At 32.0% G+C, this 122,699-nt stretch overlaps 12 protein-coding genes and 1 pseudogene across 14 annotated transcripts; 5 read left to right on the plus strand and 8 right to left on the minus strand.

The window, feature by feature from the left end:
* Nucleotides 1-4,640: 4,640 nt before the first annotated feature.
* On the minus strand, nucleotides 4,641-6,142 carry LOC140867830 (putative pectate lyase 2). Its single transcript, XM_073272884.1, has 4 exons — nucleotides 5,456-6,142; nucleotides 5,264-5,367; nucleotides 4,977-5,115; nucleotides 4,641-4,859 (listed from the first exon to the last, which is right to left on the minus strand). Exons 1-4 carry the CDS (start codon nucleotides 6,140-6,142, stop codon nucleotides 4,641-4,643), a joined length of 1,149 nt encoding a protein of 382 aa, XP_073128985.1.
* Nucleotides 6,143-24,234: 18,092 nt separating this feature from the next.
* Nucleotides 24,235-27,653, plus strand: LOC140864224 (uncharacterized). The gene is made up of 7 exons (XM_073268246.1): nucleotides 24,235-24,565; nucleotides 24,865-24,931; nucleotides 25,553-25,599; nucleotides 26,371-26,458; nucleotides 26,615-26,748; nucleotides 26,830-26,928; nucleotides 27,286-27,653. Exons 1-7 carry the CDS (start codon nucleotides 24,341-24,343, stop codon nucleotides 27,364-27,366), a joined length of 741 nt encoding a protein of 246 aa, XP_073124347.1. The 5' UTR covers nucleotides 24,235-24,340; the 3' UTR covers nucleotides 27,367-27,653.
* A 2,053-nt stretch (nucleotides 27,654-29,706) lies between these two features.
* LOC140894341 (protein STRUBBELIG-RECEPTOR FAMILY 8) lies at nucleotides 29,707-36,178 on the plus strand. Its single transcript, XM_073302837.1, has 16 exons — nucleotides 29,707-30,124; nucleotides 31,078-31,210; nucleotides 31,321-31,392; nucleotides 31,476-31,541; nucleotides 31,637-31,708; nucleotides 31,815-31,886; nucleotides 32,565-32,636; nucleotides 32,735-32,800; nucleotides 32,901-32,966; nucleotides 33,066-33,376; nucleotides 33,747-34,003; nucleotides 34,330-34,601; nucleotides 34,704-34,839; nucleotides 35,100-35,242; nucleotides 35,351-35,507; nucleotides 35,708-36,178. The coding sequence occupies exons 1-16, from the start codon at nucleotides 30,013-30,015 to the stop codon at nucleotides 35,855-35,857; spliced, it is 2,157 nt and encodes a 718-aa protein (XP_073158938.1). The 5' UTR covers nucleotides 29,707-30,012; the 3' UTR covers nucleotides 35,858-36,178.
* A 400-nt stretch (nucleotides 36,179-36,578) lies between these two features.
* LOC140863193 (O-fucosyltransferase 15) lies at nucleotides 36,579-40,851 on the plus strand. The gene is made up of 10 exons (XM_073266438.1): nucleotides 36,579-37,129; nucleotides 37,599-37,688; nucleotides 37,802-37,901; nucleotides 38,002-38,063; nucleotides 38,184-38,272; nucleotides 38,535-38,655; nucleotides 39,211-39,354; nucleotides 39,499-39,833; nucleotides 40,057-40,297; nucleotides 40,468-40,851. The coding sequence occupies exons 1-10, from the start codon at nucleotides 36,686-36,688 to the stop codon at nucleotides 40,774-40,776; spliced, it is 1,935 nt and encodes a 644-aa protein (XP_073122539.1). The 5' UTR covers nucleotides 36,579-36,685; the 3' UTR covers nucleotides 40,777-40,851.
* A 933-nt stretch (nucleotides 40,852-41,784) lies between these two features.
* LOC140894343 (homeobox protein knotted-1-like LET6) lies at nucleotides 41,785-45,744 on the minus strand. Of its 2 annotated transcripts, none has more exons than XM_073302839.1 (4): nucleotides 44,735-45,744; nucleotides 44,361-44,604; nucleotides 42,198-42,442; nucleotides 41,785-42,101 (listed from the first exon to the last, which is right to left on the minus strand). In XM_073302839.1, the coding sequence occupies exons 1-4, from the start codon at nucleotides 45,113-45,115 to the stop codon at nucleotides 41,907-41,909; spliced, it is 1,065 nt and encodes a 354-aa protein (XP_073158940.1). In that variant the 5' UTR covers nucleotides 45,116-45,744; the 3' UTR covers nucleotides 41,785-41,906. The 2 variants fall into 2 exon arrangements, with proteins under 2 accessions (XP_073158940.1, XP_073158939.1); XM_073302838.1 differs by having other exon boundaries at nucleotides 41,785-42,110.
* A 10,121-nt stretch (nucleotides 45,745-55,865) lies between these two features.
* LOC140866684 (uncharacterized) lies at nucleotides 55,866-56,997 on the minus strand. The gene has a single exon (XM_073271719.1). The coding sequence runs from the start codon at nucleotides 56,884-56,886 to the stop codon at nucleotides 55,915-55,917; it is 972 nt and encodes a 323-aa protein (XP_073127820.1). The 5' UTR covers nucleotides 56,887-56,997; the 3' UTR covers nucleotides 55,866-55,914.
* A 15,612-nt stretch (nucleotides 56,998-72,609) lies between these two features.
* On the minus strand, nucleotides 72,610-78,026 carry LOC140861926 (pyrophosphate--fructose 6-phosphate 1-phosphotransferase subunit beta). Of its 2 annotated transcripts, none has more exons than XM_073264927.1 (16): nucleotides 77,742-78,026; nucleotides 76,903-77,055; nucleotides 76,704-76,825; nucleotides 76,204-76,257; nucleotides 76,006-76,112; nucleotides 75,792-75,897; nucleotides 75,415-75,478; nucleotides 75,111-75,199; nucleotides 74,492-74,623; nucleotides 74,203-74,373; nucleotides 73,991-74,106; nucleotides 73,676-73,787; nucleotides 73,479-73,563; nucleotides 73,250-73,294; nucleotides 72,968-73,036; nucleotides 72,610-72,888 (listed from the first exon to the last, which is right to left on the minus strand). In XM_073264927.1, the coding sequence occupies exons 1-16, from the start codon at nucleotides 77,920-77,922 to the stop codon at nucleotides 72,812-72,814; spliced, it is 1,683 nt and encodes a 560-aa protein (XP_073121028.1). In that variant the 5' UTR covers nucleotides 77,923-78,026; the 3' UTR covers nucleotides 72,610-72,811. The 2 variants fall into 2 exon arrangements, with proteins under 2 accessions (XP_073121028.1, XP_073121029.1); XM_073264928.1 differs by having other exon boundaries at nucleotides 76,204-76,253; nucleotides 76,700-76,825.
* Nucleotides 78,027-95,345: 17,319 nt separating this feature from the next.
* On the plus strand, nucleotides 95,346-97,037 carry LOC140860232 (1-aminocyclopropane-1-carboxylate oxidase-like). The gene is made up of 4 exons (XM_073263138.1): nucleotides 95,346-95,520; nucleotides 95,652-95,878; nucleotides 95,958-96,291; nucleotides 96,479-97,037. Exons 1-4 carry the CDS (start codon nucleotides 95,416-95,418, stop codon nucleotides 96,764-96,766), a joined length of 954 nt encoding a protein of 317 aa, XP_073119239.1. The 5' UTR covers nucleotides 95,346-95,415; the 3' UTR covers nucleotides 96,767-97,037.
* A 637-nt stretch (nucleotides 97,038-97,674) lies between these two features.
* LOC140860231 (protein CLMP1-like) lies at nucleotides 97,675-100,720 on the minus strand (annotated as a pseudogene).
* Nucleotides 100,721-101,827: 1,107 nt separating this feature from the next.
* LOC140866252 (inositol diphosphatase DSP1-like) lies at nucleotides 101,828-103,799 on the minus strand. Its single transcript, XM_073271199.1, has 5 exons — nucleotides 103,543-103,799; nucleotides 103,336-103,429; nucleotides 102,524-102,581; nucleotides 102,385-102,428; nucleotides 101,828-102,296 (listed from the first exon to the last, which is right to left on the minus strand). Exons 1-5 carry the CDS (start codon nucleotides 103,743-103,745, stop codon nucleotides 102,093-102,095), a joined length of 603 nt encoding a protein of 200 aa, XP_073127300.1. The 5' UTR covers nucleotides 103,746-103,799; the 3' UTR covers nucleotides 101,828-102,092.
* Nucleotides 103,800-106,735: 2,936 nt separating this feature from the next.
* LOC140866637 (uncharacterized) lies at nucleotides 106,736-107,913 on the minus strand. Its single transcript, XM_073271665.1, has one exon. The coding sequence runs from the start codon at nucleotides 107,731-107,733 to the stop codon at nucleotides 107,074-107,076; it is 660 nt and encodes a 219-aa protein (XP_073127766.1). The 5' UTR covers nucleotides 107,734-107,913; the 3' UTR covers nucleotides 106,736-107,073.
* A 1,898-nt stretch (nucleotides 107,914-109,811) lies between these two features.
* Nucleotides 109,812-112,873, minus strand: LOC140865767 (probable carboxylesterase SOBER1-like). The gene is made up of 6 exons (XM_073270527.1): nucleotides 112,576-112,873; nucleotides 111,803-111,855; nucleotides 111,282-111,405; nucleotides 111,043-111,164; nucleotides 110,721-110,828; nucleotides 109,812-110,295 (listed from the first exon to the last, which is right to left on the minus strand). The coding sequence occupies exons 1-6, from the start codon at nucleotides 112,820-112,822 to the stop codon at nucleotides 110,206-110,208; spliced, it is 744 nt and encodes a 247-aa protein (XP_073126628.1). The 5' UTR covers nucleotides 112,823-112,873; the 3' UTR covers nucleotides 109,812-110,205.
* A 7,084-nt stretch (nucleotides 112,874-119,957) lies between these two features.
* Nucleotides 119,958-121,960, plus strand: LOC140865569 (mitochondrial pyruvate carrier 4-like). Its single transcript, XM_073270247.1, has 5 exons — nucleotides 119,958-120,157; nucleotides 120,923-121,021; nucleotides 121,163-121,215; nucleotides 121,423-121,496; nucleotides 121,596-121,960. Exons 1-5 carry the CDS (start codon nucleotides 120,103-120,105, stop codon nucleotides 121,639-121,641), a joined length of 327 nt encoding a protein of 108 aa, XP_073126348.1. The 5' UTR covers nucleotides 119,958-120,102; the 3' UTR covers nucleotides 121,642-121,960.
* The last annotated feature ends 739 nt before the right edge of the window (nucleotides 121,961-122,699 follow it).

The raw sequence follows: 122,699 nt of genomic DNA on the forward strand, positions 1-122,699 counted from the left end.
TATGTGAAAATTAGGACTAACCCAGTGTGCTGCAAAATAATAATAATAGTTATAAAATGATCCCTTATTCTATGATAATAATAATAGCAATAAAATAATAATTTATTAAAAGTCAATATATATAAGTGTGACCCAGAATTCCTATGTGGTTGCAAAGGCCGAGATACAGATGTGTGTGGGGGTGGTCTCTCTCCTTATAATCTAAATCTCATTAAAAATATTAACATTCAGCTGCGTATGCTAAATGCATTTAACTGAACAAACTGAAAGTGGACTTTGACATTTATAATATTTATTTAATTGTTCATTTAGTCTTATCTTGTGCTATATATATATATTTGTTTTATATATACTTTTTACTATAGCTTGGGTGATTAAATATATAAATAAATCAATGAGATTCAAACTCAAAATATTTTTAGCATGTTCAATATGTTCTATATGGGATCGTACATGAAGTAACACTCTTCATATATATATATTTTTAACACAATGTATTCAACTGATCATATGGTAATTTATACAAGGATAACACGACTTTTGTAACTAAACAAAATCAATATCATTTTTTGAATTAATACACGCACATATATACAATTGATGCGCTTTCAGATTTAATTTTAAACAGAGATTGATATGTTTTTGACACTCTTATTTTGACTTTCATCAATGCAGAATTCATGCATGCACCAAACTTATTTAATATTTATTAGGTTAAGACTATGATAATAATTATTGTATATTGTGCAATTACACTAGCTAGTTTAAAGATTTATTCCCATGTATATTTCGTATTGTTTAATCGAAAAGATAATTGATATTTGTATGGAATCTCAAAAGATGTTTAGTATTGTGCTCAGTGGTCAACTAACTAGCTAGTTTAATTTAGTATTACTAAATTTATATCCAACAATATATAAAATCATGTGTATAAATATTATATTTGATGAGCCCAAAAATTTTATTTATTGGTAATAATTTCCAAATTATACAACAACATTATTTCGAATTTGAACTTTATAAATAAAATGTGAAAACGCGAATGATTAACAATGTTTAAATTCATGATTAATACTTGGTGGGGTCGGTAATTATTTGTCTGGTGGAAGTTAGTTAAAGTTGACCAAACACGTGGAATACTGAAAGACATTACAAGATTTGCGGAGCCGCGCAATTTCTAAAAATAATTATTTAATTAACATTAACTGGTGACTATGAAACCTGTGGGACAAAACCACTCAACTTTACTAGCTACCATATTTCATATTTTTCCATTGTTCAAATTTTGTCATGCGTTAGAGTATCTTCTTCTTTTAATTTCCCCGTAAATGTTTAGTTATACTATGTTATAAAATCTAAAAGTAGTTGCTAAATATTTTCCATAAAATTAATTCGACTTTTAACTCCGATCGAAGATAAAAAAAAAAACACCAAAAATATCCGAAATAAACCTACTAAAAAATCAGATTCTAATTGATTGTAAAGAATTTTACAAAACAAAAAAAATCAATGTTAGTTTAAAAGTATGTTTGGATGTATAAAAAAATTAGATTTGAAATTGAAATTGGATTTGAATTTTAATTGAGTACTTATGTGATGTTAAAAACATATGTAGTTGTCACATCGACATTTTCTGAATAATGACGATTAATTTTTAGTTTTTTAGTTTAATAATATGATTTTTTATACCACTCATATAATGACTAATGTACACGTAAGATAGTTAAATATAGTAAACTATATATTCATAAAAAAGATGCTAAACTAATTCAAATGCTTCATTTGTCATTAATTAGTATATTAATTTTTCTTTGACAAGTTTAATCAGTATATATATTTTTATGAGTTTTGAACGTTACATTTTCTTTTTCGTTCTTGACTTTATTTAAATTATTATATTATAGATATTAATTGTTTAATATTACAGGTCCTCACACCCTCCAAAAGTCAAAATCCCGACTCTATTCACAAAAATATTAAATCATAATTAAAAAAAAAACGATAAATCGCAGTTGACTTCTACTTTCATAGTATATAAACTGATGATCAGTTGCTCTCCGATCCTCTACCATCATTCTTCTATATAAACAGCAACATAAAAAGAAAAGAAGCTCCAAAACATTTTTTTCGAAAAAATGATTTGCTTTTTCGCAGAATCCAATATGTGCAATTTCACGTTTATCTTATTCACTTGCATATGGATCCCAATCCTCCGCGCAACGCAGTCAGTTGTCAGACTTTTCAGCTTCGTTTTAAAAAACACGATGGAATTTTTTGTTAAATTGCTTATGTTAGTCAAAGTACTTTAACAATATTTTAATTATAATTTTAGAGCAATTAAGATAGTTCATTGTTGTGATTTAAGTTTATGTATCTGTTTATGGCAGCTTAATTTGAGTTTGACTTGTGCTGTTATATATTCAACTTCTTTCAGGCAGATATATATATAATTATAACGGCGCTTACCAAGGATCGATGCTCTTACGGCCAGCAAAAACCGAATTACAGAAGCAATCTCGATCTCTCTTTTTTATATACTTTCTTGCTTTAATCCAAATTTAATTTCTATAGAAATGTGATTCATATTATGTTCCTCGGAAATATAGAAATGATTGTGGGCTAAACACTGATTATTAGATTTAGCCTCAGTTAAATTGAGCTAAACCCATTTACGATATCCCAAGTACGTAAGCATGCAAAAGTAACGACGACTCTGAAGATATATATAAAAAAAAAAGGGTGAGCCCCACCCCCAAGAGCCCCACACAGAGCCGCCCCAAGCCCCGGCGTGAAGGGAGATAAATTAGGGTTATGCCTGGCCAGGTAAATACCCAGGGAGAGGAAGGCTCGCAAGCGCGATAAACAAGGCCAAATACACCTTTTACGAAATTCGAACACTCGTCACTTTCTTTTTCACCAAGACCTTTGTCAGTCCAACTGTGCCCCTGGGGCACTCTGAAGATATATATAGGAAATAAGGATGGTGGAGAGTACTCGTTGGAAGATGGGTGCCGTAGTTGCACTCGTCTCCCGTCTCCTTAACTTTGTCTTATTTATAATATGTTATTTTTTAAAATTTACAATAACAGTTCTTTATTTAAATAAATAATACATGCAATGCATGCATCGTCCTCTCATCCATTTTCACATGGACGGACCAAAATAGCAGACTGGCCTTGGCTTTAGCCCAGGCTAAGCCCACTTCCTTATTCGGTTATATATATAAGTTGTATATATTATATATTGCTATGAGTCATATATGAAGAAAATTTTGACTAGCCAAGAAAAATTTAATTATATATGAACTGATGGAGAATTTAGAAGAGACTAGTCTCGTGACATTAGCATAAATAATTTTTTTAAAAAAATTACACCAGATTTATGAATATATTATAAATGAGTTACTTTTTCAACTTATTTTAGAAAAATAAATAATAATACATTAATTCCACCAAACCTTTACACAAATGTTTGTTGATAAAATACAATATAATGGTATTTTCAGAGAATAAATAATCAAATTTGGTATTTTTTTTTTGTTATTAATAGTGTTAGTGGCATTCAAGAAATTAAAAAAAAAATACAAAAATTAAGAGCCTAATAATAGAATATATAGGAGAATCCTTTGATTTTTGAAAAATGTTAGATGTACACCTTATACTGTACACCTTGGTTTACACTCTTACTTAAAATTTTCCTAATTTCTCTCATTAATTGCAAAATACCCATGATAAAAAATAAATATCTAGTTGATCAAGAAAAGTTTTATAATTAATAAGGAAGGGTGTAAACCAAGGTGTACACCGGAAAAGTCTATGCCATCCCAAGGGCACTGCCCTTGGGATAGCGTGGCAGAGTATGATTGGTTAAAATCAGTGGGGCCCACGTGGGGTCCACTAATTTTAACCAATCACGGATTGTCACGCTGCATAGACTTTTCCGTTGTACACCGATGTGTACATCTAGCATTACTCTTGATTTTTTTATTAATAAACTTTTTAACATAAAACTTAGCCCATCTGGGCTCAATTTCTAGCTCTGTCCATGCATTTTCACTCCCTTTATAACTAATAGAATTTTCTGGGGCTCTTTACATATATATAAATTGAAGAAGTACTATTATATTTTATGGCATAGTATGATCACCTTTGTTTTTATTTTTGATACTTTTTTGTCACGTGATACTCGAAAATGATATGCGTCCCAAAAAAACATTGTGATCATGTACGTCCGACACATGTTAACACTCGATGAAAATAGACCAAAAATCAAAACATACAATAATTGGACCAAAACAAACCCCACATTTAAATATTTATAAGGCCAAAACATAAAGTAAACAAATACATACTTAATTCAAGTGAGAGCCCTTCATGACTGATCAAAATCCAAGTAGTCATGTATCAGACCCAAAAATCCATATATTGAAACTTGAATATTATATATATTGTGATGTTTCACTTGATTCGACGTAAAGGGAATCTCTCTCGATAATGGAAATGCCGATGAAATAAAAAAGGACATGATAATTACTTAGATAATTAACGTCTGCCTGCACCTCACACATTAATTTTCTAGAGTTATATAATATGTGGGAGCTCTGCTCAAGTAGTATTTACATTGAAAATAACGTGTGATGATCAACATGGTTTATAGGCGGTGCAGGTCAAGGGGCCTGCATCGGATGTTAGAGCCGGCGCCATGGATCCATCGGCCACTTGAAACGACTGCGCGTATGCGTAGCCTGGGGAAATGCTTCCATATCCAGATGGAACAAAGTATGCGCCATTCATGAATTTGTCCCTGGATGATCTCCATTTCCAGTTCGTCCAGCCACTCTTCACCTCTCTCTTTGTTACCTGTTTTATGAGTTAACAATTGATAATCAGAACAAAATAATTTTATGTGCTCACATATATTAACAACTTTATACGTGCATTATAATTTATATTTGTATAATGTAGCTAGTTATTTACTTGTTTCAGGGCACGGTTATTAGGCGCCATGTAGTAGTTTCCCTCACTGAAAATGGTTGGATTCGCGCTCCCGCCGATGGCATACATCTCCCATTGATCATATCTATTGTTAGCCACATGCGCGTAACCAAACCTAACCCTGCTCATTTGCATGAAAGTAATTTGTTAACAGTCATGCACACAAAAGATCATAATTTAATTTCTCAACTAACTACAAACAATACATAACTTTTTATTGATAGATAATATTATATGTATTTGCATTATAAATTAACATGCATGCGTACCTAGGCATTCTTTGAACTAAACCCGGGCCAAAATGGTTAAATGCTACTGTCACTTTTATTGCTTTGTCTTCTACGTTGTTATCGTCGTGCCCAAATAACATAACCTGCCAAGACAAATTGGTTATGAATTTAGTTGCGGCCGCTTGACATGATTTCACAACAAAATATTAGATCTTTTAATTAAATACTTACTTTGTCATGGTCAGAGAAGAAGTTGTTAGAAATGGTGATTCCAGTCGAGGCATGAATTACATCAATTAAACCATCATAACAGTGGGCAAGATAACAGTGGTCGATCCAAACATCAGATGAAGCGAATATGTCGATCCCGTCCCCGTCAGACCCACGACGATGCCCAGCATGGGTCAGGCTATCACGAACAACACCCGATTTTCCAGGTTTGCAATCATGGATACTGATCCCATGGATGATCACATGGCTAACATGCTGGATAGTGATGCATGGCCCATAAGCAATCTCCACTTTAGCCCCTCTTCCATCAATGGTCTTGTAGCTATTGATCATGAGTTCATTTTTCAGTGTAATAACCATGCTTCTACCAAAAACAATCCACAATGGTTTATCTTGGATCACACCGTATCGAAGGGTGCCCGGCTTAGGGTTTCCTGGGTCGTCTGATGGATCCGTGACGACATATATTGCACCATATTTCCCTCCAATGGCATTTTTGCCGAACCCAACTGCGCAATCAGCCAAGGCTTGACGGTTTGCGGCCCAGTTTGACTTGCGCCTCCAGCATGAGTCTATTGGATTCAAGATTTTGGGAGTGTAGTAACTAGCAGCCAGTGATGGTGATAAGTTGATGAATGCTAGAATTAGGGTGATTAGGGTTAGTGGAAGAGGAGATGGGGCAGCCATATTATTGGATTTTGCAGTTGGAGTACGTACTTTGGAGGTACGAAATGTGACAAAATGTGCTAACATATTTATATGCATGTATTTTTGTCTGAAAGGTGGCATCCACGTTGTAATAATAAATAGGACTTTTTTTCTTTAATAATTTGTCATCTTTGGTATATTTTTTAAGATGGTGTTTGGTATATTAAACGTGATGGCACGAGGGGACCGTACCGTACGCTTTTTACTTTCGATCGAGCTTGAGACTTGGTCTACTAAAATTGGAGAATATTGGAAGTATTCGACTGCATATTTTTATTATTAATTTACAATATTCTTTGGGGAAAATGTTCTTGTGTTCTTTTTATACCTCACAGCTTTAAAAAGGTTGAGTTGAGCTAAATTTCAATCATTTTGAAATGTAAGATATAATGTTTGCATGTTTGACCAGATTTTGGTAATCTATATTATATGTTTTCATGAGCCATAGTTCGATATCTTCATTTTTTTCGAACTTTATTAATTTCTCTGAATTAACGCTGAATTATTAATTTCTCTATATATCTGGATGAAAAATTTAAAAAATTGGAATATGTAAGATTAAAATTGAATTTTGACAACATATACAATACGATTTAAAATATAAATTTTTCATATAAAATTCGAATATAGTTCAATGGAAGGGGCAAACTACAAAGTCAAGCCCATTTAAGTTTCAAAATTCCCAATAATTACGGTTTATGTATTTTAAATTAAAATAGGGAAAGAATATATTGACAAAATCGTATCCAGATTAAAAAATATATATATATTTGACATTTTGAACAAGGCGGTTACAAAGGATCTGGTACAAGGGGACTTCGTGCATCGTCCTACATTGTCAACTATATTAATTACGCCTTAATTAATTTAGGGAAATTAAATATAATAAGGTCTGAAAAGCATCGATTGATCCATTCATTTTTTCAAAAAAACCAATTTTGAGGGAAGATGGAACATATGTAATCAATATTATAGCGTGTGCCATTTAATTTAACTAAAAAATTGTATGTGCGTTGCACGTAATAATAGTTTTATTTGATTGAGATCGATATTATCAAAATTTGAATGTTTAGCTTTATTAAAATCAAGTGTTATATTTTTTACGCGCATGTTCAAGCTTCAGTCGCTATGATTCAATATATAATTAGCTACTGAAGCGAGAATATTACATCTTTAACTTTATTTTTTGTGATATTTTCCGGTTTTCGTTTGACGTTTTTTTTTGTAGTGATATTATATGTTTATATACCTTGAATTTGATTTATTTTTTAGCTAACAACTTTAAAGCAATAACATATGTTATATATTTATTGAAAAACGTAAAATATAAATCTTTTACTACTAAAAGCTATAGTTGGTAGTAATTGAGCAATTTAAATCTTTTAAATTGTACAGCAGTTCAAACAAACACATGTTTTAATTGTTCAACCCAGGAGGAGGATAATTATTGCACCCAAACAATCACCTTATCAATAATTGTGCTTTCAATTAATGTGAATCAAAACCATAACATTGACTTCGATATTAATTGTATAACTGAAAACGTCTCGTTTTACCAAAATTTATATTTTATGATAACAATACGACTCAAATATTTTAAAAAATACAAAATCTCGAGCGTCATGTTTCGATTGCTCTCAGTAATTTTTTTCAGATAAATGATTTTTTTGATTCATTAACTTGTCCAAATTTAATTTTTAATACATTGAATTGTCAATTTGGTTTTGGTGCACACAACTGGCGAAACCAAATTAATTTTATCATGAAACAACAAAAAGTTGGAGCTTCACAATTAAATCTGCGGACACCACAACAAAAGCATGGCAACACATGTAGCAATACATATAAGTGGTCCGGTTCAAGTTCAGCTAGTTCACTTTGCAGAAAGGGAGGAGTGAGAAAAAAAAACAAAATTGAAAAACTTAAAATTAATTTCAATTGTATTAAATTATAATTGAAAAACATAGGGAAAAAAATTAAAACACCAAAAATAATAATAAGAAAATAAGATAAATATAAAATAAAAGAAGAATCAATATGATTGGCAATAATGACAGAAAAATACCATGATTTATACACTAACATTTCAAAATTTTCTTACGTATATTTTTTTAGTTTATTGAATAAATTTGTTTGTTTGACTTCGATGATCAAATTTAAATATACATTGAATAATAATTTAGTATAAAAAATAATCAATATCCTAACAAAAAATATAGATATAAAAAATAAATATTTTTATAATTAAAACTCTGTGTGTTATATTATTAACAAATTCATACTAAGAAGATTTAATTCAATTATACAATTAATTATTTAATTAATGACATATATACATATTTGTTTCATAAGCTCATCAAATTCTTATTTTAAAATCTAACATATTAATATGTGGTAAATATCATTTTCAAAAATCAAATTCATATAATATGCAAGAGTTAATCCAAATTTTTATTTATATTTTTATTTGTTCGAATCTTGTATATTTTGTTCAGAAAACTCTCAGAGTAATTGGTTTTGGTGGGACTGGTGACATTATTTTAAATTATCTTTTTTCTTTCTATTTGAGATTATAATTCATATAAATAATGATTTTTTTCTATTTTTATCGCTAATAACATAGTTTTTAGTCTAAATATATTATATTTATATTTCTAAAAAACATCTAATCAAGTATATGGAGAGAATAATTTTATGTCATCTAACCCCATCATCTCTGGTGTTTCAATCATTAATTTATTCGATAATGTCTTGATAAGACTCAAATATGTTTTTCTTAATTTTTTCAATAATAATTCAACCGGGTTGTTTTAAATTTGATATACATATAAAATACATATTATTTTACATGCCATAAAAAACATTTATATATGAAGTGTGATAATTTTTGCAATAAAAATTTGAGCAGACAAAAAAAGTGAAGAAATTTTATTTTTTTAAAGGATGAACAAACATATTTTAAATAAGTTAAAAACTTTTATAATAAATCATTTCAAAGATTTAAGTACTTAGATATAAGAACAATTTATCTGACATAAAAATCGATTTGAGTTTAGTGTGATTTTCTAATTTTTGGCACACAAATTTTTATGATTTCATAAGTATTATCATTAAGTGATTATATTAGTCAAGTATTATATTTTAAAACAAAAACAAAAATGAAATATAGTTATAATTGTTGTGAAAAAGTAAAAATTTACGGTAAAAAGTAAAAACTCAAAAACTCAAAATTCTACACTTTATAAAATTTTTCTCTCTTCACAATTGTGTTTTTCTACACAAATGGAGAGACCTATTTATAGATCTCAATTGGAGATTAGTCAAAAATTAATACATCATTAATTACATCATCACACACTAATTTTCAATATTTTACAACTCAATTTTCAACTTTCAACCTTCAACATTCAACAATAAATAATAATATATATTTATATATATTTTCAACACTCCCCCTTGTGATGATGATCATGATAGAATGACTATCTCCATTACGTGTTGTATACTGCCTCGTTAAAAATCTTACTAGGAAAAACCCATTGGGACAAAAACCATAGTAAGGAAAAAAGAGTGCAGCCACGTAAACTCCCCCTGATGTCAACATGAATGATTCTTCACATATTTCGTAGATTGCGCATCCCAATATTATAAATGTATTTTCTGAATATCGCCGTGGGAAGTGCCTTTGTGAAGAGATCGGATGAGTTCTCACTTGATTGAATGTAACAGATATCAATATCTTTATTCTTCTCCAGCTCTTGAGTGTATGCAAAGAATTTAGGAGGAATATGTTTAGTTCTGTCACTTTTGATGTATCCTTCTTTCATTTGGGCAATACATGCGGCATTATCTTCATACAGTGTGATTGGATTCTTGTCCACTGATAATCCGCAAGAAGTTTGGATATGCCGAGTCATTGATTTAAGCCAGACACATTCACGGCTTGCTTCATGTAGTGCAATAATCTCGGCATGATTTGATGAAGTTGTAACAAGTGTTTGTTTCTGTGATCGCCAAGAGATTGCAGTGCCTCCACGAGTAAATACATATCCGGTTTGGGAACGTGCCTTATGTGGATCAGATAAGTATCCAGCATCAGCATAACCAATTATTCTCTGATTTGTATCTTTTGGATACAAAAGTCCCAAATCCGTCGTTCCTCGTAAATAACGGAATATATGTTTAATTCCGTTCCAGTGCCTCTTCGTTGGACATGAACTGAATCTTGCCAATAAATTTACTGCAAAAGATATGTCTGGTCTAGTGCAATTTGCAAGATACATAAGGGCACCAATGGCACTTAGATATGGTACTTCAGGACCAAGAACAACTTCATCATCTTCACATGGACGAAATGGATCCTTTTCTATATTCAATGATCTGACAACCATTAGAGTACTTAAAGGATTTGATTGATCCATATTGAAACGTTTAAGGACCTTCTCTGTATAATTAGACTGGTGAACAAAAATTCCACATTCTTTTTGTTCAATTTGTAAACCAAGACAATACTTGGTTTTTCCAAGGTCTTTCATTTCAAATTCTTCCTTCAAGTATAACATCACTTCTTGAATTTCTTTATTCGTTCCAATGATGTTTAAATCATCAACATATACAGCAATAATCACGCATCCCGATGTTGTTTTCTTGATGAAAACACAAGGGCATATTGGATCATTTACATATCCCTTTTTCATCAAGTGTTCACTTAGCCGATTATACCACATTCGGCCGGATTGCTTTAACCCATACAATGATCTTTGTAATTTCACAGAATAAAATTCTCTGGGTTCTGAACTTTGTGCTTCTAGCATCTTAAATCCTTCAGGGATTTTCATGTATATATCACTATCAAGTGATCCGTATAAATAAGCTGTAACAACATCCATTAGACGCATGTCCAAGTTTTCAGACACTGCTAAACTGATCAAATACCGAAACGTAATTGCATCCATAACAGGAGAATATGTTTCTTCATAATCAATTCCAGGTCTTTGAGAAAAACCTTGTGCAACAAGTCGAGCTTTATATCTCACTATTTCATTTTTCTCATTTCTCTTTCGAATAAAAACTCATTTGTACCCAACAGGTTTAACATCTTTAGGTGTAAGGACTATAGGTCCAAAAACACTACGTTTATTTAGCGAATTTAATTCAACCTGGATGGCATATTTCCATTTTGACCAATCCTTTCGAGTTTTGCATTCACCAAAAGATTTTGGTTCATTATCTTCATTTACGATGTCACATGCCACATTGTACGAAAATATCTCATCAATATCTTGTACATTCTTTCGGTTCCATATTTTTCCAGTATTAATATAATTGATAGAGATTTCATGATTCTCGTCAGTTTGTGGTTCTGACAAAATATTTTCATCATCGTGTGTTTCTTCTGGAACACCATTTTCTATTTTCTGATCATCATTTTTCTCTATGTATTTTCTTTTCCGAGGATTTTTATCCTTTGAACCGATTGGCCTTCCACGCTTCAGGCGTTTTATGACATCATGAATGTCTTCATTTTGTTTCTTTGGAATTTCAACTCGAGCAGGGGCATTTACAGCAGGTATATATGATTTTGTTACCCCTTTTGTGTCTGCAAATGCATCTGGCATTTGATTTGCTATTCTTTGCAAATGCACAATTTGCTGTACATCTTTATCACATTGTTTAGTTCTAGGATCCAAATGTAATAATGATGGTACATACCATGTGATTTCTTTTTCGATGTGTTTCTTTTCTCCCCCTAACATTGGGAAGTTATTTTCATCAAAATGACAATCAGCAAACCGTGCTGTAAACACATCGTCTGTCTGAGCCTCAAGATATCTAATGATTGATGGACTATCATAGCCGATATAAATACCATTCTTTCTTTGAGGTCCCATTTTTGTTCTTTGAGGTGGTGCAATAGGCACATACACCATACATCCAAAAATTCTCAAATGAGAAATATCTGGTTCTTTGCCAAATACAAGCTGCAATGGGGAGTGTTTATGATATGCACTTGGCCTGATGCGAATCAATGCAGCAGCATGTAAAATTGCATGTCCCCATATAGAAATAGGGAGTTTCGTTCTCATAATCATTGGTCTAGCAATCAACTGCAGACGTTTAATCAATGATTCAGCTAATCCATTTTGTGTATGAACATGAGCTACAGGATGTTCAACAGTAATTCCCATCGACATACAATAGTCGTTAAAAGTCTGGGAAGTAAATTCTCCAGCATTATCAAGTCTTATTTTCTTGATCGTATATTCGGGAAATTGATTCCGCAATTTTATTATTTGAGCCATCAATTTTGCAAATGCCACATTCCGAGTGGACAATAAACATACATGTGACCATCTGCTAGAGGCATCGATCAATACCATAAAGTATCGAAATGGTCCACATGGTGGATGAATTGGCCCACAAATATCACCTTGAATACGTTCAAGAAATATGGGTGATTCCTTTTTGGATTTTAGCTGGTGATGGTCTTATAATAAGTTTCCCCAGAGAACATGCTTTACACTGAAACTTATTATTCTGAAAGATCTTCTGGTCTTTCAGTGGATGACCACTTGTATTTTCTATAATCCTTCGCATCATTATTGAACCAGGATGTCCCAATCGATCATGCCAATTTGTTAGTATTGAAGAATTTCCAATAACCATATTTGATTCGATTGGACTTATATGTGTATAATGCAATCCAGTAGGGAGCATTGATAATTTCTCAACTACATATTTCTTTCCTGATTTATATGTAGTAAGACACATATATTTCTCATTTCCTTCGGTTATTGTTTCCGTATCATAACCATGAGAATATATATCATTAAAACTCAACAAATTTCTTTGTGATCGTGGTGAATATAAAGCATTATTTATCAAAAATTTTGTACCATTAGGTAACAAAAATTGTGTTTTGCCACATCCTTCAATCAAGTCTACAGGACCTGATATTGTATTCACCATTGTTTTTGTTGGTTTTAATTCCAAGAAATATTTTTCATTTCTGAGGATAGTGTGCGTTGTACCACTATCTGGTATGCAAACTTCCAGTGCATTATTTCCATCTTTGATCATAGCATTTTCCATAATGATCTTCAAAAACAATATGCAATAAAATGAATTAAGAAAGATACATGCAAATTATAATATGTTACAATTTAATTGCAAAATAAAACAATACATGCAAAATATAATATGTTTTACAATATAAAAATTACATTGTTACATTCTTTTCCCACCAGTACATTTAATCAATATCTTCGAAATCATTCAAAAAGTAGGCAGCATCTAAATTCATTGAACCACTTGCATGGTCAATGTTTTCAGTAAAATTGGTCTCTTTTTCTTTCCCCTTTATTGAATCTTTATAGAGCTTACACAGATGCTCAGGGGCTCGACAAGTTCTTGACCAATGTCCTGGAGTGCCACATCTATAACAAACACTCTCAGTTCTTTTTGGATGATTTTCATTTTCACCCGTATTATCATGCTGCCTCTTTTGTGGGTGGTTCGTGACGTTCCTTTGAGATGAGTTATTGAAATAACTATCTCTTTTATTTTCAAATCCACGGCCTCGACCACGACCGCGATCATTTCTACGCCCACGTCCACGCCCACGTCCTCGTCCACGACCTCGACCAAAATCTTGTCTATATCTTTGATTTTGGTTTTCATTTTTACTTACGACATTTGCTTCAGGAAATGCCGTTGAACCAGTAGGTCTGGACTGATGATTTCTCATGAGCAATTCATTATTCTTTTCCGCCACGAGTAAACATGCGATGAGTTCTGAGTATCTTGAAAATCCACGCACTCTATATTGCTGTTGTAGAGTTATATTTGATGCGTGGAATGTGGAAAATGTCTTTTCAAGCATTTCCATCTCAGTAATATTATGCCCACAAAATTTCAGCTGTGAGACAATTCGATACATCGCAGAATTATAATCACTCACCTTTTTAAAATCTTGGAATCTTAAAGTATTCCATTCATCTCGTGCGGTCGGAAGTATAACTTCCCGTATATGCTCAAAACGTTCTTTTAACCCTTTCCACAAAATCATTGGGTCTTTTTCGGTCAAATATTCACATTTCAACCCCTCATCAAGATGTCTGCGTAAAAATATCATCGCTTTTGCTTTATCTTGTGAGGATGATATGTTATTTTCTTTGATAGTTTCGTTAAGACCCAATGACTCGAGATGCATTTCTACATCGAGGGTCCATGGCATATAATTCTTTCCGGTTATATCAAGTGCAATGAATTCGAGTTTCGCCAAGTTCGACATGGTGGTACTAGAAAATAACAATGCATTTTATTAGTTAATTTCCATAAATATGACAATACAAAATAATGGAAGAACGTAAATTACAAGTGCGTATACAAATAGAGAAAAAATATGTGTTGGAAAATCGCTGGTGAGTAAAAGACTCGTGAGCATGATGATCATAGTCGTTATGAAAAATATCCTTATAAATGTCATCATCTCCATCTTCGAAAAAACCGAGGATAAAATATTTTGAGAGAAAGAATGAATTTGGTGTGATTGAAAATGAGTTTGAGTGAACATATTTATAGGGCAAAAACTAGCCGTTTTGTTACCGTTTGTGACCGTTGGGGGTAAAGAAAAAATTGAGTATGTGTTGAATAAAAATTCGTGATAATCATGTAATGCATATAATGATAATCATAATTAAATAATTACATATTTCTAGTGGAATGTTTCGGATTTTTTTTTTTTTAGAAATCTAAGTTTCTAAATTTTTTTTGAAATTTTTTTATTAAAAAACTAGTAAAACAAATTTTTAGTTTTTTTTTTAAAAAAATCTTGAAGCGTTATCCCTAAAATTTTAATATTATATATTTATAATGGAATGTTTATTTTTTTCTTTGGATATATAAGTAATAGTATTTTTTTATAAAACAATAAAACCTAATTTTTGGGTTTTTTGAACAAAATTTTGAATATGAAAAAAAATCATCAAAATATAATTTCCCATTCGGTCCCGCCATGTTGCGTACGGATCAGAAAAACGGGTTCTTGATTTTTATCGATATGAAAATTGGACAAGAGAGTTATAAAACGAGTATTTACCCGATCCTACCCCTAATCAATCTAAAGTCTTAATTTTGTACATTTCAAAATTTGACAATTTTAGTTTTTTCATAATCGAAAATATTTTTTACAACTAAACACTCAACATCTTATTGATATCACATCAATGTGATCATGTCGGTAAAATAACTAAAAATTGTTTAAAAATAAAGATGGACTAAATTAAAACTGAAATTTTTTAAAACAACCATGCAAATTTTCAAATATTAATCCCAATCATCTAATTATTATGGACTAATTTTTTACTTTGGAAATCGGCCAACCCTATCCGAGCTTGCCACCATATATTGACTGAAATTAATTAACTTTAATGATGATCTGTCTGTATCGAGGCGTATAGTTACTTATTACCCTATTCATGTACAAGCACGTCAGTGAAGAACAAATTAAGTGCACTCATACCCGATTCATTGTAGAAAATGTGCAAAATTTACTTGGTTTACTTGATTTTGACATCAAATTAATTATTAGATTACAAATGCATGATTAAGAAGTAAGTACCTCCTCTATTTTGATTTTTAAGAATATTTTTCGCTCGTTAATTAGCATAGCTACGTGGGACGAACTTACAATGCACCATAATAAAATAAAGTTATATTATAATAAATGAAAACGCAAGTTAATTCGAAAAATCCCACAAATTCGATTTATATATAGTCGAAAGAGTAAGTGCTCTATCCACAAGCGCTCACGGATTTATATATGTTAAGTTAGATAATTAAGTTAACTCAGTCTAAGGTGAGAGTAACACTTTCGATATAATCAATTAATATTTTTCAAGGGTCAAATCGAATAACAGATCCGTGTCACAAAATTTACACGTAATATAATTAATTTTATGAGAGCATTTGTGATATCCGTGTGTATTTCGGGCAGTGAAGCATTTTAGAGGCCTAACTTAGCTTGAATTTACGTGTAAGGAACTATTAGAATTTAGAAAGGATCGAACGATCATTCACATGCAGTGGCTTCCACATTTTCAATATATTATAAATACGACACATTTCAAATAAATCTTCATATGAACCAATATCATGCTCTTAAATTCTTAGCATTATAGCATATATATATATGTATATTCATATAGTATATATGGAGTTGCCTATGCTATTTATAATAATTACCCTGGCTCTACTGTCAAAGGCAATTACCACAGCATTTTCAGCTTCGCCCCAGAAAAATAATGATAAACTACATCTTGATTCAGACTACAATAGTGTTCCCAAATACACAGATGATCAAGATGAGTTGAATGTTCTGAGAAAAACATCGAGCCAGTTTCTTGCTCGAAAACCAGCCCGTTTCACGATGACGACATGTAACGAGTATCCTAGGGTGTGTGCAACCAAAGGGAGTCGAGGCCCAGACTGCTGCAGGAAACAGTGCGTGAATGTGCTTACTAACAGGCTTAATTGCGGAATGTGTGGCAAGAGATGCAAATTCATGGAGATTTGCTGCAACGGGCTGTGCGTAAATCCATTCTTGGATGATAAAAATTGCGGCAAGTGTGGAAATAAATGTAAGGGATTAATAGGGAATATTAATAAATGTGTGTATGGCATGTGTAGCTATGCTTAATTGATTTAATTGAGGTGTTGTTAAATAATGTACGTGTAGCTTATTTTTTTTATTCGTATGGCAATAATGATAATTAGTTTGATACTTAATACTTTGATTACATCTATTGAGTGGGATTGGTTAATTTGTTTCATTATGTTTGTTATTAATTATTACAAATAAAACGTACGTATGATATATATGTGTCCGCCGCTTGTTGAACAAATTAAAAGATGCTATTTTTATTTATATTGTAATCTATTTTTATATTTCAATTACATATTTTAATAATACATGCATGTAATTACATTTCATATATATGATTTTCTTTAATTATCATTAACATATCAATATAAGTATTTTCCCTAATATTTTTATAGTACGGCATATATATGCTACTTTGTTTTATCTCCTCAATAAGCACAATATCCACTACAAAAAAAAAAAAAAAAAACGGCGTTTGACACGGTTAATATTAAACCGCGGCAAACGTTGCCACTTAAAGCCCGTGGCAAATATTAATCGAGGAAGAGTCGAATCTCCTTTTCAATTGATTTGATCATATCATATAGAGCCCCTGTCAATGATGTTCGGCTCTTCCTCGATTATGTTGACGTTGGGATCCTCGACAACAATGGCGTCAGGATCATCGTTTACCACTGCCTTCTCATTCACAACTTGGAAATTATGATAAGGTTGTTCTAATTCGAATTGGTATTCACTGTGATAATATGGGTTTGGATCCGTTACGATGACGAAGTTAGTTGGCAAATCCTCTGTGGTCGTCCGTCTACTACTTCGAGACGAAGATGGTGCATCCATATTAACTCCTGGAAATGATGGACGAATGTATTTTTTCCCATGATAAAACCAATTGTAGTAGTTAGGAACAAACTCATATCTGCACAAGTGTTTTTTCACCGTGTTTTCGTCAAATTAAGTTAGATTTTGACATTTTTTTCGGTTGCATGGACACCTTATAGTCCCGTCAGGTAAACATGTCGGATTACTCTTTGCAAAAGCAACGAGAACCTCTACACCATGAATGAATTCATCATTCAAATATCCATTAACAAATCGACGATCAATCCAACTTCTGTCGTAAGACATATTCGTTTCTACTTGCATTTGTATATATATATATATATATATATATATATATATAATTTTGTTCCCCTGCACACCAGTGTGCAGGGATTTTGAGTGCACCCTGTGATGTTCGCGTGAACATCTGAGATGTTCTCGCGAACATCTGATTTTTTTGTTAGATGTTCGCGCGAACATCCCGCGGTGCACACAAAATCCCTGCACACTGGTGTGCAGTGGATCATGACTATATATATATATATATATATATAATATATATATTTGAAAGTTGGTTACAAAACATATTCAAATCATAAATTTAAAAAATTTATTCCAGGTTATAAAATAAAATTTATTATGCAATTAAACAAAATTTTTCATAAAAAAAATTATACGACAAATTTTAAAAAAACAATTCGTATTGCAAATAACGTACCTCTTATGCTAGCTTGTAAAGTTTGAAACAACGAATAGGAGACCAACTTTTATTGTAGCGTGTTGCTATCAACAAAACAAAGAATTTCGTATAATATAGGCGTTGCAAGATTTGATTCTGGCGATGAGGCAAATTTATATAGGCCAATTTTTGCCACGGTTTTATAAGAACCGTGGAAATGTAAATAATAAATTAATGAGACGCTGAATAAACGCGTTTTTGCGTAGAATAAAATTTTCCACTGTTTTATTTCAACCGTGGAAATGTAAATTGTAGTAACCCGTAACCAAATAAGGTAATTAAGGAATTAAGCAACACTAATCAAACATTTCGAACTGATGAAGATCGGAAGCTCCGAAGGCGATCGGAAGCTCCGATGTAGGATCGGACGTTCCGATGGTATTACGTCAGGCATGACGTGTGGCAGGATCGGAAGCTCCGATCACCCCTATTCGAAGTCAACAAATGAGATTTTGACACGTGGCAGATAAGGATGTTCGAAAGCTCCGATGTCGGGATCGGAGGTTCCGATCGTTGTCTATAAATAGAAGGTCGATGCTTTACTTTTCCTTGTAAATTCCGAGTATTCCCTTCCATTCCAAGCGTATTTGAGTAGTCCTAGTCTGCCTAGGCTTGACCCGGCGGTCGGCGAGGCATTCAGAAGTCGCAGCAGAATTGTGCCCAAGTTCTGGAGGAATCGACATCAAAGGGCTAACGACAAACGAAGGTATAGCTTTTGCTTCCTAAAAATACTTAGGAGTATGCAATAGTTTAGTTAAGGCTTTTAGAGCACTTTAATGATATTAGTATCATTTGGCAGTGTAGTGCGGATTATAGGCGTACGTGGACCTAGAGCTGATAGCTTTTGCCTAGTATTTGAGGTACAAAAGTATTGTTCGAGATATCCTGACTGAGTATGCATGTATTATGTGACTGCATGATTTATATGCCATGATTTTATGCTGCATACATTTTGCATCTTGCTGTTATCTCCTTCGAGATGTCTGTTAGTAGGGTTGTACCCTATCCTGTTAGTGGATGAACTTCCATCGATTTGGGTCCGGCGTATCCACGATTATCTCGGTATGTGAGCCAGCTCCTGAAGCGACGGCACAGCGTGCTACATACCAGGGCCCGGTCTGTCTCTGTTATCTGATCCTTGACTTAGAGTCTGTTGGGAGTTCACTTTGCATGCATGTATACTCATACTCTTGTGCTGAGCATTTTATGCTCACGTCTCGTACTCTGTATTTCTGAACATCCTATTATATGGGGCAGGTTTGCGATTGGACGAGGCGGGTGGATCTAAGAGGGGCTAATCAGTGGTTGGTCAGCTGGAGCTCCGCCTAGATTTTTATTCTGTTGTTGTTGGGTTGATACAGCTGTTCGATATGGTTGTATAACATTTGGTTATTTACAGATTCCTTTCTTTGAGATTGTATAATGTTTATGGTTTTCGCAGTTTAATTCTGATTTTTGTTTAATTAAGTTAATTGCATGTCTAAGTTCTGTTTAGTAGATGATTCCGGTGAGGGTCACTACATAAATAATAAATTAATGAAACGCGGAATCAAAGGTTTTTAGACGCGAAGAATAAAATTTGCCACGGTTAATCTAAAACCGTGACAAAAGATTTGCCAAGGTTTGTATTTAACCGTGAAAAACTTGCCTACTGCCACTGTTTTAAGTTAACCATGGCAAATGGTGACGGTGTGAAAAACCACATAAAATTTCCACGGTTCGAGTAGAAACGTGGCAAAGTTTGCCACGATTAAATTAAAAACGTGGCAAATTGCCACGGTTAATTTAATCGTGACAAAAATATTGCAACGATTGTATGAACCGTGGCAAATTACCACGGTTATATATAACCGTCGATATTTGCCACGGATTTATTATAACCGTGGCAACGTTTGCCACGGTTTAATATAAACAGTGGCAAACACCGTTTTATTTTTGCAGTGAATGGTTACAGGTGGGTGTTGGTGGGCGCATTGAATACAGGACACCGGCCCGTTTGAATTTCGGCTTTCTTTCGGTTAAAAATGGAAAAAAAAATTTATTTGGTATCCCAATAGGGAGTTTGCCCCGATGCAAAATATATGCTTGAAAAATATTTCATTAATGTTAGTAATTTAATTGTATTTAGAATGGTTTTGGGTTTTTTTACATTGTAAATATTAAATAATAATGATTAATTGATTAATATCTATATCTCTATATAAAAGGCTCACTTTCATTGTAAATTTTATTTATAAAAGGCTCATTGTGAATTTACATTTTCACCTCTCTTTATTTTAATTTTCATAACTTATTTATTTGTTTTTTTAGGCTAAATCTGTAATTGTATAATTCCTCATGACTGCCATAAATAAATATTCCGACGTGTATTCCTATGTTGACCTTAATTAATTGCATTGTTGGAATTTGAATTTATTTAACCTCATTAGTATTTCATTTATAATTAATATTTTTGTCATTTTCAAGATTTTTTAATGTTTTTCACGTCATTTTATACATTAATTAATAAAAAATAATTAATCTGTGTCCATGTATTTATTTAAGGTACGTAGAGTAATTGTTAAATTTAATTTGTGTCATAAAGTACAAAAAAAAACTAATTGAAAGCTACCTTAATTTTTAGTATTTTTGTCATTTCCAAGATTTTTTAAAGGTTTTTCATGTCATTTTATAGATTAATCAAAAAATAATTAATTTGTGTCCATTTATTTATTCAAGGTAGAATAATTGTTAAATTTAATTTATGTCCTAAAGTAAAAAAAATAAATAAAGTGAAAGCTACCTTAATTTTTGGTCTATACATTTAAAAAAATTATTACTTGAATTTATTTCAACTTTATCGTTATAGTTATATTTTTAGTATACTAATTTTTTGGGAAAATTGCTTTTTTGGTCCTCTATATTTGTCACTTTGCGATTTCAGTCCTTTATATTTTCAGATTTCAGTTTTAGTCCGCTATTTTTATTTTTTTGGCAATTTTAGTCATTTTTTCGACGTGGCGCTGACGTGGCACCAATTCAGTGCTGATGTGGAGCTGACGTGTATAGTGTCACGTAAGCATTTTTTAATAAAAAAGACCAAAATTGCAAAAAATCAGAACATGCAGGACTAAAACTGAAATGTGAAAACATAGAGGACCGAAATCGCAAAGTGACAAACATACATGACTAAATTTGCAATTTTCCCCTAAATTTTTTAACGTAATATTTTGATTATTAAACTTTCAACAAAAACAAAAAATTAAATCGAACCATTAAATTTCACAGTCTGATTCAAGACAAGTGAAATAATGTCATAAATTGAGCTTTTATTTCACTTATATAGCAAATGTATTCCCGTCCTTTAATAAATCATTCATTTATTTTTTGATATATGATAATCTAGTCATACTTTTTGATGTTTCAAGTTTTCGGAAAAAATATTATAAAACTAATGGTGATGACTAATTGTGTAATATGTTTAAAAATTTTAAGGATTAAAAATGTAATCAACAACATCAATATTTTCTTTTCAAGGTAAAAATATATATTTCTTTCGTCCCACCTATTTAGGCTTTTGTGTATTTTTATATAGATATATGTTAAGAAAGTGTTTGGAAAAGTAAATTTTGTAAAAAAAATTCTCATTTTTCCTTTATTTAATGAAATTTTAATAAAATAAAATGATTATACAAATAGTTAATAATATGAATTTAATTTAATATGGATAAATTAGTAAAACAGTAAGAAATTTGATATTTAATATGAAAACTAGACTATATAATTGAGAAAGATAAAAATAAATGTGGTCTAAATAAGTGAGACATATAAAATATGATTATTGTTGAAAATATATATAAATATATATTATTATTTATTGTTGAATGTTGAAGGTTGAAAGTTGAAAATTGAGTTGTAAAATATTGAAAATTAGTGTGTGATGATGTAATTAATGATGTATTAATTTTTGACTAATCTCCAATTGAGATCTATAAATAGGTCTCTCCATTTGTGTAGAAAAACACAATTGTGAAGAGAGAAAAATTTTATAAAGTGTAGAATTTTGAGTTTTTGAGTTTTTACTTTTTACCGTAAATTTTTACTTTTTCACAACACGTTATCAGCACGATCGCTCGAAGGTTCTCTTTATTTTCCGACGCTCCAAAATACAAGAAGAAGTCAAAAATATTCAACAAGTAAGAATTTATATTTTACTGTTTATATATTTTTATTGTGTATATATTAATATATAATATCATGTTATGAAAAAAATAAGTTTTTTTCAAAACTTGTTATAAATCCTGGGAGGATGTTAAGACGACATCCCACACTCCCGGTAAGGGATACGACAAGTATAAAAGCCTCTAAGGTTTTTAAACAATAACGTGATATATATTTATTATGTATATATATTAACTATATTAATATATAATTTCATGTTATTATATAAAAGGTTGTCTATGACACTGACCTTATAATAACGTGATATGATATATATTATTGTGTATTTATATACTAACCATATTTGTATAATCTCATGTTATTATATAAAAGGCTGTCTACGACACCGATCTTATAATAATGTGATATGATATACTATACCTGACTTTATACTAACTATATTGGTATAATTTCACAACATTATATAAAAGGCTGTCTACGACACCGATCTTATAATAATGTGATATGATATACTATACCTGACTTTATACTAACTATATTGGTATAATTTCACAACATTATATAAAAGGCTGTCTACGACACTGACCCTATAATAATGTGTATAACAAGATTATGATATATATTCGTAAATTAAACTTGAGTATCATAAAACTCTAAACATTTTACACAATAAGTACTAAGATATCAGACAAATATGTCACGAAATATGTTGTTCGTGAACAACCCAATTTCAATCAAAAGTTGTGATTTACATATATGAAAGTTCTGTATTTTCACATTTTTGTCAAGAATAACATCAATTGTGAACCATATGGTTACTGACAAAATATTCGGGATACAAATTAATACAAATTGTACGAGTTAATAGATAATTTTTGTTAAATAAATGACAGAAAAATTGCATTTAATTTCTTATTCTACAAAAAAAATTAATTAAATAATTAATATTAATTTTAAATATATATTAAAAAATAAAAATATCATTTCATGATTTTAGTATTCGATCATTTCAACAATAGTTAATTATGCGAAATAAGTTTACAATCAATTTCTGCATAGACCGGAGCCCAATCACCCGAAGTCAATCGGTGTGTTAATAAAATTATTAATAAATATTTTGATAATATTATATGGATCGGCTTGAGAATCTCATCGAGAAGGTGTTTTATTACTGATCTATATCTTGATATTAATCGAGATGAACAAAATAATTGAGCTGAGATTTTTTCAGAACGAGAATGAAATGAAATTCGGGTAAATAAATTTGTTCAGCCTTAGATTTGATAAAATAAAAAAACTAAATCATAAATAAAAATATTATAGCAAAATATAATTGTTCTTTTTTTAAATACAAATTGCATCGAATATCGAAATTATATCATATTGCAACACTAAAGAGTGAAATTTGCCCGCACAACCGACGGGACTTGAGCATGGACTCGAGACGTGCTTGTCTCGAGCTAAGAAATTAGCTAAATCTACTTAAATAAATTAGAAAATCTATCCGCAATCAGCGAAAATCAAACCTGAGACCACGAGGTCTCAAGGCCTCAATCTTGACCACTAAACCAAAACCTCATAGGCAAAATATAATTGTTCTTAACTTGACATTTCACTTTTATTATGGATATTTTACCATTTTTTTTAAAAATTAGAATTTATTATTTTGAGGAAGAAAAATGCTGAAGTAAACCCAAAAAATGACTACACAAATGGAGAGGAGAGACCGCTGAGACGAGATTCACACACTACAGCGACACCGTCCGAAGGAGCATCCTCATCTCCAGGACTAGACATGGCGGCGGCTTCCCCCGCTGAATGTGCGGTTGCGACGGCGCTACGATCGGTCCTCCAGCGGGTTAACAAGGCCGCCGATCTCTCCGGCCGTGCATCCGATCGTATTCGACTTGTGGCAGTGAGCAAGACTAAACCGGCACCACTCATCCGCCAAGTGTATGACGCCGGCCACCGCCACTTTGGCGAAAATTATGTCCAAGAACTCGTAGAGAAAGCTCCTCAGGTCTAAAATTGATATCTTTTCTCAGTGGTGCAGAGCAGTAGTTCCATGTGGACTTTATTAGTTGGTTATCTACTGTCTTTTTTCCCTGTTACTGGTAGATTGTTGTTTGGGCTAAAGGTAGCATGTCTTTGCTACTTATTGATTGTTGTCTCGGCAAAAAGGTAGCATTTTTGCCATTACGAACGTCTAGCATCCGGAGTTGGATTCTAGGTTTCTTTAGTTTTATCGATTGTTTTCAGTTTAATATGTATGCTTGTTCTGAAACCGCGCGTAATCTTTAATTTCGTGTTAAATTGCAGCTTCCTGATGATATAGAGTGGCATTTCATTGGGAATTTACAGAGCAATAAAGTGAAACCTCTTCTAAGTAAGTTTGGAACCATCTACCTCTCTAGCTCCACTTATATACTCAATCATTTCACTTAAGAGCTTTGACATCCACTAATTGGTTGTTAAGAATATTTACTGACAGTTTCTAAGCTTCAACCAGCATATTACCGTGAAAAGCGAGTTTGTATGAAGTTTGTCGAGGCCATGTTGGTGAAAAAGTACAATCTTGACTGTTGATACAGTAACATGAGTGCGAATATGACATGATCGTGTGATAAAATTTCGGGCTTTGTTTAATGACAATTAGCTGCATAGAACCTTTTCTGTATGCTGTAGTCTTTTTCCATCAGAGATACTGAAATTGTTGCATGTGCTTTTGAAAGATACACGTATTTGAGTAGAAATGATGTTTTGTCTTCCTTTCAGCTCCATGAATGGACTTCTATTATTCTAAATATATGGATTAAAGGATTTGGCATAATATGAAAAGCTGAGCCAGAGAAGTGATAATCACTGATTGAACTGCAGATTACATGTAAACTTGGAAATTATTTGTGATGTTTAGTCATTGCATGTTGATCAACAATGCTTGTGTAATCTAATACATTTTCGTGAGTGGTTTTTTATTTTGATATATGTCAATGCTTCTGCTCGGCAGATGGTGTTCCAAATCTTTCCATGGTGGAAACTGTAGATGATGAGAAGGTAAACAAATATTATCTTGTGCCTTTTGTCCCGAAATGAGACCCCACCCATATAAATGGTAGTTACCATACAGTTTGAGGTAAAAAAATTTACACACAAATTCTAGAAGAAATGTCACATTTGCACCTGATGGTTTCATACATGCGCACCTTGATGGGAGTTTTATACCGGGGTGTAGTTATTCTCTAACTTCAGCTTCCTTTAGGTATTACTATGTTAAAAAGTCTTTCATCCTATGATGTTGATTGAAAGTGTCCCGATTCTTCCAGACCTAAGTTGGCTCATTTGTAAAGATCTAGAATGCAATATAATTATTTTATGATTATGGCTGTAAGGAACTCTTGAGTGTTGTACCTGAATATTAATTCAGGCAGGACTGTTACCGCAAAAAACCATCACTTAAATTTGCTGTAATGCTTAATGGTGTGAGATGAATTACCCATAAATATAAGTATAGACGTGGTGTTATCAATCTCCTTTTAACTCAATGATTAAACAACCTCTTGGTAGTCAGAACCTACTTATTGCATCGTTAAAATTTCTGACCTGAATTGTATACCAGAGTTTGAAGCATAAACCAGACTTAGCAAGAGGTATATTTGTCATCATAAATGTGAATTACTAATTATTTTAAAATCAAATGGATTCCCTGCTAATCGCTTTTAATTCTCTATATTAATTTGCTCCGTTGTTTTGTATATGAGGGCCTTACTGTTAAAATGGATATTAAATATCTTGCTTGCTGCCCAATCCTCTCCTTGCTCCATGTAGATTGCGAATCATCTTGATCGTGTGGTTGGAAACATCGGAAGAAAACCTTTGAAAGTATTGGTCCAAGTAAATACAAGCGGTGAAGAATGTGGGTAGCTTGAATTTGTCTTATTTTATGTGGTTCAGTCATCAGTGGTTCTTGTGAATTTGATTACAAAGTCACCGTCATGGAACTTGCAATAGGAATATATATGGAAAAATAAGGTGAATAAGTTCAAACCTTTTTCCCTTGTATTTTCTGCAGCTAAATCTGGGGTTGAACCTGCTAGTTGTGTGGAGCTTGCCAAACATGTTAGCTTGAACTGTCCGAACCTTGAATTTTGTGGTTTCATGACAATTGGGATGCCAGATTATACATCTACCCCAGAGAATTTTAAGGTAGGAATGTTTACGTAATACTTTTGACGTGCTGCTTAACAAGTTCAATTTGCCTAAGCTTATGGCTTCAGTTGGTTTCAGACATTAGCAAACTGCAGAAGTGAGGTTTGCAAGGCGCTTGGGATTTCAGAAGAGCAATGTGAGCTCTCGATGGGCATGTCTGGAGACTTTGAGATGGCTGTGAGTATTTCTGCTCGCTCTCATAACGGACAATATGCATGATATGTTAGCGTTTTAATGTCACCGATCAAATTTCTTTAATTCGATATGTTTCTTGATGCTAATTGCTTAAAAGAAACCATTTGCAAATATCCACAATCCAATCAATGCCTTGCATGCTTCCACTGAAATCCCCATTTCCAAATCTTGGAGAAGCCTAAAAAAATGGTTTCTCCCCCTTTTTACTTCTATCTTCTGCATAATCTTTGCACAGACTGCCAGTTTATTGTTAAGTATCCCGGATAACAATTGTTAAGCTTTGAATTCCTTCTTTGAATAACTTGTGCTGCTGATGATTTGTTACGGGCATGATTGCAGATTGAGATGGGCAGTACAAATGTTAGAGTTGGATCTACCATATTCGGAGCAAGGGAGTATCCTAAGAAACCGTCAAACTAGCTTCGACCGCTCTTTATCGAGATAAAGAGATAACCCGGCATTTAAAGTTGAAGTGCAGACATCATAACCCGGCATTTGTTGATTTCTGCTGTTTGGGGCTAAATTTTTCGACAATTATTTCGCCGAGGGCATGATTCAGTTATTTCATGATTGTTGCCTATGTTGTACTCCTTTGCAGTACTGATTGTCTTTGAGAATGTCTGCAATTACACATGTAATTATTGTTTGCATTGACTTGGAATTTTACGATCCATTTCAGTTTTATAACTATTAAACTTCGTTTATCATTTCAAGCCATGAGAAGATTTGAATAATTTAGTTCTGTTATCCTCTGGTCTACGCACACCCCAATTTTAAATAGCCACGCGGATGGTTTTTGTGGGTTACCAAGTTGTCTGGCCCAAAACGTAAATGGACTTGAAAGCGGCCCAAATATTCAGGCCTTGATGTTCTTTATTAATTTTGTATGTATTCCGGCCGGGCCATAGTATAGCCTACTTCGCTAATTCGTTTCTAAACAACTTGTGATTTCTGGGCTAGAAATATCCGGTGGCCCATTTGGACGATGTAAAAGAGTGAACTTTATATTTTCACAAACATTATATTTATATTAAATAATAAATTTCTTATTTGCCGATAGCCCTATCCAATATTTTCTTGAATGCGTGTCCACATTTGACTAAGGTTACGTAAAATCTTCTCTCATGAAAAATGTTCGAGTTGATGAATCAATTGAAGATTGTATTAAAAAAAAGATATACTAGGTAAAATCATAAGTTACATTAACAAGTATGAATTAATTTAAACCCATATCGGTTGTGGAACTGCAAAATGGAATTTAGTTGTAGACGAGAGATTTAAATTCTGTTGTAAATGTATACCGCTATTATTAATACGATGATACAATGAAGCCAGATTTATGACGAGGTAATGGCACCATCTCATCTCTCTCTCTATATATATCCAAACATTGATTATGGTTCTTACAACATAATCAATGTCGGATAAAACCAATCAAAGATTAGGTGTGCGTTATTAATAATTAATAAATTATTAATTGTACTTAAGCTTCGGATAACATCAATCAAACAATTAGGTGTGAGTTATTAATAAATTGATTGTACTTATGTGGTCCAATTCACTTACCAATCAAGAAAAAAAAAACGAAATAAACAAAATAATGGTTATATATTTTAAGACACGCTGTAAAACAAGTGAATCTGAGCTGGCATTATGTACGTACGCAGAGGAGGCGGGGTGGGAAGGAAACATGAAGACCCAAATTAATGAGAAGAGAGACTGCAAAATAGTAATAATAATAATAATAATAACAATAAATATTGGGAAATAAGCAGTGCATGTGTGGACAATGATATAACTCAACACCTGCTACCATTGGAAAACGCGTCTATATTCTCACGAGAAAATGATAAATCATAATTTTATCGTCTCGATTATAAAACTTCTAGGAAATAACACATAATTATATACGTACATGTAACATTATTCAATAATATTTTGGTGTGAGACATAAGAAGAGTGTCATCGACAAAGTAATTCTGTAATTTAGAGGCAAATGAATTGTGATTCAAGGAAGGGATGCCATTGATTCGGCGTAAAGATTTTGTGTTAAATAGTACAAAGGTTGGTAATGTATGAAGTAAAAGTGAGATTCTTTCAGAAACTTTGATTCCACACCAAATATATTATTCTCGAATGATGAATTCTCCTACAATCTCTATCTAATGCCCCATTGCATCATTTGACAAGGACAATATTTTTATGAACTCAAAATGAAATGAAATGAACAACGATGCCAACATTTGTTTATTTGACTTATCCAACTAAAAAACAAAGCCCAGAGTACAAATTACAAAACTTTTTCGATCTCCACTAACAAAAAGGCATCACAGCCACAGGAAACACATTCCAAACTTAAAAAGTTTTAATTAAAAGTGATCCCCCACATATTTCTCCATCACCAGGTAAGGACAATCTAGTCATTTCAACATTCTCACCTGCTTCCCATTACTCCCCCGCCAGTCTCAAATCTGCCCCTTTCCAAGTTCCAACCCCCACCGGGGCCCAACGTCGGCAGCCAATTGACTTCCAATATGCAATGGCACTATCGTAAATAAACCATATTCTCGATTACATTTTCGGTCATTCACTTTTTTAAGTAATGTTTATGAATAAATTCACCTCTCTAAATTGTGTATGCTTTTTCTTTTGGGAAAATCCAAATAGTGCTTCCAATTTTGACCCCAATCATTATTATTTTATTCATTAAAAATGTCTGTTATCACTAAAAAAATCATTCTTTGATTATAGATTAGGAATTTTAAAAACTATTATGTGTAAGCTTTTACTTCATTTAATTAAAATCCAGGATTTTCCAAAACTGATTTGGTTAACAAATTAATGGTTTTCCTTTTTTTGTCCCCTCTTTTGCAAAATAAGAATAATATTAATACCTTACGTTTTCTGCGTGTCTTCATGACTGGGAGCTGTGAATCTCAGATGAGCGCAGGTGCAGCTAACGATGGTGAGACCTACCACAGGTGATTGCACCTCCACCACCTCCGGTGCATTTCTGTGCTGCTCTTCCCCATTGGCTGCTTAGTGACGCACTGTACGTTCTGGTAAATGGAGAAGGCGGTGGCCAGCTCTTCTATGTTCCTCACTCGGCTTTTAGTGATTTGGGCGGTGATCTTCGGCTTTGGTGGTCCGGTTGATGCTGCTACTGATCCTAATGACGGTGAACATTTAAGATGTTTTCTGTTTCTTGCACCCAAATATTTAGCTGCTTGTAGGGCAACTTTCTTGGTACTCTTCGAGAGTTGATGTAAAATGTGAAGGAGAAATGATGGGTAACCATAGTTATTAGTTATTATCTCGTATTGTCTCTTAGAAAACTGAGGTTTTTCACTTTTTGGGGTGACGAGTTGTGCTACCAATGTGTGCGAGGGGAGAACGCTAAGGTTTTTCTGGTTGGAAGTCAAATGTCAGTGAGTCTGGGAATATGTTGATTGGATATTTATTTAAGTACCCTCATAGAATATATATGGAAAAAAAGATGTAATCTTTCGGACGTGTTTAAATGAGCTCGGAATTCCAAGAAAATTAAAGATCAAAGAATTTATTGATAAATCGGAGGTCCTAATTCTGTTGGACTTTGATGCGTGGATGAATAATCTATTGAAAGTGTGTGGCTCGGTGTCTAATTGTTCGTGTTTGTTGATTTTAATATCCAAATTGAGTTTAAATCAGCCTAAGATTGGTTGGAAGAAATCTGTATTCAATTTTACATTTTAAAATCATCAACGGTTTTTGTATTCTGTGGGCTAAAGGATTTGGACTCGGCAATGTCTATTATCTAGCAGTTTCAGGCTTTTAGCTTGGTATAGCTGGATCAGTTAGTTTCTGTGTTTTCCTGCTTACTGAGTGTTTGGAAATAACTGAATTTTATTTGTTTTCTATTTCTGTTTTGACGGTAAAAAATTGTTAAGTCACTACATGAAAGACAGAGTCTTGATTTATTCGCATCATACAAACAGGCCAGTGATGTTTTATGTATTCTCGTCATGTGTATTAACTTTGTACACAATAATGAAAGTATAATTCCAGTTATGGATTGGTGGGCCTTGATTATGTTCAACTAACTAACGTGGGTTGAATTTGTTGGACCTGCTCTGTCATGCCTCTATGCAGTACAAGGGCTTCAAGTTTTGTACACTTCATTGAATAGTCCTTCCCAGCTAACAGGATGGAAATCCAGTGGCGTTGATCCCTGTGGAGAGTTGTGGAAGGGAGTTATCTGCCTAGGTTCTTCTGTAGTGTCTTTGTGAGTTTTAATGCCCCATATTTATTTTTTCTCTAGTATAACATATCTTTTGAGACTTTAATCTACTTGAATTATATGATAGTTGACATACTTTTCTTGATTTGGAACAGGCAATTATCTGGGTTGGGACTGAGTGGAACAATGGGATACTTGCTCAACAACCTTGTGTCACTAAAGACATTGTATGAGAGATCTCTTATATTATATGAATATAGTACCGCTGATGCTCTTCGCCTCTTGTCAACCTTTCACTTTTTTGTTTCAGGGATTTGAGTGGCAACTCTATCCATGATTCTATCCCGTATCAATTACCACCAAACCTGACAAGCTTGTAATTTTGATATCTTATGTGGACTCAACGTTTTGTATTCACTAATAATTGATTTCCATCATCTAATTTCTAATGCTTGTTCTATCTTGTTGCAGAAACCTTGCAAACAACAACATAAGTGGGAATCTTCCTTATTCTCTTTCTAGTATGACCTCACTTAATTACCTGTAAGTGGCATAGGTTTTTCGACTCATATCTGACATTTCTTTTGTGTGATCGTGATCCATATGTCTCTGGATTTTTGAATGCCTAAACCTGTTAATTATGGTATAGGAATGTCAGCAGGAACATTTTGTTTCAGGGAATAGGAGATATGTTTATCAATCATTCAGCACTAGCAAGCTTGTAAGTCGGACGCTTATATCTCTGAATACAAATTCGTGAATTTTGGCCATGCTTGAATCTCCATATATTCATTTATGTTCATTTAAAATTTTGCTCGATCATTATTCAAAATATTATTGTCTTTCTCATTCATATAAATGTAAATCTTCTGTTCGTCCTTTCTCCTGTCATATACCCTTAAATCTCTTTTCATGCTTATAATTGTGGCCTTTTTCCTCAGTTAAATCTCAATTTGATGGTTTCCTACTTTACACTAAGGTAGTTTGAGAAATAGGAACCGGAAGGGACTAATTTTATGAGTTTTTAGTTAAATTGGTCGTGAGAATCCTAAGTACAGAGAGCTTTCTTAGTTTTAGTTGTTTCTGAGCTCTAAAAGTACGTGTATTATTTTTTTAACATACTTACGTTGTAAGGTTATCATCTTTGTACATATTTGATTTGCCAATTATTGCACCCATGATTGATGATGGAGTCCTCTCCTTGGGAGTACTTGTTCATTCGTTACAAACAGATGTGCTCTGTGCAGTCAATGTTAAAACAAAGATTGTAGTAATTTGCAGAATAAATACTTTCAGTATAAAAAGTATCATGTCCATCTATGTTCGTCACTGGACTATGGCTTTCTGTTTCAGAATCTGTTCATCTTATAAGTATATAATTAATACAATGCAATTTCAGGGATATTTCATTCAATAATTTTTCTGGAGATCTCCCACCTTCCTTTAGTACACTAACCAATATTTCAACTCTGTGAGTATTCCCTGTTTTCCTTTTCTCATGTCTTCTTTTGTTTTTTTTGCTCCTCTGTGTTTGTGTTGATGTTAATATCTTCATATTCACTTTCTCAGTCTAGTGCAGAACAATAAACTTACTGGATCTCTCAATGTTCTCGTCGGTTTGCCTTTAATCGATTTGTAAGCGTTGCACTCCCCATGTCAAGTATCATCTCATTTACTCAATTCAAGGAACAATAAGATGGATTTGATAAGTTGCTTGGTACATTGAAATCTACAGAAATGTTGCTAACAACAATTTTAGTGGCTGGATACCCCAGGAACTAAACTCGATCACCACTTTTGTGTGAGTATTGTAGTTATTTTAGATGTGAATTAATCAGAGAATGGAAATAATGATCTTGCTTTAGGAAAAAAATATGATCTAACAATTGTCATTTGTCAGATATGATGGAAATGTGTTTGCTAATGGTCCTGCTCCTCCTCCTCCACCATATACCCCACCTCCTCCAGGTCGATTGCCCGGGAGCAATCGCCCTCCTCAGAGTGGTCATACACCTCAATCTAATGTCCCGAATGCTCAAAATGGAAATAAGAAGAATGGGTTGACAACAGGGAGCATATTGGGGTTAGTTCTAGGATCTTTGTCTGCCGCAATTTTGTTGATTCTTGCATTAGTTTTTTGCCTTCGAAGGAGATCCAAGAAAGAAATTGCCGCACGAACCTCAGTTGGTAGCCTTCCTGGCAATGATAAAGGTAGCACCTCCTCTCCGTCCAAGTAGCTGTATAAAACTGTCTCATTTGTTAATATGGATTCAACTATAAGGTGTTTCCCTGCTCTTTTACATAACACGTGCAATCACAGCCACCCAATAAAACTATGTCATCCTTGTATAAAACTGCTTCTGACATTGTGCACTAACTTCTCTGCTCTTTTGGCATATGATAGAATAATTTCTTGTAACTAGTGCTAAATAAAAATTTGAAAAGTATATAGAACTATTGTTTTCTTTAATATATATAAATTTGATAAATTTTATCTTCAACTGTAGACATGATACCTGTTTATTGTCCTTTTGTATATACTCATTTTATCAATTCATCTTGCACTCCTTTTGGTCCCTAGTGAACACGGATATGCAAGAGCACCGGGCGAAGCCAACAGCCACTGTATCTGATCTCAAGCCCACAGCAGTGGAAAACATGACAGTTGAACGATTACAGGGGAAAAATGGATCTGTCAAAAGAGTGAAGTCCCCAATAACCGCCACTTCTTTTACAGTTGCCACTCTTCAAACTGCAACTAATAGCTTTAGTCAGGAAAATTTGATTGGTGAAGGTTCTCTTGGTCGTGTCTATAGGGCAGAGTTTCCCAATGGGAAGGTAATTTTTCTTGTTCTTGGGAAAAACATTTACAATAATCGCCTCTTAATGTGATACAATTAGAGCTAGGCAATTTGATGGATATGTTCTGCCTTCCTTTTCCACTAGGTCTATAAATTTCAACAAAATAAACTGCAATTTTTTGTTTTAACTGACATCATGCGTGAAATTGATGACAAACTTTGCTTTTTGATCCCCTGATGCTATTGATTTGAAATCAATGTCATATTGATGTCATTTTAACATTGTGGCGTGTGTATGCATGTCAGTGACTTAAAAATGCTTGTGCTTGGATGTTACATATGTTTTACATGTTCTTTTTCCAGATTATGGCCATAAAAAAGATAGACAGTGCAGCATTGTCCCTGCAGGAGGAAGATAATTTTCTTGAAGCCATTTCTAATATGTCACGTCTGAGACATCCAAATATCGTTGCACTGGCAGGATACTGTGCAGAGCATGGGCAACGTCTTCTGGTTCATGATTATATTGGAAATGCTAACTTACATGATACACTGCACTATGCCGATGAGAGGAGCAAAATGCTGACATGGAATGCACGGGTTAGAGTAGCACTAGGCACTGCTCGGGCTTTGGAGTATGTTGTACATGGAAAGAACTTTGAACACAGTCATGCACACACACGCACACTTTCTCCTTCTCTCTGGCTTGAATCTTAAAATTCAGCTCTCTTTGGTAGGTACTTGCACGAAGTGTGTTTGCCTTCCGTTGTACATAGAAACTTGAAGTCCGCAAACATTTTACTTGACGATGAGTTCAATCCACACCTTTCAGATTGCGGATTAGCTTCTCTAACACCAAACACAGAACGACAGGTAACACAACGCGATAAATTTGGATATCAAGTTGGCTGCTGCTCCAATTTATTTAGTTGCACTCTTGTGGGATGCACGTTGGTCTATAGAATCTTGCTTGTAGATCTTAGAGGTCAAAATCACTTGCATGATGGACCAGAAAAGGGATGTGTTGCTTGATTAGATCTCTTGCTCATTGATTTGTTTGTCTTTGAAATTATTGTCTAGGCGAGCAAGAGAAGGAATATATTATGACATTTCCTCCCAACATTGATTGACAGGTTTCATCAACCCATATGATCGGTTCATTTGGATACAGTTCACCTGAGTTTGCTTTATCTGGGATATACACAGTAAAAAGCGATGTATACAGTTTTGGTGTTGTTATGTTGGAGCTTCTGACTGGCCGGAAACCCCTTGATAGGTAAAACCAGATGTTACATGATTATCATTACCGTGATTCTAAGATATTCCAGCGGAACATTAACTCTTGTTTTTCTCCATTTTCCTTAAAATTCATCCCCATTTTCAGTTCAAGAGCGAGATCAGAACAGTCACTTGTGAGATGGGCCACTCCTCAACTCCACGACATCGACGCATTAGCAAAGATGGTTGACCCTGTCTTAAATGGAATGTATCCGGCAAAGTCTTTGAGCCGTTTTGCAGATATCATTGCCCTCTGTGTTCAGGTAAGGTCCTACACTAGTATTATGTGATGTCTTAGTGACTTCACTAGCCATCAAGAAGCATTTCATAAGTTTGAGATGCTCTGTCATCTAATTAACTAGTCTTTTAGGTTTGCCTTTTGCTCTTAAACTTGTGGCTTGGCACAGTAGGCCATTGTGTTCTGCGTAATTGAAATTGAAACTAAATAATGAACCCAATGCAGCCTGAGCCTGAATTTCGACCTCCCATGTCTGAAGTCGTGCAAGCCCTGGTTCGGTTGATGCAAAGGGCGGTGATTGTCAAGAGACAACCCAGTGAGGATTCAGGTTTTGCGTTCAAGAATTCAGATCATGAAGCAGGTGATTTGCTGTAGCATGTCTCCGAAATCCTTCGCAATTTTGTTGAAAATGGTGCGAAGGTCCACGGTCCATAAAGAAGAAGGAAGCAAAATCAGTGAACAGGAACATACTAATAATCGTGTTGCATACCGTCCGCGAGAAAATTGTCTCTCTGTTTGTTAAAATTTGAGATGCATATTATAATTTAATATCGCGCAATTAACAGTTGTCTATAAAATAATAATGAGAGTTGGAAGCACGATCTTAAGCATAAAAACGAAGTTAAATGAATCAGGCCATGCTGCGTGACATGTGCTGCGGCACGTTTTATGCAATTACTTCTCCACTATTTGATGAGGTTTCCATTGACTAAAATTATTTACTTGGTTCGGACAAAAGATTGTGGAAAAATGATTATGTGAATGCCAAAGTTTTTACCCCAAAACTGGAAATATAAATATAAAAATACCCTTTTTTCTTTTTCTTTTTCTTTTCCTTTTCTGAAGTAAAGAATAACCCATTTTTCAAGAAAATGTTGGATCATCTCACAAACATATGCTTATGTCTACTTTGTGACAAAAACTCTAATATGGCACGTAAATATCTTATTTGCTCTTGACAATGAAAAAGATTATATTTTGTGACTTAAATATCTTATTTGATCCGAAAAATAAAAAAAAATGATATTTTTCTATTTTTCTTATTGGAGTACAGAAAAATTCCTAGTGTGTTTCCAAATTCCACGACAACTTGATGTAGTATTTAGAGAAATCTCAGCAAACGGAAGATATAAAACTGAGAAGTGAGAAACACATTGCTTTCGTTCGATTGTGCACAAAATCTATCTTTGATTAGTACACAACATGTCCCTTTCCAATCTCTCGGACATCACCACAACTAGTGGCAACACATCCAACGAAGAAGATGGCGATGACCCTCCAATTTCAGGGTCTCGGGTTCATTCCCGGAAGTCAAATAGTCCGGCCCGCCGGAGCGGTTCTTCACCCGCCAGTTCTTTCGGGTCGTTGCCCCCGACCAGATTCTCGGCCTTTTCCCTCTCATCCGAGGCCTCGACGACGTGGGTTAATGGGTTTCTTGGCGGTTCTGTAATTGATGCCAAGAAAATGAACAAAGCCAAGATAAAGGTGTGGTATAGGAAGAAGAGGACGATTGGATTGGCGGCGTTGATTGGTTTCTTTTTCTTGATGAACTGGTGGATGCTTTCTCGGATCCAAGAACCGGGTCGAACCCATGGGGAAATCAAGGTTAAGTTGTTGAAAGCGAATTCTTCCACTGTATCTATCCGGGTATGCTATTCTTTTTGTCATTAATTCTTTCTTTGTGCTTTCTTGTAAATTCCCGAAAATATACGTTCCCGATATTTTAAAGTAGACTCTCTGGGGTTTATCAGGGATCTACAGATATATTTGCCCCAAAAGGATAAAGAATTGGAATGGCCTGCTGACAATTTGTGTCCACGGAGATGGTTTTGTTTAAAGATTTCAACTTGCATTTAGTTGTCACAATTGTACATACTGGTAATTAGGTAGTTTCCCTATGATGGAGTTGTCAAATTATCAGTAGGAATTTCCTACTTCCTAGCACGAAAACCACTTCCTCATCAGCAAATCATCTTAACAAAGTCCTCCTCTAGTTCATCTAACCTAAACTGGGATGGCAAACTGAATGGTGAAATGATTAGCACTTTTTTTCTTATCATGTTCTATTATCTGTTGTAAATGATATTATAATAGACAGTATTTTGTATGGATGTAGGAAGAATTAGAAAGACTTGGTAGAGGAAGAAAACCACAGAAAACAATATTCGCGAGGCTTTTGTCCAAGGCTGCTCATGCATTAGCGGAGGTACGTTCAAACTCGAGGTGCAACCTTTTTCAACCTTCATCTCATGTGATTTTACGAGTTTGATTATTGTGTTTACATATGCTCTCATAAGGTGATTATGTTTTGATATGCAGGAACAGAACAAGCCTGAGCCTAAGGACTTGTGGGTGGAACCTTACATCCGTGCTTCTTCCTGGACGCCTTGTTCTCAGACACGAGATTGGAAACCTAGTGGTCTGTCTCTCGGCCACACCCCCTGAAATTCACAGAGTCTTGTTCTTGACTAAATTTTCATAAATATATGCTGCCTAATTCTGTATTTATTTTAATTCAGAGGGTGACAATGGTTATATACTGGTCACTGCAAATGGTGGAATAAATCAGCAGCGAGTTGCTGTATGTGTTTCCCTTTTTAACTTTTGAATCCATTTGCTTCATATATATTGTTTGTACTTTTTTAAATTTTATAATGAAACCATTTCTATTGCCTAATTTAATTCATGTGGTTGGTAACAGGTGTGCAATTCTGTTGCTATTGCTAGGTTACTTAATGCAACACTTGTTCTTCCCAATTTTATGTACAGCAGTGTTTGGAGGGATTCCAGGTAGTATTTGGTAGATTTTGTTTTATTTAGGCGCGGCATGTCTGGTTTTCTTTTTTATGTGTGCTTTTAACTCTGTATGTCATAATGAGCGAAATATTCCTAGTTTTTTGGCAACTGTTTATTATTTATTTTCTTCCTGCCATAACCCTACTTTCTTTAAGAGTCTATTAACTTTTAAGTGAATTTATTCATCTATTGTGATATCAAGAATCTAATGTGTTCTATGAGCAATAAATTGATGAACAAATTTGTAATCTCATAGTCAGTTCGGGGATATATACCAGGAGGAGCATTTCATCAACTACTTGAAACCTGATATTCGAATTGTCAAGAAACTTCCAAAGGAATTGCAATCATTAGACTTAAATGCAATTGGAAGTGTGGTGAGTATCCATTTCAATTTACTGTAGATGGTTAATGATTCCAATTAAAATTTGTTCAAGAATGTAATCGAAATCAGAGTTGGAAGATTAGTTGAGCTCGCTTACGAGTTTTAGTGGTCAGCTTGAATTGAGCTCAACCAGCAAAGGTTTTATTTAGCATGAGCTTAACTTTATCTGTTCATGAAGCCGACTCGCAAGCTTTTAGTTAACTTTAAATATTTTTATAATGAATATAAGATTTAATACTTTTTTTAAAAAAAGTTAATATATTATTGTTATATAAAAATATTATATTAATTTTTTAGATAAAATTCATAAATACATTTACACTTGACCTTGCAAGCCAAATTTATGATATGAAACTCACGACTACATTCACGAACAAAAATATAAAGTCAAGTAAGCTTGTAAGTCAGCTTGTGATCCAAGCTCGAGCATTTTTTATTAAGAGCTGATGAAGCTCAAGCTCGTTTTTTTTTTTGTAAGAGCTGATGAAGCTCAAGTTCAAGCCCCCACTCCAAATGTTGTGGTGTGATACATTAACTTTCATTTCAGGTGACAGACATAGATGTGGTAAAAGAGGCTAAGCCAAGTTTTTATTTGAAAAATATTCTTCCCATTTTACACCGCAACAGAGTTGTTCATTTTGTTGGATTTGGGAATCGATTGGCATCTGATCCCATACCACGTCAGATACAGGTATATTAATTAATAGCTTTTACTTCATCGGTTTATGCCAACCTAGAAGTTGTCTTAACTCTATTCTTCCAATTTATAATTTCGCTTATTCATTCTTGATGCATGTATTTCCACTTTGCTTCCTAATTAAAGAACATCATCTAGAGACTTCGATGCAGATGCAATTTTCATGCCCTGAGGTTCGTTCCCAAAATACAGCAAGCAGGCGCTCTGCTGATTCAGAGAATGCGTCAAAATGATACCGGCTTGGGACATTTGGACCATTATCTTGTTGGCCCTTTTTCACAGTCAAAAATGAAGGGGCAAAGAATTCATGCAGCTAAAACATCCAGATACTTGGCCTTACATCTGAGATTTGAAATTGACATGGTGGCTCATTCTTTGTGTGAATTTGGTGGAGGTGAAGAAGAAATGCAAGAGTTAGAGGCTTATAGGAACATCCATTTTCCTGCATTGGCGGAACTGAAAAAGACTAAAAAGTACGTATTATCAACTCATTCCAGATTATCAAGACTAAAGTTAGCCACCACCTTCTGAAAAATGCTTTTGCTAGGAGAAGTTAGCCAAGTTTGTTATTTCATGTGTATTGAACTAGTTTTTGCAAATCTATATGGTGATCGAGGGTTTTGAAGCATTGACATTTAAGACTTACGGATGTGTCTGCCATTATCACATGGTTCTTGACGCAAATGTCTCATGCAGGTTACCCTCCCCTACAGATTTAAGATCAGAAGGACTATGCCCCTTAATGCCGGAGGAGACTGTGCTCATGCTTGCGGCCCTTGGTTTCAACCGAAGGTCCCACATATACCTTGCAGGGGCTCATATTTATGGAGGGGAGTCGAGATTGGCAGCCTTGACTACATTGTTCCCTAATTTAGTAACCAAAGAAAACTTGCTTTCTTCTGCTGAGATCGAGCCATTTGCAAATTTCTCATCTCAGGTAAATTAGAAATTTACCCTCATACTGTTCTTCTGCTTCTATGGTATTATTAAAGATAATTGCGGTATTTTTTATATCGTTTTCCATTTGGGTTTTCACGATTCCCTAAAACCGGATAATGTTTCTTGAAGTCCGGTCATTTAGTTCCTCACGAGTAAAAAGTTTTGCAGTTGGCTGCACTTGACTTCATAGTATGCACAGCTTCAGACGTATTTGCCATGACAGACTCAGGCAGTCAGTTTTCTTCTTTAGTAGCCGGTTATCGAATCTACTACGGTGGAGGGAAGATGCCATCCATCAGGCCAAACAAACGGAGGCTTGCTGACATTTTTGTGAAAAACAACACAATACAGTGGAAGGTTTTCGAGACGAGAGTGAGGAAGGCCGTGAAGCAAAATAAACGCGTGTTTTCCCGGCCTGTGGGAAGAAGTGTATATAGATATCCTCGATGTCGGGATTGTATGTGTTATACGGCTTAAGTTTTGTAAAAACACTTCAAACACAGGGGAGAGTGAGTTTTCAAAAAACTTGTGACCAAAAGTTATTTATTAAAATATTTCCCATACAATTACACTTTTTTTTTTCGCTTTCTTTCTTCTTTTTTTTTTTTCCCAGATAACTGAAAATTAAAAGGCGACAAATATAATTCGAAGTTATTGTGAATAATACAAAATTTTTGTTTGAGTTTAATTATGAATGATATTTTCATTATTAATCTCTTCATGCACATACATATCCACTTGTGGTCATTAATTCGATGAATGTAAATAAAATAGCATATCTTGATCCTAATTTAGTATCCCGATTTCCATGCATGCTTAGAGACACATTTTCCAAAAAATTTCGCATCTTAATTTTAAAATTTAAACTAAATAGGGAGAAAGAGTATTTTCTCGTTTTAAAACAAAACAAAAAAAACCAAACCAAAAAAAAGAAGAAGAGAAGAGAAAAGTTCTATTTAGAAAAGGATTTGAAATACAAGAACCACAAATAAGAGAGTGTCATTTGAGTTTTTATGTTGCGCTTTCTTTTTTTAGAGGATATTTATGAATATGCAAATTAATTAGAAATTGATATCTTTAAAAAAAATTCGACGGAGAGGACAACAATTTCACCGTATTTTAAAGCCAAAAATCATTCAACATGCACGTAAAGTAAATGAGTAGATACGAGAGTTGATATTTATACTTCATATTTTATAAATAAATTTACACTTTATTTTACACATGAAATAAAATGTAATGTATTCTCAACACATATTTATTATATTAATCTGCATGCATGAAACTAGCCAGGGCCGCTTAGGGGAATGAGATCGATACTGGATAAACAGTAGTTTAATTACATTAATTTTAGATTTCAATGTTGTCTATTCTACATTACAAAAATAGACACATGCATGATCAGTAAGAAACATGAACTTGAAAATAAATTAAAATAGAACCAAAGACCAAGAAGATTACACATAATAATAATTAATTTTCGGGAGTTCAATATTAGTTATCTTAGAGCCGTTGCAGGGCATACAAAACATATAACATTATATCAAGAAACAAGTAAATTTTCAATAATAGTTGATAGATTCACTAGCATGCTATATATTAAAGTTTCAAAGAAACGACGGCGAAATATCCATTGGGAACGGATTGCCCATGATAGTGTCCATGTAGTAGTGAGGATGAGCAGCGTCCATAACCACGAACTGCATATCCTCGGACGGCTTCCAATGGCGTTTCCTTTGGTTAATAAACCAGTTGTTTATTTGCTTCTGGTCCAGGCCTGTCGATTCGGCTAGGGCTATTTTCTGAGATTCCTACATTAATTGCCACGAAATTTCAACATTAATCGATCAAGAGCGTAAAATTAATGCAATACTGAGGAGGGTTTAGATAACACATACAGATGGATAAGGCCATTTGTAATGCCTGCTCCACCAGTCGAGTAGCTGCTGCCTTGCTTCTTTAGGCAGCTTGCCTTTCTTTCGTTTCTTCATGAATTCTTGTTTGAGGTTGCCCAAGTATCCACTATATTTTCGCAAGAGCTGACCTTTCAGTTCGCGGTCTTCTGCTTGGGGGTCGATGAAATTGTTATTCACGTCGAATTCTTCTTCCGACGAACCATTTCTGTCCACTGCTTCGCCACAAGCTGCATGAGACACAACAAACAGTAAGTCGTGTTCCAAGCCGAAATACTTTCCCACATGATTCATACATAAAAATCTAGATTTAATGCCTCAAATATGGAACAAAAAGCTTGTCACACCACAAATCAAGATTGGGAAATTAAAGTGAAACAGCAGTTCTCAACATCTGCTGAATATTCCATTGGAACTGGATTGAGAACATGTTGAAAACAATCCATAGGCAATATATTTCTAAATTCACGGCACTTAAATCATGCATATACTGATTTCTGGTTATTTACAATTTACCTTAAAACAATCATCATTATTTAAAAGTGCAAGGTCCACCCCCTGCTGTTACACTAGGAAAATTTGTCGACATATTCCAATATTAAATCACCAACTACTGATGATCACTTGATGCATGTAAGGATTTGGGCAGTAGTAAATTGAACTATATATTATATTCTTCTCAACCTAAGAAGCTAGCTTGTGTTTAGAAAATATTATGTTCAGGAGGAGATTACAATAAAATCAAGATACCATGCACAAAAATCTGGTGGAGTGAAAATTGTAGGGGACAATGAGCTCTCTAATAAGCAATAAAAAGCTCCCTCTCCTCCCAATACAGACAGTGCCCAAGTCCCAATCTAACCAAATGCAAATCCAAAGTAATTTATTGTTTAAATTTATTAGTCATATATATGCGTGCAGTAAAATTTAAGGGTTCATTATTGAAGAAACACAAATAATTTAAGCTTAGAAAACATAGTCCTTAATAAGCCAATTTCCATAGGCTTCTTTTATAGACTTTAGGCATTGATCACATAGTTGACTAATTTCAAGTACTCCATGCCCCACCTGGAAGCTGGCATAAGTACATAGAATGATTCTATTATTTCGATGTTTGCAAGTTCATACGATGAACTTAAAGACACACGAAGTGAACTATATATTTAATTATTAAATCAAATTGAAATTAAACTTGGTGCAGATGTCCACAAGCATCATAAATAGCACAAAGCGGGCGTCAAGGAACGAGTAACAGCCAACACATGTATTACAATAACATGATTTTCGTTAAATCGTAACAAGAAAAATGTGCATTGGCAATAATTTATAGGCTCCCCAAACACAGTAAAGAAAATGAAAAGGTTTCAAAACTAGTTTCCTCCTGAAAAGGTTTCGAGCCAAATTCTTAGTGCCATGATCTCAAGAACCCATGTTTCACAAAATTCTTAAAATCTATATAAAATTGAAATATTACCAAAATCAGTGAGTGGCATCCTCTTTTACTGGATTCTTTTTCTTCTTCTTTTTTTCACGTGAGATCATAAGAACCAAACACAATCACAATCACAGCTCGTAAACAAAAATTTAGACCTTGAAGCTTATAAATTTACTAATAATACATGGCGTGCAAGAAGGATTATTAAAAAATGGGCTTGGTTTTAAATTCACAAAGATCGCGAGTGAACCAAAACAAAAGACACCTCAATTAGAAGAAAGGTGCTTGCAAACTCCAATCTGCAAAACGTAGAAAACCTAGCTAGCAATAGTGTTTTAGATTAGATAAGCTTCTAACTTTGACTCGCAGATGGTACGCCAATTAGTATGATCAGTAGTGACTAGAGAGCGATGAAAAAAAGAGGATGAAAATATATATATGGGTGCCAGAAGATGAAGTAACATCTGGAAATACACACCAACAAATGTAAATCCAAATAAATATTTTCTTGGAAACATGCACGTGCAGACGTCGATTCCCTATGTAAATGTAAAAAAATCACACAAAATAAAGAAGTAATTCGATATCAAACAGTGAGATGAGAAGAATAAATTTCACCCCCTTCAAATATAATAAAAAAAAAAATGGGAAGAAAAAAAAAAAAAAAAAAAGATAAGGATCAAGAGAAAGAGAAAGAGAGAGAGGCACTTCACCAGAGTCAGAGTGAGATAAAGCAAGGGCTTTGAACTGGCACTCGATCCTGGAAAGGAAGAGCATGGCTTCTTTGAAGGGTTTCGAGAGTTCTTGCTCATACTTGGTAAGCATTTCACAGTATGCCTCCATGAACTGGTCGAGTGCCGGATCTTCTCCGACGGAGCTTCTGTCGTTCCGGCCTATCGCGGTTGCGGAGGCACAAGCTTCCTCCAGCTTCGCCACCACCTCAGGCGGCGCTCCTATCTGCAGTCATGAGACAATATTATTATAAGTATATATAGCCGTCATCAGTCGATTTCATTCATTCTCCCAATTAACCAAGACTTTTGAGTACTGAACACAAATCTAACTTGTCTTCAAAAAAAAACCGTACCTTTTGACAATTAACATAGGCAGCCAAGAGACGAGGGTAGTGTGGATGAGCCATGATCTTGGACTTGACAGAGCAGCTGCCACTGCCAGCATCTCCGTCGCCTTCCATGAAATAATACCCAGTACTCGTATTATTGTTATCATGTTCAGCAAGCATCATAGAACATCCGCCGACGGAGCTGGTGCAGTTGCGGTTGAGCTGGTGGTGATCTTGTTGAAGAGGTAGAAATAGGGAGTGGGTGCAGTCTCCATTAGGGGCAGCGGCAGCCACCTGAGGCATCATCATCATCATGGGACAAAACCCCCCATTTCCGTTTTCTCCAAAAGCCATGAAAGAAGTGGTGTTGATCATGTGACCTGCAGACCCCTCCCCACTCTCCATTTTATCTAGCTAGCTATACTGCGTGTACTTGAAAAGAATATATATATATATATATATTTATGGAGATTTTTTCTCGTCTTTATTCAGACCTCCTCTTCTCCTGCTTGTAATTGTAGAAAGAGTATAATAAACCCTCAAAGATAACGTACTCACTCTTTATCTCTCTCTCTCCCCGGGGCTAGCTTTTCCTGTTGTACACACGCATAAGCAATCTTTTTCTCTTTTTGAAGGTATCTCTGTGCAGGGGCCTCCCGAATTTTATGCTACTTGTTTCAGTCTTTTTACAGGAAATCCTAAATAGTTAATGTTGTAGAATTAATGGTAGCTAGTGACTTTTTCAGTCAGTCGATTAAGGGCTGGCTCTTTGGTTCATTGAGAAAGCAAACTGTTGATGAGGTTTTATCTTTTCCTTTACGAACTAACTGGGGCACACACACTACTGTGTTGTGTTGTTTTTATCATCATTTTTCCCATTAGAAATATCATATATATATATATATCTGCCTCTTTAATTTCTCTCTCTGAACAGACACAGCAAAATGGAGTGAACAAGGAAAAAGAAGGAAACAAACACACATTTAAAAGAAGAGAGAGAGAAGGCTAAAAGGACTTGCAGAGGGCACGCTCTGTTTGCAGACGGATTCAGTACTGGTTTTTGTAATATGGATTCCTACTATCAATCATCATATATATATATAGGTTTAGTTTTAACAGTAATAGATGATTAATAATTAAAATTTAAATTCCGCCATGTTAATTTCTTAGATATTGCTTGATTAAATTGTGTTTGCGAATCTTTACCTTCCCAATGAAAACCTATTGTCTTGCTCAGCCACTGTGTAAAGATTGAAGAAGATTCATTACAAGGAGAAAACTTTCAAGTAATTATGAGCTATCAAATCCGAATATTGCAGGATTAAACTTTTACCATATGTCCACATAGCTAGGAAAATTTTGGCATGCACATTATTTAAGTTGCTTCTTCTGTGTATATATGCATATAATGTTGAATGAAATTTCGACTATGGAGTACAGAATTAATCAAGTCCATTTTTGGTCATGTTGAGTATTTAGGGGTGGTGCATGTGTCACATATCTATTTGCCGTTTAACTGTTTATTTTTATTTATTGAAAAAGTTTGATCTTTTTTTTGTTTTTGAAATCTGAGGAACTAGTAATTAGATGTGGATTTATGATTCAAGATGCATTATTTTATATTACAAACACAAAAAATTAATTTGGTATTATTTTGTGAAGGATAAAATTTTAGTTTTTTTTTAATTTAATGTAGAAATAATAAATAGGTACATATATAGAGCTAGAAATTGGAACAAACGAGTTCTTGTATTTTTATTTTTAGATTGTCTGCAATTATAATTATTTCTAAAAACATAAATAAATATAAACAACTTGTCTTTCTACTTCCAAGCAAGATATTTTAGACTATATAATGTTTTCTATGAATTATTTTCTTTCAACAAATTATTAAATATTAAATTGATCAGACTTTCAATAACCCCGATTCGACACAATTTCGAATCAATCTCAGTCCAATACATTCTCGTAGACGACAATGGAATCTAGGTTTTTAAATAATTTATGATGTAATCTTACCAGCCTTGTAATTAAATGCAAATTATGCTTTATATATTAATATCAGTTGGTGCCCCCACTTTAATTTACTCTGTCTATGGAGTTTAGGAGCTTCAACATGTCCATCTTTTAATTTTGCGAGAATATATATATATATATATATATATATATATATAATAAAATACATGAACAAAGATTTTATCTTTTTTCATTGATGCGGATATATAATATTATTAGGATTCATTTAGTTCGGTTGATCCGATTCTATCAATAAATAATTAATATTTTGATTATTAAAATATTTTATAGAATAGTATTGAATAAATAATAACATTGTGGTTTGATTTTAAATTTGATATACATAAGATGATAAAATTACTTTTTTATTCTTTTATTGATATTAATAAAAAAAATTAGAAGTACATATATGATTAATAATATTATATTATAGTAATTATTTGATTAATATGTTATCAATAGAATTAATAATTTAATTGATTTGAGATAAATAATTAATATACATAAAATTTCAACCCAGTATGGCCAAGCATATTTTATAGTTTATAAGAATATAGAGAAATATATACATATATATATATATCGATAATAATATAAAGAAATTAAATGTAATGTCAAGTGATTGGAGAAAGAAGAACATTCCCCAACCTGGTGACTTGCTCCGGTAACCAAAACTTTTTCTTATATATGTATTTAGTACATTTTGCAATGTCTTTTCTGCCGAGTTAAATGTCTTATCCACTATTGTATCCTATTTTGGAGGTTAAATATTGATATTATATTATTATGTAGGTAAGTGATCAAAGTATAATTTTTAACTTATATAATAATTATGTCTTGATTTTAAGAAAAATAGAAGGGAAAAAAAATTAATTGAATAAAAGAAAGGTTGGTTTAAGTGACAGCTCCACCCCTGATTGTGGACAGTAAGAATTTAGCAGTACTGGGAATTAGATTCAAAAAGGTTAAAATTAGACGTAGCCATATAGCCTAGGGTGGGTTTCTGGTTGAGTCTCGAGGGTTGCATGTAAAGTCATAATTTATGGGCAAAAGATTCATTAAAAAAGCTGCCTTAAAACCTCTTTTAATACGTCATCATCTTATTAATATTTACAGCTAACAATATATATATATATATATATATATGCAAAACTAGGGTTTTGGTTTTGTCCAACACAGATATATATGCTTTTAGGTCTTGTCCATCATCAGTCTCTTTATAAAGCAAATCGAATTTTTTGTTTTGCCATTTTCCAATCCACAATCTTTTTTGTTTATTGTAGATTTCAGTATAAACCAGTAATTGAAAATAAAACAATATATAAGAAAAACTTTTTTTAAAAAAAATTCTTTCATAAGTAAGTTTGAAACAAATTACAACTCGAAAATTACACGTTTATACTGTCGGATCGGATACTAATTTGCAAATGAGTAAGTGTCTTATGAGACCGTTTTTAAACATATATGGTTTTCTTAAAATAGTAATATTTTTGATATAAAATATAATATTTATTAATGATTCGGATTGAATAGGAGATTCATCTTATAATATTAATATAATTCATGAGATAATTTTAGAAGAGTTTTTTATGATTAACAAATGAATTGATGTGTTGATATATTGTTTTTATATTTAACAGATCTAAACAATCAATTTAAATGTCATAATGATATTATTCTTTATACAAATAATTTCTCCTATTTTCTTATCCATGTGCAAATGATGATATGTCATCGAAAATTATTAAGTTGGTGACGCAACACTTTAGTAAAAAATAATTAAAATTGGCCTAAAAATATACAAGTCAATGAATTAAGATTACGATTTCGTTGATAACAAGAAAAAATTAAAAAAAATATATCATACACAAGTTCAAAAATATAATTTCAACATGAAAAAAAAACCCCACAACAAAACTATCATAGTTTCCAATTATTTAATCAATATTTTATTTGTACTATATTTCAAGAAAAAAAAAGATTCTATTTTCACTCCTCTTTCACATTACTCATATTGCTGAAAGTTTATTGTTGAGATGTACAATAAAAAAAATATGTTAAGTTTATAATAGTAAAAATAATGCATGATTTCCGAGAATGAATCAAAAACATATATGAATAAAATAAACATTTTATAAAACTCAAATATAATATGATATAAAAGGAGATATTGCATGTTGAACTTTTTGGGTTAAGATGGTGTTTATGTTCGCTTTATGAAGATCATTAGAAAGCAAACCCCCTTTTTGATTACATGCTTAGCAGAGGAACATATATATTAATTTAATTTGTTATTATAAATTGAACTCGGTACAGTTTTAATTATTAAATTAATCTCGCCACCATTTTTCTAGACCTCCGATCCGGTCTTCACTTTTTACTTACTGTGTAATTAATACTTGATAATTCAGGGATAGTGGCTCATTAACCCCACTAAATCCTTTCCATAGATCTGTTCTCCGCATATGCAGGATGGTGTGTGTATTCACACCCATAAAAGTTAATATATGAATATATACATTACGTGTGTCATATAATACATAAATTTCACGTGGTTTACATATTTTAATAATCACACATATTAATTATGATTCTTACATTAAATATGATATGAGAGTCAATAAGATTATTTTTTTATAATTATGAAAGTGAAACTTTAACATTTTATAATTAATACGAAATAAAAATATATAAAATAAATAAAACAATCATTTTTTTTTTATTTTTTGAAATGCTTAACGAAGAACAAAATTAAATACATTATAATCAAATGTCTGACCGGTACGGTAATTTTGGAATTAGAAAAATGATTTACCAAAGTTAGTTTAATATTAGGTCATCTCTCAAAATCGATAATTATTTTAGACTTTCGGGACTTGCAATGTTTAAGATTTAAATTATGTTTGGTTTAGATTATTTTTGAGAAATAATTTTGGGTTATATTAAAAAAGAAAGTTTGTTCCTCATCAAGAAAAGAGATAATGTTCTTGATATTTTTTTCTGTTTTTTTAAAAATACATCGGGGAAAAATTGTTTTTTTAATCTTATATATTTGTCATTTTGCGATTTCAGTCCTTTATATTTTCAGATTTCATTTTTAGTCCGCTATCTTTATTTTTTTGGCAATTTTAGTTTTTTTTCTGACGTGGCGCTGATGTGGCACCAATTCAGTGCTGATGTGGAGCTGACGTGTACATTGTCACGTAAGCATTTTCGAATAAAAAAGACCGAAATTGCCAAAAATCAGAATATACAGGACTAAAACTGAAATGTGAAAACATAGAGGACCAAAATCGCAATATGACAAATATACAGGACTAAATTTGCAATTTTCCCTACATCAGGTATTATTTTTCTGATGATCATATAAGTTTGATTGTATATGTCGAATCACGTGAGATGTTATTCAATAAATTTACAATAAAGTGTGATTTTAATATTTTTTGCATTAAAGTAATGTATTTTTTATGAATGACCCAAATAAATAATTTGTGAACGTTGACATTGTTTCACATAAATATTTGTGTTCTTGTAAAAATCTCGTATAAACAATCATTAGAGACATAAATTAAAGTCAACACAAACAAAACCAACATGTATAAACGTGTAATCCCAAACAAGAAAATCTTTTGCGACGCACGTAATATATATATTTAGAAGATGGATGAGTTATATTATATAAATTCAACGGTGTCAAAGTACTTAAATAATGCATAAACTGAAGGCCGATGCAAATAATGTTAGTCTACGGACACGACCCGATAAGTTAGCACGTAAACGAAAGATGCAACTTTTCCAAATTTGCATTTATGTATTTTATCGTTTTTCCAAAAGCAAAAGCCCATCACTCCATTTTATTCCTTCAACTTGACAAGACTCCTTATTAAATTATGTTACAAAATCCACTTTCAATAATTATTTTTTAATAATTAAATCTTATTGAATTTCTTGTAGCAACATAACATATGTAATATGTTTAACTTAGTCCTGGTGTACATTTATGGTTAATACGAAAGACTGATTGAAACATGAAGTTTGTGATGTTGTATGACTTAAAAATTTGAATTGCATTGATATTATCAAATATAATTTTTGATAAAATGAAATATATTGGAATCAAGTTTTTAATTGTTAGTCAAGACGCAAATTTATTTCTTATACTTGTAACAACGTAGATAGGTCGGATTGTTAGGTTAGGCCCATGAGTCTGGGGAGGGACGTGTGTTGTCTCATATCATTTCGAGATCAGTTTTATCATTTTTCTACTATCAGATCCCTAACACAGGCGGTATTATTTGTTAAGATTTGATGTCTATCTTTTTACAGTCCAGCTAACCAAGTAAATCAAACGGTGCAGTATTAATAGCTTGACGTAATATAGTTTTCTAAGAAGTCTCTCATCTAATATAAGTACCACTCTCACTCATATATGCATGCTTGACCCAACAACAAGTACCCACCATTTACAAATATAGTATGTGGAATTGAAATAATCCTGATGGCTGCCCAGATAAATGAATTAACATGAAACTCAATTCTAATCTATGTTGAGATATATAGCAACGAGTAACTTTCGTGTAAAAGGTGCCCCAATAGTGGAAAAGATATTCAAAGAAAGACAACTTAATCCATTACATTGCAAAATTAAGGTAGTGTTTGCAACCTCTAAAAATAAGTGATTATGGAGATTCTGTTAACAAATTTGTTAAAAGAATTTTCATAATCACTTAGTTTTAAAGGTTACATACACTGCCTAAATTTTCAATTTCAGTATTTTTTTTTCCATATACTTCTTTCGATTTATCTCAATTTCCAGCTTTATCTGTCGTGTTTTTAAAGAATGTTTGTTCTAATTATTAGTTATTTAGTCATTTCTTCATGTATTTTTGAAAGACTCTTTTCATTTTTATTAAATCCAATTGTTTTAAGTAATATTTACAACCTCAAAAAATAAATGATTATGGAGATTCTCGTAACAAATTTTATAACTAATTTAATATCAACTAACACTGATTTTTATTTTTGAATCTGATTCATAAATTTTATTATATGATTTAAATATAATATTTAGAAAACTAAAATTGATTAGATGAATGGTTAAGGGATTATATTTTAAGAATTAGTATGATCATGTATATTAACCGAATAGTTGCACACATTTGATTAAGGACGTTAGGGGTGTCAATGTGTCATAGATTGATCTCTTTGTAGACTTGTCAAAATAGCGGTTGAAAATGAGACTGGCCGATTTGTAACCCATAATATGGTCGGTGGAAATTTTCAACATAGCCCATTTATTTGAAAGGAAAAAAGGAGAACTTGTCAATTTTTACTTCACGAATAGGTTTCTTGTGATACGATATCACTGATTTTTATGGAGATCGTATTATAAAATTATATGTTAGACTGTCTCAGGAGATTTTTTTATTTTAAATTATTTTTAGCTGGATGAACAGACTAGTTATTTGGGCAAATTAAACTAGTAAATTACCAATTAACCGGATTCGTCTACTTCGCGGTTTAGTACATGTCACCCGCAGGGCACTACCCTGCGGGTGACGTGTAACCCCATAATTGGTCAAAAATAGTGGGTCTCACTGATTTTAACCAATCATAAGCCGCCACGTCACCTGCCGAGCCCTATCCTACGGGTAGCGTCCACTCAACCCTATTTCGCTCACCCAATTTTCACATATACATATGTGAAGGGAACCCCGTTTGTGTTCCAAACCCTAGATGATCAAAATATTGAAGATTGGCGTACATTAATGGAGGGTATATCTTTTGGCCGACAACAAGTTGCTTTTTCTCGTCCAAATCATGCCACTATGGATGGCCAAACTACTGTTGCTCGATGCAATTAGATTCGCTAGAAAACAAATATTATTGGTAATTGTGACCAAATTTTATTTATGTTATACCAAAACTTTGAAACTTCACGATAGCTAAGTGTACGGGCGCGAGTAAGCATAATATTTGATATTTTTAAAGTTCTATTTATAGTTTAAATTATAAAATTTGATTTTAGGTAGCAATTTTTGAAATTGGCCATAAAAAACGAGAAGGGAAAAAAATCATGAACGAAAGTGGAAAATTAAAGTTAGAAAGATGAATGGCAAGATTGCATTGAAAGCCACACCAAACATACCAAATTCGTCGGTCTCTTTGATCCAATGTAGTATCGTGATATATGTTAAATTGATGATGCCATTGAATTGTAAGGGAAAGGGGTTGTAAATAAATAGTTGGAGGTGTTGACAATACCTACAATAATACCTTGAATAATTTGCAGCGGAATATTATTTAAACGTAAATAAAATAAACAAGCAATCAAATAAATAGACTCAGATTATTAAGCAAGAGTATAAAATACACTTGCAGTGCGGACAAAACTTTCACTAGAAAATAATTAAAGAGTTTTACAAAAACCCTAAAACTAGTGATTATTGTAAAAATCAATTTTCTCCTAAGAAAATAAACCAATAAAAATAACTCCTAAAAAATTCTATGCAAGATAGAATAAAAAAATAAAGTAAAGAGTTGAAAATCTTGATGTCAAACACTTGTATATACGAAAACACTCTTTGATCTTCAAGTATTCTTCAAAGCATCAAGCAATCACGACAGATAAAGACTTCAAAAGATCATCATATCTCTCTCAACGTAATTATATGAAGCTATTAAGTAACTCTCAATTGGTCGATCTCTTCCCTCTCTTCGTTGTGCACGCCTATCTCAATATATAGGCACGAATTTTTTCCTTGTATTCATAGGATTCTCTAGATTTGATCATATCAAATCTACACAAATAATGAAAGATATACATTACGCATGATATGATAAATATTCTTATAAGTTTATCAATATCTCAAATCAACTTATTTAAAGAAATAAATAACTTATAAAAAATACTTCATGTTCAAGAAAAACAAAAGATATTAAATAAATTTTTTTCAAAATTTGAAAAATTTAAGGAATAAAATATTCCTTTCAGAAATAATGGATTAAATTATCACGAGTTGCATCGACATTTCATTATATCATCATATTTTTTTCCTGTCATTTTAAGAATGACCCAAAATCTATAATTTTGGGACACGATATTCTTAACAAAATATGTAGACGTTGCATATTAGGGGTTTTTTCCCCCTTAGTTTTGAATGTCTTGTTTGACTTAGGTATCAATAATATCATATAAATTACGCACTAAATAATCTCATCACCTCTTGATATATATATTTTAAACCATCAGTTATCATGTCTCATAAAGATGGTCAATACATGATATTCCTTGCATTTTTCCTTTAAAAAAGTTACTTAGGCTTTACGTGCATAGGCAATTAGGCATATAGAGAGATCATGGATTTAATGGCCACCATAAATTCTTGAGTGGCTCATGCATCCACATGCACTAACAAAATTTAAAATTTGTGATTCAACAACAATACCTCAACCACTCTCGATCAATAATACTCAACATCAATCAAATCTATGATTTTACTTTATTCTAAAGATTAAAATTGTGGGGGAAAAAATGTATATGAAAATGAATTTTCTCCGATTCTTATACCCCACGATGCACATAGCAATCTCTAAAGAAAGTAATTAATTAGGGAAGGGATAAAAGGCAGTTTTGGCAAGGAATTGTTAACGGGCCGGAGTCGAATGGGCCTGCCTGGCTCCATTGCAGAAAGGAGACTAGGAGAGTTTAGTGAATCCAAACTGTATGCAGAAAGGGAGGCCCTATTTAATAATTGGGCTCAGAGAAATAATTTAAAAACTTGTGCGTGGGCTGGAAATATGATGACGTAGTTATGCAACGGATAATATCTTTATTATTAATTTGTTTTTGTTTTTATTGATAATATCTCAATGTTCCTTATTTTATTATCTTGCTATTACTATATTATTAAAGATATATTATATTAAAACTGAATGAATCGCAACACGACATGCTTCATCATGTAAGATGAGTCTTAGAAACTGTCACACGATACTGCACATTATTCACTGCAACTTATGACATTTGATTATTATAGCAATAATATATAGTCCCTTACATTATTAAAAGGTGGGGACAATACATTTTATTATTATTAATGAGAAAACCCAAATCTTTCTCAAATAAAAATAGGGCCTGAAGATCAAGTCCGGTCGACTGCTGTTGAGTCAAAAAATTTATTTGGGCAAAGTGTAGTGGGCTGCTTAGGATGATAATAGGACGATTATTGATTATTGAAATTTTAATTGATTAATTGGTTGGCGATTGCGAATCTGTGATTTGTCGTTGGATATATATAGACTTGGGTTAAGTGGAAAATATTTGGTGCAAATCCAAATAATTCAATATTATTATATCCGTGAAAAAAACACCTATATTATATGGAATTTTTTTATTTTAAAAAAATATGAATGTTCTGAATTATTTCAATAAAATTGTTTTTTTTATAGAGAAATTATCTATAAACACAACTTCATACTGTTTTACAAATTGATTTGTAAAATAAAGCTTTTCTAATCATCGCTCCAATTTTAATTTTTTTTAGTTTTGTATGCGTGTCATTTGTGATTTTGATTCTTTATATTTTCAGATTTCAGTTTTAGTCCGCTATTTTTATTTTTTGTCATTTTTTTACATGGCGATGATGTGGCATCAATGCAGTGCTGATGTAAAACTGACGTATATAATGCCACATAAGAATTTTAAAATAAAAAGGACTGAAATTGCAAAAAAAACATATAGCCTAAAACTGAAATATGAAAACATAAATTACCGAAATCGCAAAGTGACAAATTTAAAAAACCAAAATTTTTTCCAAAAAAATTATTATTTTTATATTAAAAATAATAATTTTCTAAATATAAATCGGATGTAACTAAAATTGTTAATATGCAAAAAAAATGTATTCAATCTATTACAAAATGCCAAAAAAGAAAAAAAAAAAAAAAACAAAATGCAACATATCTCAAAGTCAGGATATTGTTGCTCGCCGTTTGATATACCATCAACAACGAGTCAACTATCAATAATTATGTATCAGTATAATAATAATAATAATAATAATAATAATAATAATAATAATAATTTGGGCATATAAAGGAACAATGCAATACTGTCGAGAAATTTATGGTAAATCAATAAATAAAAGGCTTTTCAAATACATTTATCGCTATTGGCCAAGGATTTATTAATATACTTTCTTGGAAAAAAGACTTCGGATGTTGAACAAATTACCACCACGCACTCCGTCGCCGGAGACGTCGCCGCCAGCGACCGCGGTGGCGATAGACACGGCGCTATTCTCGTCACTTCTACAGCTCAAGTGCTGTCGGTAGCCGATGCACATGGGGACATTCAAGCTCAATACTCTAGCTTTACTAGAACGTCCACTGACGGATTCTGCCGGAGGTGTTCTCCGGCGGCCGTCGTTCCCGTTTTTCACGGCGCCCTTTTGAGGATTCTTCACGAATGCATCGGACCTCCGCCCACTCCCGCCGCGGCGAACCTGCCAAACAGGACTGCTTCTTCCCAAGTGAACGCCGCCTCTATTCGGGCTGCTGGGCCATTTCCTGGACTTGGACTCACCCGACGAGTTGCTCCTAGAGCACGGCGCGCTACTCACTTTCCTAGTCGCCGCCGATCGTGGGCGAGCTGCGGCGTTTCCGGCAGATCTACTCCTCGAGAAAGGCCATATATTTATATTCAACTCCGCGGCGTTTACTCCTTTACTCGAACCAACACCACCATTCTTCTTCTCTCGCTTCTTCTCTTTACTGCTATCATCTGCATTGAAGAAACGCGAGCTTTTCTTTTCGCCTTTCTTGAAAATATCCATCCAACGCTTCGATGAAGTTAAGGAAGGATTGGCCGACGATTCAATCAATATGGAAGCTCCATTAATCTCCGATCCGGTTTCTTCAGGAGGAGCACTCACGGTCTGCGGCGGAGAAGGGCCATCGGACAGGTTGAGGAGGTGCAGGGGGAGGAGGAAACCGTCAGAGAAAAGCTCATCGGCGGAGAGGAGATTCGGCTGAGGAAAAGATGGGTTCCGAAGCATCCAAAACTCGAATTCAGGTGAGTTAGAATCGGTGCTTCGTCTTCTTCCACTGCTACATGATGATGAAAGAATTTGAGGAGGCGGCGGCTCTGGTTCTTCCATTTTACTTGATCTCTTTGTCAATTCATTACTCAGCTATCTCTCTCTCTGTATATATGTTTTTTTTTTTATTTTAATGGCCTATATAGGAGAGAGTTTTGGATTGGATAGAAAGAAACCCGAGTCCCCACAAATAAAATAATACTTGTAAATTCTAATAAAGATAGCAGCCTCGAGTGATAATAGACAATAATATTTGTTATCGTCAACGAATAATAATAATAATAGACATATACATACATGTTTATTTGAAATGGTATCACATATTTGATTAGTGAAAAATATCAATATCGTTATATGAATCAGGTTGAAATTCATAATTTCTTGTAAAATTAAATTATGAGACATATTTGTAAAAAAATTTATGATATTAAGGTCGCTGTTTATGTGAAATTGTTTATATATGAAGAGAGACTCCGTGAGAAAGTCATATATATGATTATAATTTATTTATTTAATATGGTAAGGATTTACAATTTTTTTCATATGCAATTTCATATCTAAATGTTAATAATTTAGAAACTTTTAATTTGTATGTTACTCATGTTTAATCCTGTAAGCAATGATAACTTAAATGACTATTTAAAAATTGAAATGTAACCATTACTATGATAATATATCCCACCAGCCACCTTATCTAATCAAAATAATGATAATTAATTGTTTCGAATATGATATATGCACATCATTTGTGAGCCTGTGGCGGATATTTTATTTAAGCATGTAGAGATATTTGCAATATATCGAGATATATATCAAGTATCCGTATACACAAAGCAAATGTTTTGTTCTAAAATAAATCTCGAAATATATACGATATATTTTAATATCCACAGATATTAACACATATCTATATCCCAATAAGGATTCGGCCTTTATGAAGTTATAAATTTTGTTTCTTAATTGTAAAAATGAGATTTTATCAAGATCAAGTTGTAATCCAGCTGGATTTATAACACACACATTTACACCGTTCAAACATCTAATTTCTTGAATCTTTCTTAATTAATTACGTACACATACATGAAAAGTGTCTCATTCTCTGTGTTTAATCCAGCCTAGCTAGTTTTTATTTTTTTAAGTCAAGTGGCATACATCGTTTGGTTTTTATTTTTTTTAATGCGATTAAAGTGAGTTAACCTCGTAAAGTGCTTCTCACGTACTCTACATGTTAGGAATATATCTTTATTTATTAATTAGTTAGTTGATTAAGGGAGTGTTTGCAATAGATTGTACTTTTGTAAAAGTGATTAGTTTATAAATTATAAAAAAGTTAAAAAAAATCAAAAATTGGTAGTGTTTGAAAAGAAATGTGAAAATCTAAAAATCAAAGTTTGGTAGTGTTTGATAAATAAGTGATTGAAGTAATTTTAACAATGACCTTCTTATTAGAATCACTTTTGGAAAATCATAATCACCACATGACTAGCATTTGAATTTTAATTAAATTAAGCATAAGCTAACACATAATCAAGGTTTAAGAAGCACACAAAAATAATTTTTTTAAGCCAAAAGCTAACAATCACTTTTTTTAGTGATTGCAAACACTCCCTAAATATATATGTCAAATAATTTTTTTTTATTTATAGGTTTTCCTTTTGCACCCAGTACCAAAATAAATCCAATCCAACTTAAATGAAGCGTGAGTTCGAGTTTCCCCGGAATTAAGTTTAATGTTGTGTGTTCGAGCTTTAAGAATTAATATTTAATAAATACAATAGTTTTTAAATCGAGCTGATTTACAGAGTTGGTAAAATTTCTTGCTTTTAAGAGAGTAGTGATGAGTCTTACATCACGTTTGAGAAATCTTTAAAAAAATACTTTTCAGTTTTTATAATAAAATTTTGAAATTTTATTGACAAAAAGGTGAAAAGTACTTTTTAAAAGTTCTCCCAAACACTATCTTAATTGATTGAAATTAGATTATTCGGGTAAAAATTGATTTGAGTATGGGGCAAAAAAAAAAAAAATCAACCCATGCATGTATGTCATTTGGGAAATTAAAGGGGAAGCAGCCAAATCCGGAATTAATTATAGCAATGAGTCGCCATTTTATTCCACATCCCTTGCACTTGAATTATTCATCATTGACACAAATACTAATCCATACAAAAATGAAAAAAATAATTGACGACTGAACCAAATTAGTGAATTACACTGTTTCGTATAACATATAATAGTGCATTATCTAATGATTATCATTATTATAATAAGAAAAGTGAGCTTGCTAGCTGATGTCAATAACTAATAATTAAATATAGTATTGGGGTTTAGCTAGCTGGATTCGTGCCTTAATCGTGGTATCGCTTAGGGGAATGAGAAATTGGTCGCGTCCACGTTGTGTACTCATGCAGACGCAGTACTCGTGGATTCGAAGAGTTAATTATGAACATTTGTTGATATATATATATATATATATATATATATATATAATATAATATATGAGGTTAATTTTAAGTTAACACAAAATCTAGTATTAAATATCAATCTTATATTCCTCTATTTAAGTTTGTTTGTATTTTTACATAAATTAAAGTGTTTGAAAAAATAAATTTTATAAAACAGATAGAGGTAAATTGATTTTGAAAAAAAAAAAAGAAAAGATAACACTACTTACATAGGAAAATTTAATTATATAGGCTTCGTTTGGTTTCAAAAGCTAGGCCAAAAAAGCACTTATTTAAGTGCTTTTCATTTAATAAAGTGTTTGGTTGACCAAAAAAGTGCTTAAATAAGCACTTTTTAAAGTCAAAATTAGAGTTTTTTCAAAAGCCAAAAATTATAGCTTAAAAAAGTGCTTTTTTAAAAAAATGTCTACCAAATCCAAACGGAACCATAGTCATGACAAATAGAAAAAGGAATATAATGTAAATAAGTAAAACGCGAATATTTATCTGTTAATACTAACCTATGGTAGCACTAAATTTCCCATAAAATTTTGTTTCACTGTCAATAATCTGTTATGCATTCTGATTGGCAGAAAAGAAAAGAGTAAAATAGGGATTTGGAGTGATTGGTTTTTAATGGTATTTGTTTGGTAGCAAATAAAAGTACAAATTATTCACACTCACTTATCTTACCTCTAGAGAGGACAGCAATAAATTAATGCATTTGGAATTGGAGTCCTTTAACCAAACACCCCTATCTTCGTTGATAGCATGCAACTCCATCGATATTAATGTCTTCTTTTACTAATTTATTTATAATAAAATTGTGTATTAGTGACTTCTTGCGAATATGCAATTAGTTAAAGCTCGCCCATTTAATATGCTAGTTATAATTATTTAGTGGTGTCACTTGTGAGTTGTAACATTCAAGGCTCATGATTAATCTTTTATCTCAATTATCACCAACTTAATTGCACGAGAAATTAAACGGTCACTTGTTTTATATTTGAGAGTATAAAAAAAAAGCACTTGTTAAGTAAAGTACACTGAATTTTCTCTGTGAAACACTTATCTGCATTTTCTAATAATTTCCTTGGTTGGTGTTTATTCCTTTTTTTTTTCAACTCATTGTTACCACCATCATAAACCGTAATATGCATTTGAAACATGAATTGTTTATTCTTCTCTCTTTTTTCAAAAAAATTTTCACACAAGTTTTTAGAATAAATTATTAAAATTTTAACCAAAAGTCACGCTCTTTGTTAAATCCAAATTTACTGCCATAATAGAAACAAAGAGTTAGGATGGCTTCGTTGATTTTTGGAATTGAATAATTAATATGATAAATAATGCATATATGTCTAATTTAAAAAAAAAAAAAAGGTATTATATTTATAGACGATAACAAAGAGGAAGAGATACGAATTGGCGACATTTTCAACTTTCATTTGTCTAAGAATCTTTGCATGATTGAGCACTGATATCTTATGTCAACTTCTCGTTCGACTTTTCATACCCGATTCCTTCTTTTTTCTATCTCATTAATTAATATCTTGTGAACCAACATTATTGGATATTAACTTCACCAAGTCCAAACTCTCGATACATTTCTGGTTGGCATTATATAAATTAAATATCTACATATATGTGACATAAAGCTTTCAAGGTTATAAAGCTAAACCCGTGTTAATATATTATATATATCTGCAGCGATGGAAACACACGTAGTTGCATGTGTCATATAATATATAATATTTTATGAGCTTTTATGGTAATTGAAAATTAATTATTAAAAAGATAATATAAATTTAATATGCTAATATAATCAATTTGATATTTAAGATATATACATCATGTGAAATTAATTATAAAACAAACATGATATAATTTAGTTGAAGAAAAGATGAAAAATAAGTGAGAAAAAAGATGTTGAGAAAAAAGTGGATAAAGAAGGTTAGAATTGAAAGATGTTTTTTGGTGTGTCATGACATACCAAAAATTAGTTACTATAAGGTACTCAACTTTTATATAAAATAGTATAGATATATATACTACCCACACACTTTTTGAATTCAAAACTTTCAATATTTTATATTTGAGCAAACCGATAATGAAATATATAGTAGCCCTGAATATATATTTTCAATTGTTCTTATTCATTATCATCTACGAGATCCAGTACACATGAATAAAAATAAATGTAGATGGTTTGATATATACGTACCTAAGACAATATTTTAAAAATATATTATTTTTAAGTAGATTATTTCAGTTTCAGGGAAAACATTTTTTAACTCACTGATTTTTGTGAATAATTTTAATCACAATAATCTGAATGGAAATATGTATAGTGCTATAGACTTTAAATAAGGGGTTGAGTGTCAGTTTCGTATCATAAATGAAAAATTAAAGCTTGCAACCGTAGTTTACATTAGGCAAGTTAAAGAAAGCTCCGAGTTCTCTTATTTCAATATAGGATTCTAATTAATCTATGGTTTCTTAAACCAATACAAGTTCATTGCAGGCCTAAATTGGCCCCAAATCTTTAACTCCTTATGGAAAAATCTTTATATCCCAGACCTACTTTTCAAAAATCATAGGGAATTAATTAAACCAATTATTTAGAACTCAACATCTTTATACTATTATATATATATGCTTATTTTAGTGTAGGATTCTAATTAATCTAAGGTTTCTTAAACCAATAAAAGTTCATTGCTGGCCTAGGTTGACCCCTAATCTTTAACTCCTTAAATTTCATATGGAGATCTTTATAACCCACACCTACTTCTCAAAGATCATATGGAATATATATTTAGTTAAAACAATTATTTAGAACTCAACATCTTTATAGTATTTCATATATATTTATGTTATTTTTATTTAATTATAAATTCATTTATTAGAAAAATAATTTTCATATGTACACGATCGTTACGCTCGCTCATGTAACATGTGTGCATTGAAATGCGAGTACTTATAGAACGTTCCATCAACACACACAAATATTTAATATAACATAATATATTATATATATAGATAAAATATGCATCTGGTTGATATGCACATTTCCTTTATAATCGTCGGCCCCGATTTGTATACGAATGTATTTCGCAAACAAAATATGCATATGGTTTATATATATTTACGTAAAAGCCAATTTACAGTCATCTGTAGTGGGGTATTTGTGATAATATTTAATCTCATCATTGAAATTCACAGTCATTATGAATTTATATATGATGCATTTTCTTTGTGACTAGATGGTTTGCATTTCTCGTATAAAGAATATATATATATATATATATATATATATATATATATATAAATGATATGGTGAGTAACCACCGTGAGCACCCATGTGAGCATCTGCTGATGTGTCACTCAACTATTGGATGTGCATGATGTCACGTCAACAGATGCTCACATGAGTGCTCACGGTGGTTGCTCATTATATATATATATATATATATATATATATATATATATATATATATATGCTTATTTCAGTGTAGGATTCTAATTAATCTTAGGTTTCTTAAACCAATAAAAGTTAATTGTTGGCTTAGGTTGGCCCCTAATCTTTAACTCTTTAAATTTGATACGGAGATCTTTAAATAAATGTGATCGTTTACTTTAAACCGTTGCAATATTGCAACGGTTGAATTATAACAGTTGGAAGTCGCGACGGTCTCAATTAAACTGTTGTAAGTTTAATTATATAATTAATTGAATTGTAATTAGCACACAATTTTCTTGTATTACGATGGCAGTGCATTGTACAAATAATTAAGTAAACTGTAGCATTGATTTATTAATGCAGATTTTTATTTTTGTTCGATTTTAAAAACAAATGATTTTATCTTGTGTTGGTAATATTTATTGATGTTTTTAATATTAATTAATCATATTGATTAAAAATAAAAATAATTAATTAAAATAAATGTGACGGTTTACTTTAAGCTTGCAACGATGGAATTCTAACCGTTGCAATGTGAGACGGTTTTAATTAAATCGTTGCAAATTTAATTATATAATTAATTAAATTTTAACTAGCACATAATTTTTATGTATTAAGGCGGCAATGTATTGTACAAATAATTAAGTAAAATGTAATATTGATTTATTAATGTACATTTCTATTTTTGTTCGATCTAAAAACAAATGATTTTATCTTGTGTTGATAATATTTATTGATGTTTTTAATATTAATTAATCATATTGATTAAAAATAAAAAATTAATTAAAATAAATGCGACGGTTTACTTTAAACCGTTGCAATATTGCAACGGTGAAATTTCAACCATTGCAATGTGCGACGGTTTTAATTAAACTGTTGCAAATTTAATTATATAATTAATTAAATTATAACTAGCACACAATTTTCATGTATTACGGTGACAATGCATTGTACAAATATTTAAGTAAATTTTAAAATTGATTTATTGATCTAGAATTTTATTTTTGTCCGATTTCTAAAAACAAATGATTTTATCTTGTGTTGGTAATATTTATTGATGTTTTTAATAATAATTAATCATATTGATTATAAATAAAAAAATTAATTAAAATAAATGCAACATTTTACTCTAAACCGTGGCAATATTGCAACGGTTGAATTCTAACCATTGCAAGTTGCAATGATTTTAATTAAACCGTTGCAAATTTAATTATATAATTAATTAAATTATAACTAGCACACAATTTTCATGTATTACGGTCGCAATGCATTGTACAAATATTTAAGTAAATTTTAAAATTGATTTATTAATCTAGATTTTTATTTTTGTCCGATTTCTAAAAACAAATGATTTTATCTTGTGTTGGTAATATTTATTGATGTTTTTAATAATAATTAATCACATTGATTAAAAATAAAAAAAATTAATTAAAATAAATGCAACATTTTACTCTAAATCGTGGCAATATTGCAACGGTTGAATTCTAACCGTTGCAAGTTGCAATAATTTTAATTAAACCGTTGAAAATTTAATTATATAATTAATTTAATTGTAACTAACACACAATTTTTATGTATTGCGGTGATAATGTATTGTACAAATAATTAAGTAAATTGTAACATTGATTTATTAATTTATATTTTTATTTTTGTCCGATTTCTAAAAACAAATGATTTTATCTTGTGTTGGTAATATTTATTGATGTTTTTAATATTAATTAATCATATTGATTAAAAATAAAAAAATTAATTAAAATAAATGCTTCGGTTTACTTTAAACCGTTGCAATATTGCAACGATGGAATTCTAACCGTTTCAATGTGCGATGTTTTAATTAAACTGTTGCTAATTTAATTATATAATTAATTAAATTATAACTAGCACAAAATTTTCATGTGTTACGATGACATTGCATTGTACATATAATTAAGTAAATTGTAACATTAATTTATTAATTTAGATTATTATTTTTGTCCGATTTCTAAAAACAAATGATTTTATCTTGTATTGATAATATTTATTGATGTTTTTAATATTAATTAATCATATTGATTAAAAATAAAAATAATTAATTAAAATAAATGTGACGGTTTACTTTAAGCTTGCAACGATGGAATTCTAACCGTTGCAATGTGAGACGGTTTTAATTAAATCGTTGCAAATTTAATTATATAATTAATTAAATTTTAACTAGCACATAATTTTTATGTATTAAGGCGGCAATGTATTGTACAAATAATTAAGTAAAATGTAATATTGATTTATTAATGCACATTTCTATTTTTGTTCGATCTAAAAACAAATGATTTTATCTTGTGTTGATAATATTTATTGATGTTTTCAATATTAATTAATCATATTGATTAAAAATAAAAAATTAATTAAAATAAATGCGACGGTTTACTTTAAACCGTTGCAATATTGCAACGGTGAAATTTCAACCATTGCAATGTGCGACGGTTTTAATTAAACTGTTGCAAATTTAATTATATAATTAATTAAATTATAACTAGCACACAATTTTCATGTATTACGGTGACAATGCATTGTACAAATATTTAAGTAAATTTTAAAATTGATTTATTGATCTAGAATTTTATTTTTGTCCGATTTCTAAAAACAAATGATTTTATCTTGTGTTGGTAATATTTATTGATGTTTTTAATAATAATTAATCATATTGATTAAAAATAAAAAAATTAATTAAAATAAATGCAACATTTTACTCTAAACCGTGGCAATATTGCAACGGTTGAATTCTAACCATTGAAAGTTGCAATGATTTTAATTAAACCGTTGCAAATTTAATTATATAATTAATTAAATTATAACTAGCACACAATTTTTATGTATTACGGTCGCAATGCATTGTACAAATATTTAAGTAAATTTTAAAATTGATTTATTAATCTAGATTTTTATTTTTGTCCGATTTCTAAAAACAAATGATTTTATCTTGTGTTGGTAATATTTATTGATGTTTTTAATAATAATTAATCACATTGATTAAAAATAAAAAAAATTAATTAAAATAAATGCAACATTTTACTCTAAACCGTGGCAATATTGCAACGGTTGAATTCTAACCGTTGCAAGTTGCAATGATTTTAATTAAACCGTTAAAAATTTAATTATATAATTAATTTAATTGTAACTAACACACAATTTTCATGTATTGCGGTGATAATGTATTGTACAAATAATTAAGTAAATTGTAAAATTGATTTATTAATTTATATTTTTATTTTTGTCCGATTTCTAAAAACAAATGATTTTATCTTGTGTTGGTAATATTTATTGATGTTTTTAATATTAATTAATCATATTTATTAAAAATAAAAAAAATAATTAAAATAAATGCTTTGGTTTACTTTAAACCGTTGCAACAATATTGCAACGATGGAATTCTAACCGTTTCAATGTGCGATGTTTTAATTAAACTGTTGCTAATTTAATTATATAATTAATTAAATTATAACTAGCACAAAATTTTCATGTGTTACGATGACATTGCATTGTACATATAATTAAGTAAATTGTAACATTAATTTATTAATTTAGATTATTATTTTTGTCCGATTTCTAAAAACAAATGATTTTATCTTGTATTGATAATATTTATTGATGTTTTTAATATTAATTAATCATATTGATTAAAAATAAAAAAAATAATTAAAATAAATGTGACGGTTTACTTTAAACCGTTGAAATATTGCAACGATAAAATTCTAACCATTGCAATGTGCGACAATTTTAATTAAATTGTTGCAAATTTAATTATATAATTAATTAAATTGTAACTCACACACAATTTTCATGTATTACGGTGGCAATGCATTTTGTACAAATAATTAAGTAAATTATAACATTGATTTATTAATTTATATTATTATTTTAGTTGGATTTATAAAACAAATTATTTTATCTTGTGTTGATAATATTTATTGATATTTTTAATATTAAATAATCATATTGAAATAATTAATTAAAATAATTATGACCGTTTACTTCGAACCGTTGCAATTGCAACGGTTGAATTCTAACCGTTGCAATTTGCGACGGTTTGAATCTAACCGCGTCAAATTTAATTATATAATTAATTAAATTATAACTAGTACACAATTTTTATGTATTACGGTTGCAATGTATTATACAACTAATTAATTAAATTGTAACGTTTATTTATTAATGAAGGTTTTTATTTTTGTCCGATTTTAAAAAAATAAATGATTTTATCTTGTGTTGGTAATATTTATTGATGTTTTTAATATTAATTAATCATAATGATTAAAAATAAAAAATTATTTAAAATAAATCCGACGGTTTATTTTAAACCATTACCTTGCAATTTGCGACGGTTTTAATTAAAAAGATAGAGGTACCGATTTTGGGGAAAAAAAGTAGAAAAGATAACACTACGTACATAAGAAAATTTAATATATAGTCATTACAAATAAAACCAAAAATAATATAATGTAAATAAGCAAAACGCGAATATTTATCTTTTAATACTAACTCGTGGCAGCACGAAATTTCCCATAAAATTTTGTCTCTCTGTCAATAATCTGTCATGCATTGTGATTGGCAGAAAAGAAAGGAGTAAAATTCCAATATAAGGATTTGGAGTGATGGTTTTTAATGGTATTTGTTAGGTAGCATAAATAAAAGTACAATTTATTCACACTCACTTAGATTGCCTCCAAAGACGACATCAATAAAAGTACAAATTTATATTTATATTATTTTTATTTAATTCTAAATTGATTTATTAGAAAAATAATTTTCACATTTACACGATCTTTATGCTCATACAATACGTGTGCATTGAAATGCGAGTACTTATAGAACGTCCATCAACTCACACAAATATTTAATTAACTTAATATAGTATATATAGATAAATTAAACATGCATCTGGTTGATATGCACATTTATTTTATAATATAATTGTCGGCCCCGATTATAAATTGTATACGAATGTATTTCGCAAAAAAAATATGCATATGGTTTATATATATTTACGTAAAAGCCAATTTACAACCATCTGGAGTGAGGTACTTGTGATAATCTTTTCTCTCATCATTGAAATTCATAGTCATTATGAATTTATGATGCATTTTCTTTGTAACTAGATGGTTTGCATTTCCCATATAAAATAGACATATAATTAAATATATATATATATATATATATATATGCTTATTTCAGTGTAGGATTTTAATTAATCTAAGGTTTCTTAAACAAATAAAAGTTAATCGCTGGCCTAGATTGACCCCTAATCTATAACTCCTTAAATTTGATATAGAGATCTTTATAACCTTGACATACTTCTCATACATCATAGGGAATTAGTTAAACCAATTATTTAGAACTCATATTTATAGTATTTCATATATATTTATATTATTTTTATTTAATTCTAAATTCATTTATTAGAAAAATAATTTTCATATGTAAACGATCGTTATGCTCATGCAACACGTGTGCATTGAAATCAGGGCCGTCTCCAGAATATTAGAGGCCCTAGGCAAATATTCAGGGAAGAGAGCTATATAAAATTTTTAATTAAATATCTATACAATCGTTTTATCGTCTAAAAATCAAAATTTTTAATTTTTGTAACTAAAAATAATGACATAAACAACAATTGAATCAAAATATAAAAAATAAAACTAAAACTAAAAAAAACTCGATGAATACTCAAATTTCACGAGTCAGAGATGAATTAATGCATAATACAAATAGAATAAGAATCCCTAAATTAAGGAATTAAGTAAAAATCATTCTCATTGTCGAATAAAAAAATTACAAATTTTTAGTATATCGAGATCAAAAATTAAATTAATTAAAAAAATCATCCGAAGTACAAAAAATAGACAAAATATATCTTATCTCATTCAATAAATAAACAAAAGATGATTAGTCCAATTTAAATACCTTAACTCATCTGAGATGATCAATTTAAAGAAAAAAATATTTTTGTTTAAATAAAAAGATATTTTTTTAACTAAAAAAATGATGAAAAAAAGTACAAAAAATTGACCACGATTTCGAATTTTAAACAAAATAAATAGACTAATATAATATTTTAAATATAAAAAATACTTAAATTTTTTTTTTTAAAAAAAATATTTTTGAGGTCTCTGCCTAGGCCGCCAGCCCCTTGGAGCCGGCCATGATTGAAATGTGAGTACTTATAGAATGTTCCATCAACACACACAAATATTTAATCTAACTTAATATATCATATTCATATATATAGATAAAATATGCATCTGGTTGAAATGCACATTTCTTTTATAATCTTCGGCCCCGATTATAAATTGTATACGAATGTATTTTGCAAACAAAATATGCATATGGTTTATATATATTTACGTAAAAGCCAATTTACAGCCATTTGAAGTGGGGTACTTGTGATAATATTTTCTCTCATCATTGAAATTCACGGTTATTATGAATTGATGATGGATTTTCTTTGTGACTAGATGATTTGTATTTCCCGTATGTATATATATATATATGCTTATTTCAGTGTAGGATTCTAATTAATCTAAGATTTCTTAAACCAATAAAAGTTTATTGCTGGCCAGGTTGTCCCCTAATCTTTAACTTCTTAAATTCGATATGAAGATCTTTATAACCCAAACCTACTTCTCAAAGATCACAGGGACTTAATTAAACCAATTATTTAGAACTTAACATCTTTATAGTATTATATATTTATATTATTTTTATTTAATTGTAAATTCATTTATTAGAAAAATAATTTTCATATGTACACGATCGTTACACTCACTCATGTAACATGTGTGCATTGAAATGCGAATACTTATAGAACGTTCCATCAATACACACAAATATTTAATATAACATAATATATTATATATATAGATAAAATATGCATATGATTGATATGCACATTTCCTTTATAATCGTCGGCTCCGATTATAAATTGTATAAGAATGTATTTCGTAAACAAAAATGCATATGGTTTATGTATATTTACATAAAAGTCAATTTAATTACAGCCACCTGGAGTTTGGTACTTGTGATAATCTTTTTTTCTCATCATTGAAATTCACAGTAATTATGAATTTATGATGTATTTTTTTTGTGTCCAGGGAGCCACCCAAAGGCTTTGATGAGTTCATGTATCCTAGTTTAATTTTTAGTGTGGTTTTAGATAATATTTTTTGTCATTGAATTAGTTCTTTAGCTTATTATAATTGAAACATTTTCCCCATCTTTTTTGGGCTTCATCCTTCCCGCCACTCCTTCATTTTGCACTGATTCAATTAATTATTTGAAACTCTTGTTTAAGGTAGTATTTGCAATCTCTAAAAATAAGTGATTATTGAATTTTTCTTCACCAATTTGTTAATAAAAACTTCATAATCACTTATTTTTAGAGGTTACAAACACTATCTAAATTAAATAACTTTTATATCAAATTTATTAATTTAATTTAGTTTCATTAATATCTAAATTGAACAGAACTATTGCGCCTTTGTGCTCATTTAATATATGATATAAAGTATGAATAAGTTTTTTTGATAGATATCAAGTAATATGACAATATGAATATGAACTCGAGAGTTTTTTATACTAATAATGAAGAAGAATATTTGTCATAAATAATTTTCATTTCAATATTTATTTTATATTAAAGGTAATAATTCAGTTTTTTTTTTTTATTAGATTGCATTATGTAACTATTTGTTGTTGGTTAAAGAGAAATGATCATTTTGCACCTCAATTAAGTTTTGAGTATGATAAAACTGAAATTTTTTCTGATTATGATATACACTTTCTCGTGATCAGATAATGGATCAATTAAGTTATTTTATGTTGATAATGTATAAATTCTTGTATAGAAATTTTATCCTAGTGATTTCAATGCTAAATATACAATAAATATCGTGTACAACGATATTTACAACAATTATATCGTAAAATTTTGCTAGTTTATCGCATTATTTTGTATTCAATTTATTGTGAGATTTTGATATATTTAATTTATATATTGTATCGTAAAATTTGGTATACATGTAATATTGCTCATATTTATATAATTTGAAAAGTCAATTGAAACATTATAAGTTTGATATGAAATATTTCAGAATTTTTATCGTTTTTGAATTATTATTTTTTAATTTTTAAATATTTAATTTATATTATTTTATTTTATTTTTGAATCAATAAGTCCAGGATCTAAAAGATTTCTGCTACGTCCCTGTTTGTGACTAGATGGTTTACATTTTCCGTATAAAGCATATATATATATATATATATATATATATATATATATATATATATATATACACACACACACCCCACACAAAAGATATGGACTAATATGTCACCATAAGTGCAACTATTCGTCGTGTTTGAATTCTCTGTCATTATTATTATTTTTGTTATTATCATCATATATAATGAATATCATATCATTATCTTTCGTACGGTTTCAATATATTCCAGGTTGTCTTCATAATAATCGTTGTTTTCAAAGCAATTCGTTTTGGGTTGCTAAGATGTGATGCATACCTACTGACTTAATAATAATGCCTTTCACTCATATCGGTGTAGTGGTCACATGCAAAAAAGTACAATGGCAGATTGTGCACCGCGAGAATTTTAATCAAATCGACAGATACAATTAAATCACTCTCCATTCAAAATGTCAAACCACTCATTTCCCAAGAAAACTGGGTGCCAACGTGGCATATGCTTTAATGAATATATATACCATGTTCCTTATTTATTCTTTTCGCAGTCTGGGAACTCTAATTCTGATAAGACACAATTGGCCCTCTTAATTTTACACTACGTTTCCTACCTTCGAATGATTAACGATTAAGCAAAATTAAAATCTCAACTTCGGTTAACTATGTATACAAATTACAAGTACCATGTGAAGTTCTGTATCCCTTTCGATCGTAAGCCAAAGGTACGTAGAAGAAGTTGCAATATTTTGTGGGAAAACATTAATTATGGGAAAAATTACCGTTCTTCGAGGGTTTTTTTTTAAATAAAAAAACAATCTTCTTTCTTCTCTCTTTTTTCTCTCCTCTAGTTTTTGTCTGTTTTTTTTCCTAGTGTGACACTAATGTGACGTTAGTGTCATAACATCATATCAACATTTTATCGAAAATAAAAAAGCTAAAATTGTAAAAGATCAAAATTATCAAAATTTGAAAGATATAAGACCAAAACTCATGGTAGACAAGATAAAATACAAAAATTATAAAGAGGGAGGACCAAAAATTTTATAATTGCTCTGAATTAAGATGAAGTCCACAAGACTCATCAATCATCATCAAAGTACTGCCCAAACCTTCAGACCCCGTTGGGTGATTGAAGTCTGAAGAAGTTGCGGGTGTCTATTCTTGTCATGGATTTCAATCAGAAAGGTAGCCAAAGGCCCAAAGCAAATAATAAAGAGCATGTTTATGGTCTAAATAACAACACATCTTCAGCTATGCCTATTCCAACCCTTTTATGTCTTATTCTCCAAATAGCAATAATAAGACAGGTTTGCTGTAATGTAGGGTAGCAATGATTTTGTAGCGTATAAGATGGATTTAAAGCTAAGGCAAAGATTTGGAACCCACAAAAAAAATGGTGAGAGACAATTTCTTCACATCTCATGGGGTTCTAAGTTCTAACCAACATATGTGTTAGCCCATGTTGACGCTACATAGGTATTAAATATTTAAATGTATGCGTAGGCACTTGTGTTTTTAATCAATCGAAACGTGCGAAGGAGACTTGATAATTAGACATGAAATATATGAAAATTTGATTCAGGCAGGACAATTGTCTTGCTCGCCTTTGCATCCACGATATAAAAGGCCAAAGAAGAACCTTACGATAATGATTTCAAGCTAGAGATTATTTCTCATTTTATTTCAACCGAAATGTTCGAAAATAGATGTGAGTTTTTAAAGAACCATCATTATCCTCGAAAATACACACCAAAAAAAAAGACGACATGGAGGAAGTCCTCTTGAGAGTAACGTAAAGCTCACAAGGCTCAACTACTTACTGTGTCTAGCTAAGAACAGGGTACTCACGTTTATACTTGAGCTCCAAGTTCCAGCAGCAAGGTGTGATTGACTTTATCAGATGCTGGGCCAAAAAATTGGATGGGACCTGTAATTATGGTAAGGCAAAACCAGTCAAACTATTGCTCTAGAACTTAACAAAATGATTCCTGATTGAATTAGCATACCAGGACTCAAATATCGGTTCTGAAGAGCCCACTCTTCTCGCAAGGATGCAAATTTCTTGAACGGGGCACCTGAAGAGTAATCGAGGAACTAGGTAAACTGGTTCTTGACGTGTGTCATGCTAGTATCAGTTTTGATATATTTACGAAGAATCACACAGATATTGAGCGCAACACAGACAATAAACATGTAATGTTTGAAAGCATGAAATTGCAAGCTGGTAAGTCATTAGGCAGAATGCAAATTCAAAAGGTAAAAGATGTAAAGATGCCATAAAATCTCACCTTCTAGCTCAACCATTGCTTTCTTTATCACAGGTTTAAACTTACCTGCAATGCAGAACAAAGTTTGATAAAAAATAAAACAAGCCATATGATATTAACATCACAAACTCCTCATGTAGAGGATTTCTGGATCTTTCTGGGATAAGGTAAAGACAATCGCATGGGACTAGATCTTCTCATGTAAAGGAGCATTACTTGATAAAATATAAGACGCAAAACATGAGAATACCATGTCTCCTTTCAACATCCATTAGGGAAGTCAGCGCTGTTCCACCAACAGTCCATTCACCCACTGGAGCTGCCAAGTTTCCTACCTGTAAATAATTTTTTTTTTCAAAATTATAGCTGATTTCAAGACAGAAACCTGATCTTATATTCATTGCATTTAAAATTTAAAAATAGAACTTTAATAGTAAAGTCACATACTGAAGATATTAATCCCGTTTTCCCACTTTGAAGCAGTGCTCCAGCCGCATAACCCAAAGCATAGCAGTACGTGGAATCAAAATTAGATGGCAAACCACATCTTCCTTCGTATCTGAGTTGAAAATTTTACACAGCAAGATATCATCAGTCAAGAAAATCTTGGGACAATTTAAAAATTATTAAAGAGAACACAGATAGTCTGCAGGGGTGTGAACACAAGACTAGAGAGTGTATATATTGTCCTTGGGAGAAACAGATACTATTGCAAGAGAAAAACACCATTAAAATTGTTACAGGTATAGAAACAGAAAGTACCCGAAAAAGTGAGACTGCCCTTTAAAATGACCCTTGTATCCAGCTGCTTTCTTCCTTGATTCCAACTCAGTTTCGACCATTTGAATAAGCATTTTTTCAGTTTCTATTTTGGCTACCTGTAGTGACAGGATAAAATTATTTGCTACACAATTTCAAAACACAAGGCATAAATATAGACTAAAATTAGGATTCAACGCACTGGATGCATATACCTGGACATTTCCATGTGGATCTCTCTCAAGCATCAATTGATCCTGGATTGCTGGGGGCAGGAGATTAAATAGCTGAAGAGACTCAGGAGTGAGTTTCTCTTTCCAAACACCAGCTTCATCTACGATATCATGAGCCAAAATTTCATTCAGCTCTGCAATGAGATGCTGAACCTGAAAATCAAAGTACAAGGTACAAAACTAATATCAGCAAAGAGAAATAAATCCATACAAAAGCAGCAACATAGTTTCAGAAATGTAATCTGTAACATGTTTCAGAAACCAGTTTTACCTCTGGTATGAAATCTATAAGTCCTTCTGGTATAAGTATAACACCATAGTTATAACTGCGTTCGGCTCGTTTGCATACTACATCAGCAATGTAGTCTGTAACATGTTTAAGGGTTTGTTTTTGAGCAGCAACCTACAGCAAGATTGAACTCATCAGCAACAATGGATTTGCCTTTTGGAAGTTCTAAGGAATATTAAGAAGTCATTCATTGTAAATCATATGCAATTTAATCATTTAGAATGACTGGATATTATGAGCCAATATTTTTTATGGGGTTCCAGAACTAAGAACTCTCTTCCCCAACCTTTTCAAGTCTGGGAAGAAAAAATCCTGGTCGAGAATAAAATAAGAGTAGCATTTGAAAGTTTATAAAACTGTATTACCACCGGTTGATTTGCGGGATTAGATGATAAATGATGTATGCTTATAGGAAAAGACAATCAATATATATAATTATTTAACTCTAATCCTTTGTCAAACAAGCCAAATATTGGATGGAACAAAGATGTGTAATCAACCAATTTCTCATCCTTAACACCAAACAATGCTTTTATGTATTATACAAATCAGTGTAAAATAAATTATGCAAACAGCATGAGATACAAAAGGAGAAGGTGACCTCTTCACCGATAAGAGTGATATTTGGGTGTGTTTGCAAAGCACACTCCAAAGTAATGTGAGAAGCAGCACGTCCCATCAGCCGAACAACTACATGAAGGTAACGTTACATTAACTGTAGACTTTTAAGTCGAAATTTTGAAGAGATAATGACCACTAGCTAGGAAACTGATTATAAAAGAAAGATTAAATGCTGTCGACCTAGCTCAATTTACAATTCTAAATGGCTACATCTTCTAAGAACTGAAGTTCTCAGAAATGTGAAGCATTTAAATTTTTTATTGTCTTTAACAAGTGTTCCATACAATGGTAGTACTTCCCCGTTGAACGAGCATCTACCATAACATTCCCAATCATTTCCGCGTATATCTGCAGAAGTATTTTTTAAATGTGTCAAAAATGCTATTAAAAATAAGTAAAATGAAATTGTCAACAAAAAAGGCATGTTGTGACGCGACCACAAGAAATTAATTTCTGTAAAGAAGAATTTTAGATATGAAATTAACATGGAAACTTTAGTACAACTCTTTCCATGTCAATTTTGACTAATTCTCACAAGAATATCATGTTGTAAAAGGTAAACCATCATTGATGAGAAAACCATGGACGCCAGTGCTATGCATAAGATTAATAATATGATCATACAAGTGATACTAAAAGAATAAAATTTTAAAAAAATCACCTTGCATGCAGTATCAAACCCAAAACTTGTTGGAACCTCCTTGCATTTCAGATCACCATCGATGGTTTTTGGACATCCAATTACCCTAGTTTTCAAATTTTTGCTCCTGAAAATATAAAAAAAATGGAGAGACCAAATTAATACAACATTTATATACCAGCAGATACATTAACAGAAGAAAGTTGAAGCTATCGATTCTTAGTGAATTTTATGCCTAAAATTTTCAGCAAGAAGGCAGGCATTTGTGTTTGAGTCATCTCCACCAATTACAACAAGTCCATCTAAATCAAGCTTGACAGCTGTTTCCTGGGCCTGTTTAAACTGCACCAGATTGAATATTGCATCTGTCAGCCTTAAAAAGATAAAAGTTTATCTTGGTAAAGGTTACCAAGCATCAAATTTATATCTAAACCTGTTCAGGACTCTCAATTTTATCTCTTCCACTGCAAATCATATCAAATCCTCCCTGAAATAATATCACAGGTTTAGCACGAAATTTCTCATCACTTTTGAAAAATGTCACATTGACCTGGCTAATCGGATTTTTTTTTTTATAAAGAGTGCCTAGATGAGGAAAAACGGCACAAAAAATAGTCACTAAACTAATACATGGGACAGCAATTGCATACAGATCTTATTCTCGAATATATAAAATGCAGCTGTATAATAACACCAGGTAAGCATATCTATACGAAAATAAATCAGGCAAAAAAACAATACATTTGGAATGGAATGGAAAAGAAAAAGAAAAAAGAAAAACTTATACAGAATTCAAACAACTCGTCTCCATTGAATATGAAGATGTCAAAAATTTTCGAACTTTCGGTTTTTCCAGATTCTCTTCCTGTGTCATGACTTAAACTACCATAAAAAATCAACGGGATCAGCAACTCACTTAAGAACTGAACTTGCCTGATTTCTATATGGATAAATAAACTCTGGTGTCAAGATTACATATTTGCACTTCATAATTCCTGCAGGTCCACCTCTGAATCCATACAATGTGCTTCCTTTGCAATAATCTTGCAAGTAATCTAGCACACACATTTATTGAATATATCAATCGGCAAAAGCATTTGACCTTAAAAATGGTGAATAAATCGATCCTCACCAAATATCCCTGAAATAACATTATGTCCTCCTGGGGCTTGGCCACCTGATAAAACCACTCCAATTTTCAAGCCCTGAACCAAACTCAAATCCCCAGGCACCAAGTTTGCTGATGGTTGTCCATAGAGGCAAGGGAACAATTTTGCTATCTCATCTGCAATTTACCAAACCATCAACTTATATAAAATCCACGTCTCCATATACTCCCGAGCCTGATTGGTCATTTGAACCGATGATAGATTTGAAAAATAGCTTGAAACTATTTATAACATCAATCAGAAATCAGTAGTGTATGACCACCTAGAAATAGGCCATGGATTTCTTTTTACATATGTCTTCATTCGTCTCACCGATCAAAGAATAATCAGCAACAAACCATAAATTTTCACTCATGCATTGCCAAGATAATAATCCAACATTCAATGCTCACTCTATGTTTACTACTCAATCAGCTAACCATTTAGCAAAGTGAAGAGAAATATATGAAGTCAAATTTTCATCAAGATCCTGATCTTCAACACAAAAACATGCAAGAATAAACTTATTGAAACACAGACATATAAACGCAAAGAACTGAAATCGCTTTTTCATTCAAAGTTGTACCGATATTTCCATAATCCAAATGTTGCAAAATCACGTCACTGCACTCTCGTCCAACAAATGACCATTAGATCACAGAAGCTCTATCACAGAGTTCTTGACTGTTAAACTAACAAAGTTCACAAGCGAGATCAAGAAAAATTCTCTTACGAAAAGAAAAAACACGGATTCAACAACATCCACAGGACATGAATATAATAAATGAAAAATGTTTGTATTGATATGAGTATATGTGTATGCCTGGATTTCCTGCGGCGGAGCTAGGTGGACCGTCGACAACTTTGAAGGGGCCTTTGAGAACAGAGGGGAGGGGAAGAGGATGATCGAGGCGCGTATTCTGCACTTCACTGTACACCGTCGCGTACCGGCCCGTGGAAGGAGATTTGACATCGCCGTTAGAAAGCAATGCGGCAGCTGCCATCGAAAATCTGAGTCACGAAACCTCGGCTCTTTGTTTTCGCTCTTTTGTCTTTTCTCCAAATGCAAGTAGGTTACCAAACTCCAAGGGCAAAGTTGTCCTCGAATGGTCCGCCCCCGAAATTACAAAAGGAATAACCTCCTTTTTTTTCTTTAGGTAAAAGAATCCGCCATCGTTTTCACAAATTAATTTTATACGATAATTATTTTATTTGAGTTATTAATAAACATTCATAAAACAATTTAACAATTGATGGTTTTCGATGATATGAAACTGTTTTTGATAATTTTATTTTGAATTGTGAGCAAAAGTTCATTCAAAAATATTTATATTTCATTTCATCATTTTATTATGGAAAAATGAGCGGTAGGTGGAGCAGAGAAATTCTATATGGTAAATCGTATGATGGATTATAATAATTGGTAAAGAAAGTATATTCCAACGTACATTCCGGATAAACTTATGTATTTCACGATGGGAGCAGGCCCAGATCCTCTGCCTCGGGGGCCTTGGCCCATAAAGTTCTGAGTTATAGGCTTCTGGGCCTCAGTTATACGCAAGCCTCGAGTTTCAAATCAATCATCTCACGTCTCACAGTACAAAACAAATCTCCAATTATTTATAATATATAGTAACAATAATTATACTGATATTTACATCTTCAAAAAAATATTATACTGATATTTTAAAAAAATACTGATATTTAATTAATTAAGTTTTATTTAAAAAATAGGCATTATAATATATATATATATATATATATATATATATATGTGTGTGTGTGTGTGTGTGTGTGTGTGTGTGTGTGTATTACACGTTAAATATTACTAGTGTGGGTGAGATGGCTATGTGCCTATGAGTGTATCCCAAACATTGAAATATGATAGACGATACAAAACAATCTGGACCCGGCCATTCAGTTCGATTGCTACATATCGATTAATGAATTAAGATGGGAATTAATTGGATCTGATCATAAAAGAATATATATATATAGAGTTTCGATCGGTATCTACGTGAGCAACAGCTGACGTGGCAATCACTAATTGGATGTACAAAGTGCCACGTCAGCTGTTGCTATATATAAGGAATGTTATGTTGAAATATACTTTCTTTACCAATTATTATAATCCATCATACGATTTATCATAACCGCACATTTTTCCATAATAAAATGAAGAAATGAAATATAAAACAGAATTGTGCAATTTCTAGTTTTTTTTTAAAAAAAAATGGTAACCAAAAGATTTTTTTTTATCGTTATCATTTTAATTATTAGGTTATATATAAGTAGATTCCAAGATATTCCCATAAAAAAAGGGAAAATATTTTTTAGTATATTAATTTATTCATATTTTGGTTTTGATCCATTAATTTTATAAAATTTGTTTTTGGTACATTAAATTTTAATTTTCAGTAATTTTGATCCAACTGCACACGCGTTAGCTAGACATTTGTACACGTATATAGTTGGACCAAAATCATTGAAAATTAAATTTTAGTGTACCAAAATCAAATTTTAAAATCTTAACGAACCCAGACCAATACATGAATAAGTTAATGAAACAAAAAAAAATAATTCTTCCGAAAAGAACAGCGTATTAATTGTTGTTCGCATGATATATCCCATACGATAACAAGATCTCATGTTTAATTAGGACGAATTCTCGGATTCTAACAAACTCTTAACTGTTGTTTTTTTGTATAATTTATTTAATTATTATTATTTTACTATTGATCATCAATTTATTTCTTGGTGTTTATTATTACTCATATTGACTTCAAAAAAAAAATTACTCATACTAAAAATATTATTATGATTATTGTGGTAGGTAAAAGGTACATACGTAAAAATATCCCTTAATCTCTTGTACTGTTTAAAATAGAACTCTGAATACTTTTTTCAACTCAAGTTTATTTTCTGCCCTTTTACTACGTCTACAGTACCACAATCACAGGCCCGTGGTTATCACATGTTGCTTTAAAAATCAGACAAACATCGGATAATTTTCTAATCCTAGGGTAATCACCTGCACCAAACAGGGCCTAGGGTAAAAGCTCGGTGTAATTTGAACGCGCTAAAAATCTTATTTAACCTCATTTGGTATCAAAAGCCAAACGATCATTTAATTAAATGTTTAAAAAAGAACTTTTTAATTTAAATTTAAAGCTTTTTCAAAAGCCAAAAATTTTAGCTTAATTTTTTTTATTAACTATAAAATCCAAACGGGCTCTTAGTCTTAAGATAAGTTGAACTATAACGCGTTGTAAATTTAATTTTGTCATTTTTTACTTCTTCAAACACATAGAGAGTGTTTGGGAGGGCTTATAAGTTGTTTCAGAGCTTATAAGCTTTTTAAATTTGTTTGACAAATTTTTTACCAAACAACTTATAAGCTGTCAAAATAAGCTGTTTGACAGCTTATAAGCTATTTTTAAATAAGTAAGATCATCCTATATATTTTATTAAATTCTCATCATGCCCTCTTCCACTTTTTGTACATAATTTCTCAAAAAAAATTTCTAAATTAAAATTAAAAATATTTTTATTTTTTTAATATATATTTAACATTTATGATAAATTTAAAACATTTTTAAAGTATATTACTATTTAAATTATTTTCATAGTATTTTACCCATTTTGGTAATTTTCACAATAAAAAGATCTTATAATACCAAACACATCAATATTTTTAAGTTGTTTAAAATAAGTTCATACAAACACTTTAACAACTTATTTTAAAATAATACCTGACAGCTTTAATTTTAATAAGTTTAATCAAACACCCTCATAAATGTAAAATGCGACTTACAGAGAGATTTATGATAATATCTTAATTAAGTAAAAAAAGCCATTCAATCTCAAGAACTCAAACATAAAGAAACATTTGCATGAAGAAACATTTGGAATTACCCAATTTCGTGTTTAATTCAATAAATACTCAATTTCGGATTTGATCATGTATGTTTTGATTTTTGGCTTTCTACAGTCGGAATTAATACTAATTTGGCATTGGAAAATTCTTAAATATATGACGTCATGTCAATACTCCATAAAAAAATGAATAAAAACCAAACAAAACCTACTTAATCAAAAGTCCGAAAACCAAATTAGAATAAAATGTAAAATTTTTTTTGATACAAATCTCTATTTCAATAATTCACGATGAAAAATAGTAATTTTTTTATGTTAAAAGTATTATTTTTTATTATAAATATAAATATAAGTAAAATGCACGCATATTTTGAATAAAGATCAATAAAACCAACTCATAAAAGAAGTGCGTTACTTAATTATTGTTGTTATCCTCATTCCAAAATGCTCATGTTATTTTATTTATAGAGTGGTTAATTGTTGGGTTTTGAATCTGAAAATTGGTCTCAAAGTAAGCTTAATTGGACTGGATATTCATTATCGCCTGAGAACTCATTTCCAACTCAATTAATTAGTGGTTCACAAGGAATATAACGGGCCTGTTTAGGCTTGTTTCTTCGGCACATCCATTTAATTCCATTTTTTCTCCGCCTTCACGTCTCCCTCTCGCCATTTACTATTTTATTGATCTCTCTTTCTCTCTCTCTCTCTCTCTCTCTCTCTCTCTCTCTTTTCTCCCAGAGGATCTGTTGAAATGTGTCTTTCTCTTTTTTGATATGCTGCTTAGAATATTCTGATTTGATCATGATTATTGATATTTGATGGACTTGTATGTTTCCTCCTCTTGTTGTTGTTTCGATTTTCTAATGTGTTACCATTTGTTGCAGCTGTGATATAATGGACAGTCATGAATTAGGATGACGTTAAATTCATAGTTTTTCATATGTAATTACTTTAAAATATGTTTCCCTTAAATATTGTCCTACAGGCTGCATCCAACCAAAATTAGGTGCAGTACTTTGGTTTTCGTGGAAGTGTGTGTACATGCATGAATTTTGTATAAGCTAGTGAAAAAAAACAACGAGAAAAACGTGAACAGTTTGATATTTGATGTCTATACTTTTGATTGGGTGTACGACATAATTGATTGATTTTAAAATATTAAATATCCATTAGGGCCTCAAACTATAGATCGTATTAGAACGAAATTCCATCTGATTTATCTTATATACATGCACACGCGCACACACACACATAAACGTGTTTTTATTATTCACTAAACAGTGAAAATTCATTAAAACGTGGACATTAATTTTGATATTTTTTATTAAAAAAATAGATGTTTCAAATTATATCATGCATTACACATTACTTATTTTTGTTAATTGAAGAACTCATTTGACAAACTAACTCCTCGACAATATTCGTGTGTTTTTTTTTTCTTGTGATAATAATTGGTTAAAGAAAACAATGTATATACCTTTAATTAATTTGCGTATACTTCTTTTCGTCGAACTATATCTATATCGGTGATCGATTCTATTTAGGATGACCTACAAAACATATTTGACTAGAACATTGGTTGCTTCAATATTGCAATTTGCACATTATAAGAATAATCTTGATACGGAACCAATTAGATTTAAGAAACGTTTATTTTTAAGAGCTTTTCAAAACTATATATTTTATTTTATGCCATAAAATATTTTCAAAAAAACAAAAACAAAAAAAACAAAAAAACAAAAAAAAACAACTTGTCCATCGTCTTTCGTCTATCTCATTGTTTGACATTTAAAAAAATTCCAGAAAACTCAAATGTTTTGGTTAATGCTTAAAATGGATTTTTTTTATTAACACATATATTTGGGAATGTTGCAATCCTTTTTTTTTAATGATTCCTTTCTTTTGACTTTAAAATTAATGTTCTGTGTTTTTTAAACTCAAACTCTATGTTAATTGATTCTTAATTGAATTGAAATCCAAATGCTAATTCACCTTCTGCAAATGTGATTTTGGTTAAAAAAATTATTTAATATTATAAAAACTTATTTATCAAATGTTAGCGCTGTTCACTTTGTTTTCAAATGCAAGCCAATAATGATTTTCCTTAGTTCTTCATAATATATAAATTTAACCACTTTTATATATAAAAAAAATAATATTTTGCTAACAATCTCGTGAATATGAATTTTATTTATGCCACTCATCTGGCTGTGATATCCTGTCAGGAAGTATGAATTAAGAATAGTTAGGACTTAATCTATATATATAAAAAAGGAATGTTTAGGACTTATGTCAGGATCGGGATGTTACTACTGCTATAAGTTGGAGTTTGAATCACTAGTAGAGCTATTACTGGTTTGACTATGATTTGTAGGGGAAGTAGTTAATGGGTACTTTTGTTGAATTAAGTAGTGTGAGCTATTGAACTCTTCTTTATCATGTATCTCCAAAGTTGACCAACAAATATACTTGTGAGGAAGCAGATCAACTCGGAGATTGAACTGCATCAGTTGGTTCTACTGGTAAGCATAAGTATAAAGCAGTAAATAACAGAACGGTTTGTTTTTGGATGTTTGGAAAATCAACTGTCCTTACGTCACCTCTTCTTCCGGTTCTGACAGAAGAAATTACTAGAGGACTTTGAGTATTACGTACCCTTGCAACACCCTACCTGAGCTAGGACTTACTCTACTGTCTACAAATGAGACTCCTAGACTCAAACGATCAGTTCTCGACTGATCTTACAAATGTGTGAGTTCTTGTAAGTCGATGTCTTCTTCTGATATGTTGTGGTCTCTATTTATATGAACAAGATAACGACCATCTTTTGAAAATATATCTGTTGATAAGTAGCTGTTTCTTGTCTTTTAGTTCAATGTAGAAATGTACAATGTGACTGCGCAATTTGAAGTCTGCTCAGTGTACTAGAGATCTTTGGATAATAACTTAGACTGGTAAAAAGAAAGTTTTGATCTGGTTTGTATATGTTGTCTGATATATGAGCTTAATTTGTCTGCGTCTTCTTCTGTTCTGTAACTTTCGCTTCTGTTTGCGGCTATCTGTTAAACACCAAAACTTAGATATTTGATTTTTTAACAACTTACGTTAGTGTATGTCCAAAGATTTATCGAGAAGCCATTTTCTTTATTTTTTTTCATCATCATCGGCGTGGTCATCATCATCGTCATCATCATTATATATATGATTTATTTATTTGTAAGATGGCCGGGATTAATTGGTTTAGCTACGGCTTGTTCCTAATTTTGTTCAAATTATTGGTCAGTTCAATCACGTACGTTGCCGCCTCACATGCATCTGAACCTGATCATCACAATTCATATGATATTTATCGTCATATGAATTATATTAGCTAGGAAATAAATGTAAATATTCAATTTACTTATATATATCTATTCCTATATATTATGTAAGAATCCCTTAGTGTGGTCTCTTGATGTGCCCATTAAAATAATACATAAATTGAAACAAAAAACACACACACAACCGCTTTTTTTCACTATCTAATTTTTTCCCTCAATTATGATTTTTTCTTCTTTTTTTCATCTAACTATTTTTTTATTTTCTCACAAATTTTTGTATTTAATATATAATATAATAATTTTATTTGGCAGTTTTATTTGAAATATAAATTTATTATAAAAATAAATTATTAGCACGCAATGCGTGCAACAAAGTGGTTAGTATTATAATATATGTCCGCCTACATAATAATATTTTGTTTCTATATAAACAACTTATATAAAATTCATTTAGAATTATATATATATATATATATATATATATATATATATTATATTATATTGCAATCGAGAGGAACAAGTTGCAGTAGCATGCATGTGCATTGTTGGAACACAAATAAAGTGGTCGCGATTAAAATGTTAATAATTTGCATGCAGGTTAAAATTGTATTTTTAAAATTTTTATAAATAGATAAAAACTTCAAGAAGATCTACTATTTATTAATGTACTCGAGATCTGGCTAGGGATTAACATTCATAAAGTAATTAAAAGAAATAAAAAAAAGCTGAGGAATCGAAATTTATAATAATAATAAATATTCATGATTGGTTTGTGGATAAAGACCGCGGCTATCTGTTCATATTTGAGACCACACATTATCAGAAAACGAAGGTTAATTGATCAACGTAGAATTCATTGAATCTAAACTAAAATTACGAAAACCAGTCAAACATATATAGCAACGTGATCTGTTCTTGCATAAGCAAATTTTTTTTTATCAGGAATTAAATTTTGATTTTTTGAGAACGAATTATCTAACGCACACAAGAGATTTTTGAAAACTGTTGCTATATATTTGTCCTTGGATGGGTAGAGACTCGATCGGGGGATTTCTTGACGACTTGGCTTTTGAATTTCATGCGTAAATCAGGCGGCGTATGCATTTGATTATTAAAACACTTTCGCAGCGCGAACGAAGAGATTGTGATCAATTTTAAATGAAAATAACAATATTTTCTTTCAAAGAGTGCATGTGATTTGAACCACTTGCATGGTTATTGTGAAATTGTATAAATTATACCGCTTTTATAAATAATATTAACAATATGCATTTTATCAAGTTAAATAATTCATTATTCTCCTCTTCCGAGAAATACATAGAACATCCGATAAATAATTCATTTATCAAGTTATGGAAAACAAACATGTTTTATGGCCTTGGCAATGCACCTTTCCTTAAATAAGAAAAGAAACACAACAAAGCCTGTGCACAGATGCTGATGCTTTTGTGGGGTGTTCTTTCATTTGTCCCAGTTCTCCGCACTTGCACTTGCTTCGTCTGTTTTATTTATTTTATTTTAATCGGAGGAAGAGTTTGTTAGAATCCGAGAATTCGTCCTAATTAAACATGAGATCTTGTTATCGTATGGGATATATCATGGTTGGTATATCGGATCAAAATATCAAAATTTCACCGAAATGTTTTCAATTACAAACATTTTTTCGGTACGCCGAATTTTTTTTCGGTATCTTTACGGTATCAATATAGATTTTTTCCATATCAAAATTTCGAAATTTTGCAATCGATATCAGTATTATTTTTTTCATATTAATATTTTTAGTATGGTATATGTGAACAACAGTTACTATGTTGTTCTTTTCGGAAGAAATATTTTTTTTATTCCATTAACTTTTCAAAAATTTTGGTCCAGCTGTACGTCTACGTGTGCCAATGTCTAATTGACACGTGTGCAGTTGAACCAAAATTACTGAAAATTAAAAGTTAGTGTACCAAAAACAAATTTTGAAAAATTAATGGACCAAAACCAAAACATGAACAAGTTAATGTACCCAAAAAAATATTTTTCCTTCTTTTTATGGGAATATCTTGGAATCTATTTATATATAACCTAAAAATTAAAATGATAACGATAAAAAGAAAAAGATACACAAAATATTTAGTAGAATATAAAATAGATTTATATATTAAAATAGACTTCAAGATATACGATGTATTATTAATCTATGTATAACTTATCCAATTTAATTTTGCCTTATTTTCGTCATATTATTTATCTATTGATTAATTAATAATTTTACATCAATTAAATCAAATAAATTATAATCTATCCATCAAATCAAATAATGTATTAACTATTTTCTCTTATTTATTTTTAATTTATATTATATTACTTATCTATGGATTACTTATCCTATCACTCAAACCAAACGATGCCATATGTATCCAGTTCTATATAACAAGTTTAATTTCACATGGTGGTGGAACCATATATATTAAGTTTAATAGCTATAAAAAATTACTTTTTGTCCTGTGAAAATGTTCAAGTAGGTTATACATGTAAATGATCGAAGAAAATATAGATAATCTTTAAAATATTAATCTTGTTGAAAAATATATTATTATTATTATGTTGAATATTGAATATTAAATATGTTGAATGTTAAATATTGAGTTGTAAAATGTGAAAAATTAGTGTGTGATGATGTAGATGATGATGTATTTATTTTTGGATTAATCTCAAATGTGGATCTATAAATAGGTCTTCATTTGTGATGAAAAAAATAATTGAGTTGAGAGAAAAATATTATAAAGTGTAGAGTTTGATATATTTTGTATTTTGGAGTATTTACTTTTTACCGTAAATTTTTACTTTTTCACAACACGTTATCAGCACGATCGCTCGAAGGTTCTTTATAATTTTCGACGCTCCAAAATACAAGAAGAAGTAAAAAATAATCAACAAGTAAGAATATTCACTTTTACTGTTTATATATTTTTATTGTGTATAATATCAAGTTATGAATTTCAAAAACTTGTTATAAATCCTGGGAGGATGTTAAGACGACATCCCACACTCTCGGTAAGGGATACGACAAGTATAAAAGCCTCTAAGGTTTTTAAACAATATAATCATATTTGTATAATTTCATGTTATTATATAAAAGGCTGTCTATGACACCGATCTTATAATAATGTGATATGATATATTATACCTGACTTTATACTAACTATATTAGTATAATTTCACAATATTATATAAAAGGCTGTCTACGACACCGACCTTATAATAATGTGATATGATATACATAATTATTTAATTATGATTATCATTATATACATTGCATCATTATCACAAATTTTTATTCAACACATACTCGATTTTTTTCTTTACCCCCAACTGTCACAAACGGCTAATTTTTGCCCTATAAATATGTTCACTCAAACTTATTTTCAATCACACCAAATTCACTCTTTCTCTCAAAATATTTTCTCCTCAGGTTTTTTCGAAAAATAAGAAGATGGAGTTTTTGACCTTTCTAAGGCTATTTTTCATAACAACTATGATCATCATGCTCACGAGTTTTATACTCACCGGCAATTTTCCACCACAGATTTTTTATCTATTTATATACGCACTTGTAATTTTCGTCCTTCCATTATTTTATATTATCATACTAATAGAAATTAACTAATAAAATGCACTGTTATTTTTTTAGTACCACCATGTCAAATTTGGCAAAGATTGAATTTGTTGCGCTCGATATCACTGGAAAGAATTATATGCCATGGACTCTCGATGTAGAGATGCATCTTGAGTCATTGCGTCTAAGTGATAACATCAAAGAAATTAATATATCAACCTCACAAGATAAAGCAAAGACAATGATTTTCTTACGCCGACATCTTGATGAAGGGTTGAAATGTGAGTATCTCACAGAAAAAGACCCAATGATTTTATGGAAAGGGTTGAAAGAAAGATTTGAGCATATAAGGGAAGTGATACTTTCGACCGCCCGTGATGAATGGAATTCGTTGTGAATCCAAGACTTTAAAAAAGTCAGTGATTATAATTCTGCGATGTATCGAATAGTCTCGCAATTAAAATTCTGTGGACTTGAAGTCACAAAGATGGAAATGCTTGAGAAAACGTTTTCCACTTTTCACGCATCAAATATAACTCTACAACAACAGTATAGAGTGCGTGGTTTTACGAGATATTCTGAACTCATTGCATGTCTTCTTGTGGCGGAAAAGAACAACGAATTGTTAATAAGAAATCATCAATCCCGACCCACTGGATCAACGGCATTTTCTGAAGCAAATGTCGTAATGAAAAATGAAAACCAAAATCAAAGACATAGACCAGAATTTGGTCGTGAACGAGGTCGAGGAAGTGGGCGTGGACGTGAACGTGGATGTAAAAATTATCGCGGTCGTGGTCGTGGCCGTGGATATGAAAATAATCGAGATAGTTATTTCAATAACTCATCTCAAAAGAACGTCACGAACCACCCACCAAAAAGGCAGCATGAAAATACGAGTGAAAATGAAAATCACTCAAAAAGATATGAGAGTGTTTGTTATAGATGTGACACTCCAGGACATTGGTCACATATTTGTCGAACCCCTGAGTACCTATGTAAGCTCTATAAAGAATCGACAAAGGGGAAAGGAAAAGAGACCAATTTTGTTGAAAATAGTGACCATTTAATTGGTTCAACTAGTTTCAATGCTGCAGATTTTTTGAATAATTTCGAAGACATTGATTAAAAGATTGGTGGAATTAGATTGTAACAAATTTGTATTTTTATGCATTTTTGTATTATAAAGCATGTTATATTTTGCATTTGTATTGTACTTAATTTTTTTTATTGCATTTTTGTGAAGTTTGATATGGAAAATGCTATGAGCAAACATGAAAATAATATCATGGAAATTTGCATACCGGATAGTGGTACAACGCACACTATTCTGCGAGATGAAAGATATTTATTGAAAATAAAACCAACAAAAACAATGGTGAATATAATATCAGGTCCTGTAGACTTGATTGAAGGTTGTGGAAAAGCACATTTTTTGTTACCTAATGGTACAAAATTTTTTATAAATGATGCTTTATATTCACCACAATCGAAAATAAATTTGTTGAGTTTTAATGACATATATTCTCATGGATATGATACTGAGACGATAACTGATGAAAATCAGAAATATATGTGTCTTACCACATATAAATCAGAAAAGAAATATGTGGTTGAAAAATTATCAATGCTCCCTACTGGATTGCATTATACACATATAAGGCCAATCGAATCAAATATGGTGGTTAATAGTTCTTCAATATTAATCAATTGGCATGATCGATTGGGACATCCTGGTTCAATAATGATGCGAAGAATTATTGAAAATACGCATGGTCATCCATTGAAAGACCAGAAGATCTTTCAGAATAATAAGTTTCAATGTAAATCACGTTCTCTTGGAAAACTTATTATAAGACCATCACCAGCTAAAATCCAAACAGAATCACCCATATTTCTTGAACGTATTCAGGGTGATATTTGTGGGTCAATTCATCCACCATGTGGACCATTTCGATATTTTATGGTATTGATCGATGCCTCCAGCAGATGGTCACATGTATGCTTATTGTCAACTCGGAATATGCCATTTGCAAAACTAATGGCTCAAATAATAAAATTGCGGAATCAATTTCCCGATTATACAATCAAGAAAATAAGACTTGATAATGCTGGAGAATTTATTTCCCAAACTTTCAATGACTATTGTATGTCAATGAGAATTACTGTTGAACATCCTGTTGCTCATGTTCATACATAGAATGAATTAGCTGAATCATTGATTAAATGTCTACAACTGATTGCTAGACCAATGATTATGAGAACAAAACTCCCTATTTCTATATGGGAACATGCAATTTTACATGCTGCAGCATTAATTCGCATCAGACCAAGTGCATATCATAAATTCTCTCCATTGCAGCTTGCATTTGGTAAAGAACCAAATATTTCTCATCTGAGAATTTTTGGATGTATGGTGTATGTGCCTATTGCACCACCTCAACGATAAAAAATGGGTCCTCAAAGAAAAATCGGTATTTATATCAGTTATGATAGCCCATCAATCATTCGATATCTTGAGCCTCGGACAGACGATGTGTTTACAACACGTTTTGCTGATTGTCATTTTAATGAAGAAATCTTCCCAATGTTAGGGGGAGAAAAGAAACACATCGAAAAAGAAATCACATGGTATGTACCATCATTGTTACATTTGGATCCAAGGACCAAACAATGTGAGAAAGATGTACAGCAAATTGTGCACTTGCAAAGAATTGCAAATCAAATGCCAGATGCATTTGCAGACACAAAAGGGGTAACAAAATCATATATACATGCTGTAAATGCCCCTGCTCTAATTGAAATTCCAAAGAAACAAATTGAAGACACTCATGATGTCATAAAACGCTTGAAGCGTGGAAGGCTTGTCGGTTCCAAGGATAAAAATCCTCGGAAAAGAAAAAGCATAGAGAAATACGATGATCATATAATAGAAAATGGTGTTCCAAAAAAAAAAAACACCTGATGATGAAAATGTTCTGTCAGAACCACAAACTGACGAGAATCGTGAAATCTCTATCAATTATATTAATACTGAAAAAATATGGAACCGAAAAGATATAAAAGATATTGATGAGACATTTTCTTATAATGTGGCATGTGAGATCATAAATGAAAACAAGGATCATGAACCAAAGACCTTTGGTGAATGTAAAACTCGTCATGATTGGGCAAAATGGAAAGATGTCATCCAGGTTGAATTGGATTCGCTGAATAAACGTAATATTTTTGGACCTATAGTCCTCACACCTGAAGGTGTAAAACCTGTTGGATACAAATGAGTTTTTATTCGAAAGCGAAATGAAAAAAATGAAATAGTCAGATATAAAGCTAGACTTGTTGCACAAGGTTTTTCTCAAAGGCCTGGAATTGATTATGAAGAAACGTATTCTCCTGTTATGGATGCAATTACGTTTCGATATTTAATTAGTTTGGCAGTGTCTGAAAATTTGAAAATGTGTCTTATGGATGTTGTTACTGCTTACTTATACGGATCACTTGATAGTGATATATACATGAAAATTCCTGAAGGATTTAAGATGCCTGAAGCACAAAGTTCAAAACCCAGAGAATTTTATTATGTAAAATTGCAAAGATCATTATATGGGTTAAAGCAATCCGGCCGAATGTGGTATAATCGGCTAAGTGAGCACTTGATGAAAAAGGGATATGTAAATGATCTAATATGGCCTTGTGTTTTCATCAAGAAAACAACATCTGGATGTGTAATTATTGCTGTATATGTTGATGATTTAAACATCATTGGAACGAATAAAGAAATTCAAGAAGTTATGATGTACTTGAAGGAAGAATTCGAAATGAAGGATCTTGGAAAAACTAAGTATTGTCTGGGTTTGCAAATCGAACAAAAAGAATGTGAAATTTTTGTTCACCAGGCAAATTATACAGAAAAGATCCTTAAACGTTTTAATATGGATAAATCAAATCCATTAAGTACTCCAATGGTTGTAAGATCATTAAACATAGAAAAGGATCCATTCCGTCCATGTGAAGATGATGAAGTTATTCTTGGTCCAGAAGTACCATATCTAAGTGCCATTGGTGCCCTTATGTATCTTGCAAATTGCACTAGACCTGATATATCTTTTGCTGTAAATTTATTGGCAAGATTTAGTTCATATCCAACAAAGAGGCACTGGAATGGAATTAAACATATATTTCGTTATCTACGAGGAACGATAGATTTGGGACTTTTGTACTCAAAAGACACCAATCAAAGTATCATTGGTTATGCCGATGCAGGATATTTATCTGATCCACATAAGGCACGTTCCCAAACCGGATATGTATTTACTCGTGGAGGCACCGTAATTTCTTGGCGTTCACAGAAACAAACACTCGTAATAACTTCATCAAATCATGCTGAGATTATTGCATTACATGAAGCAAGTCGTGAATGTGTATGGTTAAAGTCAATGACCAAACATATTCAAATATCGTGTGGATTGACAGTAGACAAGAAGTCTGTGACACTATATGAAGATAATGCTGCATGTATTGCTCAAATGAAAGAAGGATACATCAAAAGTGACAGAACCAAACATATCCCCTCAAAATTCTTTGCCTACACTCAAGAGCTTGAGAAGAATAAAAATATTGATATCTGTTACCTTCAATCAAGTGAGAAATCATCAGATCTCTTCACAAAAGCACTTCTCACGACGATATTCAGAAAGCATAAATACAACATTGGGATGCGCAATCTACGAAATATGTAAAGAATCACTCATGTTAATACGAGGGGGAGTTTACGTGGCTGCACTCTTTTTTCCTTACTATGGTTTTTATCCCACTGGGTTTTTCCTAGTAAGGTTTTTAACGAGGCAGTATAAAACACGTAATGAAGATAGTCATCATATCACGATCATCATCACAAGGGGGAATGTTGAAAAATATATTATTATTATTGTTATTATGTTGAATATTGAATGTTGAATGTTGAATATTGAGTTGTAAAATATGGAAAATTAGTGTGTGATGATGTATTTATTTTTGGATTAATCTCAAATGTGGATCTATAAATAAATCTTCATTTGTGATGAAAAAAACAATTGAGTTGAGAAAAAAATATTATAAAGTGTAGAGTTTGATATATTTTGTGTTTTGGAGTATTTACTTTTTACCGTAAATTTTTACTTTTTCACAACAAATCTATATATTTGAACGAGCTAGGGATGCATGGGAAATCGGTCCAGAATTATACGATTAATTAAGTGTAAACAATTTCTGTGGCTAAAACGTAGATATAAAGATTAAGCACGACTTTGTTAACTCCCAATAATATAAAATTAAGAGAAATAGTACAAAGTTTGTGTTCTCTAACAGCGGACAACTTTTAAGATATTTTTTTAATATAACGCTAACTGTTTATGCTTACCATATATCCAAAAGATTTGGAGGTTCTCTTAATGTTATATAGGTATGTAGATCAATCTGATTCCACATTTTTAGTCAAAACGAATGGATTTCATATGTTAAAAAATAGAATAAAAATAAATATCATAGGCCCGTGGCAGCAGTACTGTATATGGGTATATATGAAGAGGGTAATATATATATATATTTTTTGAAATAAAAGAGGGTAATATTAATATTATATTTGGTTGGGAAACTTATAAAATATTAAAACTATAAAGAAATATTCGAAATATTTAGCTGATGTATTTTTTTATGAATAAATTTTTAAAAATATTTAGTATTGTGTGTAGCTCTTATTTTACAAACATACGAAATCCTTTTTGAAATAAAAAAGAAACAGGAAAGAAAGAAATGATCTCTCATTAAAAAAAAATAAAATAAAAATATCCTAATTAAGATGCGAGACATCGACTAATAAATAAATAAAAAAGGTATTTTGGTGGCATTCCAATTTCCAAATTCCAATTACAGCTGCAGAGGTGAATATCATAAATAATTCGTCTGGATTGAGAGTAGTACACTTGTCCTTGCATGTCAAATTAACTTCACAAGCAATTTTCTTAATTAAATCGTTTTATCCAAACGCAACATATTAATACTCAAATAATATAGATATTTCAAACTTTGTGATATATTTGTAAACATTCTATTAAAAAAGGGGCATTTTAAGACACATTATGTTAAAGAATTTCGAAAATAATAAAAAAGATTTTAATTGAATCATCAAGGCATGTTTATACGTTTTTTTTAAGATATGTTTCTGGATTATAATAAAATATATCTCATGATACAATAAAAAAAACAACTGATAAAAGACATGATATTAAATCTGATAATTCACATATTTATAAAAAATAAAAAGACGATATCGAAAGGTTGCGAGTCTTAGTCAAACAACACTCTTTTTTGCTAAATTGACACATATATCCGTTCATGAACCAAAACACCCACCCGCAATCTGACATGATAGATAAATCTCCGTAATTTCGACAGCAAAAATAATTTTTTTGTCATGGGTAACAAAATTTCTCAAAAATATTAAACGAATTCGAAAAAATATAACACATTGCTAAGTGATTTAAGCTATATATGATTCAATTAAAGAATATTGATCACGTAAGTGACACGAAATTTCTTAGCAAACATAAACTTCTACGAAACCAACTCTCTTTTACTTTTAAATATACCGTGGCTTTGACAAGAAAAGAAATACGCATCTAGTAGAATTAAAAGAATCCATCAATTGATTAATATTCATTTTATTATTTTTCAAAAAAAGGAAAATAGAAAAAAATTTAAGAATTTCATCTTAAATTTTTTTATTTTGTATACATGAGACCTATATTTTTGTTAAACTATACAGCTTAGAATTCCAATTAACTACTAGAATATATATATATTTTAACAAAGTGAAGTATTCAACCTCCAACGTATTGGATTTCCTCTTCTTTATCAAATTATTATTTTATAATAATTATAATTCATATGCAATGAAAGAGTAGCAGCCGGGTTAAGTCTTCGGTCAATAATTAGGACCCACCACACCTTTAGAAAAAAACAACGAGAAAAGAAGGGATCCACTATTTGGCTTCATATGATGGTAAATTGGTAATAACATAATACAATTTTTATGTTTTGATATTATTTTGATTTTTCTTCTTTTTTTTTTTTTCTGGAAGCTAAGATAATGTGAGGAGTATATAATTAGTTGCTTGAATATTACATTTTACTTGTTATCTAATATTGTCCATGAACCGATCAGAATAAATTATTGTAATACTTGGAATATCTACATTAAATTCGTAGAGTAATATAAATTAGATATCCATGAAATTTATTTATCATTTAATTATTAATTAGGAATATATATTAACGCATAGAGTATTTTGTTTTAGTAACAAATAGTATTTATGCATTAGTAACTTATTCACCACCTTTTTCTATGATGAAAATTTTCATCTTAAACAATACATATATATTCTCCATATAGTATACTATTTTTTGAAATGATTTGTTGTATAGTTTACCAAATTCAATATGTGGACGAATGAAGTGAAAACAATTGTGTTATGTGTATGTTCCACTCAGTGAGATTCCTGCTCATATTAACATTCACAGGATCAAAATAAAATTACTTCTATTGTCCCCCTCCCCCACCCCACCTCTATAAATTGCTCTCCCACTGAGCATAAAGTTTCATCAACTATTTGTGACACAAAGAGAGACAGAGAGAGAGAGAGCTCAGTGAAAAAAAAATGGCGACTTTTCCAGTTATCAACATGGAGAAACTCAATGGAGAAGAGAGGTCTGCAACAATGGAGATTATCAAAGATGCCTGTGAGAACTGGGGCTTCTTTGAGGTAAGCGCACAAGTTCTTTTCTTTACATGTATATGTATATGGATTCTCCTTTAAGCTATTTTCAAGAAACTTTCACGAGTCGAGTCTCTGCTTTCTTTTTTTTTTTTTTTTTTTTTTTTCAAAACAAAAAGCTGGTGAATCATGGGATTTCTCCTGAATTCATGGACACTGTGGAGAGGCTAACGAAGGAGCATTACAAGAAAACTATGGAACAAAGGTTCAAAGAAATGGTATCAAGTAAAGGGCTTGAATCAGTTCAGTCGGAAATAACTGATTTAGACTGGGAAAGCACCTTCCACTTGCGCCATCTCCCTGTCTCAAACATATCAGAAGTCCCTGATCTTGAACAAGAATACAGGTTTCTTTTCCTCAGACTTGATAGACACCATTGCTTTGTATCAGCTTTTGACATTAACTTCTATGATGTTATGAAACAGGAAAGTTCTGAAGGAATTTGGTGCGCAGTTAGAGAAACTAGCCGAGTATCTTCTTGATTTGCTTTGCGAGAACCTTGGACTCGAGAAGGGCTATCTGAAAAAGGCGTTCTATGGCGCAAAAGGGCCAACTTTCGGCACAAAAGTGAGCAACTACCCCCCATGCCCCAAGCCTGACCTGATCAAGGGTCTACGTGCCCACACCGATGCAGGTGGGATCATCCTTCTGTTCCAAGATGATAAGGTCAGCGGATTGCAGCTACTCAAAGACGGCGAATGGGTCGATGTTCCGCCTATGCGTCACTCGATTGTCGTCAACATAGGTGACCAACTTGAGGTATAAGATAAAGACACGACCATAAAGGTTATGAACTCATGCAATCACAAAAGAAACATAATTCATTTAGGGGAGGATGAGAGCAATTCTTTTATATTTTCTAAATTTGACAGACATAGATTTTAACTTTTTCGTTGAGTTTAGATATTGGAGATATGGCACTAATATTCCCATCATTTTTGTGAAGGTTATCACGAATGGAAAGTACAAGAGTGTTATGCACCGCGTGATCGCTCAGACGGATGGAACAAGAATGTCTCTCGCATCATTCTACAATCCTGGAAGTGATGCTGTCATCTATCCAGCACCAGCACTGGTTGAGAAAGAAGAGAAAAAGGATTTATACCCGAAATTTGTATTCGAGGACTATATGAAGCACTATGTTGGCGTCAAATTCCAGGCCAAGGAGCCAAGATTTGAAGCCTTCAAAGCCAACGAAAGCACTTCCAACATGGGACCAATTGCAATTGCTTAACTAGTATTCAAGAGTTAATTAAAAACTTAAATAAAGTGTGTGTTTGTGGAGGTTGTTGAATAGTCTACCTCAATAATGCGTTATGTTCGTTGTCAGTGTGTTTTGCCTGTAACAAGACTAGGGTGTTATATGATACTGGCCTTATTGGGTTTGAACTTCGAAGTGGGATTTTTTTTCCCAATGCGAGGGTAATGGGGATTCTCTTGAAACGTTACAGTGATATTCCAGCTGTTATTTGCTACCAGATTTGGATACATATCCATTAATTTTATTTGCTACCAGATTTGAATACATATCCATTAATTATATTAGCACATGTTCATGATATCCTATTCAACATCTCTCCACAAATCTTCTAAATTAGCTAATATTAAAAAATTGAATAATGTCTTGTTTCAGTCAAAAGGGAAACCTACCAGAAATCATTTTGAACTCGAACTGAGCAGCCTTCGGTGACTAACAAGTCTAGGAAAATGACCAAGACTTTTTTTTATGCAGTGCTTACTTTGTTGAATTTTTTACACCTTATCTAGTTTTAAACAAAAGCTTTAAAGTTTGCTTAAAACACAAACAAATAAAAAAGCTTTAAAGCCTAAAAAAATCGAATCAGCTCCTCCTCTGGTGGCTTCTGCATCGTCACTATTATCATACTGTCTCCCTTTAGCAACTGAAACACGGAGTAGGTTTGCTGGTACAAAGATACATGGGACATGCGAATCTCAAAATTTTGCCCAATATACTTGATAAAACATGGGATGATCAAGAAATATGAGAATAATCTCACCTGCAATCTCTTCCTGATATCACAGCTCAGTTTGGTAGTAATTCCTTGCAGTGTGACCAAGAATCATTAGAATCAAATCCAACAGTTCAGCATATCTCCCTTCAAAAGCACCTCGCTGGATGAAATTGAAAACATAAAAAAAATGTGCTGTCTTTACATATTCAACGCAGTGCTATTCTTAAGATAAACTTGATGCATTAAAGACCAGAAAACGTTAAATCATATGAATCTAGGCTAATATTGGAAGAGAATGAAAAATCACTTCTTTATTACTCTCTTTCGATTAGAAGATAAAAAATTTCATTTTCAAATTTCATAATCGCATTGTAAAGCCAGAAATTATTAGTAGAACAGCTTCAAAAGTCACCTTGAAAGTCTAGATGTTACATGGACATCACAGAAAATTTTCTAAGGACTATGGAATATAGGATGGAAATTCTTTCCCCAAAGGCAAGATAGGAAAATAGTTGTGCGATGCCATACCATGATTTCGGGAAGCAGTGGACACTTTCTGCCACCATTACAGTGTCATCAAGAGAAAACCATCAACAGCTGATTTCCCATGACACCAGTCATATCACTCGCGAAAGTTTGCTGAATTCTTCTTACTCGTGTCCTTTGGCAACTGCATCACTATGCACATCTCCTACCTTTTTGTCATCCCCATCTACAGCTTCTTCATTAGAACAGTGATTTTTCAAAACGGTAGAAATCTCTGCTTCAGAAGCTCCAGCAAGTTTGAATCGTTCCATTGCAACATCCAGGTTCTTCTTCCACCCAGGAGAACCCAATTTGTATTCAACTTGAGACCTCTCAAAAAGCATGTTACCCCAGAACAAGTGCATTTGAGATCTAATTAGTGCTGCTTGCTCTACTGCTTCCTCAGGTGAAATTTCATCGCGACCTCCTGGACCTGTGGAATCACCTTCTCTACCACTGCTCTGTTTCTTCCTTCTATTTAGCAGTTCATCCTTCTTGTTTGCTATAGGATCTTTCAGTTCATTTGCTCTCTGCTCCTCTAGCTTCTCCCACATCTCAGTCGCCACAAGCATTTTCTGTTCTGCATTATTAAAAAGACTGATAGTCTCCGTTGGATCCCATTTTGACAAGTCTTCTTTCTTTGCTAGCACATAAGACCAATTTAGTTTAGCCATTTCAAATTGCTGTTGTCCAAGAGCCAAACATCCTTTGTAGAAATCTGGTTTGATCAATAGTGCCTCCTTGTACTTCTCCCTGGCAAGAGAATATTTCACTTTCACCCAATCATATGCAATTTGAAGCTGCACAGCCATAATTTCTTTAGCAGCTGATTCGTCGATGGGGATTCTCTTCCTAGCCGCACACATATGAACATTTCCCCAGTTAAAGAAAGCCAGAGCAGCCACCTCCTGAAACTTTATAGCAGCCCTGTCAAAAAGCTCTTGAGATTCTTCACTAGTTACCGTTCCCTCAAGTGCTTCAGAACAAAGTTCCATCCCAAGCTCATGCAGATCAACATGAGCATCAGGGTCAATACCGACATGGGTTCGAAACAACTGAGCAAACTCAAATAGCCAATCATCCATCTCCACCTCATTACAGTCAGGTTCTTCTGATGCTCCAGGTTTCTCCTGGTTGTCAACCTCAGCATCTACAGTTTTCGGTTTCGAAGCATCCAGACTTTCATCTACCGTAGCCCTCTGGCTCTCAAGTAGCTTTTCTACTTCTTCTTCTTCGTCTTCTAGTAAAGGTGGCTCCTGCTCAGGACTCACTTCAACAATATGCAGACGTAACATAGCGATGGATCCTCCGTTATCAGCATCAGGGTCTCTGGGAATAAGGCTGTCAACATACGACTCTGCCATTTTAAGTTCAGGGGTACATGTTATAGTCACCAAGTCACCAACATCGTCCTTGTATTTTATCAGCACTGCTTTTGACATGGGAATGCATTTGCTGATCACATCTCTCAAAACCTTTAAACTGCAATTTACTGGAATTTGGCTAAGCCTTATGTCATGATCATAAACAAGTTTCAACTGCCTCCATCTGATTGGACTGCATAGGTTGTTCACTTAGTGCAAGAAAATCCAGTGCGGGCACCGAATGTCTCTTCTGGTTATCCAGACTATTATTCTCATGGGGTTTTAACGAACTATTTGGAGGCTTTAAGACAAATTTCAGGAACTGGATTTTCGGCTCCCGGCCATTTTCAATTGGTGGATTTTGATAAAGCTTTTCTGACTTGTAAGCTGGCGAAGTTGGTCCTAGTACCGACTGCATTGGCTTCTTAGGCGTGGGTCTAGCTGTCAAGCATGGACCAAGCCCAGAAATCGGTGCCCCACGCACTGCAGAAGCCCCCAGGGCAGCTGGTGATGGCCGGCTCTGGAGATCCTGCCGAGCCTCTTGACGAGGGCCAATCGCCATCCTTACTCGTTCAGCAATCTCCAAGGCATCATGGTTATCTGAATCCGTACTTAACAGTGTTTGCACATCTAGCATGGCAAGTTCACACTTTCCTATAGCCTCATATGCGCGAGCTCTCCTTAACAGAGCTCGGACAAACTGGGGCTGCACCTGAAGTGCCAAAGTACACTCGGATATCACGCTGCCATAGTCAATCGGTTTAATGTGCATCAAACAAGCAGCTCTGTTGCTGTGAAAGACAGCTCGATCTGGATTTGTTTTGGGAGTAACTTTGAGGGCATCCTCATATTGTTTAAGGGCACCCAAGTAGTCCTTTGACTGAAACCTTATGTTACCCTCTTCCTTTAGCTCATGTGCTCTCTTTGAGAAAACTGACGAGTCCAGATTAATAACACCATTAACAACAGGCGTGGCAGGGGAATCCCCTTCCGAAACTTTGTTTTGGCTCGGATTAGAGTTAACAATAGATTTCTTTTTCCTCCCACCAGACTTCCCCATAAATTTCAACTAAACACTTCCAAGATTCGAACTTTATACAATATAAATATATAATTTGTGTACAACAAACTCAACTAAGATGCTCTGTCGACTACCGTTGGAAACCCCTTCATGAAAACCAAAAGTCAACAGTAAAACAAACAGACAGAAGGAAATGCTAAAGGTCTGTAGTTCACACCTTTGAATGAAGAAAAGCAGTGCTTTATTTCTGATTCGAAAATGAAAAGGAAAATTGAAATGGCCTTCCAAAATAATGACTGAAAGCGTAGTGACTAGTGAGTGTGAAACAGGGGGAGTTCTTGAGTATATTGATATTGAAACCCTAAAAATTTAAATTCAGATTATTTTCTGTTAATTGTTTTCGTGGGCTTTCCTTTACCTGGCATGACGCCAGTTGAATTAGTGTAAAATGGGCCTTAAAAATTAGGGCATCAGTTGAAGTTGGCCCAATATATCCTTTATATTTTTAAAATTTATGTTATTCTTTATACTTATATATACATAGATAAGTAATAAGATAAGTAATGGTTTAGGTGATAAAATGATAAATAATATAGAGATAAGTAATATAATATAATAAAAAAAATAAATTAGAAATGATGGTTAATATAGTATTTATTTTGATTGATATATTATAGTTTGTTTGATTAAATTTTAGATAAAATGATAAATTATCATTTTGTCTTTTAATAATTAATAAAATATGAATAATATTATTTATAAAGGATAATAAAGTAATTTAAATTCAATGATTTGATTGATTTAAAATAAATAATTAGTGATTTGATTGATGTAAGATAAATAATTAATAGATGGATAAATAATATGACAAAAAAACGTGATATTAGATAAAATAAGTTATACATAGATTAATAATATATAAAACCAAATGGTACCATAGTATACAAAAGTTATCTAATATAAAAGTTACAAAACAATAAAAAGTTAGCTAATCTAATATAAATATAAAAGTTTCAAAAACAATAAAAAGTTAGCTAATACAAAAAAATGTTAAATTCATGAAATCGAAAAAATTCACTCCAAGGATTTTAATGTACCAACAATATCACATATACACAATCTCGCGTGAAATTGTTTCACGAATAAATTTTGGGAAACATATCTTTTAATTGAGCCATAACAATGTACTACTTTTAATGCTAAAAATAAAAATATTATTTTTTCTTGTAAATATGAGCAAGATTAAATGATGTCTATTTCACAAGAGACCTACGCATAAATATAATAGCCGCAAGTTCATTGAAGATACATGTATTGCACATCTTAATTTATCGAAGAATATACATATATTACTTAAAATTCTAAATTTAATATGGCATTTAAACTATAATAGGAATTAGGTTTTTATTACTTCATCCGAGTCTGCAATTTTTCAGATTTGCATCTTTTATTTTTTAATATACAGACATTGAAGACTTCCATGAAATGCTACTCAATATACTCCCTTAAACTCTATGATCGTGGAACTTTGAAAGAAAAACACAAAAATGACGAGTCTCGAGATAGCAATGAAACTCTGGTCTGGCTGCATCTAATCTACAAAGAAAAAGGGGAAATAAGGAAAGAAATAATCGATCTGTTTCTAAAAAATTACATCTGTTAGGCGATAGATCTTGCTCATCTGGAAAACTCGCCGGTTTCACGTGAGAATGAAACTGAACATGGTGTTTGCATTACACTAGACACGTCGAACACCTCCATAAATCTTTGATCCGAAACTCTAGCCTTGTCAGCTGCAAACCTCTGGTACTCCTCGAAAATTGAGGTCAAACACCAATTTTGTAATTTCCTCAGGCATCCCACGAGACAACCAGTCCGATGCTTTACGGAGAAAAATAGCATATGTTAGAATGGGGAAGTATTCTTAGGCACTGACTAAGAAGTCAAAAGACAGGAAACATGTTGGTACCTTCCCCCGTTTACAGTGTATTAGGAGCGGACGGTTGCTTTCATCTATACATAATATCAAACAGCGAAAAGTATGTTGATGATCATGTAGCAAAATTGGTGAAAATATTAAGAAGAAAATAAATTTGTGGTGGAATTACCTAACAACACTTCCAATGCTCTACGAATTGTATATTCTGGGATATTTACATATGGCTCCTGCATAAAGAGGGACAAAATCTTTAACAATGTGATCATATGGACTCATGAAATCATGTTATGTTACTTGCATCAGTGCCCATCGCCCATCGGTGTCCCTTTAAGCCAACAGAAAATCAAAGGAAAAACTAAGCAACTCAACCAGTCATGCTAACCTTACCATTAGAGCAATCATGAATAACCTTATCCTCGGCAAAATATCCCCCTCATACTTAATTGCTGAGTTTATTTCGTCACACGATAGTGTGTGGGATTGCAGAAATTTTAACCATTTATTTTGCCCAAGGGCTTTCAGTCAGTTGTTGATTTGAATAACAACTCTCACGCAGCACTGGCAGCCAATGATTCTATCGTGTAAATTCTTCAAGAAAAATTATTCATCCACTCAAGAAAAATGTCTATAAAAGATATTTCCTCCCTGGAGGCGAAAGAACATCAAGGATCTCAATTGTTCAAGAATGGAGAATAGATATTTGATGAAATTCAATACCAGAAACTACTCATCATAATACATTACTGAATCACTAATGCTTGAAAAATTGATTCAAGTTTTGATGGAAAAACCAGCGCACAAAAGAATTTAACTCTAAACGTTGTACATGATCAGTAACAAACTTTCTCGGATGAAACCAACTTTTCATCTTCAAACCACATCATATATTTTCACCAACAATAATTTAAAATTGAAATTCATTATGCAGCCTAAACTAACGCAGAGAACAAAACTAAACGTCGAAGCATAAAGCAAAACTACCTTAGATCCTTCGATTCCGAAGTGAAAAAGACGAATCTTGTTGGCGTTGAGGAACTGCACATTGACTTGGGGATAGGGTTCCGGACACAAGTATCTACGTATACCACACACAATTCACAAATGAGAATGAATTTCGTTTATCCGTAAAAAGAGAGATGGAAATATATTATATAAAAAGAAACGGAAGGATTTCGAATTGAGGCGCACATGATCGACCGAATGCCTATGGTTTCCAAAAACGGGAAATTAGGAGTATCGGGGAATCCGGAACGGTATATTCCGTGATCAACCATAGAGAAATTCAGCGGCGGAAGGAAGCGAGACTCTTCAACATTGACGGCGGTCGTCGGAGATTTATCTGGGGACATATCGTCTGACGACGGTGGCGTGGCTGTGGTTGTGTGGCACATCGGACCACTGTTTTGAGACTTTTTGGAATGGTTTGATTCTTTGGAATCTTGGAAGATCCTTTAACTGCCGCTGCCAGATGTTTCGGGTCCCCAATATGCAATATATTTAATTTAAATTTAAAAATATCGTAAAATCATGAGAAAGTTAAGAAAATGTTGGACTTTTGTATATAAAAGATTTTAATAAAAATCATTGAAAATTTATGTAACTTCTCAATACCACTTGGTCTTTATAGAGTTTAAAAAAGTCAAAATTAATACAAATTAACTTTTTAAAACTCTATACAAATTTATTTTGAATATCACCCTATTTTTATAGGGTATACAAAAGTTTATATTGAATACTTCTAAACTTTTAAAATGCATAAAAGTCTTTAAAAATTTATAACCAATACACATCTTTAATATTTTATAATATTTGATAGGTGAACGACACCATATTTTCTTCCGATTTTATCCTTTTCTTTCATAATTAATTTTTTATTTTCTTTCATATTTTATCCATATCTTTTACTCCATGTCTCAATAAAATTCTCCACCTTACTCAACTCATGGTTTCTCTTCCCAAAATTCTTATATTTTTTTTATTTAATTCATTCAAAAAATGACTCGGTTTTTCAAGTCATATTTAAAATATTTAAATGTTACTAGACAAGTACAATTAGTCAATGTATAACTTATCCTATCTAATTCTGTGTTCTTCTCGTCATATTATTTTTTCATCTATTAATTATTTATTTTAATCAATCAAATTATTAATCATTTATCTTAGATCAATCAAATCATTGAATTTAAATTACTATATTACCCTCATAAATAATAGTATTCATATTTTATTTATTTTTTAAAAGACAAAATCATAATTTATCATTTTTATATAAAATTTAAACAATCAAATCACATAAACTATAATTTATCAATCAAATCAAATATTATATTAAATATCATTTTTTATTTATTTTATATCATATTATATTACTTATCCATGTATTATTTATCCTATCACATAAACCAAACGATAACTAGTATATATTGATAGTATGTTTTAAAAAAATAATAATAATAATAATAAAAATCACAGGAGCCCGTGATTGAGAGCAAAAGCGTAGATGGAGATAGAAACAAATTATATGAGCTTGATGGACCTAGGTACTAGGCCCATTCCAGTTGCTGCTATAGTACCCTCCGCCCAAATAAAATACATGGACTTGTCTTGTAAACAATGACGTATCCCCAAAAAACACCCACTAAAATTATTTTTCTTCTCCTAACGACTCGGTCTCCCTTATTATGTCAAATATACATTCAATGTGCTATCAAGTCAAGCAGTGAGCAACTCGATATTGAGGATGCAACACGTAGAATCAAGCTTAAAGTTTTACGTTGTGTTTCTATGTCTTGTAATATTTTCTTATAAATTTGGCTTAGAATAGGATATGTGGTTGTCTTCTCCTGGGATACCCAGTGCATTTGTACTCATTTACCCGTTTTTTTTAATGAAATTTATTTCATTAAAAAAAAAAGTCAAGCAGTGAGCAATGGAAAAAAATAAATACTCGGAAAGAAGAGGTCAAAACCACACGAGTAACTATCAAAGAGCCATCAAACCAAGAGTTCCATGCTTGACTTGATCCCCACCAATGTGTACACACGTCAATTTACAATCAGCTACGTTGTTGAATTTTAACAATTGAATCCTTCAACATCTTCGAATTACGTGGTGAATGGGGCACAGACTGTTACTGGGAACGCTTGCAAGATTAAGCAAATTCAGGGTATAGCTAGACTTGTAAATAGTTGCATGAATCATGCTAGGACAACATAGAAACCAGTACAAGTTATTTTCAACTTTTTGTGAATTCAGGCAGTATTTCACTTTTTCATCTTCTTCGAGAATCCCACCCACGCCAAAAGCAACATCCACGAGTCCCAATATGTAGTATTATATATAATTCTACCATTTTATCTTCGGAAAGAATTAATGTGTCTCTTTAACTTTATCATCCATCCTCTGGTATGACGATAACGTTTGATCTTGATGATCATTATTTCAATCCTATACATCATTATTTGAAATCTTTTCTCAACTTGTTACTTGTAGTTGGTACTCTGATTTAGAATCAATGCAGCAAAAGTATCGAGTTCAAAAGGAGCAATCATAGAATATAGATTAATAATGTTGTCCATGTTTTGCACGAAATGGTGACTCCAGCACTAAAAACACTTGAAATTTTTTGATTTTGCAGTATCCTGGGACTGAAACTTGGGTATTATTCAGCAAATTAGCAACATAGTGAGAACTGAGAATGCCCTGAATCCTGTTCAAACTTTAGTGAACAGATTTTGGAACACAAGTTCCAGCACATAACTGGACCACGCAGGAGACACTTCTTGAGCCGGTGGGGTAGCTTCATTAATGTGATATTCAAAACAAGAATGTACAATTGTCACAGTCAAGTATGTTAAATTGCTCCCAATTCCGACGCGGTGGAGCAATCCATTGTTGTGTACCAAACTCGGGCTAATTCTACAAGCTCCAAACTTGGATGCATTGCCAATGTTTCAGACGTGTCTTACATGAAATATCTAAGTATTGATAATTGAAATGCAGATTACACTATATCACTTGGAAATTCAATGAACTTTGTGCTTCAATCTTGGCCAACAAAATATAAAATTTAGAATAATCTCATGACACGATATTTCATCCATCAAGATTTCACCTTACAACAGTTATTTTACCTAGGTTAATTATGACCAAAGGAACGAAACAACACGTGAAAATATGACAGTGAACACAATCATAAGACTAGATGAAGTGGACAAAAGAGAGAAGTAGATGCTTGGGAAAGTTACAAATTATGCAGGGGTGAAAACAAAGAGTACCCAAAAGGAAAAGAACAGAGAGATGGACAGAGAGAGGGGCAAAATACAAAAACTATGAATGCTTTGTTTGGTCATTCCAGTAAATAAAATTAAGATAAAACAGATGACTGAATAATGGAAGTTAGTCAGTACATAATACCTTCAATTTCCAACTACATCTGGGAAATTTACCAATTGCAGAGCTCAAATGCAGATGATTAAACTAACTCGTTGCTGTCAATGATCAAATATACTAAAAATTGAAGTAAAAACCAACTAATAAAGAAGAAATTTAAGGAAGATTGAATATGTAAAACTCACCCTTGATTTACAAGATGTTTGTCTACAAACATACCAAAATAGAATTTCTTGCAGCAAAAGTGAATATTGCTTCCATGGTATAAGCAAAAAAGGAAAGTAAATCAATCTTTTTTAACCTTACGCTTAGTTTCCTCCAATATCTTTAACCCCAAACGCCCCAAATCCTTTCTCCAAGAAAGCTCACAAATCTCCTCACCGACCCTCTCTCCAACTCTTCTTCTTCCTCCCCATTCTTCTCCTCCTCCTCACGGCCACTATTTTCTCCGCCGTCTCCGCCGCCGTCAATACCGTTCTCCACAGGAGAGTTCGATTCACTAAAGTTGAAATCTTGCTTGGTCAAACTGGGCTCAGACGTCTTGGTTTCATCTAATTCAAGACTAATTTTACCTTTAACACTTTTACCCTTCCTCCTTTCTCTCCTGTTCTTTTCTTTCCTGCTCTCCTTAAATAGACTATCTTCGAAAGCATCAATAATTTCGTGTATAAGCTGGCGATTTGGCGATGAATCCCACTTCACCCAGTAGCTCATATAGCATCTGAAGCAGTAGCAGCTGAAGCACACAGGGTGGTCCGTCGCCCCACCCTTAGAACCACCCGAAGTGGCTCCGGAAGGGGTTTTCTTGTGGTGGCTGTTGGAAAAGTTGGCGGAGGAGCAAGAAATGAGGTATGCAAGCACTTCCCTTTCTTCCGGTGACAGAGCTGCGGCCAAAGTCAATATCGCAGCCGGCAAGAAGGAAAGAAGCTGGTCCGAGACCGCCGGCGGCGTCGGATGCACCGTGCCCCTTTTGTACAGCTTCTTCATAGCTCACTTTCAGAGATAGAAAGAGAGTTTGTGAAATGCTTGTTCCAAGTTCACTGATGTATGAAAATACAGAGGGAGAGAGAGAGATAATGGGGTGAGGATTTTGAGGAAGTCTTTGATTCTTGAACATAGAGATTAATGTATTGTTTGGGTTGGAGGAATATTAAAGTGCGACGCAGGGGGAGGTATGTCTACAACCTACAGCGTAGGCCCATCTATGAACAGTGATATTTTGCGAAAGGAAGAGATTTGATTGGTTGAAAAAGCAACACAGGAAACAGAGCCATTAAAGTGGGCCCCACTCTATGGCGAATCTCTTTGATCGTATCCTCTTTTCAGAAATTGTTATTAGCACTCTGTGTCTCTTTGTTCCATGCCAGTATTTCTTCAGCTTTTGGGCCGGGACGAGGCCCAAAACATGCTTACAGCGGCCCACAATGCATGACTCGGCTTTTGTCTTTTTCAGAGAAAATATTATTCTTTATGGTAGGAGAGATTCGAATTATTGTGAGATGATCATTTTCATTAATGAGATTTTATCTTTACATGCGGTGTCGATACACATTTGAAAGTTGAGATTTATCGATATTTTTGGGTCATTTTATTTTTTCTGTAAACTTCATAAATATTGTTAAATCTTTACTTTTAAATAAGTTATTTGGATAGTTTGGGATTAAAGAATTAGTGGTCCAGTCAATAATTCAGGGGTGACAAAAATTTTCAAAATTTCGACTCATTCCGAATCTCATCTTATTTTTGTCCTGAAACAATCTCATCTCGATATTTTTACAACCCAAACTTTTGAAATTTTTCTCGTCTTGATTAATATCGGGAGATGAATCAAGAATAAATCTTTTTCGACGGGATTTCTGACTCATCTCGAAATAATATTATAATATATTTTATTAATAATTTTAATAATATATTGAGCTAAATATTATTGTGTTTCAACTTATATAATAATTAAATTATGGACTTAATTCGCATAATTGTTTATTGTTGAAACTATCGAATAATATTATCATGAAATGATATTTTATTTTGTGTATTTTTTTAAAAATAAATTAATAATTTAATTAATTCATATTTATAATTATCTCATTAGAATAAATATGAATAAGATATGCAATTGGACAATTTATTTAATAAAATTTATCGAGTAATTTGTATCTAAATATTTTATTAATAATTCAATAAGATGTTCTTATCTTTAGAGAACCTTGAATAATTATTCGAAATATTTTAATATTATATGTTTTAAATTGAATTTTTTTATTTAAAAATATAAATTTATAAATAATATTTTTTATTAAATAATCACATTTTTTTTGTTTTTTAAACGAAATCTTGAAATTAAAAAAAATCAGGATTTTTTCTCTCTACTCGACAAGATCTCGAATGTTCGGAATCCCAAATATTCGAGTCCCGAAATATGTTGAGTACGGGTTCGAGAGAAAAAAATTCCGACTCTTTTCAAGACGAGAATTGGGTAAGGGAACTCTATTCCATTCCTAGTTAATATTGAAGAAAAAATAGTATCAAATATAATTAACTTGAAAAAAAAATGGTATGCTTTTCAAAATGTTATGCACTTATGCTAGAAAAACAATTAAAACTTTGGAAATACAAAAAGTACAAAAATTATATTTCAAGCCCAATCGCAAGCCATGAAAAAAAAAAAACTGATTAAAAGATATACGACGAACATCCGATGTCAAATTGTGCTTTTTTGGGCCACACAATCATAGATTATAATGATAAATGATCATTATCTATCGATAGGGTTGAGTGAACCATAGCCTGCTGAAAGCCATTATGGGATTCCCTTCATAAGTACATCAATTTTCTAAAATTCTGAAAACCACAGTCCACACACCTCTTCATATGATTTGACATGCATTGTCTCCCATTTTTCGATTAAAATAAGAACACAATATGCATGCAATTTTATAATCTAGCAACATTGCAACTTGTTTTTAGAATAAATTATGTTGTTTCTTTCATCCTCCATCACATTGGTTCATTTATTTTTCCAATCGCTCAACTTTCATGTTTGAATATTATGATCAAAACATTATTTTCACATATATTTTTCACTTTTTTTAAAAAAATCTGAATTATATTAAAAGCCCAAGCTAGCGAACATTAACACCATCCATGCTTCAACTCAAGAATTTAGCAAATGGTGAGATGAATGAATGTATATTGAAGACACTGTGCATTGCAGACAGAGAAATGTTGAAACATATAATTTCTCTAGGGTGAGGACTGAGGAGGCAAACAAAAGTTAAGCCAACAGGCCTAACATTAACCAAGATAGGATCTACCAGTAGGATATATGACAAGTATAACAACGTTCTGGCAATATGCCACAATTCAGCTGCTCGAATGATGAAAATAAGGTAATCTAAGAGTTCTTCAATATGGCACAATTCAACTGCTCGAATGACGAAGATAAGATAATCTAAGAGTTCAGGAAGAACTCGGAAGATGGGATTTGATCCACGATTCCAAACTCCTGAGCTCTTCATTACTTATGGAATGACTAAGGCCGGGATAAGCCTGAGATTTCAGAAAAAAAAAGCCATAGCAGTTCAGACAAAATCTTCTTGCCATAGCCAAGAATGGCCAGCTTGTCCCAGTTTTAACTATTTTCACGAAAAAAGTATCAGTTTGATTCAAGAAATTTAAAATACTTCATTCACTTTTGAGTTTTGAATATATGTAAATCATAAAGATGTCAAGAAAATTTGGATAGAAGATGGGAAGAACTACCCTTGTGAGCCACCTCTCACTCCACCCCACCACTTCCCAACCCAAAGGCAAAGTACTCGAATTATAACACATGCATAAAAACATGCTGTGACCGATATCCACTTAGATACAGATATAAATAGATATAGTATCACACAAGATCCAAGATACAAGCAGACACATGAAGCATACACAAACTAAACCAATCTTTAAGGGAGAGAGTAGTATGGAACCTTGAATTCACAGCTGACACCAGCCTTTTCAAGGAAAGGGGGTCCTGCTTGCCCAGCCTCGAAGAGGACAGTTCTATCAGCCATTCCATGGGACCATAATATAGGAGTCTGAAAATTACATTCCCATATGTCATATCCATGGCATTGCAAACAGAAAGCATGGACTTGAAACCAACAAAATATGCTAGTCATCATATATCAGTGAACTTAAACTTTTCATTCATCGGGCGAAGAATAAGTATGCATCAACCTATTAAAGTAGAGAAAGACACAAAAAGACAAAATGGAATAGATCAGAAGTGGCTCATGACCAGGAAATAACCTTCTTTGCTTCTGATGTAACACGTTCTAGAATTGAAGAATTGAATGGAAGCCATCCACTAAAAACTGCACCTCCACCCAAAGATTTCGGGTACAACAGGACACTAGCCAATGTCAAGGCCCCTGGAAAAAATTATACTTCATAAATACTTATTTAATCTACTGCAATCCAACAGGACCAACAACTTTCTTAATCGGGGGATAAGGTAATTTTAACTATGGGAAAAAGAAAACACAAACCTCCTTGACTAAATCCACAAACAAAAACATTGCTAGGATTGATTCCAGCGGCTATCTCTTTATCTATAATTGCATGTATATTCTGAACTGCTTTAAGCACACTGCCTTCATCTTTTGGGGAATCCTGACAAATAATAATAATTTAGATGATTCAGACTGAGAGGATATATGGTGCAGGGATTCCAAAGTAGAGATCAGATATATACTACCCTGACTTCCTACTATCGTCTTTAGCCTAACCATTTAAAGGAAAAATGAATCAAACACATCGCAATCAACTGAATCTGTTCGTAAAGAAAGCACATTGATTCCGTTTATGCATGAATCAAGTCGAATTTATACATATTATAATGAATCTGTTTAAGGAAAAGTGAATCAAAGACGGAATCTTTAGCAATGTCATAGAACTTAAAAAGACTTATAATGAAGCTCAACTTAATACATAGATTAAATAAGGATTAAAAGACAAAGATACAAATGAATTATGACAGAAAATTGAAGATAAAATGATGCAAACTTACAGCTGCCACAGGTATTTCAGCAATGTCAAACCATGAAGGCATAACAGCACCATCTACAAGGAAACCCAAATACACAAATAGCAAAATGAGCATGCAGTAAAGAGATTTTGTTCGCTCGTGAAACCCAATAAGATGCAAAACCCAGACCCGCTACATTTCAGTGGCTTTTATTTCGAAGTAGTGTTATATAATACAATCAATCTTAGTATTTACTCGATCAATATGAGTTTGTTCTCTTTTTTTTTTTGAGTGATCAGATCACTCCAAAATGGGTAATATGCAAAAAAAAATTATTTTAGACAGGACAATCATTCACAATCCACGAAAAAATGAGCCAGAAACAAATCTCAAACACGAGTACATCATTTTCAAGTGAACAATTTTACTACGGCTCAAGCATAATCAAGGCACCATTTACATCTTTATTGTACGTCAAACAATGAAATGCAGTATGATTGCCAAGGCATAATGAATAAAACAATAGAAGAGAAACAAGAAACTAGTTAGATTTAAACAAATCCCAACAATCCTCAACTTCATAAAGACTTCACCTTGGTAAGTATACGATCATCAATTCACAAAATATAAAATTGGATTTTCTAATCAGATAGTTCAATCAAATGCAGCCACAACAAAAAACCCAAAAACTGGTCAGTGCACCTGCAGCATCTAATGAATTGCAATGTACAGAATCAAAGACTAATTGAAACATAAAGCGCAAGAAAAATCCACAAAGAAAGAACAAACAGTCCTAAATGTTAACAGGAACATACAGTTACAAGTGACGGGGTTAGAAGGAGCAGACGGGAAAGACCACTTGGTTTTGCTGAACTGAGGAGACGTGAAAAGCGTCTTGATGGGTTCGTTAGCAGGACCCGAATCGCCCAGTCCATGTAGCCACAACACAAAGCTCCGCGCCATCGGATCGGGTTCAACAGAAGATGGATTTTGCTGATTGAATAGCACCAAGGAAATCGTGATGCCGAAAGTGACTGCGATCAAGAACACGATGGACTTCATTTCCCCATTCCCATCGGCCCATCTTCCTTCGACCGGAAAACGTTTCTCTTAATTTTCCCCCCTTCGAAGACCAATATGCGCTTTATCTACGTTTTCCTTGTTCAAAACACGTTTTCGATGCTTTGCATGCTAAATGTTGTATTTGTATATGAAAATTTTACCGTAGACTATCAAACAAAACCACGACTCGAATATATAGACAAATCACAAATATGAATGAGTGTGTATAAGTACACACATCGAATTAATGTAATCTAATGTTTAAAAAAATAAATAAATAAGAATTAATGTAATCTACCATCAGAGTGGCGCTGTCACTCACCTAATTGAGAATTTTTACATTAATTACGTACAACCAGCTTTATATATAACATCAAGCCCCATTGCTAGTGAAAAAAAAAAGTACTAAACATTCTTGAATGGCCTCAACAAAAGCTAGAGGCCTCCTCATTGGCGTCCTCCTAGTATGTTGCTTCATGCTTCAAGCAGGAGACGCGAGATTTATCTCCTACGACGCCTTGCGAAAAGGGAATCCCATAGATCCATCAGGCAACCATTCAGAGATAGCAAATAATTACAACAGAGGTTGCCTGATGACAAGTCGCTGCAGAGATGAAAATGGTTGATATATGTCTCGATCATTAAGAAGCTTGTTAGTGAACAATAAACATGTTCCTATGAAGCTAGATGCATGAAAAAGAGCATCTCTATAATCCCAGTTTTGCTTACTTGATGTCCTTCAACTATTGATGATCTACCTTCCGTAATGAATCTGGTTGCAAGTTAAGTTTGTTTGCAAATAAATTAAAAGCCTGTTTTCAGTTTGTTTTCCAGTATGTTCAAACGATTGATCAATCAGTTTATTATTATTATTATTATTATTATTGTTGTTGTTGTTGTTGTTGTTTTTTTTTGTGTGACGTGGAACCCGCAGCCGCTACCTTTCGGTGCGCTCTGGGTAAACCCATGGAGTAACACAATAGCCTGCAAACTACGCTAGTCAGGTAAACCAACTAGACAAGCTCTGTGTGACAGGCTAGTCCATCAAAATTAGTGTTTTATGCTATTCTTTTAAAATATTTAGCCATTATATTTTTTTTTATAAAAAAATTTACGTAACATATTCAACCTAAATTTTTATGTTTTTAAAATATAATTTTTAATAAAATAATATAATTAAAACTACTACAAATATTTAAATCTAGACTTCACATTTTTATTAAACAAATAATATAAGTTGAAATAATAATATTGTTCAATGCGTATAAAATTAAATGATTTTTTAACTAACTGATTTTTGATAAATTTTCATCATATTAATTATTAAATAAATAAGTATTTTCATTCCAAAAAATATACTAAATAGATATTTAAAGAAAATGATGAACGAATTTTGTTGCGAAATAGAAACAAATATTATAGAATCCCATTAAAATAGCAGGATTAAAATGCATGTTTAATAATAACGAATTAACATAAAATTGACAAATATTTAAGTTTAATTAGTGTAGTATGGAATATAGCATATTGCTAGTAGAGGATCTGACCACAAAAAGAATGCTGTTCCGGATTCTTGGAAAAATTAATTAGTAAAATTAAAATTGAAAATAAAAAGACAATCTTGTCCTTACAAAAACATCATGTTTGGATGTCTAAAAAATATCATTTAGAATTGGATTTGAAATTGGAATTAAATTTTAAATTCATAGAATTCAAATTCCATATTTGTGTTTAGAAAAAAGTTAAAATACATATATGAATTTACTAAAATAAATTTTAGAAAATTGATATTTTGTAAAAAAAACTGTAAGAAAAACTTAAATTTTTAACTAAAGTTTATAAATTTAGTTGGAGGAAAGGAGGAAGAGAATAAAATACTAGAGAAATGTAATTGAGAAAGAAGAGTCACCAATATATGAACTAAACACCTCTATTTATAGGGTAGAGAGATTAGTGTAAAGAAAGGAAAATCCCATCAAATCAATCAACTACAAATCATCTATATATAACACTCTCCCTTAGATGATTGATGAAGAGTCCAATGTTGCCTCGTTAAAACCTTGTCAGTAAAACCCAGTGGAAAAAATCTGAACAAAGGAAAAAGAGTACAACAATTGATACTCCCCCTGATTTCAATCACCGAATATCTTTTAATTGATGCATCCCTATCTTTTGCACCAATTTCTTGAATGTTGATGTCGGTAATGCATTTGTGAATAAATCAGCTACATTTTCACTTGAACGGATTTGTTAGACATGAATATCACTTTTTTTGTTGAAGTTCGTGCGTGTAGAAAAACTTTGGTGAAATGTGTTTCGTTCGATCGCCTTTGATATACCCTCCCTTTAGTTGTGCAATTCAAGCGGCATTATCTTCAAAAATAGTCGTCGGGCTATCTTTTGTTGTTGGTAGTCCGCATGATTCTTGAATATGTTGAGTTATAGATCTCAACCATATACATTTTTGACTTGCTTCATGCATTGCAATGATCTCAGAGTGATTATATGATGTCGCTGTCAAAGTTTTCTTTGTCAACTTCCATGAAATAGCGGTGTTCCCTCGTGTAAACACATAACCCGTTTAGGATTTGGCTTTATGTGGGTCTGAAAGATAGCCTGCATCTGCATATCCTATTAAAGAGAAATTTGATTTTTTCGAATAAAATAATCCCATGTCAGTTGTACCACGAAGGTAACGAAATATATGTTTTACACCATTCCAATGTCTTCGGGTTGGAGAAGAACTATATCTTGCTAGAAGGTTAACAAAAAAAGCTATATCTGGTCGGGTACAATTTGCAAGATATGATAATGCACCAATTGCACTTAGATATGGTACTTCCGGACCAATGATATTCTCTCCATCTTCAAGTGGACGAAAAAAATATTTCTTGGTGTCAAGTGATCTAACGACCATTGGTGATGCTAATGGATGTGCTTTATCCATGTAAAATCGTTTTAATATTTTTTCTACGTATGAGGATTGATGAACAAATATTTCTTCTTGTAAATGTTAAATTTGCAAGCCAAGACAAAATTTTGTCTTTCCCAAATCCTTCATCTCAAATTCACTTTTTAAATAATTGGCAGTTTTGGTGAGCTCTTCGGGAGTTCCTATGAGATTTAGATCATCCACATATACTGCCACGATTGCAAAACCTTCATCCGTTTTTTTCGTAAAAACGCATGGACAAATAGCATCGTTTGTGTAACCTTCTTGTAATAAATACTCACTAAGGCGATTGTACCACATGCGCCCGGATTGTTTTAATCCATATAATGACTTTTGCAGTTTTATTGAGAACATGGTCTTAGGGATTGTATCACTTGCTTCTGATGTCTTAAATCCTTAAGGGATTTTCATGTATATATCGTTATCAAGTGAACCATATAAATATGCAGTAACCACATTCATAAGTCGCATGTCCAATTTTTCTGATACATCCAAGCTAATCAAGAATCGAAAAGTTGTGGCATCCATTACAGGTGAGTACGTTTCCTCATAGTCAATTTCAGGTCTCTAAGAGAAACCTTGGGCTACAAGTCTGGCTTTATATCTTACAATTTCGCCATTTTCATTTTTTTTCCGTACGAACACCCATTTGTATCCTACAAGGATTATATTTTTTAGGTGTTTGAACTACGGGCCCAAACACTCTACGTTTCTCTAAAGAATCTAATTCAGTTTGTATAGCCGCCTTCCATCTTGGCCAATCATTTTTTTGTTGGCAATCTTTAACAGATTGTGGTTCGGGATCATCATTGTCTTGCATAATATCAAGGACTACGTTTAGAGTAAAAACATCATCGATGTTTGTATTACTTCGATCCCATATTTTATGAGGTATCAAATAATTTGTCGAAATTTCGATATTTTCATGTGATTGTGATTCTTCATGAATCATGTTTTCCACATCTGTAAAATTTATTTCTCTTGTTATATCATGTAAAGTTGCTTCTTCTGGAGCTGTAACTGCTTCTTTATCTTGTACCTTTCTTTTTCTAGGTACCGTATCCTTCGAACCAATTGGTCGACCACGCTTCTGGCGTATTTTAGATTCGTTTGCGGGTAAAGTATTACATGGTCCTACAGGGACATCAATCTTCATCGGAGTATTCTCTACTTGTGTATATGATTTTGTCACATTTTTTGTATTAACAAAAGCATCAGGTAATTGATTTGCAATTCTTTGCAAATGAATAATTCTTTCAACTTCTTGCTCACATTGATTGTTTCGGGGATCATAATGAGATATAATGTTTTCTCATTTCAACAAATTTTTCGTTGTTCCTCAGGATACAACTTTGCTCCCCCTAGAGTTGGAAAATCAGTTTCATCAAAGTGGCAATTTGCAAATCTTGCAGTAAATAAATCACCCGTTAAAGGTTCCAAATATCTAATGATAGATGATGAATCATATCCCACGTAAATTCCAAGTCTACGTTGTGGACCCATTTTGGTCCGTTGTGTAGGTGGGATAGGGACTTGTACCGCACAACCAAATACACGAAAATAAGAAACTTCAGGTTCTTGACCATATGCAAGTTGCAAAAGTGAGTATTGGTGGTACTTAGTTGGTCTCACACGAATCAATGATGCAGCGTGTATTATAGCATGACCCCAAGCTGCAGATGGTAGTTTTGTTTTCATGAGTAGCGGCCTAGCAATCAATTGCAATCGTTTAATAAATGATTCTGCAAGACCATTCTGTGTATGAACATGAGCAACTGAATGCTCAACTGAAATCCCGATCGACATACAAAATTCATCAAATGATTGTGATTTGAATTCAGCAGTATTATCAAGACGAATTTCCTTGATCGAGTGATCAGGGAACTGAGCACGTAATTTAATTATTTGTCCAAGTAATCTAGCAAAAGCTATATTTTCGAGATGCTAACAAATTAACATGTGACCACCTAGTTGAGGCATCAATCAATACCATGAAGTATCGAAATGGTCCACATGGTGGGTGTATAGGCCCACAAATATCCCCATGAATTCTTTCCAAGAAGGTTGGAATTTCAATATCAACATTTGTTGGGGAAGGTCTTATAATTAATTTTCCTTGTGAACAAGCCACACGTGAAAAATCATCATGTAAGAGAATCTTCTGATTCTTTAAGGGATGTCCACGAGAATTATTTATTATTCTTCGCATCATTGAACTCCCAGGGTGACCAAGTCGATCGTGCCATAATACAAAATTTTTCTTGTCAACAAACTTCTTGTTTGTGACTGTATTTGCTTCAATTGATTTTATTATTGTGTAATACATCCCTGAGGGAAGTGCACGTAATCTTTCTTTTATCTGCTTCTGGCCAGATATAATAGATGTAATGCAAAGGTATTCAACATTGTTTGCATTTAATGTTTCAATATGATATCTATTTCGACGGATATCTTTAAAGCTAAGCAAATTTCTACTGGATTTGCTTGCATAGAGTGCATTTTCAATATACAGGCTTGTCTCATTTGGTAAATGACTTTTGTCTTCCCATAACCTTCAATAATTTTTGATGCACCCGAGATTGTTATAACATTATTTTCATCTAATGTTAATTCCAAAAAATACATTTTGCTTTGAAGGATGGTGTGCGTTGTACCACTATCGGCTAGACATTCATCGTGATATTCCTTCATTAATCTAAAAATAAATTAGATAGGTTATAGCTCAAAGATAATTACATCCAAGGCATATATAATTTACGCAACAAAATATTATAACTTATATCATTATTTTCATGAAGGATATGAACATCTAAAAAGATTAAATAATGAGATACCCATAAAAATAAATAAGTTAAATTTATCTAAGGTATAGATCACGATTTGCGCAAATAAAATATAAATAAACATGGTATCATGTAGACTATGGAAATGTGTATAAACTTGTCATGTTGACATAGTTATTAATCAATCAAATATTTGTGTTTACATAAAGAAAATATTAGCAACTTCTTAAATCAATAAAATTAAGAATACAAATAATAATCATACATGTCAAGATATAATGAGAAAACTTAAATAAAACAAGAATACATTTATAATTCGTATTGAATTAATATTCTTCAAGAATATAGGCAAATCTTGAATCTTTAATCAAAATTCTGCAAGAATATTGATATATGTTAGATCTCGAATCAATATTCTTTGTTAATATTGATGAATATTAGATCTTATATCACTATCGTTGACAAATCAAATATCAAAATTTCTCTAGAATTTTGGCAAATCTCAAAAATTTGATTCTTAATAAATATTGACAGAATTTATCTTGGATCAATATCCATTCAAGAAATATTGATAGATCTATATAGATACAATTTTAAATCTTGAATCAATATTCTTCAAGAATAATAACAATCTCTAATTTAAATATTAAATCATAAGTTTGACTATTTTGTTAAAATCAAATCAATATTTTTCCGGAATATTGATGATTAATATATCATGCTATCAAGTCAATATTCTTCAGAAATTTTTTCAGATCTTAAATCATCTATCAATATTGACAATTTTATATCTTGTATCAATATTTTTTCCGGAATATTGAAAGATTAAATCATTATATTGTATCCGTAGATCTATCAAGTATCAATATAGAAACATGTTGTGTTACATCAAGAACATCAACATAAAATTAAATGATATGCTTCTCCAGGAGCATCAATAATTAACTAGGAGGATGAACATAAAAAATAAAATTTATGCGATTTCGACGAACATCAATATAAGATCTAAATATTGTGCTTCTTCGAGAGCATTCATACAAATATAATAATATTTTTTTTCTCTACCTTGATGAGAGCACTCGTGCTGATAACGCATTATAAATTTAGTTGGAGGAAAGGAGGAAGAGAATGATATACTAGAAAAATGTAATAGAGAAAGAAGAGTCACCAATATATGAACTAAACACTTTTATTTATAGGATAGAGAGATTAGTGTAAAGAAAAAAAAATTCCAATCAAATCAATCAACTACAAATCATCTATATATAACAATAAATTTATTATTAAAAATAATTTTATTATTTTTATAAACTCAAATCCCAAAATACTGTTTTAAAATTTCATTTTCCCAAAAAACCAAAACAATATTTACAAATTCAGTCAAATTCAATCCAAATTCAGTTCACCAAACAGAACGAAAAAGAAATGAAACAATTACTTTAGTAGGATAAAATAACAGGCGTATGCGATTAAGCTTCTGAATCTCCTCCCTCGGAGAGGCATCTCGAGCAGTCAAACACAGAGCAGAGCAGAGCAGAAATTTGATGGCTACCTCGAAACTTCATGCTCTATGGAATCACCCTGCTGGCCCTAAAACAAGTAATTTTACCACCCCTCCACTCATTTCATCCATTTCCAATCTATGCGATGCAAAGATTCTAACTTTATCTCGTTTACATTAAGTTTGATAAGCTTACTTTGATGGGATTGCTTTATGGGATTTAGATGTTATCTTGCCTGTTGATATTGGAACACGGGAAGGGTGTGTTTACTGATTTGTTGCATTAATTTTACGGAATTAGATGTGAAAATTATTGGACTTCTAGCTGATCTTTTACTCTTATTGATGTAGCCTTTCTTTTGCTTTACGGCTTTAGTACGTATTCTCGTGTCCTTGCTTTCTGAAAAAACTTGGGATGCCAAAACTGTTGAATTTTTGAGTATTTTAATTGATTTTTCTTTTTCTTTTTTCCCCCAATTTCCATGAAAGAGCTTCTTAGATTAATTCTCAGAATTATGAGTGCAGCTTATTTTTGGAATGATGAGTGCAGAATTTATCTGAGTCTTTATAGAATTATTCTGTTTTAGATTATCCTAATGAACTCGTACTTGATGAGATTGTTAATCATGAAATGAAGCATGTAAATGTTGTAGCTAAGCAGGTAAACTGTATTTCTTGTTTAAGTTTTTGTTTTGTCTCAAATCCTCAACCAATCGTGTCTTATAAACAGATGCTGAATGAACATCATCTGCTGGTTGAGTTCTCTTTATGTTTCTTTAACTGTCAGGTTCATTATAATTTTGGAACCTGCTTTGACCAATATTGTGATCTATGTGTGTAATATTCTAGTTGTTGCGTTGTAGTTCATTTCTGGGCACCAACGTTCAAGTGGGGCATTAGCATAGCCAATTTTGCCGACTTTAGCAAACCGCCAGAGAAAGTTTCCTATCCCCAGCAAGTTGGTGAGTGGTGTTTGATGATCTTTTGTGCTCTCAAACTTTTGAACCTGTGAACATGAGATAATTGTGCATCTATTGTTGCTTAATTTCCATATACGGTTTAATTACTTCTATTTTGTCAATCTTATGATCAAATTTATGCAGCTGTGACAGCAACTGGACTAGTATGGTCGCGTTACAGCACAGTTATTACTCCTGTAAGTTCAATTAAATCTGGGCATTAATTTTTTTTACATTATGTTTTTGTGAGACTGGATAATAATCAAGCCGCTGATTGCATCTGCTGCTGATGGATTCATGTTCCATTATTTGCATCGTCTTTGTTTTGCAATTGCATCACATTCTATTTTCCTGTATGAGATTGTTGGTTTCTTAAATGTGATATCACTGATTATGGAGTGCAGAAGAACTGGAACCTTTTAAGTGTAAACGTTGTAATGGCTGGTACAGGCATTTACCAGCTTTCCCGAAAAATTCGGTAGGTGGATTTCATAGTATGTTTTTGTATATCATCACTGTGGCCTTTGTGATAATGCTACATTATGCTTTGCATTCATGAGACCCCTCATCATTACAGGCACGATTACTTCAATGAGGAGCAAGCTATTGTAGCTAAAGAATGATCCGAAAATCACGCACTTCTCGTTCTGCTATAAACTCAGTTTGCCTGATTGCTTCTTGCGTGCTCGCACCTTATGGCTGTACTATTTTTAGTTCTCTCGCTCTTTCTTCCTTCCTTATTTTCACTTATTTTTTCGAGTGTTTTCCCAGTTCCCGTTGATCTTCGATGATGCATATTTGGACATATAGTCTGATTTACTGAAAAGTTTGATGTTTATGATCAGTGTAAGAGTGTGATATGGATCGATCTCTCATCGGGTGCAATCACATGAATTCCCATAACTTGATATAATTAGATGCTCGAAATTTACCAGTCTTTTATGTAGGTATTCTAAAAGTTCTTTTTTTTTTTTTTGAGGGATAATATAAAGAACAACTTGACTGTTTGATGTTAGTTGTTTTTCTATAATAATTTGGTATATTAATGTACATACATTAGTTTAACTTCTTATTTTAAACAATAATACGAGTTTGAAAATCTTATCATATAACATTTGAAAAAAAAATCAAATTAGAATTTACTCAATTTGCTCCTGAATAAATTAACAATTGATTTCAAATACTAATAATGTTATTTTTATTGTAAGCTGAATTTATTTATTTCTTTTTGTAGACAAATTTTTTCCGTCTTTATATTTACGTATATATATTATATAACCTTAACTCTTAAGTCAATTTGTTTATTGATGATGAAATTACAATGGATTGATATATCAAAAGTAAAAAATATAACTATTATTTTTTAATATTTTAGTAGTATTTTGTGCATTTTGAAAAAAAAAATAATCATAATTTGATAGTTTGGATTTTTGACAAACAAATTTATGATATACGGGAAAAGGTGTTAATCGGACAGTTCGATTTTAATTTGTCAAATTTCGGTTCAATTTTTGGTTTTCGATTTATGAAAAATGTAATCTGAAGTCAAACCTTTCTGCTTCGATTCGGTTCGATTTTTGTATTATAATGCACCGATTTATACGGTTCGATTTGGTCGATTTGATAATTAATAATACTTAACACAATAAAGAAAACATAAATTTCATTCAACATGTAATTT

The sequence above is a fragment of the Henckelia pumila genome, chromosome 4, assembly GCF_033568475.1.
Source record: "Henckelia pumila isolate YLH828 chromosome 4, ASM3356847v2, whole genome shotgun sequence".
NCBI lineage: Eukaryota > Viridiplantae > Streptophyta > Magnoliopsida > Lamiales > Gesneriaceae > Henckelia > Henckelia pumila.

Coding starts and splice junctions, on each gene's coding strand:
- LOC140867830 (XM_073272884.1), bottom strand. CDS start 6,142: ATGGCTGCCCCATCTCCTCTTCCACTAACCCTAATCACCCTAATTCTA. Junction 5,368..5,455: donor TCTTCTCTGACCATGACAAA/GTAAGTATTTAA, acceptor TTGTCTTGGCAG/GTTATGTTATTTGGGCACGA. Junction 5,116..5,263: donor TTAGTTCAAAGAATGCCTAG/GTACGCATGCAT, acceptor GCAAATGAGCAG/GGTTAGGTTTGGTTACGCGC.
- LOC140864224 (XM_073268246.1), top strand. CDS start 24,341: ATGGCGGCGGCTTCCCCCGCTGAATGTGCGGTTGCGACGGCGCTACGA. Junction 24,566..24,864: donor TCGTAGAGAAAGCTCCTCAG/GTCTAAAATTGA, acceptor GTTAAATTGCAG/CTTCCTGATGATATAGAGTG. Junction 26,459..26,614: donor AAATACAAGCGGTGAAGAAT/GTGGGTAGCTTG, acceptor TATTTTCTGCAG/CTAAATCTGGGGTTGAACCT.
- LOC140894341 (XM_073302837.1), top strand. CDS start 30,013: ATGGAGAAGGCGGTGGCCAGCTCTTCTATGTTCCTCACTCGGCTTTTA. Junction 31,542..31,636: donor CCACCAAACCTGACAAGCTT/GTAATTTTGATA, acceptor ATCTTGTTGCAG/AAACCTTGCAAACAACAACA. Junction 31,709..31,814: donor ATGACCTCACTTAATTACCT/GTAAGTGGCATA, acceptor ATTATGGTATAG/GAATGTCAGCAGGAACATTT.
- LOC140863193 (XM_073266438.1), top strand. CDS start 36,686: ATGTCCCTTTCCAATCTCTCGGACATCACCACAACTAGTGGCAACACA. Junction 38,656..39,210: donor TAAATGCAATTGGAAGTGTG/GTGAGTATCCAT, acceptor CTTTCATTTCAG/GTGACAGACATAGATGTGGT. Junction 40,298..40,467: donor TTGCAAATTTCTCATCTCAG/GTAAATTAGAAA, acceptor AAAGTTTTGCAG/TTGGCTGCACTTGACTTCAT.
- LOC140894343 (XM_073302838.1), bottom strand. CDS start 45,115: ATGGAGAGTGGGGAGGGGTCTGCAGGTCACATGATCAACACCACTTCT. Junction 44,605..44,734: donor CCTATGTTAATTGTCAAAAG/GTACGGTTTTTT, acceptor TCATGACTGCAG/ATAGGAGCGCCGCCTGAGGT. Junction 42,111..42,197: donor ACAAATGGCCTTATCCATCT/GTATGTGTTATC, acceptor CAATTAATGTAG/GAATCTCAGAAAATAGCCCT.
- LOC140866684 (XM_073271719.1), bottom strand. CDS start 56,886: ATGGAAGAACCAGAGCCGCCGCCTCCTCAAATTCTTTCATCATCATGT.
- LOC140861926 (XM_073264927.1), bottom strand. CDS start 77,922: ATGGCAGCTGCCGCATTGCTTTCTAACGGCGATGTCAAATCTCCTTCC. Junction 75,898..76,005: donor CTTCTTGCTGAAAATTTTAG/GCATAAAATTCA, acceptor TTATATTTTCAG/GAGCAAAAATTTGAAAACTA. Junction 74,374..74,491: donor TTATAGATTTCATACCAGAG/GTAAAACTGGTT, acceptor TTTGATTTTCAG/GTTCAGCATCTCATTGCAGA.
- LOC140860232 (XM_073263138.1), top strand. CDS start 95,416: ATGGCGACTTTTCCAGTTATCAACATGGAGAAACTCAATGGAGAAGAG. Junction 95,521..95,651: donor AGAACTGGGGCTTCTTTGAG/GTAAGCGCACAA, acceptor CAAAACAAAAAG/CTGGTGAATCATGGGATTTC. Junction 96,292..96,478: donor ACATAGGTGACCAACTTGAG/GTATAAGATAAA, acceptor ATTTTTGTGAAG/GTTATCACGAATGGAAAGTA.
- LOC140866252 (XM_073271199.1), bottom strand. CDS start 103,745: ATGTGCCACACAACCACAGCCACGCCACCGTCGTCAGACGATATGTCC. Junction 103,430..103,542: donor ATAGGCATTCGGTCGATCAT/GTGCGCCTCAAT, acceptor TGGTATACGTAG/ATACTTGTGTCCGGAACCCT. Junction 102,429..102,523: donor AGCATTGGAAGTGTTGTTAG/GTAATTCCACCA, acceptor TATTATGTATAG/ATGAAAGCAACCGTCCGCTC.
- LOC140866637 (XM_073271665.1), bottom strand. CDS start 107,733: ATGAAGAAGCTGTACAAAAGGGGCACGGTGCATCCGACGCCGCCGGCG.
- LOC140865767 (XM_073270527.1), bottom strand. CDS start 112,822: ATGAAGTCCATCGTGTTCTTGATCGCAGTCACTTTCGGCATCACGATT. Junction 111,856..112,575: donor TAACCCCGTCACTTGTAACT/GTATGTTCCTGT, acceptor GTTTCCTTGTAG/ATGGTGCTGTTATGCCTTCA. Junction 110,829..111,042: donor TTACATCAGAAGCAAAGAAG/GTTATTTCCTGG, acceptor TGTAATTTTCAG/ACTCCTATATTATGGTCCCA.
- LOC140865569 (XM_073270247.1), top strand. CDS start 120,103: ATGGCTACCTCGAAACTTCATGCTCTATGGAATCACCCTGCTGGCCCT. Junction 120,158..120,922: donor CCCTGCTGGCCCTAAAACAA/GTAATTTTACCA, acceptor GTTGCGTTGTAG/TTCATTTCTGGGCACCAACG. Junction 121,022..121,162: donor TTCCTATCCCCAGCAAGTTG/GTGAGTGGTGTT, acceptor AAATTTATGCAG/CTGTGACAGCAACTGGACTA.